Consider the following 144,179-nt stretch of genomic DNA (forward strand, 5'->3'; position numbering starts at 1 on the left):
TCACTGAATTTGCAGGGACACGGTCAGGGTTGATGGAGGCTGTACAAAGTGCAGAACACCGGAGGCTGGGGCTCACATCATGGGTCATGAGTCATGGGATTGGTTAAGTTTAGAACACAAAAGCACTATGGTCAAGGTTAAGTAAAGATTATGGTCTCAGTTAAAGGATATGGCTGGCAATTTAATATATTTTTCTTATTGTAAACAAATCTCATGTGCAGAACTAAACCAAAGACTGATATATCATATTCCTCTGTGTTTAGACCTCCACTGTTGTCTAAAAACTATTAAAAACTTGTCAGTGAGCCACACCGTTGGATCATTCACCCCAAAGAGTTTTGGGCCTGGTAGCTTTTTTAGAAACAACTCCAAAGATTAATAGCAATGATCAAGTTTTCAGTCCCCAGAGAGTAGTTCCATGTAAGGCAGACACCACTGAGCATAAGCTTGAATGCATTTCTATTTACAGAGCTTCACTAGCTTGTTGTGCTATACATCACAACTTCTTGACTTGTATGAAATTATTTTTCGGAAAACTTAAGTACAAAGTCAAGAGGCTGTGATATGTCGCACAACAAACTAGCATGCTGAAAACTATGTGGCAAAGAAACATGTCACCGAGTACAATGATGTGGCTTTACAGCGCAGAGGAATAAGATATATCGGGCTTTAGGTGCGCACACAATACTTGTAAGTAGGAAAATTCATTCATGGTTTGGCTCTGTACAGGGTGATTTGTTGACAATAAGAAAATATGGAATATCGCCAGGCATATCCTTTTAATGGTCAATGGATAATGTGCTTTTGTCTCATGCTTCAAGCCACCTAGGAATTTTTTAATGTTTAACTAAAACCAAAAGCATTCCTCAACTCTTAGCAAGTGCTGTGAGTGACTAAACATAACTATAAAAAGGGTGCATCATTCATTTGCTATAATTAAATATGAAATGTGTTATACATTTTCCTTCCTGTATGTTTAGTATCAACATTTTGCAGCTTGGCAGAAATGGTAATTAACAATGTTTCCTCATCATGTTGATAGAAAAAGTAATCCGTGTGGTATTACATGTCTTTCAAAACACATTTTCTATTACAAATAGGTGATACAGTATATAAACTTAATTTCTATTAGATACTGTCAGGCTGTTAAATTAACAACCTCACTGAACCATGTTTGTGTCTCTGTAAGGCAAAGGTAGAGCTCGTTGGTGAATTCAAGCTAATGTGACAAGAACTACCTTTGTTATCGCTACACTGGCAAGATTGAATATACTCCCTCATCATATACGCATGTAGGTGATGGGGAATCATCACACATTGTGCCCTGCCTTGCAGAGAGGCGAGACCATTATCATGTGTGCTGCGTGAAATAGGGTGGAGGTGACTGTGAAGTAGCTGCACTGTGTGTATGTGATGCTGCCACTCTGATGTGTTATGAGCCATTAGTGGAGCTATGAAACACGGTCCTAGGGGAAAAGTCATTGATCTTTTGTGTGTTTTGTGTTTTATATGTGCACCCATGTGAATGCAGTTGTTTGAACCTCTATAAATTTCAGGTTATAGGTCTGTGGATGTTGGTATGCACAGTTGTATATGTTTGTGTGAACACTGAGTATGCTGTACATCAGCCCTCATTTATTATTCTGTGGACATTTCCACACGGCTTAACACCTTTAGAGTTAATAGTGAAGCACAGTAATTGTGAGGGTGAGAGACATTTCATTGGTACCCATTGGTCCTAATACCACCACTGAATTGCCCTTCATTAGGGAGAAGTTAATCCCTGCTTATAGTGGTAGAAGCAGGCACCAAGAGTGCTCTGCAGAAGTCAACACATTCATTAATCTGTAGCTTCTGCTGGAGAAGGGCATTTATATTAGGTGATGAGGGAAAGTCTCATGTTTATAGCTGGAGTTTAACAACAAGGAGATGAGACATTTTGTAATATTTTTGTATTTCTAAGGCATAGCTCCACTCTATATATATTTAACTATTTTTTTTCTGTTGGATCTAAAGCTGTTTGCTAACTTGCCGGTAGCTTCTTCTTACTATGCCTGTGAGTAATTTACATTGTCTGAACTGATATGATAAGGTGAGGATCACATGCAAAGGTCATGCAGACTGTGCTGGGAATTACAGCACTGTACTGCCATGCATGCTGTACTGTGGTTCTTATTTTGAACATTTACTAATGCACCGTGCGTTTTTTGGCTTCCTTGCCATGATATTGCCATAATATTACAACAACACTCATCTTATTAGTTTTCAATGGGAAATAGGGATTACATCCTTTCTGTTCTGTTTGCTATCATTACAATGGCCAAACTGGTCACACAATCACACTTACAGCACGCAAACAATCAGGAACAGGGGGAATTCTGCCAATATGCCAATATAAAAATAGGTCCTTTTGCAGTTTTTGTTGTTGATGTGTTAGTTTACTGTTTTCCTCTGTGTGCTTAGTCCTTAACATTTCAGCTGAGGCAGCAAGCTTGTAAAATGAAAAGTGTAATCATATTGAAGTAATTTTGATTTCAAAGTTAATAAGTGGACTTATGGAAAATGTTGTGGACAACATTTAAACTTAAATCATGCCCAGGAAGCTTTGCAACCCAAGGTTTTGTCAAAAACAAAAATACAGATTATCCACTGCTGACTTGATTATTTGAGTTTCAGTGTAGCATCTTACAGCCAGGCTGGTGCAAAGTAATACTCAGATTTTCAGATGGGAACACCAAGAAAAATGTCAAAGCAAACTTCAATTGCATAGCTAGTCTGTCATCCAGCTTATCCACTTAAAATGCATAAGATAAAATGGTGTTGTACCAAAACCACATTATTTGTGAATTATAGAACTCAGATGGCATAAAAAGGATAATTACAGATGGCATACAAAGTTCTGTAAGCAGTTCACAGTCCGCCACACTGTGAGGTAATGAGTCAAGGATTTGACTGGTATCACACTGCAGAGAAATAGCTCTGATGTTGGATACCTTACCCACGTTATCAGAGAGGCAGAGTCATAAATAATGCTGCATTTGGTGGATGACAGCTCACCTTGAGTCCGTCTAATGTCTGATCGAAGAGTGTCTCCGGGCGGTCCTGAAAGATCACATGTAAATGTATTTATCAATTGCAGTAATATTAGGTAAATAGCCTTGCAGGTCACTCCTCATTTTGTCAGCAGAAAGATGTGCCACTAGAACTGACTCGTTGCCATGAATGATGACAGGACGCATCTGAGCGGCAGAGTGGAAACACACATCCTGGCTCACAGGCTGCTTTAAGAAGTTCTGTGTTCGCATGCGTGATGGCAATAGGAGTTATGTGGCTCTGTGAAATTGAACAAACAAGTTAATAAAATCCCCTGGCTATCCTTTACCCAGGAGTGTGCCGAAGTTGACAGGCATGAGCTGATATGTTTGGCGCAGGTCGTTATTTGTGTGACGGACGCCTTAGACCCGCAGGCTTTCATCGTAAACACAGCATTTTCAGTAACGGTATTCTCCAGATTACTTGTTTGAATTTACTTGTGAATGGATGCTGGTCAATTACTCCTAGCTGGGATCCTGATTCCACAGCTGAACTGAGCTGGACCATGGGCTGCCATGTCACAGTGGGGTCGGATGAGCAGACAGCGTGGGCGCCTGTGATTGAGAGCGCTGTCACAGCACCTGCGGTCACAGCCTCTGACGAGCTCCTCTGGGGGCATGAATAATGTACACAGTGGGCCTGAGTGATGGGTGGTGTAATAATGCCAGGCAGAATAGCGTGACCAGAAACCCCAGTGACGGCCAATGTCTTAACCAGCCTGCCAGCCAACACACACACGTAGTTACCAGGGGAGAGAGATGTATTTAGCTTGCAGTCTGCCACTGGATGGTCTCTCAAGTGCTGCTGTGAAACTGTTTTGCTTTCCTTTAACATCTGAAATGTTTATGTAGGTTTAGAAACATAGCCTCACTGCTCAGAAGAACTGGGTCTTACAGTTGTCACATTTAATGAACTGGGACCCAAAAGCAGACTCCTGAGACGAGGCAGATTTAGTACAAAGACGTTTTACTTGAAAGTTGGTCAATACAGGTAAACAAGTCCTTAGGGTAAAGGCAGGAAACCACAACATCAGAGATGGAAGCCAAGAACAGGGGCTGGCATTAAAGGATGGGTTCACAATTTTTCAAGTCTAAAACAAAAGTCGGGCATACATATGAATATTGAAATAGGTTCTTCTTGCTATAATCATTCCTTCTGTTCATACTGGCCATTAAAATCCCTTCCTAATGCGTTTTCAATGTAAGTGATGGGGGACAAAATCCACAGCCCTCCTTCTGTGCAAAAATCTATTTAAAGTTTTATCTAAAAATCATGTGAATGACGGTTAGCATCGGTTCTAGACTTCTGTTTCTGTCATGATTGAGATTTTTTTATTCAAATCCCTGCAGGATCAGAGAGTGGAGTTACATAATAATGGGACTTCAGAGATGCACAAAATGAACTTTTCAACCATTATTCTCTACAATAACATTTTTGCTGACATAACTTTGTAGTTATGTTGCAGTTTGACATGTTGTGCACGTTTTGTAAAGGTCAAAGGTCAAGGCTACAAAATCTGGCAGAGGTCAGAGTACAGTCCAGCTTTCATGAAGAAATTGGCACGGTTGGCCAATAAACATAGTAATGTCTTTATGCATCATCTGTTTGAAAATAAAAAGTTGTTGTGTCCTATTTATCTGGCTACAAACTGTGTACAGTCTATAATTGCTCTGTTCAATATTTCTTTATTATCTATACATTTACCTGTGACATCCATCTTCAATGCTGAGTGCAGATCTGATTTATTTTGACCTGTAATAACATAAATAGCACACATGTAATTCATAACACAGATGATGGGTCCTTTCCATTTAAACACTGCAACGTTCTGAGATTGTGCATGATGGCTGACTTGACATAACTTACTAATATTACTTGTTGCACCTGTCTTTTTCCTGCCATGACAAGTCAAAATTAAAAAAGATCTATTTTAATGGACTGAAGGCAGAATTGACTAAGGACCAAGACTAATGAGTAATGAAGACCAGCTATGGAGCGACCTGGCTGATCACAGAGGCAGTCAGGTGATCCAGCGATGAGGAGCATTTATTGAGGATAACTAGCATGCAGGTGTGTACAACTAAGTCTTAAAAACACAAGAGGATAGATGAAGAGAAAAAGGAGACAGCACAGACGTCACTATGATGACAATATGCCTCATTCATATGACTAATAGCACTCAGAGCAATGGTGTGAAGTTGATCACAGCTACTTTGAAATGCATCCTGGTGTGGTGTGGAGAAGTAATGGTTGTGACATACAGCTCTCAGGTAATCTGTCTGTCACCAGTGTAAGGTGGTTTGTAGTGAGTTTGTTCTCTTTTTCTGTTCTCCCCCTCCAAATCTAGCCACCATCCTCCCTATATTCGTTGTCTTAGTGAGCCCTTTTCCTGGAAATGTTGATTTGTTTCTACAGAAAAAGTCTCCTCCGGTGGGGCTTGCCCTCGTTGATTACTGCTAAGCTCTTTCCCACTCAGATCCTCATCTCTCATTGACTATTTCTTCGTTGTTTTCCTCGCCCTGTTATCATTGACTCTTCTTGCGTCCCTTGTCACCACACATTTTCCCTGTCACTCATTGTCTCTGTACTACTGATGTTTTTTTATGTGTAGTAAACAGTTACACTGGTGTCAGGTAGTTTGCAACAACTCGAGGCTAATGGGAATAAAAAAGAGAGTATGAGAGATATGGGAAAAAACATTACCCTCTCTCTTGCCAGTCTCCTTAACATCTCGCACCTTCTCTGGGATCGAGTGGAAGTTCAGGCGGTAACAAGGGAGAAGAAAAGAGGAAGTGGTGCAGATTACTGGAAAAAGAGAGCGTCTTTTTCTGGGCTGTTATGGGGCACCAAACACCAGACCGCATGGCAGTACTGTGATCTTCAAAGCATTTCTCCCACATTCACTTGTCAGTCCCTCGCTCCAATGTTCCCTCACTAGAGAGACGGTACATATATCGGCTGGCTTCAGGCGTAAAGCTGCTGTAGCTTCAAAGTTGTGATCCTATCATCACAGGCTATCTTTTCTTTCGTAATTATTATAGCCAAAAAATATTAATGTAATACATTTTGTGTTTAAATGCATCATTGTGACAGTTCCTGGAAAGGTTAAGCTTGATTAATTAAAGTTTCCACGCCAATGGTCACATCACACTCTCTTTTTTTCATAGCACATACCTGTCTCCCGCAGGTCTTTAGAACATGTCACCATGCACTGGCTCTCTTTTTAGTTCTTGCTTGTTGATGGTTGGTTTATCTGAGCTCGATGTACCATTGAGGACAATGCTCACATCTAAAGCAGCGCCACTGCCTCAATTTTTCAGGGAGAGGAAAGAGGACTTGCTTTGATGGGGGTTTGCTATTTTTGTGCTTCACAAAAACCTTCCATGTGCTGTTTTCTGCTTTTGAAAATCCCTTCCATGTAATCCAGTTTCCGCTCCCCACAGAAAAAGAACTGACACAGCATTTGTCATAGAGGTGTCGCTCAATAATTATTTAATCAAGATGAAATATTGTTGTGGGCCTTAATACAAATGTTAATTACATGCATGTGGTAATATCTTAATTCAGGATCATGACAGAGTGATGGTATTGTTTACCCAGCAAGGTGCCTAAAGGAGGCCTTTCAGGATGGTTTATGAGTCTGGTTAGACACTTGATTAAAGACTTGCTTTCCATGGGGGCTCCATCGTCAGTGGAGCACAGAAAAGACACAGCAAGCTTTAAGTCTTTCTTCCATCATCTGTAGGTGCAGTATGTGTGGCGCTTTAAATATTTATGAGGCAAATTAAGCTGAAATCATATTTAGAAATGCTGTTATTAACAACACAATCTGACACGTGAAAATAAGCAATTCGTCCATTGATCATAGGCAATCTTTAGTTGTATAAGTGGCAGAAGCACATTGATGAAGTCTGCAGTAGTTTGGCATTTAAATGAAAGATCTATACATCAGGTAGCACCTGTGATCTTAAGAGCTACTAATCAAAGTCATCAACCTTCCATTCCTCCTCCCTCAGCAACATCTTGCCCTTTTCAGTAGTAGCAACAGGAGAAATCAGAGCAAGCATTAGTGGCTTCAAACCTTGACACCAGAAATGTGGAAAAACTTGATCAAACTCTAGAGTAATGCTCCTAACATAATCTGTTTGCAGTGTTGTATATTACATAATAAGCTGGAATGGATAAATAAGAAACTACCTGGGTGGATGCCATGTCCCATATGAGCTCCCTGTCTAGGTTTGGCTGGGGATCGAACTATAATTATTTAATGAGTTCTTGTCAGTGTCAATCCCAATGCACTCTCTGTGTGTGTTCTAACTTCATGATGAGTTGGCACTAAGAGGGTAAAGTGTGCTACTCAGAGAAGAGCAGCAAATGTATACAGACATTTTTACAAGTCATTGGTTCTTCACTGTCAGACTGCAGATCAGATGTGTCTTTGTTACACCTGTGTACTTCAGACTGGTGGGAGGTATAGATGGAAGCTGGCACCGCTGTGCTGCTTGGCCCATCTGGGCTATCTCAGGATACAGTGAGCTCACCAATGATTCTGCAAAATCCGTATTTATCAGTGTCAGACAGTAACTATTTAAAATGTTTCATGTGCAATTATTCAGTTGTCAGATTTTAAGTACGATTTGCTGAGCTATATACATTACATAAAAGATAATTCAAGCATTCATTAAAAGATTTATTACATCTTTGGTCTTTTTTTCATAGTTAAAGTCATCATTCTTATCTGTTATGATAAAAATTATACTCAGCAAGTTAGTTACTGAGATTTGGGAGCACAGTCACATCGCTAACAAACAGTGAACATACACATTTTAAACAAATATATACTGTAGACTGTGCCATAACAACAATCTTACAATTTCACTGCACATCACAGTGTGTGATGTGGATCTAATAAAGTCTTTGGGCGCAATCAGTGGGACCAGCCACTGTGGCTGTGATACAATATCAATTTTATGGCATGTCAGATGGTGAAATGTAACACTTCGGTGTAAAAACAGATGCAAGCATAGACATGTCATCAACTTGTTTTATCCATCTGTGCCGCTCTCATGTTTACAAATGTAGCACAACAATAATCATAACGCTGCATTGAAAAACATTAACGGAGGAGGAAGAGAGTGTGGACCCAGTAGTGGGGTAAGCAAAAGAAGACAACCTGATATGTTGATCTCTGCATGTCAAGTGTATTCTTTGTATTTCATGTTGTATTCTGATCGATTGGTTTGTTGATTTGTATTGTGTCAGTCACGTTATGAGATTTTGGTCTTACATTTCTGACACTGTCAAGGTGTGTTTGGACAGGAAGAAGTACGTTTTCGCCTCATTTGTGTTTATTTTGACTGCTGGACCGGTTGTGTTTATTTGTCCCAAACTTAAAAAAACACCAGCTCCTCTACATTAGTTGTAAGCTAGCTGGACACAGATGCCTACATTACATGTCTATTCCATTGATGGATTATAAGAGCTCCTGTAATATATACATGGTCTATTAGAGAGTGTTTCCAAGAGCCCGTGACTGACAAGGGCCACAAAAAATTACTAGAACATTAGTTAATTTTTTTAAAATTAACCTATCATCATTCATCATTAATAGACATTACAATAATATTTTATTTACATTGTACTCTTGTTTTTTGGCAAAACTTAAACATCCAAAGCTTCTGTGTTGCCCAACTCCCCTGTCTTTGCATGAAATGATTCAGTCCTGCATCCAAACCAGGTGCGGCACTTACAAGCAGTGAATTGCTAGTGAGGAGGACTGTAGCATATAGTGTCTCAACAGCTTCATAAACTCGAATCAGGGGTCCGAAAACGAAAAGAAGAAAAAGAAAGACAAGAGAGAGAACTGAAAGGACGACAATATGTCACACAAGTTTTCATAAAAAGGTGGGTGTAGTCCATGAGTGGAAATTAAGTTAGCCAAGCTTAGTCCACAGCGAAACAGGCTATTGTTACTTTTGCTTCTCTAACATTAATTACTGCTAAAATCTTCACAGCGTTTGACACTTTTATCTAACATTTAATCAATGCAGGTGAACATTTAGCAAGCTACTCATACTAAATCAGTTGTCCCTACTCCTGGTGCCAGGACCAGCAGATGCATCGTCAGGCTCAGCAGCCCTGTCCCCCCATAATAATGAACCAGCCCTACGGCAAATTGAAGGAGGTGAGCAGCATTGTGTTGAATGACATTAAACTTAACATAACTGAAGGGGGTCTGTGGGAATTTATGTATTTTTTTAATTATTTTTATGAAAAAAAAAAAAGATTCAATCCCTTTCAATGATAAGAAATGTATATATATTTTTTAAATATATATGTGTGTGCGTGTATGTATGTATGTATGTCTATTTACATATGTATGTATGTGTATGTAGGTTCTGTAGATGTTAATTTAAATGTAATTTAATTGAAGAGGTTAATTTATATTTATGTTTTATTTATTTTATGTTCATAATATTAAGAGAATTTTCCATTCCACTACAGACGGTATCAGGCTTGCATCAAATATATGGAGAATATTGCATGTACTGTATGTCTGCACAGTGTTATATTTTCACAGCTCAATGTCAGTAAATATTGTACAGTTAGTATTAGACTACGATACAGGTAGAGTCATTTAAAACTTTGAATGGGTCATTTGGGTTCTGGAGGTGTGGTTCCAGGAATTGTGCGTGGTTGGCGTGGCCTGTGCTGTGGTGGTTTGGCCCAATGTGAAATCATTTCTTGGGGCCCAAAATCCCTGGTGGTGCACCCTCATAGAAAGGATCAAGCTTAAATCTATTGGCTCCATCAGTAGAATCAAACATTCATCTGCATGTGAATAAAAAGAACAAAAAATGACTTCAATTGCAACAGTTTGCTCCCATTGTGCTCTTGTATGACATTTGTGAAACTGTTCCATTACAGTATATATTTTTAGTACCTGCTGGCCTGACATCTGACACCTGTTTGGGCATTTATTCCTTCCAGAGAATAGTTTAAATCATTCATGTTGACTTTTGTTTATCATTTATTCACTATTTATCATACTTGTCCATTTTCACAAGGCTTGCCAGAACATACTGTTACTTTCCAAACTGGTTCCAAACTCGGGTTAAATGAGTCATTCAGAGTTCAATTTTTATGAGATGGTATTACGATTCAGTTTCCTTTAAATGTCAGGTCAGTTCTTTCCATCCAGCTCCTGCCTACTGTTCTTCTATGAAAGGACAGTTTGTTTGGGAATATGTTTGCAAGGCCTACTCAGCTTTTTCTCTTCCAACCAGATTTGCAGTCCTGTCTCCCGTGTGATGATATACAGCAAATGCTGCAAGTCTAAAATAGGATTTATTCCCCTTTGGGGTAGAATCTTTGAAATAATCAAAAGGGAGTCCATATGAATAGACCTTGAATTTAGGGAATCAAGAAAGATAAAAAGAAGTGAGCGTATGATAATGCAGGTCTCAGAGATTCACAGATGAGTTCAACTTGAATATTTTAAACCCTCCTCCATCATTATCTCTTCATTACTGCATTGAAATCCATTTACTCATGTCTGACTTGTTATTTAGGTTAAGTTTTGAAGAATTGAAACATAGTTTTCTCATTTAAGCTAAGTCCTTTGCTTTTCCTTTGGTGCTCATTCTGTGTCATAATTTCGTCCCAGTGTTTCCTATTTAGTCTGTCCTGTTTTGGTGCATGTAAATGATTCTCAAAACATATTTTTTTATAAATTCATTTGTGTTCAGCGAGAGGAAAACAGACATGGCCCTGTTTACGTAAACAGCTGCCTTCACACTGGATTTGTGCCTGTCCCAATTACATAGTTAGTCAGTCAGGGAGTTTATGTCCCAGTGTTTTGTGACATAGCCGAAGCATCAGTGTTGCATTTTCTATTTCTGTTGTAATGTTTGTTAAATCTGTATGTCTCTTGTGTGTTCTGCATCTCCTCCTCTGTTTGGCAAAGTGCACCATTGCTCAGTGCTGCTCTTTCTCAGTCAAGCTCTGATTTATGCTTTACCTGCAGCTCATACTGTAGGCTGCAGATATTCTGTAGAATTCATTGTCACCTTTTTAATGGACACCAAGCTGTCAACTAGATTCCCGTCTCTTGGAATCTCTTTGGCTCTCTCAGCAAATAAGAAGTGACAAGGTTGACAGGCCAGTGAGTGTGGACAGTTGAGCAGAGAGCCAAATGTCACACCATACCCTGTCAAAAGCCTTTTTTTGTGGTTATAATGAGATTTGTACTTTCAAATGAGCGGTGGTGGAGTGTTGAATCCATTAATGCTTTATCTCCATTGATTTGTGCTTTCTGCAGCTTTTATTACCATGAATGTTCATCATTAGCACATACCGGCACTCTATGCCTACTTGCTGTGAATATTCAATAATCATACTTTATTGTCCTTTAGATAGTAGAACCACTCTAAGGGCATTTAGTAAGAGTTAGAGTAACATTTTTAAAATAATGTTTTACTTCTCTCTCTTGAAATTATATAATTTGTAACATGTCAAACATTTATATATTTCTCTCTGTCAATATTTCAGTCTTCTGCCTTTACTATGAGTATACAGCTATGCAGAAAATCTAAACACGCTTCTAATAAAGGTTGAAGACAGCAGTTGGCCTTTGAAGTTTTTACTGGAAGCAATTGTCAACTGTGAGTACATTGTTGTGGATAACTGCGTACAATTTTCCTACAGGCAGACTGCAGGATGTAAGAGCTAGAAACATATCACCCACCTTGGTTTTAACCATATGGTTCCTCCCTTAGTCCCTTTGTACATGAAAGAAACCATTTGCTGATGACACATCTGTCCAGCTTTCACTGTTGGAGTTCACAGTATGATATGGCAACTTGACTACCAAGGACTGTCATCTGTGTAGTGAGAGTGAAAGAGAGCAGCTTTCAAAATCATAGGGACAGACATGGCCTCTCAACAATATCTACTCCACGCAGTGCCTCCTTAAATTTTGATTTTCTGAATTAATTTTTTAAAGAGAACCTTTGGCAGCAGTATGTTGTATGGCTCGGTTAATATGTTTAGGTTAATATGTTTAGATAAGGATGGAGTTTTCTGAAGGAAAACATTTTTTTTTTAGTGACCTTTAACAAAGACGTTTGCAGGCTAGACATATTGGCTCAACAGAGGACATGAGTCATGTTAGTGCATGTCTGTAACAACAGCAGGAGGTTATGATAAACAAACATTGTGATTGGTTCTGTATTGATCACATATCTGACAAAAGGCTGGATGTAATGACTTCATTTAAACTGCTTTTGAACTGTTCCAGTAAAGGTTGTTACTAGCAACTGAATGTTAAACTGAAGCCAGCACTGTTTGTTTTTCTGCATTTGAAATCACATACAAGGAACTACATACTCAATTTGTGTACTATTGTTTGACATGCTTTTATTTGAATAAACAGTAGTATGTATCATTTCAGACACACTGATCTATGATTATCTCATCACTTCCTCCTTACCGGCTGCACTGCGTGACCATGGTAGCCTGTGCCAACCATAAAGTCCTAACTAATTTAAAAAATATGTTACACCTAGCAAAATGAAACCTTACATGAATTGAAGCGTTACTGATGTTACACCAGAGCTGCCTTGGTTGCTGTCTGCCACTTTCGGTTACGCGATCGTTGTCATCATCACTACTTTATTGCATTGTGGGATATTTATGCCAGTGTAGTGTCCTTGCATACTGTCATATTTCCTCGGAAATAGTACGTGCTTTATGTACTATTGGTCGCTCATACTACTGTTTCGGACATACTAAAGGTTTTCGATAGACTGCAACACTGAGAATTAACTAACCACACAAACATCCAGCATAATATCAAGGCCGATTTAATGTTATATGTTCACCACAACCCAAAATTATCTGCTTTGAATCCTGCAGTCAGTCACCAGATATTAACATCACTTGTTGTGAGCTCAACTCATGCCTTAACATGACTTTCCTTTCAGTAAAGCATATAAAAAGTAATCCATGTCTTGATCAGATAAAGTAATCCAGCTGGAGGAAGGAGATTTGTTCTGCAGCAGTTGAAACCAAGTTTGTAAAATTCCTGTGATTTAATGTCAAAACCTTGCAATTAGAATAAAAAAACTATTACGACAAGTCCATCAGGAGTTCTGCTGAAGACAAAACATGCTTTATCAACAAAAAATAACTCACAACTATTTTTGTATCTATGGTGCTGCCATCATTTTGCTTTCTTTTTCATACAAAATACAGCTCAAGTATACTTCTGTCATAATGCCAGTTCATATGGACTGGTGTGTTCTAGATGTTCTTGTATAATGTTATTTGTGTTTTCTCTGAGGATCTACTTCAGAGAGCAAAAGAGGTGAGAGTAAAAGTCACAATGGGGCTGTAATTAAACTGGGAAAGTACAAATACTGAAAGTACTTCATGAGAAATGATAGGATTAGCTTTTAGAAGCTAGCAGTAACTAGCAAGACAGAAGCAGCATTAATAGCATGTCATCTTTAGCCTGCCATACAAAGGACTGTGTCATGTACTTTGCAGATTATCAAACCTTTTTTTTCTTTTTTTGAGTACTGATGAAATTTAACTCACTCCTCAGATCTTGTTTGTAAGATATTTCCTGATTTTTTACATCATTTCCCCCCCAATTTTATTTTGGCAAAGTTCTTGTATGAATGTTTGTTTAAAGAAAAAATCCTTGGCACCGACACCAGGTCTTGGCATAGATACCAAAAAACTTCAGTATTCAAACATTTATAAAGGAATCGCTTGTTTGTTGGAGTACATTTCTGAGCTGAAACCCACCTCATATCAAACCAAGATAAACAAAGCTCTCACTGGTGAAATGAGCTGTGTAAATGCATTACTTGGAAGCAGTGTCAGATGAATGGTGTGTGTAAACAGTGTAGACAAGGTCGGCACTACCTACTCTGTAAAATTCTAATTAAAATATGCATATTATTGTTCATTTCATGCTTTTAATGCTCACCTTGTTATTTTGATCACGTTAAAACATACACAATATGCACTTAAGCTGCCTCAGAGAATGCTTACTGTTTCACACATGGGCTCTTATTCACTAATGCTACACAAGGCTATTGGCTTCTAATTTGATTTCTACATGATTTATATTATTATTTACTTATGGCTTCTGTTCCATCTAGTTTGTCCAGATGGATGGATGAATTAATGGATGGATTATTAGCATCAAGTTACAGTAGACTTGCAAGGCTCTCTGACCTTCTTTGTTTAAGGAGCACGTATATAGTGCCATAATCCAGATATATTCAGCCCATAGGTTGCACTTTTTGCATTATTTTTGTACAGGGTTATATTACTAAACTAAATACACATACATTAATAATTACATATATTCATTAATATTTATTTTACAGCTGTCATGCATGTGTAGCGTTTCACTATTTTTTCCCCTCAGAAACTTAAACTGGTAATGAATCGTGACCATGAAAAAGTTAAACCAAAAAAAAGTTAAGAGCTTAAATGAATTCAATTATGAAAAGTTATGAATGTGGCAGGATGAACATTTCATTGTGGGAGTACGTGATGAAGTTAATGATCAACCAGAAAACTAAATGAAAAATAGTCACTGTTATGTTGTGAGCAGGATCAGAGAACTTCAGCTCACTCTTTGTCTTTGCATTCTCCCCCAGCAGAATATTTCATCTTCTAGTCTTTGAGGTAGAAGAAACTCATCTTAATTAGCAGGGATTTCAATTGGGGTTTGCTAAATTACCTCTTTTCTGAACCAGGCGTTCCCTCTCCACACATCACTGCGTGTTAGAAAGCAATGACAGAGTTGACTTTTAATCAGTGTTGCGTACACAGTAATTGTAAGGCGGGATATGCATTTCTTTGTGTTAATTTTATTTAATTAAGTCTAAAACACAGCAGCATCTGCTTGTCAGAAAATGGATATTTCAAACACAGGGGATTGTCTTCATTTATCGGCTTCCAGAGTTTTAAAAAAATGTTTTCACAACACTCCAAAAAATGCAGCTGAAGCCACAATATGAACTCTTTTGAGATGAATGGTTTCATGTCTCAGCTAATCTGTTAAATTCCTTTTGATATAATTATAAAGCTCTGATTGACTATATAATCGGTTTAAATTGGACTGATATGTTTTAAATCCTCTTTAGTGTTGTATTGCTCCAGTTATTTGCCAGTTTCCACATCATGTTCTGTTTATATTATACCACTGTACTGAAATGATCACACAGTATACATCATAAACTCAACTTTGTATTCCTAAAAACTTTCTTTAAGAGGGCTTGCAGTATGAAAATGGCATTATCCCAATATTTAGGGCAGTTAATTTAGTGGATAACATGCTAGAGGATAAGCGGTAAAGAAAATGGATGTATGGATATTATATCACCAGCTGTATCATACTTAAAATATACCGCAGAATTGGCTTTTTTTATACATCTGGCTGCTTAGTCTCAAAGCTGTTCCTCTGCTTTTACAGCCCTTGTATTTTTTAGTTTGCTTGCTCCAGTTTGCCGAAGGTGTGCTCAAATTCATTGACCTGAGAAAATAATTCCAATCTGTTAAATTAATCACTATTTTTTGCTTTTGATTAAGTAATGAGCTTTGACATCCCTGAAATCAGCAGAGTTCATTTTCTGATTTCCTTCACAAGTAATTTCAAGCCCTGTTGTCGTCTGGATTTAATTTGTAACTTTGATTCATATCTGCTTGTCATTTCCAAGAAGCGTGTCATACCAAAGGAGCTAGGTTTTTTTTTGTTGTTGTTGTTTGATAAAGGATTAAATATTTAAACTGTCATCCTTAGCCTTAAAATAGTTTTAAGTCCAGAGACAGTTTCTTAAATCTCAACTCTATTATATTCTGTTCATTAGTCATAAACGTAATTGAACAGATGACAAGTAAATATGAAGGTTGATATTTGCATGTAACGTGCACACACACACATGGGAATAGAAATGCATTATGGTTAAACAAGCTGCATGTGAGATTGCAAGACATTATTCAGCTTTTATTAAGGATGCACAGCTGTAAATTCAGTTTTCTTGGGGGGAGATGAAAGAAAACTATTGTTCACAATAAGCTCATTAAGAAGCTGTCTGTACCAATAGCATCAAGCAGCTGAGTAAAGTGGATATTTGCCTGTGATCTATTACTTGCTGGGGGAGCAGTTGAAAGCAGATACTATTCAGTCCACTTCAAAAATAACTCCATCTTACCAAATACATTCTGTTTACTATTTAGCCCTAAAAGTCTTGTTTTCGTCAAACAAGTAAAATAAAATATGTCAGTGTATTAAGATTCAGACTTTTGTTTCTATAAATGAGTGCCAGCACTTTGACAAAAAACAGAGTAAAGTTAAGAAGTGGGATGAGTTATTCCAGGCATCCAGGGTTTCTGAAGTAGATGTCATGTCATTGTTTGCATATAACTAACTGAGAGTTGGAGCAGTTGAAGCTTGGGTGGGTATGAAACTCTCCTGGTTAAATCATCCTTAAAAGCATCTCAGCATTGTTTCCAAATGCAGTAGGCAGTTGTTTGTGGGAAAAAGCTCTCATCAACCCACTGTGCTCTATCTGCCCAGCACCAAATAACCAGTGAGACAGACTGGGGTAGACACTGTAGAAATCACGTATGATATTCACAAAACATTCTCAGGCTAAAAGTAGCTCCTAACTGGCCGTGTTAGGAGCTGCTAACTAATGCCTCTTAACAATAAGGTGCATGTCAGTTCTAACTTTGGGACATTTTTGGTCTAAGACTAATTCACTAACTTATTGGCGGGTGAGTTAACAAAGATCCAAACAGTGCACAGTAACAAATATCAACACAATACAATAACTCCAGAGATGATGGTTTACACAACTCTCCACTCTCAACACTGGAAATCTGCAGTTTGGAGCGTTGGTGAAATCAGAATATAGCTATCTGTCAGAATTATTAATCAAAAGTACTGTATGTGTACATTAAATAATCAGCAACTGCAATAAATAAATGATTAAAGCTGATTTTATGGCCCTTGCTGGATCACCCAATAGAATAGGCACTATATATGGAGAGTTATCAAAGTATGAAGATTTATTCAGTCAACTGAAAAAACAACAACTCAATATCAACATATTGATGGTGTTTGATGTCAGATATACAATCTACTTGATAATTCAATACTTTACTTTGTTTCATGGATGTAATTTGTGTATAAAATATCCTAAATATTTGCTCATGAAATGCAATAATCATGCCCTGTGAACATTCAGTGATGCAGACCAGTCACTGTGGATTTAGTGATTACATTTATTGATCAAACAGAAATATTATCCATGGCAACAGGGTCAATCCACCCTTTAAGTTATCTCAGACGTTGCTCTCAATTTCTTACTAAAAGTTACTCTCAGCAGCTTTATGATTCAATCTTCAGAGGAAACTCTTAGCTAGGAACTTTTAGTGCCAATTACAATACTTGTCGTATACAGTGCTACAGTACTGTCCCTGGCAGTGCTCAGGAGAGGGTATGAGGTTGGTGGTTTAAAGCATACACACACATACAAGCTATTGCATAATAGTCAGACAGTCAGTCAACGTTTCACTGCTGCTCTAGAAGCACTTCAGCCATCATGCAGTTGAATGAAAAGCATAACCATAACTCAGCCCATGCTCAAACAACACAATGAGGGTCCAATAAAGTGCTCAAATAACACTTCCCCACTTCTACCTCCAGCGATAATGATGTTAATGTCAGCCAATCTCTATTTTCACTGCCGAGCTCTCGCTTCAAAGCCATCTTTTCAGGACAAAGAAAGCACCATGTAAATATAAATAAGTGTATGGATGGCATGTTTGCTCCAGGGGGAAATTACTCTGTCATTGAAAAAATAAAGTACGAAGGGTAATGAAATATCTGGTTGGAGGGCAAAACACAGTGAGCATGACAATGTGCAGTCGAAATGGGAGTACAGGAGGAAGATGGCAGGAAGAGGGGAAGAGATAGTATTTCTTGCTCCTGCTGTTCTGTTGGGTGCTTCCAATCACATATCACTCTGCCACGTGTCTGCAGACAAAAAGGAGTCAAGCTTGGTTAGAGTGTGGCAATGTTTCAGGGGGGAACAGTAACAGTTTGACAGCTGCTTATGCCCAGCAGGGGTGAGGAGGGTATACTGTGGCTGATGTAGTTGGAAATGGGCTTTTTTCCCCCTTCAAGTTCATGTGTGTCAGCATGAGCTTGTCTCTGTGCATGCCTACTGTTTAATAGACTGTTCAAGAGTGCCTATGTGACTATGTGTGTGGCTGGGTACTGTATGTGTGTGTGCCGTGTCACTGGAGCTCCTCCAGCCTCTCCAGCAGTGTGTGACGGTTGCAGCTGTGAGGGGAAGCTCAGCTCCTTCATCCTGCTTCAACAGCAGTGAGGGACTCAGAGTTGGAGGGTGTGTGTGATTGTGTGTGCTTGTGTGTGTGTGTGTGTGTGTGTGTGTGTGTGTGTGTGTGTGTGTGTATGTGTGTGTGTGTTTTCGCCTTTCTTCTAACTGGTGGCTGTTGAGGGACTGTGGGACAGCGGGACGGAGCAGCGGGGAGGCATTGGTCCAACCTCCACTAACCCCTATCAGGCACAAAGCCAACAGCCTGCTCCTGTGGCACGCCAGGACACACACACACACACACACACACACACACACACACACACACACACACACACACACACACACACACACACACACACACACACACACACACACACACACACACACACACACACACACACACACACTTGCAGAAATGAACCAGTATACTTGCACTGACTTATATCCACACACTATTTATCAGTAGGCCTCCTGGACACTGATACTCTGAGTCATTGTTGACTTGGCATTTATTTGTTGAAGTTAAATCAGCATTCGACACATTCAGTGAAGCCCAGCCGTTGAGTTCTGGGCGTCCCTATCAGTGCTTGCCAGTTCTTTTGGACAGTGCATAATGGTTTTATCACTTCTGTTAAGTGTTGTAATTGTGGGTGTAAAAGGATTACAAATCGTTGTTGGCTTTAGACTGCTGACAGAAGGATGTGTTCACAATTACAGTACAGAATTAGCTCCATTTCAGTACAATCACTCCATCGGTCACAGCTGATGTATATTTTAATATGCATGTCTAATCTCTGAGAATGAAATGTCCTCGACAAAAACCTTATGCACCCTCAGGCCAGACCTTTGCCTCTTATCTTTTAAATTCTATTTTTCACTCACAAGACAGTTCTGAAGAAAATTAGTTCATGTATTAATTAGTTAAAGGATGTGTTACATGGCTGTAGTCGTTGACCTGCCTACCTTTGAAAAATGCTTGCTCCTGTTTCTAAAGACTATCAACTAGATGATTAATATTCCATGTCTGCAGTCAGATCGGATTTTGGCAAAATTGCTTTTTTGTACTACGCATGCTGGATTTGGAATAATTTACAAGATAAACTTCATTTAGAGACACCACCTTCATATCAGACAAATGCCAGATTCTCCCTCTTTCAAACCTTTCGATTTCTATCCAAGCAGCAACTACTACGACATGAGGCTGAAGCCAATGTGCAAGTACCTCAAAGTACAATACTACTGACACTCGCAAGATGCTGGCTCCAATTGACTCCCATTCAAAAAGCATCCGTGTCTCTACTATACTACTACATAAATACTAAATCAATACATTTTCAACAAGTCATTATGGTGTTAATTGCTAAATTTGGCCCATCTAATAAGTGTGTTGGTTGTCATTTGGGAAATTATGGCTCTGTTAAGATTTGAAGACGTATAGTAGCTTTGATGTCTGCCGTGTGGGTGTTGATTGGCAGCTGTGTTTGGCAGTTCACTCACATGCTGCTTTCCCTCCCTCCAGGATTTACAGAGAGTCAGACTATTGTTGCAATATTTTTGTAAGTTTAAAGTTTCTTGATTATGATACCTGTCCTATTAACATAATTTAGTGAAAGTGCAAGTTATGCAAGTTGCTCAGTGGCAAATGACACAGCTGTGAAGAAAATACTCAGATGAAAACATGGGTGCATTATTGGGCCCAATGCACCCATAGCACATGCTCACAAGAAACTTCTGCTGGCCAAGACAGCTAGCTTCTGGTTTGGCATTTTAGTGCCTTTTAGCTGATTGTTTTGGTTTCACAGCCTGAAATGTCAGTGTTTTGGTTCAGTCTCACTGCTTTAAACAACCTAATTTTCAAACACAGCAGTTTTCAGTGAAAAATCTCCGATAAACACACTGTACACTTCCTTACAGTTAGTTGATGACTATTCAGTGAACATAGTGGAGCATCTAGCAGCTAGAGAGCCAGATATTTCCCTCAAGAATTGGTGGAAACCAAAACAAAGCTTGAAGGAGGCCAAATATTGGGTTTACATTATTGATGTCAATGCCCTCACTGGCCAGACAAATCAATAATTGCAGGTTTAACCTGTACTACTGTATCTCAAAAGACTTCCTTGTTAGAAAATAAAATAAAGTTGTGAAATATAGAGTCAAAGGTTCAAACAACAAGAACCTACAAATGAAAAATAATCAGAAATTAACCAGAACTGGCTCTTCATCTGTATTCTCTGCTCTGCGTCTCTGCCTGGCTGCTGTTTCTTTACAAGCTCAGTGACACAACATATTTCCTTGTTTTATTGTCACTGTGCTGTAGCTTTGACCCGTACTGTCCTTATTATTTATTGTGCATACTGTTGGAGCACACTAGAAATGCAAGTTTCTGCTGAAGGGTTATATTTATTTAATTTTTTTTTTCTCTGACTCAAGACCATCAGTGCATTCCCAGAACCATTAATACAGGGGTTTTGTGTTTGTGTGTGTGTGTGTGTGTGTGGGCCGAGGACATCAGACCGATGGCCTTTTCTTTCCATTGGTATAGTGAGGAGTAGGGGCCATGTAGGTGTGAGCAGGAATGTGCAAGGACAGAGGACTCTTTGACCAAGAGACAAGTCTTTGCTTATTAGGTCACCCATCTCTCCCCATGCCTGTGTCTGTCTTCCGCTCCTCACCCTCCCTTCCTCCTCTACCTCCATCTCTCCCCCTGTTTGTCTCTGTTTCTTTTATCCCTCTCTGCGTGCCCAACTTATTTCTGCATTCTCTGCCAAGCCAACCAACAGACAGGATAAATAATGTCAACACTCAGTTACCCTCAGTGACAGGTTTAACAGCGCGAGTCTGAGACTGGAATTGAAACAGCGCAGGAAGTCTGTTCTATTAAGGTAGGCACTGTACATTGTGAAAGAATTGCATTTATTGCAGAGCTCCAGTAATGAGAGTAAATCCAAGCTATCTTATTGCTTCTAAGGTATATCTGAGTTACAGTCTTGATTCTTTCAGATTAATATCAATGTGTAGACATGGTGTTGCAGCACAGTGGCTTTGATCCTCTGATGCTTTATCTGCACAGTTGAAATGTCTTTTCTCTTTACTCTGAAATCCAACAAAGCTTTATGTGATATCTTTTATGATCTTCAATTCCTTTGATTTGAAAGTCACATATTGTCTGGAAAATGTCCTTCCACGTTGCCTTGGCTCAAGTGGCAGATACACTGTCTGTTCTTGTCACATAATTGGGCAATTTTAAACACGTTGAGCTACAATTTCTGTAGGTAACAGTTATGAGTACACAGCGGTGAGAGCTGTAGCCATAGCAGCAAGATGAATATTGTTTGTGTCACTTTGTGGGATGTCAGTGAAATCTCTGCTGGTTTTTCTGCATCTTTGGAAAACATGCAGTACATGCGCTTGACTGAGCAATGCCACATCCGATCATGGCTGTAAATGATGCATGTTTAAAGCTTGACTCATGTTTTTGAAATTTGAAGCGGGAGACAGACCCACCTCATGTCTAGCACTGTGGGCTGATACATGCCGGCATGATGCAGATGTCTATGAGATGGAAATAATGGAGACATTTGCATGACATGATATTTGTAGAAATCATTCCCACATTGTGATGGCTGGCTTTTAATGTGTCTCGTAGCAACAACAAGAAAACATTTATATAAGTATTTAAGTTCATAAATATGATTCTTCCAAGCACAATACTGGTTGTGTGAAAGCCTGCTGCAAAGCTGTCTGAGAAGAAGTTGAAGAGAGTGACAGAGAAGATTTGAGGTCACAGACAGACAGAGCTGTCTGTCATTTGTCTCCCTCTTCACTAAAGAAACAAACCTCTCTCAGAGTTATCTATTGCCCACAGGGTATTCTCTTGGTGTTAGCAGTAGTGTATGGGATGGTTGTCTTTCTTCAACTCCAATTCACTTCTTGGAAGAGGCAGCTTTCCAAAACAAACAAGCAATCATGCTGCCATTCTGCTATTAAACGTCATTGTGTCATTTGTAGCCTCCTCTGCCTTGTGTGCATCCACATCCATGTTTTATTCACAAACACAGCACAGTGATTTCATTCTGCACAGACAACACAATAGAAGTTATTATTTTGCACTGAATTTGAGCTTAAGTGAGGTCCTGGAAGCTTTAAGAGGCGCACGTGACTTTTGATTACCAGTGAAGGGAAAAAGACAGTGAGAGCAGGAGAGAGTGGGAGAGATGTGCTGATTCATACAAGACTCACCTACACTAACAGGAGCTGTCTGAGGAAGAAAAGGGAGGTAAGGAAGTGGAGAGATAACTGGAGACAGGAGTGGGAACGAGATGGTGATGATTCATGTGAAATAGAAAGAAAAAAAATCCATCCGGGCAATCTCAGCTGGTCTACAGAACATTAGAAGGGAGGGAGGGAGAGAGCGAGAGAGAGAGAGAAAAGAGAGAGAGAAAAGAATGAATATGTTCAGGAGAAAGAGAACAGGAGAAAGTAACGCCATGAATGTGCTGCAACAAAGTCTTGCTGGTTTTCCCTCTCTCCCACTGGGGAATCGTTCACTCAAATGTTAACACTGCAACAAAAAAACTCTCTTGGTTCATTTCAGGCTCAATTTATTTTAGACAAACCACCTGAGCTCAAGAGAGAGGTACTCAAAAAGAAAGAGTAATACACATTAAGAGCATATATAGCTTTTGATAACTATATATCCAAGTGAGTGTAATATGTTTGTGTGTGTGTGTGTGTGTGTGTGTGTATGTATTGCAGTAAATGGATGGCTGACTGCTACTGTAGAGGTTAAAGGTTGTGCAAAAATCGACCAGTTTAAAAAAACGATGAGATAGGAACCTTCTGACCACATGTGTGTGTGTGTGTGTGTGTGTGTGTTATAATATTGAGTGTGTTAGCCGAGAGGCCCAGCTGCCGCTAAGGTAAAGGTTGAGAATTGAACAGAAAGGACAGGAAGTCTCTGACAGCCCAGTGACTAGACACAGGATTTATCATGACCCGTGAACCTACAAAAGCTTCTTCTGCCCTGAATGGCACTTATTATGGTGTGTGTGTGTGTGTGTGAGCGTGAGAGTGTCTGTTGGCTCTTTTTTTTTTGTCCCCCTAAACTCCATCAAGGGGATTGCACCTCTTCAAGTCTAGCCTCACATGCTCCCTTACTCTAAAAGTCTGTGAAAAAAGAGGCTTTTTGTGTCTGTTCGTTTCCCTGAGTTCAATGGAACGGAATAATGGGATAAAACTGCCGGTGTCTCATGATTGAGATGTTCTGTCTTACACACAGGACAAAGATCTTCGACTTTTTTGACTATATACACACGTGGACAAAATTGTTGGTACCCCTCTGTTAATGAAAGAAAAACCCACAATGGTCACTGAAATAACTTGAAACTGACAAAATTAATAATAAATAAAAATTTACTGAAATTAACCAATGAAAATCAGACATTGCTTTTGAATTGTGGTTCAACAGAATAATTTAAAAAAAACAAACTAATTAAACAGGCCTGGACAAAAATGATGGTACCCTTAACTTAATATTTTGTTGCACAACCTTTTGAGGCAATCACTGCAATCAAACGATTTCTGTAACTGTCAATGAGACTTCTTCACATGTCAACAGGTATTTAGGCCCACTCCTCATGAGCAAACTGCTCCAGTCTCAGGTTTGAAGGGTGCCTTCTCCAGACGGCATGTTTCAGCTCCTTCCACAGATGTGGGACCGAGGATTTAGATCCGGGCTCATAGAAGGCCACTTCAGAATAGTCCAATGCACGTGTGTATATGTTTGTGTGTGTGTGGTGCGTCACATTTTTGAATGCTTCCCTTAACATGGCAGGTAGGTAGAATGGTAGAGGTATCTGCTGATGCATTATATATTTCTTTATTATATTATTATACATTTCCACTAGATTATTTTTCATTTTGAGGATTAATTTGTTCCCCTTTTCATGCATCACATCTTGTCTTAAAGATGTGCAAACCTAAAAATATAACAAATGTCATGCCAGTGGATTTCATTGGATTTTTCTTCTTGGTTGAGCATAGTTTTTTGGGGAAGCTCTAAATATTTGTAATTCTTGCAGCTGTTTGGCAAAGAATATGTGTCCAATTAAAGTTTTTTTGGTTGAAAAATGTGAAAACCCCAGATGAAAACTGGTCTATAGACTTCTGTGTTAGCAAGTTAGGAGATAGGCCACATAGGAAAACGCGCTCACAACACAAGTTAAAAGTAGTCCAATAGGTCTACACTACAACCTGAATGCCAAAAACTTTGATCCAAGATTGTGAGCCTCAACATTTTTTTTAAAAGAATAAGAAGTCATTGCTGTATGACTGCAAGGCGAAGGAGTCAGCCAGGCTTCCTCTTCTAGCAGCGCTACAGAGGATAATAACATGCAAATGGACCTCAGAGGGGAACAAACAGACAACATGAATTTGGTCCTCATACTGAAAGAATTGAGGGAGTTTAGGAAAGACAACAGTCAGGAGCTGAAAGTAATTGGGGATAAAAAATTAATTAAACTAACATGAGAATTTGGGAGACTGAAGAGAGGATTGGAGTGGCCGTTTGATGTACATTTGGCAACAGCAAAAACCTAGAATCAGATATCACAATTTACATTTAGTGGAAAACAAGGGAGGGTTTGTGCTCCCTTGTTTTTAAGATTGTTACATTGAAAGGAGACTGAGGTGGCTTTAAAGGAGGAGTATACAGTTCAAGCTGCAATTGGGGAAAATGTTTTGGTGAAGAACTTAGTTAAATTGGGAAATCCATGGATTTGTTTGTCCATAACGCTGTAGAACAATGTAATCAAGTTTTTAGATGATGTTTTTATGACCTGGATTTTGTACTTAAAAGATTAGGCATAAGGTTAAAGAGGGAGATTCGAAGCTGAACAGTACATTTTTCATCAGGGGTCAGTGAATAGTTTTAAAAATAGGATGCATCATGGCATGAATAATAAATATTTTTACAGATTTCTTCAAATTCAGCACTATATTCAGCAATTAATGAAGGTAAACTAAAAGTGTTAATGAAGGCTTATGTTTTGCACTCAAACCAAGAAAACATCTCAAAACTTTATGGCAGTCTACAACAAACAAAATGTAACTTATTGTATGTAAAACCAAACATTGCAAGGGGAAGGAAACTTAAGTATAACAGAAGAGGAATTGGAGAATTTAAGTGAGCTTCAATGGAAAACTTCAGGTTCAACGTTGTGGAGATAGTTTTGTTGGAAAAACCTCATTACGTTCTTCATTACTCCATTTCAAAAGAGTCATTACACCAAATCTTCCAACTGCTGGAGACAGTGTGGAAGCAATTCATTATCATATATTCTGGTCTTGCACATTATTAATTCCCTTCTGGCAGGAAGTTCATAAAGTTTTACAAAAAGTAGTCCAGGTAGACATTCTATTTAAACTAGAGACCCTGTATTTGGGCACCCTGCCATCAGAAAATATGACCTCTCATGTGGGATATCTATTTTGGATTCTAAGCACAGCTTGCAGGAAAGCCATTACTAAAAAGTGGCTAAAACCAGAAATACTTACAGTGGATGATTGGATTGACATTATTTATGATATATTTAGGATGGAGAGAATTACTTTTTCTATAAAACTACAACAGGACAAGCTTTTGAAAGGATGGCAAAGTTGGATTGTGTTTTCTATTTCATTTTGTATTTTTATAACTGTACTTCTATTTACGTTAATTGTCCTTATAAGCTTTTGTATTACCTATTTTAGCTGTTATAACTGTTTTTTACAGAAGGCTTGGATAGATAAGAGTTTCCTATTTTTTTCCTATGAGAATGATTGATTGAATGAAGTTTGCATGGACCATGGTTAATTTAAAAAAACATTTGTCTGTTATTGCTTTCAGACATTTTATTCGAAGTGTTCATGGACTGGGTTGGTGGGATAGAGTGGGGGCATGCATGTAGTGACATGCATTGCAGTTTTCCACAATGTTTGTTTTGATACTCGCCCTGGGGTTTCCAGAGTCTCACAATTTACAATCCAGCCCATAGTAGTTATATCAGCACATAATGCTAATTATCAGCAGACTCAATCCAAAAATGTGAGAAACGACCTTCAAAAACCCACATCTTTTGACATTTCTGCCTCTGTGTGTCCTCAGCTGCGGGGCGGCCCTCGTGGCCGGGATGCCACTGTGTGCCTTGCCAGTCCACAGTGGACGGTGAGGGGCAAGAGGAGGGGACCGAGTGTAGGACACTGAGAGGAGGCGGTCCACACCAAACAGGAGACATGAACCTCTGCTGGAACGAGATCAAACGCAAGTCCCACAACATTCGGTAAGAGGATATTCACACTTTTTACTGTGCCTGAGGCACATTGCAAAAACCTGTGGCAGACCGGAGGGTTGGATGGTTTCAGAAACACTACATGTGTTTTTGGAGAAGACACAGCTCTGTGACAAAATAGGCGTGTAGTGTTGATTGCATTTCTAAGTTTGCCAAAGTCAACAGACAAAAATGTTAATGTTTCTTTCATGACTTTTTCAGAGTATAGATGAATTTTCCAATTAAACATCTAATCAGTTTTAATTTTGCATAATTATCAATTGTTAACTAGAGCTAGACATGACTGTTTTGTTCCAAACACATCTTTGTTTTCTGAGTTGCACAAAGTTTACTGTGAGTGGTTTATGCAGTATGCAAGTCACAACTTTAAACAACATCCTGTGTCACAGTGACCACAAATGGAAAGAAATCCTCCTGCACACCTGGTTGGTGTAGAAGTGTGTAATGGAACCAATAAAAGCCTTTCTGTAGCAGATTCTGCCAAACCAAAGTTGTCATCCCATACAGAGTCTAAATTGTGAGGAAAATAGTACTTCTTCTCTGAATCTTAATTGAGAATTGCACGTTTAATGAAAGCACGGTGGCAGTTATCCTTTTGTGGTTGTGTCTGTTGGGAAATGTTATGCTAATATGTTGAAGTTAATATCCACCCAGTCACACAGTGGGATAGAGCCTAATGATGTCTAACATCTAATATGTATACTGTCTGCATCTTTATTTGTTTTCCATTTTCTTCCTAACGATTCTTCTTCTCGCCATTTACGATCAGTTTTCAAGCAATTAAAAAAGTATTGTCTAATAATGTGCTGTCACACAATAATGCATATTTCAGTACTCCTTCCAGTCAGGTTATTAATTATTGATATAATATGGGTTAATACTGCCACTCTACAAGTTACACTTGAGAGGTTTGCCAGTGAAAAATAATTAGAGGGTGTTCACATTGTTCTTTGATGCTTAATTGGAAACTGTCCAGGCTTGCCGCATCATTTCTGTTTCTTCAATGTAACTGGCATCCTGTTTAGACAATTGCCCCCTTAATTGCTTACTTGACCCTGATGTATCTAGGAAGGGGGAGGCGGGAGGATAAGGAAGGATAGTTATGAAATTGGTTAAGACAGTTTCCCCTGCAGTCCTGTGTAATGAGATCACTATAGATGGCCTGCAGTGGCTGTTTATACTGGAGCTGCACTCTGACTTCATCAGGCTGAGAGAGGAAGAGGGACGAAGGGAGGAATATAGGAAGTAGTCAATGGAGGGATAGAGAGGGAGAGAACAGACAGCTGGTATTAAATCATCACAGAAGAAGGATGCGATGCAGGGAAATGGGAGGGGTTGAGGGAAAGAAGAGTATAAGAATGAATAAAGGAGAAAGAGCTTTACTGAAAAGCTGTCTAACCTTGAGGGTGAGCGCTGTCCAGAGGAAACGTCTGACTGCGTTTTATGCCAGCGGCTGGACAAGTGCAGACAACTGGCTTTATAATGGCCTGTCTGGCATTGATTGACAGGTGGTTGAGGCTCTGTTCCAATAACAGTCATGGCTGCTTCCTTCTATCCTTTAAACTGTCCCACATTATCCTCCGTAGTATACTGTACCTTGACTGGAATTAAATTAAACTTCTCCTGAAAACACCTGTATGTTCCCGTTTCTGAAAACATCCAGAGAATTTAACAAAGTAAGATGAGAGGTAAATAGCACAACATAACACACTAAATGTTTATAGATGGTAAGACCATAGAGAATTTATCAGTCTGACACAGTGCAGCCCAGCTAATTGGACTCGGCGCTGATAACAGAAGGTTAGGGGTTTGATCATTTTTTTGGCATCTTGTATGGAAAGTAGGCAAAATCATTACACTGCCACTCTATGCACACTCACCAGCTGCGTAGCATGTGTTATTGACTACAAAACAGTGCTTTGACGCCATTGGCAAAAACATTTACATATGCTGCTTTTATTGCTGTGTGCTTTGTGCTATATCAAGTTGTGCGATAATGTTTTATGCAGGATTGAGATAATAGCCCAGAACGAACTAGCGGACCACAACACTATATTGCACTGTGTCTATCATAATCTCCACTGAATGATTATGATTATATATAGAAAAGACATTTATCGCTGCAAGCATATTACTAAGGCCATTCAGCCATCTGTAACTATTGTGTAAGAAAATAATGTGTGATCATTTTAGTGAATTCATACTATTTGCTCAGTAAATAGTCTCCAGAATTAATGATTTAATTTCTTACAGGTTTTATGTACTTGTGCAATCCATTCGGTAGAAAATCTGGGCTTAATCTGACATTTCTTCTTAAATCTTTCAATTAGGCATATGACAATGTTTGTAGCTCTTTTCAAGTCAGGATGTCACTTGTTTTTACCATGTTCAAAAAGTGAAGCTCCTGTACAGCTGTGACATTGAGTCCATCTGTTTATTAGACACTTGAAAGATTAATTTGAAAGGAAATTTTGTTTTCTAATGCGTCATATCCCAGTGTTTTTCAAGCTCATGTGGCCATTCTACTTGGGCTTCAGACTGTCAGTTTGGCTGACAGACTGATGTGAGTGAGCTTACCTTCAGGCCTTAAGCCAAACAGTCTATGCTCATACCCTTTCATACCCAGTCATTCCCAACCCTTCGGGCATCCAGCCACCAGCGCTCTCCTTCGGCCGATCCCAGCTGTTGACGTTGGTCTCCTGGGCCACCTGGTCAGCCCCCCAGCATTCCCTCAGTTCACTCTACTCAGGGTAATTGTTTATTTAGTTGTATGACAAAGACAATAACTTACACTTTTAGATCCTGGTTTTTGTGACGATATGTTTTAACAAATTAAAATATTTTAATTATCAGACTTATCCAAAAGTGGATTTGCTGCTGGCATAACCTAGCTTGTTTTAGTATAGGAGCTAGCTAGCCCACAGGGACTACAGATAATATCACTGGAACACCACCAACTGGGAGGAAACCTCTCTGCTTATTTATTACTCTGGCAACCCCCTTCTTGTCACTCAAAGCCACAGTTTACTTTTGCACCTCAGACCTCTTCTCTGTCTCTTGCCCCCATCTCTGCCCGCTTAAGCTTTATCATCAACCCCCACTCTGACAAAGCTTTCATTGGAGATTTGATCATAAGAATTGTCCATGTACAATGAGCAGAGGTCTGAAATCTAATCGTAAAAAAAAGAAGATTCTGTCAGTTGTCTTGATTGTGTGGAAGACTCGAAGATGGATTTTTTTATATCTGGCCCCATTCGTCCTTTTTAAACATGGCAGCACTCACTTCAGCAGGACTCTTGCATTTGGCATTCCATAACTGGCTTCAGTCTGCCTGTGCAATGCACATTGTGTTTTATATCAACAATTTTTAAAATATTTTTTAGACTCATCCATCCACCCCAGGGCCTCAGGTGGACGTATTTTAACAACTTGTGTTATATAGTTCTTAACACTCAATCCACCACACCACATGCCCACTACTGGCTACTTTTGGTCTCCAGCAAAGCGACCATCCTGTGGCCTGACCCTTCCAGTCACTAACGGCCCTCAAAAAACTACTCCGTCAGTGTAATAGACTCAGAGAATCCAAGTTACAGTGAAGAACCACAGAATTCAACCATACCTGTCCTAATTAGCAATAGAACGAATCCTATTGAATCAAAGCTGCTAAATTCTCCAATTTACATTATTACATATATCTATGACAACTATTGCATGTACAGTGAAAATAAACTATACTCATTCTTAAAACTCCCACAAACAAATCTTTTTTTGTAAATGGTCTTATTTCTGCACATAACCTTGATTTTATAATGTTAACTGAAACCTGGCTGGACAAACCCAGCAGTGCAAACACTCATATTGAATCAGCCCCTCTGAATTATAATTTTATTAACACCCCCAGGGAGTGAGGAGGGGATGGGGGTCTTTTAAACAGCAAACCTATAAGATTCATATCAGTGCATGCAAGTGTCATTTGGTAATTTTATGTCATTTAAATAGCTCTGTGCTCTTCTTAAATGTTCACCTCGTAATCTAATTATTTATAGACCTCTAAGGCGCTCAGCACAACATTTTCTTGAGGAGCTGAGCAAACTCTTATCTGCGATTTGTACAGACTTCGATTTTCTCTTAATAACTGGTTACTTCAACATCCACGTTGAAAATCCAAAGGATAATTATGTAAATAAACTTAATGCACTATTTGATACTTTTGGCCAATGTCTGCATGTGGTGGAGCTGACCCATTGTCAAGAACATACTCTGGACTAATCACCAAGGGTCTCCATATTTTAACACTGGTCTAGGACTTAACTCTCTTGTATTGTTTCTGTGTATTTTTTTTACTTGTTTGTTACATTCAATCTTAAAGTCCGACAAAAACTTATGGTTGTAAAGAAGAGGTTCTTATGTGACTATACGTCTGCTAATTTTAGACAAGCAATATCTACTACTTCAAGTGAAACATCTGACTCCATTAATGTTTAGTAAGTTCAATTTCAAAATACTGTATATTATAAATAACATTGCACCGGTAAAGCATAAGACAATCACTTATTACCAGAAAGCACCCTGGAGACATGATCCAATTGTAAGGCTAAGGAAGAAGAGAGTGCGGAAAAGCTTAATGCAAATGGAATTAAACCAAACTTCAAATACACTATGATATCTAAAAGGCATGCTCCACTCCTACAACAAGACCATTTTTACAAAGCAAAACAATTCTTTTTCTCCATTATCATAAACAAAATTAAAAACAATTCACACACTTTATTTGCTACAGTAGAGAGACTGACAGGTCTCGCCCCACCAATAGCTCCTTAATTTCTCTGAGCTGAGAAGTATAATGAATTTGCATCCTTTTTAAAAAATAAATAAAATAGATGGCATCAGACTTGAGATTAGCACAAGCCTGAACCAAACCTTCAACTTCCTAAGATAATTTGTTTTAATAGTTATTTAAACCATAGTGCAGCCTTTGATACTGGCGATCACAGTATACTTTTACACAGACTGAAAACTTTTTTTTACTGTTTTTCTGTAACAATTTTTAAAATGGATTACTTGGAGGACAGGGATGATTTTGTTGCTATTTGGAATTATAATTCAAAAGACGTGGCCTTGCCTTGTGATGTACTTTAAGGGTCAACTTTAAGGGCCTGTTCCTTTTTAACCTGTACATATTCCCAATTCGCTATATCATTCAGAACAATGTCCTTGTTTATTGTAGTTATGCTGATGACACTTTAATTTACACTGCAGTCCTATAGAGTCATTATTCAAATGCATAACTGGATGTCTCAAAATTTCTTGCAATTAAACTGGTGATTTTATTTGGCATCAAAGATGAGAGGCTCAGGGTTACTGCTGACTTACAGGACAAGGCAGTGTTTTAATCAGCTCTGACCAAAGTTGTAACAGTCATGCAAAAGCAATAACAAAATCAGCATATTATCACTTTAAAAACATAGCTAAAGTCAGGAACCTTATGACAAAACATGATTTGGAAAAATTGATATCTCCAATTGATTAACCTTCAAGCACCTGCAACTTATTCAAAATTCAGCTGCAAGAGTTCTCACCAAAACCAAAAGTACAGCCCACATCACCCCAGTTCTTAAATTTCCACAGTGTTTGCCAGTAAGCCACAGAATTGATTTTAAAGTCTGATTACTTATTTATAAATCTCTACATGGAGTTGGCCCTGAATATATGATATGCTTGAGTGATATAACCCTGTGAGACCTTTTAGATCACAGGGGAGTGGACTGCAAGTGGTGCCCACGGCAAAATCTAAACCTGGTGGTTTTAGTCATTATGCAGCACAGCTCTGGAGCCAACTGCCTGATGGTTTTAGGAATGCCCCAACAACCCAACTTTTAAATCCAGACTGAAAAAATTATTTCTACACATATTTGATCTTATATATTACTATTTCTTTATTGTGTTGTTTTAACTTCTCTGCACAACACCTTGAATCTATTTTTACATATGAAATGTGCTTTATCAATAAAACTGCCCGGCCTTGCATCAAAACGTTTTACCCACTATTTCCAGAATCCACCTCAACATCTCCTCCTTATGTCACAATCATAACGCTCTTTTATTACGTCAAGGCTCCCTCAGTAATTGAGCAGCTCACGCCCCTCCCCAAGCTTAACAGCCAGTAATCAGTGTGGAGTGGGGTCTTGACAGCACAAATGGGGAAAATTTGACCTGCATGACATTTAGTAAGTTAAAGGAGTGATTCAACATTTTGAAGATATGCTCACTTGCTTTCTTGCCGTTATTTAAATGCGAAGATCATCAATAACACTCTCGTGTCTATACGGTAAATCTGAAGCCACAACCAGGAACCAGTTAGCCACGTTTAGTGTAAAGATGGGAAACAAGGGGAAACAGTTATCTTGACTCTGTCCAAAGGAGAGAACAAAACTACCTACCACTTCACTATAAGTTAACTAATTATCACACTATATCTCATTTTTTAAATATGTGCAAAAACCTATTATCTTGGGACAGACTTTTTTGTAACTCATCTTTAGCCGAGTGTGTGTGTACCAGTGATGTGAGTAAGGCCTATTTCCACTGAACACCAACTGTACTCCACAATCTAACACACGGCAGGTTGTTGCTCTTAGTCAGTTGCAGGTATAAGTTAGCTTAGCTGTAACTTAACTGATTATAGTGTCAACCACACTGATGACAATATCACGCATTGTTATGGTTCAGCCTGTAGGGGAAGGGCCCACTGTTGTGCATTGCAGGGAATGCCCACTGAGGTTGGTGTGGGTGGCTCGGTGGCATGTTATGAATGTATTTGCTGCATGGCTCAGATAACTGCACAGAGCCAACCGCCCATGCTCAGCATCTGTCTGAGAGCAATGGGAGACCTCTGACTCTGTTTTTGTCTTCACCACAATGTCTCTGTATCTACTCACAAGTATATCAATCTATTAGTACCCCTCTGATTCAATGTCTTGTTTTTTTCTTCTCATTCTCTATCCCATTCAGTCTTAGCTCTTTCTCTTTTTCTGCTGCTATTTTTTTTTTTACACATCCTCCTGTATATATCCATCCTCTGCCTTTGAATATCTCTGTATCCTCCTTTCTTTGCTAGTGCCTTCTAGAGACAGTCGAGGCTCAGTGCAATGCCCTTTGGTGGTTCTCTGCCCCACTTTCCCCATATCATCTGCAGGCAAGCTACAGTACACTGCCTGCAGGACAAATTCAGCTCCAATTACATGTTAATAATAATTCTATTGTTCGAGGTCAAGAGTGAAAAGCAGGTGCTGCTACAGGGGATAGTGATGCAATGGCAGGAGTGTGTGGGCCATCGGGTGGATTGAGTCATCAATCATTCAGTCGCTTCAAGGAATGGATTTTGCTTTCACTGCTTGCATGAGAATCATTTAGAGATTCTGGGTTTTATTTCAGTATAAGAAAAAGGATCCAGATATTGTGTATACATTTGTTTAGTGTTACTGTATTTCTCCATAATACTGATGAATGTGATTTGAGCTGTTTGGCCAAGTGTTGCAAACCTGACCCACATTTCAGATTTTTGATTTTACCCGATGTTCCATTTGTTAGCAAGTGACATTTGTTGGCATGTTAATCAATTAATTCAGCCGCACAGTCATTAATTCAGGCCTCACACAAAGCTCCATTCTTTTTTCTTTGAACGACTTCCATTTATGTCACTTGTATCTTGCTGGATAAAGGCTGGTGAATGATGTTTTAATAAAGAATGAATCACAACTTCAAGACTTGTACCTGTACGATGGATGGCAAATCTGGTGTTTCAGAGTTGGTTCCAATTGCCAGGGCTGCTGAAAACAACTCTGACTCACTTTAATGATAAAACAAACCAGTGGAGAATTAGGAGCCCCATGAGTAATTTAATTAATTTACACTGTCTGTGTGTGTGTGTGTGTGTGTGTGTGTGTGTGTGTGTGTGTGTGTGTGTGTGTGTCTGTGTGTGTGTGTGTGTGTGTGTGTGTGTGTGTGTGTGTGGTGTGTATGTGTGTGCGTGCAGAGCCTGAAATTAAACAAGTAAAGCTGTGACGAGAGCACTGAACTGTGCCTACTCACCAATCATCTGGTGCAGAACAAATCAGAGGTGGTCTCGCACAGATTAGGGACAATGTTGGACTTTTTTTGGACTGCTACAGTGTCTGTTTGACGAGCAGGAGAAGATAATCAGGTTTTGTGCACAGGCATGCTGAATGGTTTATATGGAGAAAATCAAATCCCCAAAGGAGTGAAAACAAACATGCTTCAAAAACAATGAGGGCTTCAGGATTGCAGACACGCTTTGTGCATTAGCACGCACCTGCGTGGATGTGCAAGGGATACAAGTCAATTGAAAGCCCTGATAAATACGTTTTTAGATCACAGAGGTGAAGTGTATTTAGAAACATCATTGACAAATTTGAGTTGAAAAATCTGCTTTTGGGTGTTTGTCAACTGATCATAACTTCATTGTTGTTAATTGGCTTGGACGTATACACTTAAAAAAAACAAAACGTAAAAACATTCTGATCTGATGAAGACATGGTGTCAAAATGTGATGTATTTTTTTGTCAGGATCTATTCTGGGCAGGCTCCTTTGTTTCTTCCTGCCGTTTTTACAAACATCACTATAAAGAGAGTTGCCTGGTGTTAGTCAAGGTATTAAAACATTACAATCAGTTTGAGGGGTTAAAGCTAGTTCCAATCTTGTATTTCATTTGTTTGTACCCCTACCTATACACATACACCCACACATAGACACACTCAGACATAGTCACTTTGATCGTCAACTCCTGGTACTGAAAATAAAATGTTTTGGCTTGTCAGAAAGTCACAGAACATTTGACTTTATTATTATCACATATTTACCTGGACCTATGTTAAACTTTATGTGCTAAGGACTTCCCCTTCAACAAAAGAAAATGAAGGAAAAAAAGTGTGTAAGAAGTGGTTGTTAGATATTTCACTCATCATATGTCATTCATCTCTTGTCCAGCTGCAGTTTTCAAATCGCCTTTGCAAACAACCTATTCCTTTTCTGCTTTCCTCAGCACTTTGTTTCTCTGCCTCTGTCACCTCTGTTTAGGGGGGACTGTCACTGCATGCTAAGCCTCATTTATACATCTTCAATAACCTTGGCCAAACACAGCTAATTGACCTGTCAGAGTTAAGTATATATGGTGTCTAATGCAAATAACAGTTGAAAGTAGGTTTGAAAAGATTACATAAGAACTGAAGATTTCAGGAGAAGTTGCAGCATACTGACAACAAAACCTCAAATATAGCATCTGTGCCCTTCTGTGCTAATTAACGGATTAATTTGAAGGAATTATAAATAAAGCAGTCATACAGCATAACTATAGTATCAGGCAAAAAGGCAACTACTGAGTGACACACCTACACAATGATATCTGAATGTCTAACATAGTATGTTTGTTATACTCACTCTTGGCAGGATTTCTTATAGTAATATTTGTAAGAATAACTACAGAAGCCGATCATTTTATTAATGCCATTATCTTAAGATCACAATGTAATTATTTTGTTACCTCTGGAAGACAAGCTTTGTTATCTTGAGATAAATAGATAATCAAACATGAGAAAACAAAATGTTGTTACTTCTCGTTGCTTATAATGTTCATCAGAGATGAGGAGTGCCATGCCAGCTCACACAAATGTGGCGACTGATTTAAGATGAGAATGTCAGATTAAGGAGTATCCATTATTATTACCAGCACCGTTATTAATGAAAGCTGTCTCATGGCCAAATGATTGATTTACTCCTGGTCATAATATTATGGGATGTTTCATGTAGGAGAACTACAAAACAATACCTTTCAGGCATTTTCATTGTATTAGACTTAATGAGAAAAAGGAGATAAAAGGAAAGTGGGATGGAAAGAGGGAATAAGAACCAACATATAACAGGTTTGAATTTGTGTCCAAGAGCCAGCTGAAGGCTTCTTGTGCTTGATAGTTGAAGAGGAGAAAACAGGAATGAACAAATGAGCTGTCAATTTTCATCTGGACACCTCCCATTTTTCTACGACATCGGCACTTAGGAGTTGCATGAAGCAATGTCAAGCTATTTATAACATACAGGCTAAGCAATATATATCATATTATCACCCTAACAACAGCTGTACTTATGCAGTTTCAAAAAGTAATATAATAAAAGTTCCCAAAGAGGCACATTTAGGATTTTTCCCCCTTTTTGACAATTGATATCGGCAACCCATCTCAAAGCACACTTTTGCTACAATCTGTAATTTAACAAATAAAACAAAATTGACCATATGTCATGAATATAGTCTATGACAAAATGAGATGCTGTCATCATGCTGCCTAATGTGTCTGAAATTGGACAATAATTAACAGCCCTCTATTGATAGTCAGACACCCGACATTGTGTTCACAGCTGATCTGATGCAATTCATCAGGCTTAACAGTCAGTATTTCATGTTACCAACGTATTTAAACGTTCATTCACTGCTATTGTCAGGCTGTCAAAAGCAGCATGCCTGCACCCTATTGGAGCAGACCCAGAGTGACCAATTAGCTAAGTCATAATAACTTTTTTGCCTTGACAACATTTTAAACAAAAACAGCATAGCACAGCAGCTTTAAGCAGCTAATAGAATAGAATAGCATGTCCTACCTTCGTAGGTGAGAAGAAATCTTATCGGTGCAGTCTTCTCTGCCATCCTGACGATTATTGTATCCAAAGTCATAAGAATGTATTTTTATGTAGTCATAAGCATGAACACTTCAAGATGGTCTTCTGATGTAGTGCTCCATAATCTAGTCTTTGAATTAATTTTAAAGTTTAAAAGCTGTGTGTAACGTAGATGGTCAGGAGGAATTTGTATCCCTGTCCAAAAAGGTGGTAGGTATCAGTCCATCAATTGTATTTACGGAGTACTTTGGTAGTGGCATACTGGGCAGCTTTTGCATGATGAGCAAGACTTACTCACCAGATCCTATTCTTTTTCACCTTGTCCCAACTCAGTGCGAAAAAGAATTGATGGCAGGGTCCTCAGTGTGAAAAATCCCCTGTGGCCTAGGTCCACTGTTAACACTGTCACTACATGAACTAGTATCACCTGCTGGGAGATTGTCATGCATCATTCACGCATCCTTTGCAGTGGCCTCCTCTTCTTGCCTCTGCTCTCTACTGGACTAGGCTTGCTAACAGGAGTTTGTGTGGTGGTGGCATTGGTATTTTTTAATAAATGTGTTAACTTAAAACATTTTGCAGCATTCGCCTGGAGATTATTCTACACCAGCTTTTTGCTTTTTGGGAACTTTATCCACTTGTGTAGGCTAGCTGGATGGATACATCCACTTGAAGGGGTTGGGGAGAGGACAATGGAAGCACTTTCTGCACCTGCCAGTAAAGTCTGATAACAGCTGCAGCACATTCCTGTAGAGCGCAAGGAACATCCACTGCTTAGATTGTTTTGTACAAGAATGCCCACTTTTTCTACCTCTCTACTTAGCATCCTTTTTCCAATGCAACAACTTTTCTGCTGATGTATTTCTCTGCAAAATATATAAATAAATTACATCAAATTTTTTATACAAGACAGAAGTTTATTTAAATATTTTCAGTGTAATTAACAAACGTGATTGGTGGGCAACATACACTACAGACACACACACACACGTACATATACATGCTGGACTGACCTCCAAGCTAGTCGGTGAACACCTGGATTTGAGCAAGTTTCTCAAAGTTATCTAAAAGTTATCTGCTCTGCTTGCCCTTTTCCTGCCATGATCTGGATAAGCAGATGGATGGATCTTATTATGTGACTTAATCATGAGGAATATCAACTATTTTACTTCATTAATCACAGACAATGATATTGTATGATGAGGAGTCACGGCATTAGCATAGAGACTGAAATGAAAATCTCAGTTGCTCAATTTGTTCTTGTTTCCAGAAGTTAAAAGTTGCAAGTTATCCAGGAAAGGCTGATGTAAGCAAATCAGATATACAATGGACACGTAAATATTGCAAATTTCTGCCATTAATACTACATAAATGTCATACTGTCACGAAGGTCTGGAAATATTTCTAAACTGAAACTCATATCTTCATCATTACAATTTTGGCAAATCTGTGCGTGTCCACATCCGTAATAGGAAGCTTCATATTAAAGACTAGCAGTGTTAATAGTTAACAATCCCAGGCTGTTAAAAGATTGTTTGTCACAGTAAGCAGGCACTAAGAAAGCACAGACACAATCTATGTACTTCTGAAACATTGAAATGAAATGGGCAGCACACCAGTCTCTGATGTAGTTTAAGAAATTCTTTACTCATGTGCCAGAGTTTTGAACCTGAAGTTTAACAGAATCAATGTATAATGTAAGGATTGTCTTGTTGAGGATGGAAATTGTATGGGTCTTCGAAATACTGTGAAAATATTGGCATTGCTATTGTTCAAAAACCCAAAAAGCTCCATCACTAATGTATGAGCCATAATTATCTACTTATCTACTACTGAGCCACATACTCAGCTCAATAACTATAGAGCACTACAATGTGAAACCACTTTAAAATCTGTACCTGAAGCAGGACATAAATGCAACATATAAATCCATCTCAGACCCTCAAAAGCCCCACTCCACCTCCAGCCCCACCCCCTTTTTTGTATATGTTGGTGTACTGTAGGTATCAGATGTTTCCATCTTTTGTGTAAATTATTTAGACTATATTAAATCGAGGGAAAATTTAGATTTGGATCGAAACCTCAGTTATACTGTTGAAATGGAAAATAACTTGAACATGCCATTTTTCCATCTTCCATCTACCACACTGAGATAGGTTACAGCTAAATGAAGCTCATTCTCAACTCACTCAATAAAAAAAAAAGTAGTTGAACGTGTTTACAATGTGCATCTTTTCATGGATTCCTTCAAAACTTTCACACCAAACTATCAGATGATGCAGTGTGCTTGTGTGGAGGCAGGGGTGGGAATGCTTCTTGTGTAGATTTCCAGTAAGAGTGTGGGAAACTGAGCCTGAGAGGGCATTTCCAGTTAAATTTTCCGAGAAGTACTCTGCTCCAATGAGTTCCTGGTGATCTTTGTAGAGGAGATCATGGAAAGTAGGAAAAGCTGCTGTGGGGGGCAATGATGTGTCCTAGTCTCTTTATGAAGTGTGGGTAATCCAGTGCAGTGTTCATTGGCTTTCTTGCAGGTGTTGCTTGTATTTCACCTTGTATGGCTTTTTGGATATGTGGTATCCAACAACTTTGACAGGAGTTTGTACACTCTATCAAGACAGTTGCTCAAAAGCACAAAGGTGCTGTATATTACAGAGACTAGCCTACATCATCTTTTGTGACATGACTTTTTTTTCAGACTTTGTTTTAGAGGTAGTTGATTTTAAACTAAAGTGAGTCAGTGACAGTTAAAAGGATAACTTTAAAAGCCTGAGTTACAACAATGAAGGACACAGTTGTAACGATTTGTATTTCATTAGGTTATAAAATGTCTGGTAACACCAAACCAGAAATATGTTCATTTATAAGAATTGTCAAATATGTAACTAGGTTCTTGATCCTATAAATGTTTTGCTACCAGCATTACATTACTAGCATCCACAGTTGAAATGCTTGCTAGCTACACTTTGCTAATATCAAGTTGTTACAAATGTCTTATGTTAATGTAACATGAAGCAATTGTTAGTTTGCTCCACTTGTTCTCATACATACAACCAAATGCATAGCCGCTGATTTAAACCGTCTCGAATGAACCGGAAAATACAGCAGTCGAGATGGGTCGACTGTACCAGTCAGTGATGTTACTGGGGACGAACAAAGGCAGTCAGTAGCTACTAGGCATTCCCTTTCTATGTAAACCAATGATCTACATGTGCGTTCCTGATGCACATGAACAACCCGCCGCAGCTGCAATCAGACCTGTCTCACACCTGCCTTACAGTATAGGTAGCCTATTGACAATTGAGATTGTGTAACCCCCAATCAGATGGGTGGTTCTAATATCAAGTGGGCTGTGTCCAGCAGGTCGTAAATTATATCCCACATTGCTGGCCTTGGTATTTGCCAGAGTTGCCAATTCAAGCCTTGCTCCACCTTACCTCATTATCTTGAGAAATAACCCTTTTGTTTTCTCAATATAATGAGATAAATTAACTTGTTATTTTGAGATGACAGCTTTAACAAAATAATTGTAAGCATGGCTGTTCTTGGCTTCTGTAAAGTATCTTAATAATTTAATAATAATAATGATGCTTCTCATTTTGTTTTTGTTTTTATTAGAAAGACACTTTATCATGAGAGGTGGTAGCTTGAGCCATTATGGTCACAGAGTGAGAGAGAGTCGGGTCCAGCTGATTTACCTGCAGTACAATTAATGATCTGTGCATTAGTGAGCCAGTGTGATCAATGATCAGTCAATGAGCAGCATTGTCAGCCCTGATACCCTAAACAAATCACCTCAGCAAATCTTTTCAGTGAGTAAATAGTTTGATTCTACTTGGGAAATATCTACAGTAAATAAATAATATGCCTTTGTTTTCTCTCAAGAAGTTGGAAGTGTTTTACTCCAGTCAGCCGCTCATTGAGTTGCTCTTCTAGGCAAAATAAGCCACAGATAGTGAACATATTGTATAACTTTGCTTTGGAAAGTTGATTTTATATTCAGCTAATTTGCACAAATTTAAATACATTCATTTACACATTGTACAAATGATAATGCCTGCTTTTCTATACTAATATAATGAGAAAATATTGGTGATTAATATATCTGACAAGTCACAAAAAACCTGACTGCATGCATCAGTAAATGTTTGCTGACAACATATTTCAATTTTCTTCCAAAATATCTGATTTTGCAGTTCAATATCTACTCACAGTGACTACAACATTATTAGAGCTTTTCATGGTTTTGTGTCGGCACTGGCAGGCCTTAGTTAGTCCATCAAGGGAGTGATTATCATTATTTTTGTCACCACAAACTAATGTAATATCTTGGACACGGGAATGTACTTTGACTGCTCAGCAGAAGATGAGCAGCTGAGCCAGCAACCAGAAACAACAGCAACCCTACAATACATCCCATCTCAGGCTGTAGCTGGACTCTGAGCTGAATGTTAGGCTGAAATGGTGACAACAGTGGATATTGTTTACAAAATAATAACACACAGAATGACTTTACTTTTACTACTTTACCTATGCCATGTTGTCATGCATGATAGATATGTCTGGATCAAGCACAATCCAGTTTTGATTAAAGATGCTTTGCAACTACGCCTAGTGGCAGAATGGGTTGACCCAATTGACACGTATGACGACAATGAGTCCCTGTTCTCAATCACTCAGTATGGTATTTTTATATTGTAATCCGATAGATTAGCTGCATTAGGAAACACTGACTTGATACAATAATTCTGCAAATTCTCTTGCATATAAAAAGTGATAAATATGTAGCCCTACATCCCCATGCACACATCATGCAGGCAATAAAAATCAACAATGATTCTGATGCAAATTTCTGACTCTGAATATACACAAAAACATGTACACGATGAACCTGAGACATTTTATTAGTTTTATTGTCACCGCACTCACATGCTTTTAGGAGCGGAGTGGGATTGTCTTTGACAATTTCAGTCGATGTCTCGCTCATATTTCTCATCCTTTATTATTGTCAAGTGTCCCCACTTGCCACAAAACCTTACCTTCTCTACTACTTGCTAGGCTTACATCACTACATTTATGTCATATACTGTACTAATGGGTTCTTTGAGCGTGTGTCACTGAACAAAAGAAGAGAAAAAAGCCTTGTGTGTACACATCTGTGCTTGTTCATCCCATTTTCTGTTCATCTTCTGTATGTGTCTACATTTGCATTCGACAGAGCTATTTAAATTTACAAGATTTATTCACTTCTTTACAGACCAGGGCAGGGTGTTTGATGCAGGCACATGATGAATGAATGCTTCTAGCAAAACATGAACAGTTTAGCCAGACACACAGCCAGCATGTCTCCTCTTACTGTATACACTGTTAGTATCTGGTTATACATTACAGAAGAGTTTAAGATGCTATATCTGCAAATAATTTTCTGAGTGATGATGTGAAAGTGCGCATGATTCAAGTATGTGGGTTAATTATAGCAGTGAGTCACTCTGATACAGAGGAGGATGAGCTTGTTCTTCTTAAGTAGGTTTAATTTCTGTTCTTAAAGCGACACTTGATTTCTTATTTCAAATGACAGCATTGTACTTGTTATGCTCTGGAAAAAGGAATCCCTTTTACTCTAATTGAGAGCTGGTAAATTAGTTTTATATATCCAAATTATTCTGGTGTCAGGTGTGGACACATTTGCCTTGACAGAAAGTGAAAAAATGAAACTTGAAATTTGAGAGTTTATCACCATGAAAAGAAAGCTGGATTCATCAGTGTTAGATCATGTGCCTCTCATACTCAATTGCAGTGTAAAGTTTAGTGTGAAAACCTGCAGCTAGGGTTGGTAAATTTAGTGGTATTGATATATGTGATATATTTAATAACTGATTAACCTAATTTTTTTTACTTGTACTGCCATTTGAAGGCATCACCATGCTGCGTATCTGTAAAGAATTTATTACAGGAGTATATTCCCTGTGGTCATCAGCTGCTGTATATCTTCAAATGTATTTCCAGTTATGGGAAACCCCCAGTGGCTAGTCTGCTCTTGTCACTCATCAAATGTGTGCCCCACAAATCTTAGTAGGATGGCTGTTGGAATAGACGCTTTAGGCAATGCATCAGTAAAACTCCTCCACAAGAGAAGTCCCGGAAAGCATCACACACACAACACACTCCACCCCTGCAGTGTACAAAAAAAGGAAGCGCAAAGAGAAAAAAAAACAAAGGAAAGGCTGGACATGCTGTGTGCAGTTTACAGATATCATGCCACATGATTTATTAACACTGAACTTTCCATTTCGTCGTACCACACCATGTTGTTGCCAGCAGCATGGGGAAAGAGGGGCCCTCAAGTTTTTACTACTTTACAACTTGTCTTGCCCAAACATTGAACTCCGTCTTTCATGTGTATCTCAAAATGAGCACCAATATTGTCTTTTCCTGGCAATGGTGGTAAATTGCCATACATTAGTGGTGAGAGGATGATGCAAGCAGAGCGCAGATCAGAACAACACAACACAAAAACGACAAGATGTGAAGATGAGGGTGAACATGGAATTATTCTTTGGACTCAAACACTTCAAAACGTTACACTTTTTGTAGCGGCTTCATGATAAAAGCTCTCCAGTGATTCACTGGCGGAAAGCTTTTAATGTGAAGTAGCTTCAGGAAGTGTTTTGTTTGCATTAAAAACAATTCTCCCAACTGCAGTGGAAATATAAATTACTAAAGTTATTTACGCTATATGGTGTAGTACAAAGTCAAGACATTGTCATATGTAGAGCAACAACCTAGCAATAAACTGAAAATGGCCTCATGTTCCTGTGTCTGCCTTACAAAGAACTACTCTCCAGAGACTGAAAACTTGATCGCTTTTTATTACTCTTTGGAACCGTTTCTTAACAAACTAATTGCAGGAACACATCACCCAGTGCAATGGTGTGGATCATTTCCGTGTTTTTAATAGGTTCTGGACAACTGTGGAGGTCTATGGCACAGATAAATAGGACATATCAGGCTTTGGATGCACACGCAATATTTGTAAGTAGATCATTTCATTGTTAGTTTAGCACTACACATGAGATTAGTTGACAATAGGAATAATATAAAAAATTGTCCGCCATGTCCTTTAACTTGCATTTTATTTATGCTCAACACATCCATGGTTGAGATTTTGAATGCACCTCCTCACGGGGTGATTAGGAGTTGAGCTGAATCTGAATACGGTAGCATAAACAGTGGGTTTTTACAAATATTTATTTCTTACAAATATTTTTAAAAATGATTTGTTTTCAGGGAGAAAAAAACATGTCAAATAACGGGGCACAGGTGGGATTCGTACCATAAGGAGAAAACATCCCTGTCTCCATTTCTCTTCTCTCCTCTCCTCCCCTCCGCTCTCCTCTCTGTCTCTGTGTCATAGGTGTATAAATAGCTGCAGGTCTGTGTGTCTGGCAGAGCTGAGCCTTGTGGCTTAGCTTTGTGAGGTGGTAAGGACAGTTGCGTGTGGTCCGGGAGACCAGGGTTTGAGACCCAGTGTGGGAACCCTCCTTTGCTACAACAGTTTATTGAAGATGACATATTTACATACTTTTATCACAAAATTAGAAGTGTAATAAAATCAAAAACAGAATTGTTACGCCTGTTTCCACTTTTATTCAAATACAAATACAAATTATGGGCTCTCTGGACATCCCTAGTGGTGACACAAAGGATACAATTCCACCACAGTACAACACAACACAGCTGAGCCCTGTTTCAAATCAGTTTGACTTATTTATGTTTAAATACATTGCCAAACCCCTTCCATCATGACTTCTTCCCAAACTAGATAGTCTGCCTGAACCTGAGCCAGATCTACTGTAGAGTGACAACATAACACAGGAAATGTGTTGCGTCTCAAACTACTTTAATTTAAGACTTTTTCAGTGTGGCATCTCTTGAGATTTTAGAGAAGTATACATATACACACCTTTGAATATGCTCATACCCTTTCAACTAAATGCAGTACCGGTGTGTCAACATGGCCCATCACACACCCTCGCACTTGTTTTGCCAGCTCTGGCAACATCTCTGCAATTGAGTGAGAAAGAGACAGAAGGAGAGAGAGTGGAAGAAAAGATATAGGAATGGGGATGTGCTCAAATCCTCTCTGGGCCCTGAGGCAACATACCAGCTAGCTCCTCTCTCCTAAAACAGCAGAAACACACCGCTCCAATCTCCTTTGCATTAATTAATCATCAAACTGAGCGCTAAGCTTCTCTCAGTAATCTCTGACTGATTGGGGAGTTGGATTTCTATTTGACCATGTTATTTACTTTGGATGTTAACTGTCAGGAAATATGAGGCTACAACCGTAATTAGCATGCAACAGAGTTGTCTAACTGTGAGTGCACTGAGTTACACTGAATACAAAACTCAGGGTTTGCTAAACTGCAACACAGTTTTATATTTACACACAAAACAATGCAATGCCACCAAATGAGATGAGCTGATAATAGTTCAGTGTTGCTCTCAAGGGCGCATGGCTGTTGATTGTAGCCTCGTCTGTTGCATGAACCTGTGTACACAGATCTTTTTAATAACAAAGGTTGGTCTTTAATGTGGGGCCACATAGTTTATCTCTTGTGAATCCTTTGCATGGCGCTAATGCAGGAAATGAAAAGATCCAGGAAGTGTATTACAATACTGTTGTCTCTGATGCCAACAGACGACTCTGTATGTTGAGTGTGTCTGATGTCGAGGGCAAACACAATAAGCAGTCTGCCATGCACCCAAGTCACAGAGCATCCCATCAGTCCATTCTTATCGATTATCGTTGGCGTTGTCATCAAGCCTGTTGGCTGTTATTGAGCAGACTGCGATAGGGACACACACATTAACCCTCTCACACACAAACACAACATCACAAATCGTGTCTCATAATTGTGCCTTTTTTAATTCTCTGACAGATACACATCCTCTTGCCAAGGAGATATTCTAAATTAACACCAAAGGAAACCTAAAGAAATAAGCCTACCTTTTAATAAATTAAAGGCATAAGTCATCCTCTGACACAACCTTATTCTTTAGTCTGGTGATTCTGTACTCTTATTATTGTCAACAAATCCTATAAAAAGGCCACAACCAACAGTGAAAAGATACTAATGAGTATCATCTGTGTTTTTAATATCTGATCCCTCTGTGCCATTAAACTATACATATCAATGAGCCATGTTATTACACTGAGGTGACTTGTTACTTCATCACAATTAACATTGGCACTGTAGATTATATAGAGTCCTCATGTGCTGTACTCAGAGAACAGAAAAAAATCGCTCTTTCCTCCAGCTGAGAAATTGTTAAAGCTTTTTTAACTAATTGTAGCGGAAAAGGTATATCATGAACTGTTTTTGAGGATTTATGTCCTCAGTAAAAGAACACATGTAGTTGAGGCTGAGCTCCTTAGATAAAATATCTGAGAGCACTTAAATATGGACTGATGTTGATTTGGACTTTTCATGGGATTTGCTGATATCAGCTGCATGCTTAATCTTAACCCTCAGACTAAACTGAACCTAAACCAAATTCTAACTGCAAATCTAACCTAACCCCTTACCTTAGTGACTAGCTGGTGAACCTAGATGAACATTTAGTTTCTAAAGAGCCATTTTTCCCTCAGGAGTTGGTGAAGATCAAAACAGAGCTCAAATGAGAGTAAACATGTACTTGCATTCACCAGATGGCCAGAAACACAACTTTAAATGAATGATAATGCTGCTCTGTATTATGTCTAGATGAATAAATATGAAACTGCTAACACATTTTTACATCAACTTTAGAAGGTGATCAAATGTGAAGGTTGTGCTTACAGCTTATTGCTCTTGCTCCAAAAGAAACCATCAGTAAAGATAGAAGCAGGGCTGCAACTGATGCAAATGATTATTTACATCATCAGTTAGCCTCGATTAATCTTTTAGGTTGTGTTGTTACAGTTTTGCAATTTTCTGCAGCTCAAGGAAATCTGTTAAAACGTCCTGCTTTATCTGTCCAACAGGACAAAACTCAAAGATCTTTAGTTCACTGTCATATATGACACACAAAAGCAGCAAATCTTAAATTCAGAAAATTTAAAAAGCAAAGTTTTTGCATTTTTGTTTGAAAAATGACTAAAAGCTGTATAGATTATCAAAGTAGTTGCAGAATAATTGTCTGTCAGTTGACTAATGGCTTCTGCTCGAGAGAGAGAGAGAGAGAGAGAGAGAGAGAGAGAGAGAGAGAGAGAGAAGTACAAGGTCCTTTTATGACTACATTTCTGTTCACAAAAACACTCGAAATCCCTGGTATCTCCTCATCGAGTGCAGCTGAACTTGGCCCATAAATAGCACTTAAATTAATATCATGAATTGTTCACTGGAGATGAAAAACTGAAGCTTCAGTGTGCCTACTAGACTGGCAAACCTTTACCCTGGTCCCCCTATATCTTAGCGGGCAGGAGCCGTTCTGGCAGCACCCGTCATGTGACGACGATTCCATTACAGCACAGGCAGCGCTCTATTTGTCTCACTCTCTGTGTGTGTAATGGAAGCAATGTGCTGTAAGCTGTGTGTGTGTGTGTGTGTGTGTGTGTGTGTGTGTGTGTGTGTGTGTGTATTTGTGCATGTTCCTGTATGTGAATAGGATATCTGCTTTGTGGTTTGAAACGTTTTATGGCCTCTCTGCAAAAGTGCCAGGGTCATTCTTTGATGGATGCCCTTACATAAACGTATTTGAGGCCCAGGTTCTCTCTGATTTTAGTTAGAAACCTCTATCCATTCATGCTCAGTGTGTGTGTATGTGTTCTTTCGTTTATGTGTGTATTCAGGCCTGAACTAAGAGCCTGTTTTGCTGGAGCCACGGAAAAACAGTTCCTCTCTGATTCAATTACCACAGCAATCTGAGCTGTATGTGCAACATCAGGCTAGGGGGACAGCACGGTCTGCTTCACACAGGTTTCTTGACACAGGGTTGAACAAAGAGGCCTGTCAATTCTGAAATGTGCACTTACAAGCTTGATTTCACCTTTCCGTATTTTTCCCCTTAAAGTCTCAAAGCTTTTCCCACATGCCACCCTGCAACAGGCATCCCTGTAGTGATACCCAATCCCTCATGTGTCAGAACTCATCAGTACCAAATTCAGTGTGCAGGAAATTGCCTTACAGTTCTTTTTCAGTCGCTAACGTGACATTGCTGATGGTCCCCTGCTAACACTGAAGGTGAGAGATAATGGATGAACATGTTGGACTCATCATTTGGTAGTACATATGTCAACCCTGTGTTTTGTAGAAATGCATCAGTGTCATTATTATGTACAACTATATTCAGAAAGCTTAAAAAGTGTTTCTGTAATTTCACTTTCACTGTCATCTGAATATCAGTCCAATTACACTTTTTGCAATGTTCCCCCTCATTAATAGTTGCGAGCAGTGACACTTAGACTGTCTGTTTCTTTTTCTGACTCTTGCTCTCACTCCCACTCATCATCTCTGATGTGACAGTGCTGGCAAATTTTGACGTGCAGGAATAATGATATTTGAGTGCTGGCTTCTGGTGTGTAATTGAAACACTGGGATGCTTTCACACCGCCCCTCAACCCCCACCCTTCTAGTGCCAGCTGTGCCACTGATTCAGGAGCAGTGGTTCCCTTAGATATATCTCATGCTACTGGCAGGTGGCAAGCAGAAAGATTCACACTGTTATTTGTTCCTGGTTTAATGCAGCAAACCTGTTAGTCTGTGTTTCAACTTGTCTTGCCTTGCTTATGCCAAGATATATATATTCTCTGTGCTTGTTTTGCTGTGACTGACTCCATAGTGATTTATCATTATTGTAGGTTTTGCAACAATGGTTACATTATGTCCTGTACTCTATTCTTTAATAATTTCCCCAGAGTTTTGCTGTTGTGCTTTTGATTTTGGAAAGGCAATAAAAAAGACATCTATCATCCTACTACAGCCCCAAACACACAACTTTTGCATGTGGAGAAATCCGAATCTTGACAGACATGTGGGGTGCCTAACAACGGTTGTTAAGCCACGATTTAACAATCACTATTTGATGGAGGACTTCAGCGAACAGTCAGTTATCGTATTTTATTTCATATTTGATTATCACTTTTTCACCATACTCTGCTTGTTCAAAAATTATATTTGCATTACTGAAGGACACCTTTTAGATACAGAATTGTCTAGAGTGATATAATGAAACATTTCATTTCTATATGACTCACTTCAGACATATTTGAAGTGCTTACCTTCTCATAATGGTCTCCTCAAGGCCCTGCCAAAGGTGTTTGACTTGAGCATATCTGGTACGTGATGTAGCTACCCAAATTGAGAAAAGTTTATACTAAAGGCAGCTAAAGTGAATGAATTGTATTACACACCCAAATTATACATTAAAATGAAAATACCTGTTTTGTTCTACTCATTGAACAATTCACTGACCTACCAGTCGTTTTTTCTGGCACAGATGACTACTTGCAGAGCTTACAGAAACCTGTTCATCATTAGTGGATGGCAATTAAAGTTTTCATTTGTATATAACGAATTTTTGGATGTTAACAAATCTAATAATGTGTTGACATTCTGGATAGTGGAAGGCATTGACCAAATGTCATCTGCAGTATTTGGTTGGTTTATTGGAGAACTGTTTGCTTAACTAATCGTGTGTGTGTTTGTGTGTGTGTTGGCAGGGTGCGGCTAGAGGCCTTCTCTGACAACAGCGGGAAGCTGCAGCTCTCTCTGCAGGAGATCATAGAATGGCTGACAGCCAAGGACGAAGAGCTGTCGGAACAGCTGCCGATAGGAGGCGACGTGGGGGCCGTCCAACACCAGAGGGAGTTCCACCAGGTAATTTGCACAATAATACCTTCTCAGTGCAAATAATACACATCCTGTGCACGTATTGATGGGATAGTGTCTTTATTCTGCTCAAGGGGAAATTAATTTCCACAGTATATACTGCTTATACGATACTCCCTCAAGACAAAGTTGCATCTATAGATCCATACTAAACACACACATACACAGATAGAGTGTGTAGTTTTATACAGATATAAATAGATAGGGTATTATCTTTTGTGGCTGTGTGGCAGAGGAGAGTTCCCTTTTCCACTTTTAAGTTCTATATCTGTGTCCTTATGGGAGCAGTGTGAAAAATGGATTGGGGGTATGCCCAGGGTCATGTGCAATGATCTGTGCAATGCATGTGATGGCTCTGTCATTGGTATTTGACAGGCTGGGAGTTGGGAGGCCAATGATTTTGTAGGCAGTGTGTGTAATGTGGGTACATTTGTTCTTGTTGGAGACAGTTGATCTGGTGAACATGTGAAGCAGTAGGATTATAAATATATACTTTTGTAGAGCGACAATAAATGGTGAGGAACAAGCTTGTCTGCAGATGTCAGATGTCAGAGAAATTGATCAAAGTTTAGTTTACTATCCAGTCTAAGTCAATAGATGCTTGAAACAACTGCCACTAATATCATTGAATGTTGAGCTCTACATACTACAGTGTGGCAAATATATCTTTGCTGCAAATGACCCATGTTCTTTGTGCTAGTTGTCTTATCACAACTATATCAAAATGCACACTTTTGAGCAATTCTGAAGGATTTGAATTAAATCCCTTTCTAAACTCTACTCAATCCACATACTGCATTTAATTTTACTCCGAAATACTTCACATTATACAGCAGAAGATAAAGAGGCTCTAACTAACTTTTCACTGTATTCGAAAAGCGTTGACACTCTTTTGATTAGATGAAACAATAAGGCAATGAGCAGTTTTTATTTGACAAGACATTCAACTAAAAGTCAAAAGACTGCTTCTCTCACAGTCTAGCATTTGGCAATCCAATTATTTATTTAACGCCCTCATTTAACCAGGCATGTTGACTACATTCTTATTCACAGCTGTGGCCTGGGGGATTAGTTGCAGCAGGGTAAAAGGCTACACATACAGCACACAAACACCCAATTTGGACAGTACAACCATCATTTTTAAATTATTCAGTGAATCTTAGGTAAATAAACACCTCAACCCACTTCATGGGCCCCATTTTAACGATCTATAGCACACGGCGTGAATCGCGTGGCGCAATTGCCTTTGGGGCGTGTCCAAAAGCCATTTTAACGGCAGAAAAATGGTCAATGCACCAGGCGCATGGTCCAAAAGGGTTGGACTTAAGTCCTCTCATTAATCATAGGCGTGTTTTGGGCGTAACATGCGGTTAACCAATCAGAGTGTCATCTCCCATTCCCTTTAATATCCAGGAGCGCTGTCACTTTGGCGGCTTGCTATTATATTGTTTATTATAGCAGCGCATTTTTTCAAGCAACGTGTTTCAAGAATAAAACGTGAGGTACATTTGCACAGTAGTGGAAGGCTCATTCTCATTTAATCTGTTATTTTTACAATTAATGAAATCTGATAAATATGATGACTAACCAATATGATATTTTTTTAATGTGTTGATGTAATAGGCTATTTTTATTTTATTTATTTATTTATTTTTTGCATGTTTGTGTGCGTATCAAGCACAGTGTATGCGCGCTGCACACCGCTTATGTAGGAGCATATTAAAATCTTAATAATGTGCCCTTAAAATAACAGTGAAATATGCGCCAGTGACTTCAGATGTGTTTTTTTTGTGTCAGTAGTGCAATCACTTTCCACTTCCTCAAAATAGCAACACGCCACCAATGCACCTGACCACACCTCATTTTGAGACCAACACGCCTATGGGCGCACAGACCAGTGCAAATGCCTTTGCTATTTAGACAACGTGGGCTCATGGCGAGAAAATGACAACTGCGTTGGGGCAAATTAACAAAGAAAACATGCGTTGCACCCGCCATCCACTGTGCGCCGACCGCATGATGGGGCCCTATATGTCTTTGTGAGGTTTTAATGGTTTGTGTAGCACTGACCGGTTCTGTGTGCTGAATAATAAAAAAACAAATAATAAAAAAAAAATCTTTAAAGCCTCACTGCACACCAAATACTAAACAGATAGGTGAAACTGTAATGTTTTCATTACCCAATGGTACGCTCATAGGATTGGTAGCTATTTCCACAATTTATATTTTCAACATTAAAGTTTAATGCTGACGGGGACATCAGTTACAGTTGCTGACGGCAGAATGAAATACCTCCTCCTCCCCCTTTCACATAATTCCTGCATGGCTCAGTGATTTGAACTGGCCTTGAATTCCCTTCAAGGGCTTGTGTAGATATAAGGGCGCACAAACTCCCAGGCTCACAAACTCAGACTGAGACATTATTGATCATGGCACAAATCAGTGCTTGTTTGTCTTTCCAATACATATTTTCATCCTCATATTGATGCCAGAAAAGAAGGGCTTTGTTTAAATCCTACATGCATAATTTGACTCGGTTGTCAACTGATTCTGTATCAGGGGACACATGTAAGAGCTTGAGGGAAAGGAGTGCATTAGGAATGTCGATGAATGTTTAACTGTCAGTGATAGAGAGCAAATTCAATTCATATCACACAGCAGGATACAGCTCTACACATACAGGTGTTTTAACTTATTTTGCCTAATGAGACCTCTTAGGACAGTGCTGGCATGTACAGACTGATCTCCCTCACTCCAGTAAGCCTTTTTCATGGAAGATATTTTAACATGTCTCAGTAATAGAAGCACAGGTGTAAATTATAAAATGAATGTCTGAATTCCATTTAGCTGCTTTGGTTTCAGGGCCTTGGTACTGTGGATGTTGGCTCACTGTCACACTGTCCTTGCTTAATTTAATAGAAAGGAGCCACTGTTAGCGTTATTTATAACACCTGTGATTTTTCTATTATGGCAAGTCAAACTCTCTGTTGTGAAATGAAGCATATTAGTTGTTTTGCAAGTTCATAGTTGTTATAAGAATGTCTGGCAAGTTCGGTACCTGGCGTGTCTCAAGCACATTCATTTCCTAACATAAACTGTGTTTGGAAGAGAAAGCTGGCTGGCAGTTGGTTGTGTGGGGCTTACCTTTCGTTCAGCAACAATGGTGAGCTCATCCAAGAGCTCCCCACAAGTGGCTAGCCCAGACAGCGTTAGGGTTGATAAAGTTTTTGTTGGTGGTGCTTGGTCCAAAATGAAATAAAGCTGGAGAAAGTCAACTTTCAGTTCCCCAGTCTAAAGACAAAGTTGCTCTGGTGTTTGGTCTCTCACGGTTGTTCAACACCAAAATCACATCTGGTCAAATCTGGGCTACCTGGTTAATTGATAAGCACCCCCACTACCAATTAGTCAAAAAGAAAGAAGGAACTGCTTACACAATGACTGAAGAGTGAACTGCTCAACCTAACAACAGTCAAGTCAGATATCGATCTTTCCCAGAGTGATACAGAAAGTTGTCCATCAGGATACTGTAAATTAATGTATCTATCCAGTGTAGCTAATTTTATTGTGATGCCAAAACTATTCAGGAACAATTCAGACAAACTTCTTGTGTCGTAATCATTGATTCTCCGTAGAAATGGCTCATATCAATTAGTTTATTCTAATTAGTAATTAAAAAACACCTATACAGTATAAACACCTCTGTGTACAAACTTTTAACCAGTATTCAGTGGCCCATATCTCATTTGCTGTGTGTCTTTCCATCTGTCGCCCATCTTCAGTAGCCACTAAAGAAAACAGGAGAATGAGCTGCTCCTGTCTTACTGGGCTGCTCTGTGTCTCTTTAAAGGCCCTGAACACCCACACATGTGTTTTCAGTCATTATGGCTGATTGAAGTTGCAGTCAGATTGAAATCCACCTGGCGAAATGAACTTATGTGGTGTGCCCAAAAGTAGGTAGTTGTAAAAGAGGCTGTTGTAAAAATAAACTGTGGGAGTTATCATGGCTTGTGTGCTAATGACATTCCATAAAGTTGTGAATAATACAGCATTTTATCAGACACCGCACTTTGTGGGCCATGTTCCGCGCCTCCATTGTCAAGGCAGCCGACCGGTCTTGTGGCCGTAAGGTGGTCGGTGCCTGTCGTGGCGGCAATACCCGAACCCGCTGGTGGACACCGGCGGTGAGGGATGCCGTCACGCTGAAGAAGGAGTCCTATAGGGCCTTTTTGGCCTGTGGGACTCCGGAGGCAGCAGGCAGGTACCGGCAGGCCAAGCGGGGGGCGGCTGCGGCGGTCGCTGAGGCAAAAACCCGGACATGGGAGGAGTTCGGTGAGGCCATGGAGAACGACTTCCGGACGGCTTTGAAGAGGTTCTGGACCACCATCCGGCGTCTCAGGAGGGGGAAGCAGTGCACCGTCAATACTGTGTATGGGGGTGACGGTGCCCTGCTGACCTCGACTCGGGACGTCGTGGATCGGTGGAAGGAATACTTCGAAGACCTCCTCAATCCCACCGACACGCCTTCCGGTAAGGAAGCAGGGCCTGGGGACCCGGGTGTGGGCTCTCCTATCTCTGGGGCTGAGGTCGCCGAGGTGGTCAAGAAGCTCCTCGGTGGCAGGGCCCCGGGGGTGGATGAGATCCGCCCGGAGTTCCTCAAGGCCCTGGATGTTGTGGGGCTGTCATGGTTGACACGACTCTGCAACATCGCGTGGACATCGGGGGCAGTGCCTCTGGATTGGCAAACTGGGGTGGTGGTCCCTCTTTTTAAGAAGGGGGACCGGAGGGTGTGTTCCAACTATAGGGGGATCACACTCCTCAGCCTCCCTGGTAAGGTCTATTCGGGGGTACTGGAGAGGAGGGTCCGTCGGATAGTCGAACCTCGGATTCAGGAGGAGCAATGTGGTTTTCGTCCGGGTCGTGGAACTGTGGACCAGCTCTACACCCTCTGCAAGATCCTTGAGGGTGCATGGGAGTTTGCCCAACCAGTCCACATGTGCTTTGTGGACTTGGAAAAGGCATTCGACCGTGTCCCTCGGGGGGTCCTGTGGGGGGTTCTCCGGGAGTACGGGGTATCGGACCCCCTGATACAGGCCGTCCGTTCCCTGTACAACCGGTGTCAGAGCTTGGTCCGCATAGCTGGTAGTAAGTCGGACTGGTTTCCGGTGGGGGTTGGACTCCGCCAGGGCTGCCCTTTGTCACCGATCCTGTTCATAATTTTTATGGACAGGATTTCTAGGCGCAGCCAGGGCGTTGAGGGGTTCCGGTTTGGTGACCTCAGGATTGGGTCACTGCTTTTTGCAGATGATGTGGTCCTGTTGGCTTCATCAGACCGTGACCTCCAACTCTCACTGGATCGGTTCGCCGCCGAGTGTGAAGCGGCCGGGATGAGAATCAGCACCTCCAAATCCGAGTCCATGGTCCTCAGCCGGAAAAGGGTGGAGTGCACCCTTCGGGTCGGGGATGAGATCCTGCCCCAAGTGGAGGAGTTCAAGTACCTCGGGATCTTGTTCACGAGTGAGGGAAGGATGGAGCGGGAGATCGACAGGCGGATCGGTGCGGCGTCTGCAGTAATGCGGGCTCTGCACAGATCCGTCGTGGTGAAGAGAGAGCTGAGCCGAAAGGCGAAGCTCTCGATTTACCAGTCGATCTTCGTTCCTACCCTCACCTATGGTCATGAGCTTTGGGTAGTGACCGAAAGAACGAGATCGCGGGTACAAGCGGCCGAAATGAGCTTCCTCCGTAGGGTGGCTGGGCTCTCCCTTAGAGATAGGGTGAGAAGCTCGGCCATCCGGGAGGAGCTCGGAGTAGACCCGCTGCTCCTCCGCGTTGAGAAGAGCCAGATGAGGTGGCTCGGGCATCTAGTTAGGATGCCTCCCGGACGCCTCCCGGGTGAGGTGTTCAGGGCACGTCCCACCGGTAGGAGACCCCGGGGAAGACCCAGGACACGCTGGAGAGACTATGTCTCTCGGCTGGCCTGGGAACGCCTCGGGATCCCCCGGGAAGAGCTGGACGAAGTGGCTGGGGAGAGGGAAGTCTGGGTTTCCCTGCTTAGGCTGCTGCCCCCGCGACCCGACCCCGGATAAGCGGAAAGAAGATGGATGGATGGATGGATGGACCGCACTGTCATTAACCTCTGTCATTGTCCTTGAACTCACTCTGCTGCTGATATTATTATGCTGTGCAGTTACAAAACAAGAATATCAACAAACAATATTTTGTGAATGAGAGGTCAGTTACACCCCTCTCTCAAAATGGCTGGACATTGGAGAGCCTCACAATTCCTTGAGTCAAAGTTCAATTGAACTCTGCATGAAGCAAAGGAGCCAGGTCAAACTGAATGTGTCACACAATGCTCCACATAGACATGAATGGGAAACAAATCTCGATCTGACTGTACCAATGGGGTGGAGTTGGACAGGGCTATTTGCTGGTGTCACCACATTACATGTGTAAATTGTTGGATCTGAAAGGACTAATGTGTAACATTTAGTGGCATGTATTGGTGAGGTTGTGGATTGCACCCAACTGAATACCCTGCACCCAGCCTTCCCTTACAAGCATGTAGCAGAACTTACAGTGACCGTGAAACAAGCACAAAACATGAAAAGCCCTGTCTAGTGTTTGGTTTGTCCATTCTGGGCCACTGTAGAACATAGAAAGGGAACTGCTCCCTGTGTAGATATAAGGAGCTCATTCTAAGGTAACAAAAACAAGTCTTATTTTCAGGTGATAATACACTAATTAAACATGCATATAAATATCGTATTCCATTTCTACCAAGTCTGTTCTGCTAGATGCCACTAAATTCTACACACTGGTCCTTTAACAGGTGCAACAAAATTAAAAGGAGAGTCAGGGAGATATCAGACTTTGCTACAGCGTCATCACACTGACCAGAATAGCTTGTGGCCACTGGTAATATTAAATACATACAGTCACTAGATACTTTTATGTCAGACTTCCTCAATTTGGTGAGCCAACAGAATAATGGGAGAGAGTTTCAATATCACGTCAGTAGCTTTTGTTTATTGGATAGATCAAAAGAAATAAATTGCTTTCCTGTGTGTTAAGGATACCCACTGGTGGGACAAAAACAAAAACCCCAGGATGTCTTTAAGGGAGGAAAATATCTCTACTGAAATCATTTTAATTGACATGTTATATAGCTCTTTGTGCTCTGTCTTGGGGTAGACTCTCATAAAGTTGGTACAGACAGGAATTGCCCAGCAGGCGTGTGTGTGTGTGTTTGTGTGCGTGCGTGTCATACAGATTGCTGCTCTGTTCAAAAATAGCTCCAGACAAACAGCACAACCTGATATTGAAGATGATTTTTTAATTATTTTTGAACTAAAAAAACAATTTTGAACTAACATAATATTCAAATAGATTCAAATAAAAGCATTGAGATGTACTACTGTTTGTGTGTGTGTGTGTGTGTGTTTGTGTGTGTGGGTGTGTGTGAAGGGTAGAACCATTAAAATCTATACTATCCTGTGTGACAGGAAATGTTTGGAGAAACACTACCTGGGATGATAGGGATCATTTCCTGTTAAATCACTTTAGTTGTGGGTGATGTATGGCACGAACTGGAACTGGTGTTGTTACACGCAAGCAAACACACACTCACAGTCACACCAACACACACACATGTACAGTGCACTCACACACACTGTAATTGGTTCTGTAACTACAGCAGAGTTTCTTCTTTCCACCCTTTTTCCAATTTTCTGTGCTGTCAGTTTGTGCAGAGTCTCTGAAAGGGGACGTGTTTTGACAGCGAGAGGTTTGTGGTTCCCGCTTCACCCCAGTTCAACTCCACCTCGACTGGTGCACCGTGAAATCAGCCTGCCAATTAACAGGACAATGAAAAAGAAACCCAACACTTACACTGTAAACGTCCACTACACGTCTTTTCTTTTTGCTCTCAAATGTCTGCTCAATCCCTCCTTCTGTCTTCTAACATGCTATTCCTTGTGCTTCCTCATCTGTCTTTTTCTCATGTCTACTTTTTCTGCTTTGAAGCCTCAGTCATTGTTCTCTATTTTCACAACTATCCCTCCAACACTTATGGTCCTATTTAGTGCTGCACAAACTTCCAAAAATCTCCTCTCCTCTCCTCTCCTCTCCTCTCCTCTCCTCTCCTCTCCTCTCCTCTCCTCTCCTCTCCTCTCCTCTCCTCTCCTCTCCTCTCCTCTAGTATCCTCTTTTCTCTGCTCCTCTCTTCTAGCATTCTCTCCTCTCCTCTCCCAATGTCCCATTTTCAGCACAACACAACTTATAATCTGCGATGCCTCAGCTTCCCAAGCGTCTGGCCGCTCTAAAACTTTCCCGACAAAGCAGAGAGGGAAATTGCATCTCAGTTTTCTATAGAGAATTAAAGCGTTTTAAGAAATGTGAATTATTGATCTTAAGTGGATTTATTCTGATGTCTTTTTTGTGTTCCCTTTCCACATTGTATGTGTGTGTGTGTGTGTGTGTGTGTGTGTGTGTGTGTGTGCATTCACATATTTACTGTGTGTGTGTGTGTGTGTGTGTGTGTGTGTGTGTGTGTGTGTGTGTGTGTGTGTGTGTGTGTGTGTGTGTGTGTGTGTGTTTGTATTTGGGATGGTGATGGAGGGGATTTTGGGTGAGAAGCTTTGTTTGTGAGGGTGAGAGTGTATGGTTTTGTGTTTGGTTGTGAGAATGGGTGAGCATTTTGGCAGTTGGAGGGATTTTGTGTGTTTGTAGCAACTGCAGAATCTTCTCTGCCTCATGCGACATGGAAGATGAAATGAAAATCTATCCTCCTCAGTGTTGTCAGAAGCACACTGAGAGTGACTGTCCAGAGGGAGGAGTAAATGGGATGCCATCAACATGTTTAGACGAAGTCAATGAAGTCATTTCCTCCCTCTGAATTTTTCCACTCCATGCATAATGTATCTTAATCTGATCTGAAGGCTTCACTCTTAATGTTCTCTCAACCAAAGATGAAGCCTCTGAGTGTGAAATTTAGCTGGAATTAAAGTTTTAACATGACAGCTGGCTCAGGGAATCCATGGCTCAGCTCCTCTTTGGGCAGCAAAGCTGCTAAAGAGAGGATGGAGAGAATAGAGAACTGGAAAGGATGAAATGAGGGTGAGCAAAAGGAGAAGGATGGAGCAAGGATGTGCTGTAGAAGTGATTACAGAAAGGAGTTTGAGAGAGCAGGTTTTCTCTACAACTGTTGCACTGGGAATCTTATCTCATGCCACAGCTCCCCACCGTTACATACTTTTGCATGTTTGCTCGGCGCTGGTGTTTGCTGGTGTTTCACCGGGGGTTTTCTGTTTAACTCTGCTCAGCGGGTGTTATCAGGCCTGCTGGGCTCCGGTCCTAGGGCTTTAATAAGCACTGAAACACTGTCACTGCTGCGCCACACAACGCAGCTAATTCCAGCTAGTAATGTAGATTTTCAGCTAAAATTGTAATCTCTTCATACCATAAGAGGATTGAGTAGGCTGGCTTCACTTAAATAAATTACTTTGAAGAGAGGGAATATTCCTGGTATTAATTCACTCACCTGCCGTAGGTTTTAGAGAGAACAAAGATTAGTATAGAAGACACTGGCTTTCTTCAAGGCCCTGCAGACTCTGGGTATCTGCTCAGTGGTGGAGTAGAGGCGTGTGTGTGTGTGCCTTCTTGTACATTGAGGTCCTGGTTTGTGATTTGCATATAAGGAGTGCTGTTGAGTGTGGACCAGTGAAGCTGGGCTCTCCAGCTGCAGTAATTGGCTCCTCCTCCTCAGGCCAGTTGACCAATACTTTGGTCTCCTATTGTGCCCTGGGCTCTCTGCACAAGCAGACAGCCATGTAATCTCATGTGGTCCTGTCAGTAGATCCCTGCTAATGTGTGTGTGTGTGTGTGTGTGTGTGTGTGTGTGTGTGTGTGTGTGTGTGTGTGTGTGTGTGTGTCTGTGTGTGTGTGTGTGTGTGTGTGTGTGTGTGTGTGTGTGTGTGTGTGTGTGTGTGTATGTGCACATTGATTGCCATAAGTAATTTATATATTCCAAGAATCCAACTGTCCCTCATATATACCCCTTGGTGTTCAATCCTCAGTCTTTTTCTCAGCCTGCAGACTGTGCAGAAGCAGAGCCTCCTCCAAACAACATTTGATTTTTTCCCCTTTGTGTATTTGATAAAATGACTTAATTTTTTTCTTGTTTCATCTAGTTCAGTTTCCCTTCATTCATGTTACTACCCTCTGTGAGGTTGTAACAACCTCAGTAATATTTATTTGAAAGTGTTATGTAATTTGGTAACAGAAACAACTTAATATGGTATATAGTTTGACACACAGACACTGAAAATGGAAAAGTATTTTCTGTCTGTTAAAAGGAACCTTGACTATTAAGACTTGTAGGCCTTATTAGATTAACGTTGTCATCAACTATATAAATGTAATATAAAAACACTCTTGGTGTCTTCATTTTTCATAAAATTGGAAAAAAATCCTTTCACTCATAGGACACCATTGTTGTTCACATTGCAATGCAGCCTGGGTAGTGATGTCAAATGGTTGCAACAGTTTTCGGTCCCCGGTCTGTTTACACTACAGAGAGATAAAAATGTCTTATTTTCAGCCTTTCCAGTTTGAACCCGACAACACACAAGACATTCCTGTAATTTTAAATGAAAATGAAAATGATTGGAGAGGTGAGGAGGAGGAGAGGAGAGGAGGTTGAGATGAGGAGAGGTGAGGAGGAGGAGAGAGTGTCTATGTAGCAAGTACTCGCCTTTGCTAACAGTGAGGGAGAGTATGTGTTGTGTTGTAAAGCTGTTCAAGGTAAGCGTTTTGACACTGTACGCTTACGGATTGCCAAAGGTCAAAGGTAAAACTGGTCGACTGTCAGGTTCCTCCGTGTTTATGAGGGTCGTGTCCGCTGCTTCACCTTCAGAGCCTGCAACTGCAGGAGCGGGTTGTTTAACATCCTAACAGGACAGCATCCAGCATCTCCTGTATTTGACGTTTCTTAGAGCAGAATTTCAGTCGCTATCCAAGGGTGTTTGAAGTTAGACACCTTGAAAATTGTAGGCTCAGCATTTGGTTTTAGTCTTCGCTTATAACCAGCAGCACCGGTTAGCTCTTTTAACAGCTGTGGTCGACTAAATGCATCAAACGCATCAGGACTGAAGTGGAGAGAACACAGCTGTGGGTCTTTAGGAAGTTGTATTTATGACTTATTTTTCTTCTTATCGCTAGGAAAGCTGTGAAGACTTACATCACTTGCCTTGTTTCATTTTGACTGACATAATTTATTATGATTTTCTGCAGATTAACTATGTATGAACCAAAATATAATAAGCCGGTTAGGCAACAGTAATGTATATTACCAAATTGTACCACCCTTTCTGTAAAATGTTCTGAATATTTACCGTTTACCTTCAAATTACTCAGAAAAAATCCAGAAAATGTGTACAAAATTAAAGGACCTTTAAAAATGAAGCATTACTGAATGTACAATGAGTTTTGGTCTCTATGAGGCAGAGAGGAGTCACAGGTACAGTCTGGCCTTCAGGACCTTCCTTCAGAGGATAAAGCACCTGAGTTGGGACACGGTTTATTTCTTTGATTACCTTGTACTTACACACACTCTCCTCCCCTCTCTGCTTCTCCTCCGCCAGGCATTCATGGAGGATGTCAAGTCTCGCGGGCCGTTCATCTACTCAGTCTTGGAGTCTGCCCAGGCCTTTCTGGCTCAGCACCCCTTCCAGGAACCAGAGGAGACCCTGACTGATGGAAAAGGTCTGCTCCCTTTAAGCTCTGTGCCAACTGCTGTGCCAGCCAAAATATCATACTCACAAACTCGGCTGCGTCCCTGGGTATCTGAATAGGACCCATGCAGGTGAAATCTTCCATTAGTGGTCAATAGCAATAATCTATCCTCTGGTGTCAAGTTTAAGGCGACCTATTATGTTTTTCCATATTTCCAGTCACAAATATAATGTTGCAAATTCAGATGTTCATATTAAACGTGGCTTAAGTGTCAAATAATGCCATTATTTATTATTGATCAGCTGAACAAAGAGGTCCAAATATCTCCATATGTTGTTGTGTTCTGTGTAAACTGAGGGGCTGCATAAAGGGCCAGTATAAGATAAATAAGGATTTTTTTTTAACTGTTGCTGAAGCTGCTTTAGTGGAGTCCCAGAATAAAAATACAGAGCTGGCAATGAGCATAATAGGTCCCCTTTAGGGAAAGTGTCCAGGTCGGGACCAATTAGCTTTAGCTCACCAGCTCTACAGTGCCATCTGCTCAGATCAATAATACAGCAAGTGTGGCTGTTTCTCCACCCACACCTCCACTTCGTAATGTTTGGCTCTCACCACTGGCTGCTCACCTGGGAAATACTGTAGCAGTCTACCATACTGTGTTCTCCTCATGTCTCATGTTTTCCCCCTTCCTCCATTATTTCCCCTCTTTTTCAGTGCATTGATGAATCATCCTTCTCTAATCATCGCTCCTCTCCTTTTCTGACTTCTAACACTTGCTTTCCACTCCTCTTTCTCTGTCTACTCCATTTTTTACTTCATCATTTGCACCTTCATCCTTTTGCCCTCATGTGGCCCCATGTAACCTCTTCCACCTTCTGCAGAGGCGTCTCCACGACGGCGGATCTTGAATGTGAGCCGCTCGGTATGGAAGCAGGCAAATGTGGCCAGTGACCTGTGGGAAAAGCTGACAGCGCGCTGTGTGGACCGCCATAGGTCAGTCTTTATTTTATTTTTTACATGTAGATTTTGTTCAAACTAGGTGTGGTTTCTCTACCCTGTCTTGTTATTTGGTCCATCTCAGTAGCTGTACAACACAAATGGGAAATCACTGAATGTTATGGTGAATGGAAAAGAATATTTTGAGGTTAATCGTAATGCAAGTTTTGTAATCAAGGCCACTGCAGCCAGTAAACTTTGGGCCAGATAATCTGTTTTTGTCCTCTGAGAGCCTTTCAATTCCAGTTTTTGTGACAGAATTTTAATTAAATGAATAATTATAGGTCATATGGGAGTAAAGCAAATTGCAGCCCTTGTGCTCCTGGAACGACTCCAAAAGCCACTGAGCTAATGGTAACACTGATTTCTCAGCTGCAAAACAAGTTGGTTTCTTTTTGTTTCCTAAAAGCTACAATTTGGGAGTTAAGAAGTTTTACGTTTCATATAAATCAAGATGATTGAATATAAAAATAATGGTATACGTTATAGAAAAGGAAAGGTAGTTTAGGTTATTAATGCTCTCTTTCTTTTTTTAAATATATTTCAATGTTGTTGACAATCTCTCTCCTTTTTACTTTTTAAGTAAGTTGGTTTTACATAACAGGAAAGAAAAGAAAAAAGGAATGCTGTTTAAATTAATGCGACGGAAAAAGGCATGTATATTTGTTGATGATATATAAAAGACTCCAAAAAAGATGTATTTTATTTTATCTATATAACAGCAGTTTGCCTGTTTCTTATAGAGCTGCAAAGTTGAGAGTGTAATATCGCTCACGAGGACTCCGTGATTGTGTGTGTGTTGATCCATAGTAGGCTTACGCAGCCATACATTACACATAATATAATTACCATAACCTGATTACAAAATGTGGCAACTATAATCCGTTACAGAAACAATTAGGAAAACACATTTATCGAGTTTTGGATCACTGGGAATTCAGAGTTAGAAAACAAACTTTTTTTCAAGGGCAAAAACATTTAGATTGTGAAAAAAAAAGATTTTGCATATAGCCTCAATGAAATTACATAAATTATTATGAATAACGTGTTTGACTGCATGTTCCATGGATTTTTATATGCACAGATTTTTAGCCTGTTGTTTCACATTAACTCCATATTTTAATAGTGCAGGTAGTTAACTGTGATGAATTGAATTTTCAACAAAACCCTCAGACACATGGAGAGGACGTTGGAGCGTTTACTCCAGATCCAGGCAGCGATGGAGGAGCTGGCAGTGGCCCTGGAGCAGGCAGAGGGGGTGAGAGATGCCTGGGAGCCTGTCGGAGACCTCTTCATTGACTCTCTGCAGGACCACATAGACGCTACCAAGGTAGACACTCAAAGAAAAAGCACATTACACCCACTTTCTCCTCATTCTGTATCTCTTTATCTTTCTCATGTATACACACACTTGCACACGCAGACACATTAATAGGAAACCTAGATATAAATTATTTTTTTAGCCTATGGAATAACTTAAATGTCTCCTTTTGAGATAATCGCCTCCGGCTAACCCTGAAAAAGCACACAATGTGACACATCGTTAAATGACATCCCCTTTTTTAAAAATCACAAATACACAGCGGTGATATGTTACTCATGAATAAGTGAGATCTGTATCAGGCTGTGTTGCTTTAAAATGTTTGTTTTGCTTGCCTGTGTACACATTCCTGTCAGAGTAGCTGTGATCTGATAGATGATGACAAGGACGAGGCACTTCATACTGGCACAGTGAGATAGTATGGGTTAGAATCCTCAGCTGAATAGATGTTGTTAAACAAATGGCAGGTCATTGGTTTAGTAATTATGGAGTGGAGAGCAGAGAGTGTTGCTACTGTTAAGTGAGGGCAAACTCTGCTCACACATCATTATTCACAGTGAAGCTCAAACATTCAACTGTAGGAACAAGAAGAAAAACACATTTTTGAGTGAAGGAGGGCTTTTTAATCATAATCAAAATAGCTGCAGATTAATCTTCTGTCGATTGACGTTGGCATATCAATTAATGGATGTGTTTCAGCACTACAGTATTCACCTACACATACACTGATACAAGCATTCGCACTTGCTCCTAGGCTGCTTGTAATTATCATAAGGGTGATGTGTTTTGTTGCTTCTCCCTTTTACATTGTTCCTGCTGACATCAAAACACAGTCACCAGATTTGGAGATACCAGGTATTAATTTACTTACTCTAAAGAAGAAAACAAGAAAGTAGACCCTAAATGTGACTGCAGGCTGTCCTACAGCTGTGTTCATTCCATGCAGTCACAGCTTCCTCATATTAAATAATGCTTTTCTCTTTCAGTCTTATGTAAGTGTACCGTTGAATAAAGACATCAGTGTGCAAAATATTTTGTGAAAACATGTCACACAGGCAAACATGCTTGGCACCTTTTTTTGTTTTTGTTTTTACCCATAATTAAATTTCAAGTTTGAGGTGTGACACTGACATTTGTTAAACATTCTTGTACATCTACACTAAAAGTTTTCACAGACTGCAAATTAAAAAAAAAAAAAAAAAAAAAAAGATTAAACACAACTGACAGTTCAAAATGATCCAGCTGTAAATAGACAAACATATACACACATAAACTGCCCACGCACTGACACTTGTGTATGAATCCTGGTTTAGACTAATTCCCTGGTTTCCTTCATTGTTCACATATAAAATCTATGAACAGATGCTGTTACTGGTCCAACATCATTATACATTCTTTTCACTTTGATTTTGGAAGTTAGTACATGGATGCTGCCAAGTAGTTTCTTAAACTGAGCCGGAATCTATAATGAATCACATTTCAATTGACTTGAATGGAGTCTGTCCAAACTTGATATTAGTAGACTGCTATGACTAATGTTTTTCTGCATTTAATATTTTTTTTATATTTCTTTTTTATTCTAACACTCTCTTTTTCATCTACCTCCCCCTTGATTGTTCTCTCTGATCTCCTCTCTCCCCCTCTTTCTTTCTCATCATCCTGCAGTTATTTAAGGAGGAGCTGACCCAGGTGAAGGAGGGCATGAAGCACATCAATGATCTGGCCCACCAGCTGGCTATCTCTGATGTACATTTGTCGATGGAGAATGCCCGTGCCCTGGAGCATCTTAACAGCAGATGGAAAGTGCTTCAGGTAGAGTTCATTGGCAGGTTTCTATTGTCTATTTGAGATTGTCACCAGCAGTTTCTCCAGCTTACAAATGCCAGGCAGATATCACAATCATCCCAAGTGTGATGTTTGTCCATAGTAAAGACTCCACGTAAGGGTTTATTAGAGGCTTTCAGGCGTTTTGAGCATTTGAAGGACAATTGGAGTGTTTTTAATAAAAGGCCATGTTTTTGATGACAAGCTCTAACATCACACGAGTGGGTGGTCAGAAAGTCTTTGCATGCTGCAAGATGAAAGCCTCTCAATTTGCCTAATTTACTCAGAGATAGTAAAAGCAACTGAACTTACTGGCCTATTTGACCATATTTATAATATGAGTGTCACAAATTGTCCACTTGCCAATGATTGGTGTTAAGTGCTCTTCACTATTGCCTTCAAGTGTGTTGCTTTAAAAAAACATCTGTTTATTGATTTTTATAACATACCAATATCAAAACTAAACAAATACCGATAATCAACATAATACAAAGTTAGGGGACATTACACACTTGCAAGACAAATTACAATGGCTACAGACATTAAAAATACATTATATGATGGAGCACATAGATAGTAATAAATGGCCATTACAGCTGCGTGTACAGGGGTTAAGACCTAGTGTTAGCATAACTGAGAAAGCTGTACCATATTTTGCTGAAATTTTTAGACGAGGCATACCTGAGCTTCTCCAATTTTAGGTGTATATCAGTGTGGAAATAAAATGAATGCAAACAATAGATGCCTGGAATGATTGTTAAAGTATATCCCAATTTCTATAACAAGCATGGTTTGTTTAGTTGTGATGTGAAGTAAAAAGGGGCTAAAATATGAAAACTAGGATTTTGCTGCTATGACAGATGTAAAAAAAAAAAAATACTGCAGAATACTGTACTTGGTTAAACCTGACTTAACTGTAGCCATTTCACAGTCATTTAGTCAATGTTCTTTGATTGGAAGGAGAAACAGCTTCAGCAAGTGTTGAGTTAAATAACATAATAACATACACAATGTTATTATTATTAATTTCATCAACCTTTAACCACTGTAATAACCTGTTATCTAACAGCTGTTGTTTTCCTGCAGCACTTTTTTTCTGTGATGTGTTGAGCTCACTTTTGAATGAGTTCAGTTTAGGAAGGTGAGAATAACACTTACAGTAAATGACGCCTATTCTTGAGTATAATTATACTGAAACTATTGGTTTGAATTTTAACAGTTCATATATATGCACAGACGTCCATTTCTGAGGACAGCAGCAGCTGATCACAGCTGGATTAGCTGTCAGTCAGCTTTAATAGCTGTAGAGACTTTTGATGGAGTTTGTGTCTGCCCACATATGCACTATCCTAACACTAGTAATGGTTCACAGTTATCACTGCCTGAGCAACTGTTATCTCTCTGTACCTGTTGAAACAAACATCTGCACATGAATAAAAATCTGCATTCTGTATTTATACTGTATACTTTGTCCTTGTAAGTAGCACATAATCACTTTCTACTGGCAGAATGCATTTATATTATTTATTATTTGACAGACTGGAACGACTTCAGTGAGATGGGACGGGATTGGGTGTACCCACAGTGTTTGGTTTTTTACATAATGTGAATTTGAAGCTGAAATAAGAAATACAGCAGAGTAGATGAATACATGTTTTTCATGCACTTACATGAAGAGGTCAAGTCTTCAATGAATCCAAAGCACTTACTCTTAAAGCCTTTTTAAAATTTTAAGAATAAAGTGCTTTGGATTCATTGAACTCGACATGCCCTCCCCTCAATGCTTAGCTGAATGTATGGATTCATCTCTACAGTAGGTAACTTTCAAACATAGGCTGCATTCTGCATCATCACCCAGTGGTCTTCCTGCAAGCACAACAGAACTCATTCACCTCATGTTAGAACACCCTGTTCTCATTAGATAACCTTCATGACAACTCCTCCACACCCTGTCGTTCATGGTGTTATTATGATGTTTTAATTGCCACTGCAGCTTATCCTTCTCCCTGTCTCTCTCTCTTTTGAACATGATCATTTTAACATCCCTTTAAATATTAGAAAAATAATAATATTTTCCAGTATCCCCTTTTACATACTTTCATATTCCCTCTGTGGCCCCAAAATAGCCCCAAACGAAACAGTTCATGAACAGAACAGAACCAAACAATGCAGTGCAGATCAGTATAGACTAATTGTGTGTTTGATTTATTTGCCAGTGTTTTGCTGTGCTCTTAGCTCTGAGTAAAGCAAATAAAGTCAATTGCTTCAACTTGAGCCTTTGTCCTCCAAGTGAAACCTATTGGATTGTTTGCTGCAACAAATCACAGCAAGGCAGAGTCACACACCAGTGCTTTTTAAAAACGTATTTCACCTAAACTTTGCCCTTTACTGGACTGGGTAATACTTTCCTCCAATAACATGCACACAATCACCCACAGAAATTCGAATGTATGTATCGCAGCTTCTAGGAAGGAGCCTCTGAAAACAAACTCACTAGTCATGGGACTGATTTCCCTCCTGCAGCAGCCAAATAGATCAAATATCTGGGCTGCACCATTGGCCAGATAAATAACCCAATTTAGGGAGTTGTAACTGCCATGGGGTGTGTGTGTGCTTGTCAAGTGGGCGTCACATGTGTCTGGGACTCACCGTGCTATGAACAAAGGACAGAGAAGACGTCCTGGTCCTGACAGTCTATTCAGGTCCATTTCCTCTGTCACTCAGCTGTGAACATTCTCCCATCTGTGCATAAGGTCTTTAGTTATTGGGTGTCCCAACAGTATCTGTCATCCGAGATGCATTTGCAAACACGCCATGGCGAATGTGGATGCTTTACACCTTTCCTTCTCTTTGTCTCATCCCCCATCTGCCCTGGTCCATCTCTCAAGTTCAGGGGGCCCTGTCCCAGGAGGTAGATTCAATAGGTGTGCTGCCCATGTTGAGCCAACCTCTACAGGTTTGAGAGACAGGCAAATGCAGTCTGGACAGGCTTGACGGGTGGTGCAGACCATCCAGGCAGTGAGAGCAGTATACACCATTGCTTGTTACATAGCAAAGAGGCTGTCCTCATGCTGCTGTTAAAGTGTATGCTGCAGCTATTTCCTCTGACATGAGGGTTTTGTCTTCACCCCGTCGTGAAACGTTTCTTACAGGGGGGTTAGGAGACAATGTGGAGATGCGTGTCACCACTCCCCATGGGTTACTTACTACCCTTGGTGTGTGATTCCTATGAGCCTCTGGAGCACTCCGCTCTGTTGTCATTCAAGACAGCTTTGCTTCATGCACTAACTTCCACATTCCACATATGGCGTAGCCGCGTCAATGTCTTATTCAGAAGGGTGAGTATAAAGGACATCTTGGTCTATGCCTTGTCTGTTCATAAGGCCCTATCTCTTGGACATGGTGGACTCATTTTCAAGCTCTGTGCTTGCAAGGGTGACTCAGGATTTGTAAAAAGGGTGGTGTGATTGTCAGCTATGGTAAACATGACATGTCTTCTAGGAATGGATTGTTGGGACTCATTACACATTCTTTTTCAAAATAGAGATTCATGGAAAGAGGCAAAATTGGGACTCAGCTAGCTCTCTATTGATGTCCCTTTGAGTCTTCATGAAAAAGTTATTTTATAGGACAATTTCTGCCAAATCTTAGATGTGCTGTGTGAGAGGTAGTGCGTCCTCTGGTCTTTGATTCAGGAAGTACGTGAAAGCCTCCAATCCCCTCTAAGGATAAACATTGTTAAAAAGGCTTTTAGTATCCATAGTCACCAGCACATATTCATTTCTCAAATCCTGATTTGTTCTCGGAGTTTCAGGGATATCAATAAAGCCTGAGTGACATATAAAGGAACAGGTATAGCAAACAGCAAACCTTAACACCTTTTTCTGTGTATTTTGGCCTTCTTCAAGCTGGTTTGCACCCCAGTTGATTTGCTATCTCTACTCAACCACCCTAATTAATTTCAAAACAGTAAGATGCTCCAACCTTGCATCTTGGTATCTTTCAGTGAAATCAAGCAGGATTGAGAAGCCGTTCACTTTGTCTCTCTCTGTCTGGCCGATTTCTCTCTTAATTAAAATGATAAATGATAAATCCCACCAACATCCTGTGGCCTGATGATTTTGGCTGCTCTGATGCCAGCGAAAATGTATTTCCAAATTTGATTTGCTAATATTTGTTGATCACGGATAATTTAGTCATTTATCTTCCTTATGGCACCCCAAATTGCCTGTACAGCAAATAGATTGTACAATACCCCACGGTTGGCAGTAACATCTCCACGGCGCATTGACAATGCTATTAGTCCAAACCAATTTAAATCCAGATCATATTGTTTGCAATGACATGTGCACACTGAGACACGCTAACTTAATATATCTAACTTTACACATTACAACTCATTATCTTTGCTTCTTTTTGAAGTCCCCTCACTCTGTCTCTTTTCTGTTTCTTCCTTTATCTGTCTCTCTTCAGTACCTTTCTGTTCCTCCCATTGTTTGAGGATGCGTTTCAACATCCAGCTGACAATGATTCATGTGCCCAATCTAATACATTTCAAATAAACCAGGATTAGACAGACTAAATCCCATTTTATGGGAAACATAACTGATGCAAAATGCTTTTACAAAAGCAATGGCAAACTTAATTTTGTCAAGTCAGTCTCCATGATTATTGACACAACACATGTGTGGCTCAGGCACCCCTCCCTTCCCCACCTCTTTCATTTCATCTTCTCCTCCAACAGCTCTATTGCATGCTGACACTGCAACCAGGAATCGTTGTCCTCGTTTCCACAAAATATATTATTTTGCAATCTCCATCTTCATTTCCTACCTGCTACTCTTCAAAGGCTTTCAGAGTCCTTCAAGAGGGCCAACAGAGGGAAAAAGACATAATTTATATTCCACAGTTAACTAATGGGGGAGAAGCAGGTGGTCTGTGTGCATGCATTTCTATTGTGGGGATTTCAGATGGAAAGGGATGAACAGCATGATTCCCTTTGATTTAACTCTGCTTATGTGTGTGTGTGTGTGTGTGTGTGTGATTGTGTGTGTGTGTATATGTGTGTGCGCGCACACGTGTGCATGCGTGTGTGTCCTCAGGGTTCCATAGAGGAGCGGCTGAAGCAGCTCCAGGATGCACACAGAGACTTTGGCCCCGGATCGCAGCACTTCCTTTCTAGTAAGAGTCCTCCTCTACTATTTGAAGTTAGTGCCTCATGTCGCACCAATCTGTGCCATGCTGTGCCAAGGCACTGTCTCAGACTGTGGGGGGGTGTAAAAAAGGTTAGATGTATTACAATTTTTTGTGGTAAGGCTATAAGATATGGCGTGTGTGTGTGTGTGTGTAAGATTGTGTTTATTTGTGTGTGTTTGTGTGTGTATTTGGGTTAGAGGTGGAGTTGGCAGGCTTTGTTCATCTGTCTTCATCAGTTCGAGCACACTGTGGCGATGAGCATCCCCAGTGATGTTCATCACAACAGTCATTGCTCTCATTTGAGCAGAGCCACATATTTCTGTATTCTGTCTCTTCTCTTACCTGCTGCTCTTCAAACGCTAGCAGGGGGGCTGAAAAATATGATTTACTTTGCCTAGTTTAAACTGATGAAGAAGTGGAAAAGCTGTGCGTTGTAGAGCTTTCTGTGGGAGTGTAACTGAAGTGGTGTGTGTTTGTGTGTCAGTTGTCCTCGCCAAACCCATCCACTTTTACTGCTGTCACGCTGGCTCAGAAATGCCACACTGGGGCTTATATAGCACTACGCCACTGCCAGCTCAGCCCACTGCACCCTGCAGGAACGTCTGGTTTTGCGTCTGTGTTTTTTTATGCCCCAGTGTGCTAATATTTTAGTGTTTTATTCAATATAACATATAGTACATATGGTATAGTGTATGGTGCTTAGTGTACAAAGGTAGATGGATTTGTGCTGTCATGGAATGCGATTGAGTTCATCCATTCCAGTATTGTACATATGGGCAATTTAGAGGCACTTGCACTTTACTTGAATATTTCCATCTTATGCTACTTAATACTTCTTTTTCACAACCTTTCAGTAGGAAATATTGTGCTTTTTACACCACTATACATTCTTTTGATAGCTGTAATTACTAGTTACTCTTCAAATTCATATTTTTGGCTTTTGACCCCTGACAAAAAAAGCAGGGTGTAGTTCAGGCCCCATCACATTGTACATTTAAATGATAATACTTCTGAAGTTTTACTTTTTGTGATTTTCTGTTTTTTTTTTACTGTTATGATGTTGGCTGTCTATGTTAAAATGCTCCTTGGAAGTCAAAAACCCAATGCTTCAGCCTACTCTGAACGCTTAATTTGTAAAGTTACTTCTACATCCACCTTTGCACAAATGGCCACTGTGCCATGTCATAATACAGTAATGGACAATGACACAGTGTGTGTATGTGTGCATGTAAGCTTGTGTGTCTGCCTTCGTTTCAATATGTTTCTGTGCGTATTGTCTTCCTCCTGCTTCTTCCAGTGCAGTCCGTCCTCTTTTATCCTCACCTGAACCCCCTGTGGTTCAGTTTGGAGGCCGGTTAAAAACGCCAAGTCACCCTGTCTCACTGACTTCTCTACCTCCAATATTCTATTACGCCATGCCAAACAAACCAACACTCTATGGAAATCCGACACAATAGACTTTTCTCTTTGGCTTTACTGCACCTGTTGTACACCATAGCAGCTCTGTTAAGAAGGTCTGAATGGACACACTGTCTGCTGCTATTGTGCACAATGGCTTTTCATGCATGACATGCCTATTTTGAAATAGATTTCGTCTCTGTGTGTTTTCACAGGTTCAGTGCAGATACCATGGGAGCGTGCTATCTCCCCAAACAAAGTGCCCTACTACATCAAGTAAGTACAACTTCAAGGTGTCTGCATTGTGGGAATACATGTACTTTTTTCCATTGCAGGGTAGAAAGCTGGTTTGAAGAGGGAATATTTTGTTATTTTTACGACAAATTGGTATTATTTCTGTATGTCCATGAAGCACATGTGAGCAGAATTTATTTGGTCACACTACCCTTTTATGTATCTAATGAAACAGGCTGTTTGTAACATAGACATCCGCCTGTAGATACCCTTGAATATTCTAAAAAAAGAAATGTCAAAACCAAGACCCAGGGAATAACTTCATGGGAGAGTAGCTATTAATCTTTGCGGTAGAACTTTCTATTGAAGTGAGTTGCTTCCCTTTATTATTATTATTATTATAGTTATTATTACATTTAATGACAGCAAATCTGGATAAAGCCACATGCACACATAGGAGCCAACTGTTATCCAAGCACTTACGTAATGATCTACCTCAAAAAATACATGCTGTTACACAGACTAAATTTATACGAGATTAGGACTATATTCATATTGATCATGTCTCTCATACACAAACATGCAGCTTACAACTCATTTTCCTGCTGTTTTGGCTTTGTTTCTACAAGACAATTGAACTGTATTTTTAAAAATCATAATAGCCATATTAAAACGAATAGCAAAATATAATATACTTCTATAACATTAAACATTAAAAAAAGAGCATTTTGGTATGAAAACCAGATTTTTTGATCAACAAAGAATTTTGTATGACACATAAATGTAATCTAATCTTCTTTGAAACTACGCTTGATTGTTCTTTCTCAATGACCATATGTGTGTCTCAGTGAACTGAATTTGAATTGTGAGAACTGAATATGGAAGTATAGAGAGTTGAATTTTCAGTGACTATCAAACACAGTTTCAGTGCATCTCAATTCAATTTCAAATTATGCTACTCAGATTCAGTATTTCAATGCAATCATTCAAGTTGAGCAATTCAGTGTCAAATATAAATGATTCAAATTCAGTTTCGAGTGACACATATTTCTGCCCATTGTCTACATTCTTTATCCTACCCTCAAAGTTCAAATGGGCTTGGTGGTTTTTCTAACAAAAAAGCCATCAGTGAGCACAGTACCAGACTTTTGCATTAGCTGAACAATCTGATATGTTGGTGGTTTCAGCTGTCAGGAAGAAGGCTACCACTTTCATGCTGTGACAGCAGTTAAATTACATTGCTAACTACAAAATCCAACCCAAGTCTAGTCAATTGTGTTTTTCCATTATTCCCCCTCTTCAAATACCATCTATTCCAACAAAGTTAATTGTTTTAGGGAAATGTGGCAGCTCATGATGACAAAGGATGTTTAGGGAAACTGGTTTATTTTTAAAAGTAACATCAATAGCAGCCAGTGATAGAAGAAACCGTCACTGTCCTCCCTCTAAGTGCAATTTAACTCATATATTCAAAGGGTTTTCTATTGAAAGCCAAGAGCTTTCCTTTGCCCAAACTTCTGAACAGTTACCATTAAAGAGCAGATAAATACGAGATGATTCAGAGAGGAACTTGAATATTGATCTCCTGTGAACCCTATTTGCCTGAGCACTCATTTGTTTATCTATTTACCTCATCAATACCATTTCACCTTTAGTGTGCTGCTGGTTTGATCAATGAACTGTGAATTTGTGTGTGCAGGTGCATGTAGGTGTGTGCGTGCCTAGAGGATGGTATTATTATGTGCACAGCTTGTTCCTCTAAAGTTTATGAGTATTTATTTTCTTAATAATCGCAACAGAATCTTGTGGGTCTTGTTTTAGTTTGCTAGTAAAGTCTTAGTGGGCTGTATTACTGCACCAGCTAGGATTCACAATCACACTATTTTATGGGTCTATGTTACCTAAAACAGCCATCACAATTTCAATTAGTTTGAAAAGTGTGAAAAATGCATTACAGAAAGATGATTTTTGAATTATGTTTAATTACTCAACATTCATAGAAAAGTATACCAGCTTCATCATTTTTAAAAGATTTAAGAATTTCCATTTTGTATATTCTGGCTCACTTTAGGAAATGAAAAGAATCGTGTTTAGGTTGTTTTTACTGCTCACAAATGTGAAAATGGATCAAATTTGACCTGAACAGTATGTAAAGGTTAATGCTTAACATGCTCATAAAAGCAGTAGTTGGAGAAAAAGGTGGTGTAACTGTGTGTTTTTGGTGTGTGTAGATTTCTTGTATTGTTGGTGCCTCTGAGTGAAGCATTTTATGTTACAGACAGTATATATCCAGCAGAGTACTAGTGGTATATAACTTTGATGCCTGAAAGTGATTTTTTCTTTTCTTATCATGTTTGACGTATGTCTTCCCCTTAGAGGCCTTAGATCTTCTGTAAACAATGGTCACCCCTTGCTTCCCTCTCATTTTTTACACTTACTACCCTCTGATCTCACTCCTTTCACCTTTTGCCACACCTGCCTCTCTCTGCTCACTCGGCTCATTTGTACTCCATTTTACCTTGATCTTTCTGACCTGAAAATTTATGCCCCTCACATATTTTCCTTGCCTTTGTTTCACATTTTCTCACGTTTTCTCCCAGCCATCAGGCCCAGACAACGTGCTGGGACCATCCAAAGATGACAGAACTGTACCAAGCACTGGGTGAGTAAGGAGACAATTAAAGCACTGTCTGAGTCATACTCATTCGCCCTGGACCCCCTCTGGGCTGCAGCAGCACCCGCACCACTGGGTGTCTGCTTTGAAGGCCCTGTCACACAGCTCATTAAGGGCCCTGTATTTCAAACACCTTAGGGACTACATTGCTACTGTCATTAACCTACAAGGCCCAATTTGCCAGTGCTGTGATTGCTTTTTGCTTAGCCTTTAATTAATTGTGATTAAACGACATCATGTGTTTTACTGTTAATCTGATCTGACACAGGGAGCTTGCAGGGGAGATAGGCGCTCTGTTGCATGCACATGCTCTGCCAGACACACATATGCATGTGCACAGACACGTACATAGATGATAATAGCAATAGAGTATACTGCTAATGACTGACTGCAATGGCGTGATAAACAGGGGGAGAGATAGTGATGTCTAATTCCTCAATGGCAGGATGGGTTTGTTTTCTTTCATCTTTTCATTTACTCTAATCTATTTCTATCTCTCTCTATCTCTCTCTCCATTAGCGGATCTGAACAACATCAAGTTCTCAGCATACAGAACAGCTATGAAGCTGCGGCGAGTTCAGAAGACTTTGAGATGTACGTTCAGTATTTCATGGATAGTATTTCTATCTGCAGTGCTAGAGTGGCTGGTTAAGTGATATACTGTTATCCTGCACCATCAGTAATCCACTATGACAAGCTCTCCTCTGGAATGAGATCTAACGATTAGCTCTGGCACATTTCTTTATCCAGTTGTCGAAGGAATCATCGCTCCTCTCCACACTACTTAGAGAGATGGTTGAAAATGTTCTCTGCAATCTTTTATGGTTGGCTTTAAAATGCAGCAATCAAAATTATTGATAAACTCAAGAGCCACTAGAACCATGGGCACCTAATTATAATTAAAAGTAGGGGTGCAAGATTAGTGACAGGCCAGGGGAAGTACGGCAGGAAGATTTTCATTTAATTAACACCTGAAAGTGCCATTTCCTGCAATATATAATCTTCAATCATGACCCATAAAGCTGTTCTTTCACTATAATGCTCACTTTATATTGCACTATATATTAAAATATCAGGTCTCTTTCTGTCCTCCCTGCACCACACTGTCACATCATTATTCATTAAAGAGAGCAACACACTTATGAATACACTGAACTGGTTGAATAAATGACCTTAGGCTACTCATGTAAAGAATGTGAGGCAAAGCGTGGGAGAGAGAGAGAGAGAGAGAGAGAGAGAGAGAGAGAGAGAGAGAGAGAGAGAGAGAGAGAGAGAGAGAGAGAGAGAGAGAGAGAGAGAGAGAGAGAGAGAGAGAGAGAGAGAGAGAGAGAGAGAGAGAGAGAGTGTGTGTGTGTGTGTGTGTGTGAGAGAGTAGGAACGCTTGTACATAGTTTGTTAGGGTAGCTAACTAGCTTCTCCATTCATATCCTTGCCTATATGTGTATTTGCACTCAGCTCATCAAAGCTGTAAGCAATAACACACTGCATAGCTAACAGACTTAGAATGGTTGTCTTATGCTTTGACATCCAACAAGCTATCCAATCTGCATGTTCCTGTGTTTGCATCAACATGTCTCGACTTCTCGTTGGGCAGTTTGAAAAAAAAAAAAATCAACACACTTTTAGGCTGCACCAACAGAGTCAGAGTGTCTGTCTGACATATGGCTTGACTTGCCTGAGTGCGGCACAGTGATTGAAAAGCAACCACACAGATATTCAGAACGCAATGATGTAGTTTGCGTGCCTTGCATACTTCTCCGACTGTAAGAGACTAGGTAAGAATGGGATTCTACAAATGTAATTTTTAATTATTGTACTACATGTCAAACTGCCAGATATAACTATACAAACTACCTCAAATGTTTACAAATAGCAAAGTTGTATGATTAGGAAAGTGGGAATGCAAAAGAACATGTTTACTCCACCAAGTCTAATAGTGGGAGTGCAGCTGCTCCGCTTGCTCCATTGCTCAGGCACCTATGACTGGAACCACTCAACCAATGGATTCCCTCTTATTTTGATTAGTGGCCGGATCGCTGGCATGCTACGTAATTAGAGCTATTAATTGGTCCATTTGACTTACAAAAGAGAAGACAATTAGTTTTTTGCCGCATGGTTAAGGCTTGAATGTGTGCCCCTTCAGGGTCACAGCTCACTGGTCAGATAATGTCACTCTCACTTTTTTCTGACTGTATGAGAAGCAACATTTATGCCTGCTCTCCCAGTTTCTCACTACCTCAAACCGGCCCTCTCTTTCTCCCCTTTTTCTTGTGCTCTATACCATAATCTCATCCATCTCATACATGACCTGCAGTGCTCTCAGCAACTCTAGATTAGCCCACATTTGCCACCACAAGTGACCAATTTCACAATTTTCCTCATTCATGTTAACCCACTTTCCTTTTCCCTCTGCAGCCTCCTCCCACTTTCTCTCCCCTGCATGCCCCGAGTTGCTGTAATAAAAACTCAGCATGCCCAGACTGCTATAAAAAATCCCTTTCAATGACTATTCCTCTTTCTTTTTTCTTGGCCGCTTTTTTTATCTCACTCTCCTATGGTCTACTTGTTGATATCATTGCAGAATTTAATTGCCATGCTGCCTTGATAACTGCAGAATTCACATTATTTCTCTCTGCACACTTTATGAATGATTGAGCAGTGCTGTAGAAGCCCATCAGAAATACATTTTTAGTGGATTCTCTCCCAAGCCCGAGAATACTCCTGTTATATTGTCTCTCTTCTACCACATTATCTTGCTGTCCAATTATACCTGGCATCAATGGACACTTTTAGCTTTTAGCTCCACTCCAAGGGATGGGCCATCAAATTAGTTTAGAAGAGCCAAATCAAATTTGTGTCACTGCTCTTGAAACATCTGGCAGGGCTTAAGTGGGCAAAAAGGGTGAATAAGTGCAGCTGTCACCTATGCTCTCATTTACTGAGGTGAGGATGATGATCCTGCTCATTTTCTGTGTGTTTGTGTTAGAGAATGAATGCACAGCCATGTATGTAGAAATATATTGTAGGTGTTGATGTTTACATGTGTAAATGCATCTCTTTGTATATGTTATATGTCAGGTTCCTATAGCTATGATAAAAGTGTAAGAATTAAAATAAATTGTCACCTGCTCTCAAAATGCAAAAAAATAATAACATTTCAAAGTGCACCACTGAATAGAGATTTTTCTCACGTATCTGCACTTCCTAATGCATATGCATAATCATGTCCAAGTTACGGGTAGTTTTTATGTGTGTGTCTTTAGTGGATTTAGTGGCGCTGAGCAGCCTCGGGGAGGTGTTTCGGGAGCAGGAGCTCCAGCAGGTGGAGCATGTGATGGATGTGGTGGAGGTGATCCATGGCCTGACGGCTCTGTACGAGAGGCTGGAGGAGGAGCGGTCTATCCTCGTCAACATTCCACTTTGCGTTGACATGTGTCTAAACTGGCTGCTCAATGTCTATGACAGGTGGGTAAGCTGGGGTGAGATGTTTCTATCCTGAAAGCAGTAAGAAAAAGAACTGAAAGTATAACTGTTAAGTTATTTATTACAGTCTACATGCATTAAAAACATCAAGCGATCTTTGATAAATAGGAAGCCTGTCTTCTAAGACTCTTATATGACATATCACAGCCCTGGATGGTATAAGTCATCCATAGGGACATAGGCTCAGTAGATTCCATATCAGTGTCAAACATTCATGAATGTATGTACAGTATATAAATAGGTATAAGGGCTGACACCTATGCTGGTGCCATTAGGATATACCTACCTTTTGATAAAGTCTACGCAGTGTGAAGTCTTGTGTGTGTTGTGAACCCAGGTAAATTTGTGGCCCCTTTAAATGTGCTTGACATCAAAGTAAAATCTCCTGAACTGTCACTAGGAAGTTGTGGGTTTTCTAATTTTGAGCACTTGTCTGATATGACACTGATTAGCTTTAAAGGTACCTTGCACGGCTGTTGATAACAAGTGGTGCTGTAGAACAAGATTCCGTTATAGCATTTATCTCATGTTGCAACAACATATGCACACCTCAAGCAAGTGCATGATACATACTTCTGCTGAGAGTGGTAACAATTATCAGCAATAATGAAAATGTGCTGAATACAAGAGCAGAAGATCCTAGGCCAATTTTTTTTTTTTTTTTAAAGCTAGGTTTCAAAAAATTTAAAAAAGCAAACATGTTTGTAGAAGGAATGTGTTTAATGTGTTTGTTTGACCCAAAAGGCACACATAATGTGTTTGCGTGAGAGCTGTTGAACATTTGATACACAGTTTGTTCAAGATGAAAACTCTCCAGGTACAATGACAAAGATGTGTGTGTCACCTGAGTTGCCATGATATGTGAAGCATAATATGACAGTGTTGAATCAAGTGCTGCACTAGGCCTATTAAGTTTTAATTCTCAATGGGTTCAGCATTGCTAAATACTGTGCCTATTCTCATTACTCTGAGTCATTTGATTGAATGAGATTTAGAGCATGGTATTATTAAGAAAGCTTTTTTTAAGGTACAGCAGCTAACGTTTTAACAAACTGCAGGTCTTCAGCAAACCTACCCTGATCACCTCCTGTTATCTGAGTCAATGTTGGTGTCAAAAATATGTTGTAATGAAGCTTTAGGTAAATACACATCCATAGAAACACACAGTGCAGTGATGCACAAGAACTCACGATTTGCAATCTCACGCCACCATAAACAATTACAATAAACACAATTTTAGACAAATCCTCACTGTCCTAGAACAACAGCCTGTGTGCAGATTGATGTTACTTGTTCAATATCTTGTTGTACAGACGTCTATAAAGAGCCAAAGCATGGCTAAAGCTCCTGTAACAATGTCCAGGCAGAGGGCCAATCATCCCCTCTGAGACACAGTAAAAACAAATCCTCTTTCACACCAACATTCACCCCATCTCAGCTCCTGATTGACTATTTCTTGTCGTCTCCAAAGAGAAACCACTGAGCACAGACTACAGAAATACAGGAATAACCCCACAAGTGCTGTAAATTTTGGTTGGTAGCTCTTAACTACTCGCCGCTAATGAGAGACAATCAGAGCCTTTACCTTCTGCATAAATTTCAGTAATTGCTTTTTGTTTCCTAATAAATATCAGCAGTGAATGTGAATGAGCTGTGTGTATGCTTGTGTTTTCACTTTTATGTGGGTTTGTTTTTGTTTGTGCCGGCGCATCGTATTATATCACTGTGTGGGTTTTTGTATATATAATTGTGTGTGTTATGTGCATCCTCCAGAGGCGTGTCACACTAGCAGGGTGTGAAGGAGTGACATGTCCCCTGGGGAAAAGCACTGGGGTGAATATTGAAGATGGCATGCGGCACACAGTAGAGAGTGTGTGTGAAAGGTGCTGACAGCCAGTCGTCCTCTCCAGCTCTTCAACCGAGCTCTGGATATAATCAGGGGAAAGACAGTAATGCTCTCCTCATGACCTCTCTTATTTCTTCATGGGACTTTTTCAACCTAACTCTAATAGTTATGTATGACCCAACCTTAACCTATTTAAAAATGTGGTGTCCCTACTTAGTTCTTCAACACATTTGAGGCACAACCCTGCTCTGGAAATTTAACTAACTCAGTTTGATCCAATTTTATAGTTCATTGATCTGACGTTCTCTGATGAATGTGATGTTCGTGATTTCTCACTTAACGATTCAAATGTTAATTTGATAAGCCTGTGATTTCTGCCAATGCTGCTCAGCTCGGCAGTTAATTCTTCCAGGCTACATTGGCACAAAAGCTGTGAAATTTTCAATAACGTGTTTGCTTCTCAAATCTAGCCTTTCTACAGTATCCGCTCCATATCTCTCTTTTTTCTTTCAAGCAGAAAAAAAGTGGTCCTTTTAGGCTTAGGTCACGCACAACAGCATCCAACTCACTGACCTTGCCATTGGCCAATGATCAGACTATTTTTTCAGCCGGGGACAGCACTTCTCATCCTCACAAACACTGAATATGTGTAATTTATGTGTTTATACAGTATGCGTGCATGTGTCTGTAAGTGACATTATGTGGTGTATTTGAGTTTATTATTGCTCCTCTGGGCATGAACCCATGGACACAACCCTTCATCAAGTCCATGTAGTGCCTTTAGTTACTCTCAAAGTGCTCTAATACAATTTCACACCATTGCACTGACCTATACTATACTGCTTTGACCCACATAATTCCTCCACATTTTGTCCCTCCCAGCAGGGAGCCAACGTATGAAGGTATTACAAAGACATAGTATATTACAATTTCAGATAACCCACAGTTCAAAAAATGTAACCTTGCAATTTCTTTCTCTTCTCTTTTCTTTCTTTTTTGTTCCTTCAGTGCTCGGAACGGAAAAATACGTGTTCTCAGCTTCAAGATGGGATTGGTGAGCTTGTGCAATGTAGACGTCCAGGAGAAGTACAAATGTGAGTCTGAAGCTCACTCATGTGCCTAATGCGGCTCCTCAACTGCAAACAATGAGCCAAAACATAACAGCCCTGATTGCCAGTATTACATAAAGACATCCACTTAGTCTAATGGAGGAAATGACTTTGTTGCCATACTGAGGAAAGCTTTCTTTACTTCTACAAAGTACACTGGAGGCTTTAAAAGGATTGCTTGCCAAAGACACCATTCATGCACAATCTCTTTATATGTTCTCTCTGTCATTTATCATTCTCATGTCAACTAGCAAAGAGCTAGACCCCCCTTTCCTCTTTTTTTATTATAATTTAAGCTGTAATATTTTATTAGTGTGCTGCTCCAGTCAGAGGTATATATTGTTATTGTTCTATTTAAATCACAGTTCACAAGTCATGGAGGTAAAATGCATTCGAACTGATGATAGTTAGACCCAGAACAGCTTGTAGTTGATTCAGGATCTGAGACAACACTGTCGAACTCTTGCCAAGATTATTCATGTATGGCACACCATCTGCGCCTGCTCTTAAAGACAGATATATAGCAGATTTGCCTTCAATTGAATCGTCCCTGAGGTGAGTCCGCTGTCTTTTTCTTGGTTTAGATAGCCATGTGGTGGCCTAACACTTTGTCATTTCTCTGACTGATCCCAGACGTCACTGGTATAATATTTGCAAATAAATGCGAAACATTTGCATCAACCTGCTTTTAGATACAGATGGTTGGTGTTTATTCCATCATAGTCAGTGTTTGGCTTGTGATTCAAAAAAATGAATATGGTTTTCAATATTTCAAAAGTAATTACTTGGCACTATAGTGACAGTAGTTTGTGATACGACGTCGTGCTATTTGCTTTTGTTTAACATCTTTCTCTGCACAAGAACGTGGAATGCTTTCACACCTAATTGGACAAATGCAACACTTATTCTGCTGGCACTGGTCTCTGCTTCTAATTTTCACATTGAAAAAAAACATGGCAGCTGTTTGAAGATGTTTTCAGACCTAAATTATTCACTAAAATCATTTTTCTGAATAAGTTTGAAGGAGGAATCAGTCCAAACAACTCTAGAGTACTACTTTGTTTTATATTTTTGGTATTTAAATTGTTATTCATGAAGTACTGCATGGCTTTGTTGATTCTTAATGGTTATTTTCCAGAAGTGATTTGCACACCTAATTTTGTCTAACTTTTTCTTTGATGACTGGACAAAGTCAGTTACCTTACTTTTGCATTCTTTTAACTATGTTAGTAGTGTGGCTCTGGAGATGGCAACGACAGTCAGTCAGGGGAGAGACAGTAATGCAAACACTGTACTTACTAAACACCCACATCTTAACATTGTCACTGTCAGTGTGTTAGCATGCTCACATTAGCTCACAGCACAGCTGGTAGCATATGGCTGTATTTGTCTGTGTTAATTAAGGTAGCCATTTCATTAACTGACCCCGCAATGCTCCAGTGAAGCCATATTTTCATTTTTGTTTACTTAGCAACTGATGTATATTTTACTTTATTTTACTTTGCGTTATTACCAAAACTGTGTGAGTGATGCATCCCAACTTAGTAAAGAGGTGCTTTCATATAAAATAGTACTTAAAACATATTTATAACTTCACAAACAAGTTTAATTATAAATGTACAGATTGTGCAGTTTCTGGCTGGCGCATTCAAATCCAGGAATACAATAAGCTCACTGCAGTGTCTGCAGCTTTGCAGGCTGTGTGTTAATAGACCTATATACTGTGGCAGTGTCTCCATAAAACATGTCCAAAACTCATCTCTATCAAACAGCTCAATGTGAACATTTAAAATGTCAAACGTGCCCCAGCTCTGATTATGAGGACTATATACAGCATTCTGCTTAACATGCATGTGTTAAAGCCACGTGTTGACCCTGTAGGGCTGAATAAGTGCACAGAGAAGGGGATACATGAGAATAGGCCTCATTTAAAACCTGACAAGACTCCACTTATGGAGCTCTTTCATCTCCAAGCAGACCAGCCTGGCCACTAATGCTGATTCTGTCTCTGTCTATATTTCACTGAGTGAGTTTTATTCCACAAAATAAGGTTTGGTGAACTTGTTGCCTTGAATTTGAGGTTCGTTATGAAAAAAAAGATGAAAACAGATTTGTGTTGTTGTGTTGACATGTTATTGGCTATGTAAAAATGACAGCATATAGTGACAGCATATAATCTTATACCATTGTTTTGTAGACAAAGTTTCACATTTTATAAATTGTGAATGTCTGTCTTTGGAATTCAATTCTTAATTTATATTTTGATAATTTCAGAATATGTAGAAATAAATACAAATCCCTAAATTAACAGATGTAGACAAACGCATGCAAATGCAACAACCACTGTAACTCTCACTGGTTTATAATCAGATCAGTTACTGCAGTATTGATGCAGTAACTGATCCTGCATATATGTTCTTATGTTCTGGTGGTTGCAGATTTATTCCGTCAGGTGTCTGGTCCTGGAGGTTTGACAGACCAGCGTCACCTCAGCATGCTGCTCCATGAGGCCATCCAGATCCCCCGCCAGCTGGGTGAAGTTGCTGCTTTTGGGGGCAGTAACGTAGAGCCTAGTGTTCGTAGCTGCTTCCGCATGGTGAGGACAGAGGGAGGCACATGCATGTCACATCTAAACACAGTCACAGAAAGGCAATGGTGCGTGTACAGTTTGTCACACATATGAACACCGACACCATGGAGAATAAGCACAGATCAAATCTTAAGTCTGCAGTAATTTGTAAGTCCACCGTGCACGATTATCAGTGACATAAAGTCCCTGTTAGACTAGCTAATCTACTCTAGATGCAAGTGAGTTACTGACTAGTTATGTTGTAAGACTTGTCAATGTTAGTTTCAGTGCTTAAATGATGAGAAAGTTGACGGTGACTTTGAAAACTCCTTTATTTATGCTATTTCAGTACGCTGATGTCTCCCAGACCTGCTAATCCATTCATTAGCGTGCAGAAAAATAATGAGTAACCTCCGCAAAATCAGAGCAGAACATATAGCTGCCAAGACAGTATTTCAAATACAGAAACAGAATTTTTAAGTCAGAAACTTAAAAGATGAATGGCAAAATCAAGTCTTTGGATGCTTTCCATCAAAAGCCAAGGATGAAAAAATGATGATGTCACACCAGGAAGCTGCCAGCCATGTGAAGACCGTTGTTATTTATGACAGTGTAACTTTCATTAAGAGTAAGAGGAAGTTAAATGCTTTCTTCAAGAAGCCCAGAGTATTCAAAATGATGTCTTACAAAGATGCAGACATTACCGTGCATTCATTTTGCATTGTGTTTCTTTAATGCATATAAAATACAGTTACTGGTAGATAATGCATGATGGTACTACTCATGCATAGACTGTGGGTCAAACCTTGAAATGGAATAGTTGCTTATAGAATATGAGCTATGAGGATATTGACATACAGCTGTCACAGAGTTCAGTAGCTAATGAGGAGACATGTTCAAAGCATGATTAATTTAATTTCTCTGGTTCTGAATGCGTTACAGGTTACAGGAACTTTACCTAGTGACATTCACTTTGGGACACCACATAATTACGGAGTGGTTAGGAACAGTACAGAGGTTTCTTGGAAGGCTTTTTTGTCCTATACAAAGCCTTTTAATTCCCTAATTTTCAAGGCAGGTCCTAATTATGCCCACTCTATTCTGTCCATGCTTGTTGTATCAGCTACCGAAGATTAAAATCAATTCATTTCTCTATTTGCTCTATGCTAGGGCATTTAGTTGTAGATGAAATATCCATGTAATGCAAATTGGGAGGTGACCCATTTGCCCATTTATTACTTGGTTTGCAAATGAATGACAACAGATTGTGGAGATGTGGATACGGCAATTGCTGCCACTTCACATGGACTTTGACTCTGCTGATAGAATTTGACTTAAGACAGAAAGGGCAGAGTATGGCAATTATACAGAGCAATATGAATTTGCTGAAGGTGTTATTGTATGTGTGAGGTTATTAGGTCAGCGTCAACAGGGAGTTGTGAGAATAATCTAACAGCGTTTACATTTAGTGATCATTTTCATACTTTGTAAAGAGCATTATATAGCTGTAGTGCAGAAATCAGATTTTTTTTATGGACAACTGAATGTTTATCAAACTTTTCCAATGATGTTTTAAAGCATCCCATCTGTTCAGCATGCTGCTTTGTGATACAGCAGCGTGCTCTGAATAGTCAGCTAGTGTCAGGTATGGAAGAGGATGATATTTGACCCCCCACATGGAGCGACACTGGTTACTTCCGAAGAGAAGCTCCTTCATCCCCGGAGACTCTGCACCTCTGTACACCTCACAGACTTTGTGATCAGTACACACACACACACACACACACACACACACACACACACACACACACACACACACACACACACACACACACACACACACACACACACACACACACACACACACACACACACACACACACACACACATTTATTATGCGACTCTGCTTGGCCAGTAGAAGAAGCCCCAGGGAAATCAACCTCTTAATGCATCTCTGATGCAGACTTAATGAGAATTTAGCACATCACGGATTTTCAGCGCTTGGCAAGTCATTCTTTTATTAGGTTGACTTCCTTTTTATCCCACTTTTTGTAATTCTCAACCAGGTGTCTCAGGGAGAGATAGACTGTATGCAAGCACACAAACACAGGCATACAGTACAGTATAAACACAGGCACATAATTTACTGTAGTGTCTGCTGTATTTTAGTTAATAATAATATAATATTAATAATAATAATTCTTTATTAAGTAGTTTTGTAAAAGCAAAAGATATCCCCCACAGTGTAGCACATCGTCTTTCACCCCCTTGTATTGTTTGTATTCTCTTTGATTCCTTTTTTCACTGCAGGACCACCTTTGGAAAGAAAGCACACCTTACCTTCTCATTACTTTATGTACCTGGCCTTCTCTTGGTCTATATTTAGGTTGTTTACAGTCTCCTGCACTTCTCCTCCTCCCACCCTCTTTGTCCAGGCTCCAGGGAAACCTGCCATTGAGGTGCCTCACTTCCTGGAGTGGATGAGCCTGGAGCCCCAGTCGATGGTGTGGCTGCCTGTGCTCCACCGTGTGGCTGCTGCAGAGTCAACCAAGCACCAGGCCAAATGCTATGTCTGCAAACAGTTTCCCATCAAGGGCTTCAGGTAGGCATTCCTGTGTTAGTAAATAGACGTGCATGCAGGTGATATGTACATAAATGGGTAAAATTAAACTTAATAATATGAATAAGAATGCAGTTATAGAAAATACACACAAAAAACATTAGAGCATGTCAAGAATGAAAATGTAACAAAGAATAGATTACAGCGTTATGTAAAATAAAGATATGTTTAAGTGAAACCAGGATTGGGATTTTGCACTGTGCAGCTTGTTATTAACTAGAAGAATAAGAATATTACTTCTCGGAATACTTAAACTTTAAAGAGAGAACGCAGCAATTGATGCTTTCTGTTTTTATTATATACTGTATAAAAGTCACTGCCTAGCAGAAAAAGACTTGTTGAAGGTGCTGGAACTAAAATATGACGTCTAATAAGAAGAAGAGCATCCACACACTCCAGTCTCTGAGGACTCATTTAGTGAAGCAAGCCTCAAGTATGAATGCTTGAGGGTCCCTGGCTGAAAGCTTTCCTCAAAAAATGAATAATGTGCAGATGTCCTTCTTCTTCTTATTAGACAATATCATAATATCAATCTATGTCAAATCTGGCACCGAACAGAATTTGTGTAGTACATACACAAACATGGGATATGTTAAATGTATTCATTAATTCATTGAATTCACCTTATCTTATCTCTATACCTTGATCAAAAAGCACACAGCTCAAATTTACCACTATACATTTTTTATTAGTATGCAGGAGAGTGATGTGTGAAAAAAGCATGTGTGTGGACAAAAAAAACACACATCAAACCTGACACAAACACGCACACACTCCTCTCTCTACTCCATCCGGTTCTCTTGCAAAGCCTCTCTGTTTTATTGCTCTTGACAGGTATCGCAGTCTGAAGCAGTTCAATGTGGACATCTGCCAGACATGTTTTCTAACCGGCCGCACTACCAAAGGAAAGAAGCTGCACTACCCCATCATGGAGTACTACACCCCAGTAAGGCAAACATAATGTAACGATTTAACTGAATACAAATTCAGGGCTCCAGGGACGTATAAAACTGAGCTGTAGTCAAGGAAAATACCACTATCTTCTGATTCCTTCAGCCAGATGTAGATTAGGCACCTCTCCGCTGTAAGATCTCTATCATCTCTGAGTGTATACTGTTACATATGCTTACATTGTCTCATCCAACAGCGATTGAGTACCACTCATCCTTTTTGGCTTACATAGTGCACACAGAAATTGGTGTTTAGAGCACGCATTGTGCACTAAACCCAGATAAAACCCAAGTCTTAGGCGATTGCATGCGCAGACTCCGAAGTGGAGTTAATTCCAGAGGAGTAGCTGTGGCACTGCAGCTGAAGTGCTGGAGTGTACTGAGATGGTGCCAGATTTAATCTATAATAAATTCTCAGCTGTAAAATATGGCAAAAGGCTATAGGATTTTTTTTTTCTTTTCTGCTGGACAGTATTTTATATTAGTTTGCAGCAGTTATTCACAATAGCTGGGCAGGCAGGTGCCCATAGATTTCTACTAGATGATAGTGAGAGCCAGAGAGAGAGGGAAGAAGGAACATTTGAACGATATACTGTATTAAGGGAAGGAAGCTGAACCCGAATGAGAGAACAGACAGATGAATAAGTTAGCAAAGTAAAAAATAAGACAAAACCAAGAATTCTTAAGTGGTCTAATTTGTCTCCCACCCATCCATCCCTGCTGCCGCCACGCCCGCCACCATCACCACCACTCACACCTCCTCCACCTCCTCAACTTCTCAACTCCTGATCACTCTCCAGACAACCTCGGGAGAGAAGATGAGGGACTTTGCCAAGACTCTGAAGAATAAGTTCAGGTCAAAGCAGTACTTCACCAAGCACCCTCAAAGAGGTTACCTGCCGGTGCAATCTGTGCTGGAAGCTGAGAGCTCTGAGACGTGAGTGCCACACGTAAACACTCACACAGATACCTCTCTCTCTGTCTAACCCTAACCCTAACCCTTTTTTTTCACATTTCGCTCACTTTCTGTTAACATGCAGATTCTGGCTGTTGTAGGCTAATTATCATGCTCTGACAATTTTGGGTGACTCGCTGAGATGGGTTAAAAAGGGACAGCGCTGCGTTCAGAATTAACATAATGTTATTCCTGTGATCTCAGTGTGGGTCAGACACTCTGTTCACCCAAAGGGAAAAACAAGAGCAATGAGACTAAAATCCATGAGATCATCAACAAGCATACCTTAGGGCTACGACAGTACCCAGGAAGATTTATCATGATTATAGGCCAATGTTTTGGCTGACTGTGTCACTGTTAGGGTCACCTTTTATAACCTCAAACACAAGTTAATGAGTTCAAACTCCCATACACTGACACAGAGTGCAAATAAGAAGCATTCAGATCCTTTACTTCGAAATACAGCCATGTAAATATATTCCATTACAGGTAAAAATCATGCATTTACATTTACTAGTTTTGAATGTATTGGTAGGTATAAATGTATTATTAAAAAAACAAAAAGGTATAAATTATGCAAAATTACCTTTTCAGAGTGTTATTTTGTATTTTTATTACCACTGATGCATTATTGTATAGGCAGCTTTTATTTGTTGTAGCTGGTCAATGTAGTGCTGATTAATTTTTAACATGTTTATATACTGTTGGGTAGTTAAATACAGTGATTTCTAACCTGGGAGTAAGGTTAAAAAGCTAAAACTGAAGAGTAATTAATGAAACAGGAAAGAAGCAAACTGAAAGAAACTATTAATAGTAATCTGAGAAGAAAATGTCAAATATATTTGTTAAACTGCTCATAGCTCTTAGGCATATGCAACGTGATAAATATTCACAAGTAGGTATTATTTGGAACAAGCTGTGGTTTAAACACAACACAAACTCATATTTTAAGTAAGCTTAAAAGCTTTAAGCTTCATATGTTCTGTGTGTGAAATCCTCAGCTACAAAGTAAATAAAGCTATTAAATAAATGTTGTGGAGTAAAGCATACAATATTTCCCTCTAAACTGTAGTGAAAAAGTGAAGAGTTTATTTGAAAATGTCAATATTAATAGTGCATTGCTGGTAAGGTTAATCAAACTGTAGTTGAGTTGTTTTGATTGATTCAAGTAGAGATGTTCTACTATTGTACCATTGTTAATTGAATCTTGTTTAAAAACTTAACAAGAAAGTTTTATTAATAATCTTTTCTTCTGGATTATTACAGTAAAATGTGTATGAATTAAATTTCTCTGCAACCTCATAAACACACTTCTGAGGTGTCAATGTTGGTTTCTGATGTTCCTAGGCCGTGCTCCTCACCGAAGCTGCCCCATGCGGACACACACAGCAGAATTGAACATTATGCCAGCCGGTAAGTGGCTCACTATGCTGTGCTATACTTTCACTTTCCGCTCTCCCAATCGACCCCCCTTTCCTCTTGATATTGACTCCACCCTTGCTTCCACCTCTTCGACCTCCTCTGCTCCCTCAACCTTAGTCTTCGCCACACACTGATTGAAGTATTGATTTGGCTGCATTGTACGCTGTAGTCCAGCAAGGGTAGAGACTGTACTACCCAGCAGTTTCCTTCACTCCTATTATCCACACAAACACACGCTGGCACCCATAAGCAGAGTTTGTGACTGCTGTGTGTGGAGGTCAGCAGGGCTCAGCGTGCCTAGCGGCTTGTCACTTGCTAGGGCATTGAGCCCATTGGTCACCTGGGAACTGTCGGTGTGGATTAGTGTCTGTCTGACAGTTTATAAACAGGGCTCAGCACTGGACTCCCACACTTCTGGCAGCTCTGCCCACAGTACTGCAGTGCCTGCTGTGGGTGTGTATGTGTGTGCATGGTTGTGTGTGGTAAGTGTGCCATTGTGTATTACTTCCCCGAGGCTCTTACACACAACTGCTTTACACCCTGCCAAAACAGAGGGAACACACACCAACAAGAGAGCAGACACAATTGTCCTCTTTACCCCTCTTATCTATGCCTTTCTTCTGTTCTCTGTTTTTATTTTTATCTTTGATCCCTCTCTTCTATTGTCTCCCACCCACATATTTATTTCTCTCTATTTCTTTATCGCTTGCTCCCTCTTTTCAATTCTTTAATATCTCTTTTGTTTTATTCTCTAATGCATTTATTCATTTGTTGCCAAGTACAGTACAATTTACATCAAATAGCTCTTGAGTTTCTTTGGTCACTTAGAAAGATCATAGCCAGCATGAGACTGTAGCTGCTTACAGTCTTCACCCAAACAAAAAAAGCAGTAAAGGTGAAATCTAATTTAGTAAAGACAAAATGTGTTCTCAACATGCTGATACCAGAAAAACTCCCACAGTTGAATAATGTTTAAGTCGCCTCTGTATCTCTGTATCATAGCAACTTTGCTCATCCTCTTATCGTCTTATATGTCAAGACGCCTCTTTGTTGCTCATACCTCTTGTTTTATACATAAGAATGAATCATTAAGGGTCTTTATTTGAGAAAATAACTTACTGTATGATTCATCGGACTATGCTTTCAAATTGTGTTTTGTATAAGTAACACATTAGTTCATCACCCTTAACATCTATAAGTAGTGTACTGTATAATCAATTAATAAATGGTTTATAGTACAGCATGATGTAACCCATTATATGAAGGCCCTGTTACTGTATAAGGCTGGCTGCCAATAAAAAATTATATATTTTTAGTTTTTCTCAACAAATTCTATTAAAAGGACAAAACCAACAATACTCACAAATATATACATTAATTTTAAAAAAGGCTCAGTATTTTCCTAAAACAGCTGGGCATTGTAGTTTTGACAACTTTGACTTAAACAGGAGTAAAAAGTGCATTTGTTGGGAATTTTTTTTCAGCTGCACATTTGGTGCTCTAGCTCTAGTATTTACGGCAGCAGGACAGTTAATGTGGCATCGACTCAGAATATACTACACTGTTGATGTTCATCATAATGACGGAACATCATCAATCTTCAATCTCCCTTTCCCCTTGTAGTTCATTGATCAGTAGTTGATTGGTCCAGCATGCTATGAATGAAATATACTGAATAAAAATGATTATCTGCAATTGCATATTTAGACACACACACACACACACACACACACACACACACACACACACACACACACACACACACACACACACACACACACACACACACACACACACACACACACACACACACACACACACACACACACACACACACACACACACACACACACACACACACACACACACACACACACACACACACATACAAAAGAGCAGTGTGCTTATTTTCCAGTGTGAATCTGAGCACCATCATAACAGGAGTAGACAGTCCTTATTAGATGGGGTGAGAGTTCTATCTACACTCTGGCAGCATGCAGGATTGACTTCAGTCGTCTTTTCTTTCCTTCTTTTCCTCTCTCTCCTGTCCCTCCACCTGTCAGTTAATAAACGGTATAAAGAGAGAAATCGCATTTCCTATTTGAATTCCTCCCCCGCATTAATCGTAACTCACTGCTCACTTTGGACACTAATGGAAAGTCAAGCTGATATCAAAATACTGGATGTCATCACTGGCAGGTCAGTGTCTGAAATTCTTCCCTTGGGGTGACACATTAGACAGGTGTGCGTAGAAGTCTGTGTGTGTGTGCGTTTGTGTAAAAGTGCCCTTCAGCCAATGAGGAGTGTATGTGTTACTCTGTGCCAATAATGTAGTCTCTAGTCACATTAGGGGAGATAAGTTATTTGATGTTTGGGGTTAGGAAAGCCAGATTTGTAGACATTTTAAACACAAAGACAGCCTCTGTCTTTTCCCTTCTCTCTCTCTCTCTAGCTCTCTCTCTCTCTCTTTCTCTCTCTCTCTCTCTTTCTCTTTCTCACTCTCCTGCCCCTCCCCCTCATGAGTTCATTCCTTTCATCATCAGAACTGGTTCGACATCTTATTGAGAATGGATGAGAAGAAGATAATAAAAAACCTCTTAGAACTCTGTTAGGATTTCTCTCCTCTTTGCCTCGCCCCCTCTCCCGTTTCTCATTTCCTTTCACATCCATTTACATTTATACACAAAGCTAAACACACATGTATGTATGCACACACACACACACACACACACACACACACACACACACACACACACACACACACACACACACACACACACACACACACACACACACACACACACACACACACACAACTATTTCCTATTTCTTTCTGCTTTCTCATTCTCAAAGACTCTGCTTTTGTTGTGGATTGAGTTATGAGTAGTCGAGTTCAGAGGCCAGGCCCCTGTAACAAGACATGGATAAATCCTAAATTTCCCAGTGTTAAAGTTTCATTGGACACTGGAAAGAAATAGGATGTAATGTGGATGTCCCTGACAGGCTCTACATCACACACTCCTCCTCCCAACATCCCTCACTCCTTCAGCTGACGACATTCTGAGAAAGATGATGCAGCGTGGAGGGTGTCGGTGTGTGTCTGTGTGTGTCGCTGCAATGCTGCAATGTAGATTAACAAGCTGTCATGTCATGAGTGTGTGTATATGTATGTGTGTGTGCGTGTGTGTGTGTGTGTGTGTGTGTCTGTAGATATGTATGTATGGGGCCAGCCTCAAGGCTCCCAGCTCATTTGCATCAGTGGGTTAGTTATCTGTGCTGGTTAATTACCTTACTTGAAGGAGAAACCCACCCTTGGATCATCTAACACTGTTAGATATTATTAACATGTGATATTCAGTGGACTGCACCAGTTTGTGATGAGTCAGCCTTGTGCTGTACCCACTTTCATTCATTCACTTGTCTCATCCTACACCTAGTTTAGATCATAGGTTCCCACATTTTCTTTTCAATGGGTGCCAGAGAATAGGTAGCCTTGTTGCATTCAGGTGTGAGCTACATATCTAGGTATATGTAGGTGTATGTTTTCATTCAAGAAAAAGTAAGAGTAGCTGCATTATGAACTACTGAGGCTCCTGTTAGAGGAAGATAATAGTACATTTTATTAATGGTTATCATCAGGAATGCACACACAAAGAAAACACAACTAATCATTGCATTAATAAACCGCATTTTGTGTATTAGGAAGAGCAGATTGGGTTCTAGTATATTAAAAGATTATCAGTATATTAGCCACAAAACACCAAAAATTGCAGATGTACACTCAAATTAGCGAGGTGCAAACAACTGAGCAAGATGTCATATCACATAAAGAAAAGAAAAAAAAATGTTTCCACATTCAAAGAGTGGAAGAGGGTATGCTAAATAATTTAACAACACAGAAGTAGTTCAAGTGTGACTCATTGTGTTTATTTGAGCCAGTCTATTAACTAATAACATACACAACAATAAGCATTAACCAAAATATGCAACATTTTTATATCTTGGATCCATCCAATTTCTCTCTGGAGTAATTTAGGTTCAGTGTCTTGCTGAAGGACACTTCAAGATACGGACAGGAGGAGCTGGAGATTGAACTGCATACCCTGGAATAAATGGACAATGAATTTTTTCAGATTTTAACATGCATAACCTTTTAACCCCCCCCTGCAGCTTTTTTTATTTTGTGTTATAGTGAAACAGCTTTCAGAGCAGCGAGTACAGTGCAGCTGTCAGCAGGATGTAACGCATAAGTAGAAGTGCTGTTCTTGGTCCTGAAAAGCCAAACAGCAACACCCCCCCCACACACACACACACACACATACACACACACACACACACACACACACACACACACACACACACACACACACACACACACACACACTGTTGCTGTCCATGGTGCTGGACAGCAGCAGATTTCTGAAAGGCTTTTTTATTGCCTGCATGCTAGTAGACGCTGTACAGGGATTTATTCTCCCTCCTTGTGGACATTTTTATAGCTCGTGCTCGGCAGATAGATTCAATATACATTTTTTTTGCATGTCAGTCAGATGTTTCAGGATGGCTTGCTGTTCAGTTGCAGGCCGTAATAATAAAAGTCATCCACAGTACTTGAAAGGTTAAACCATACTGATGTTCTTTTATTGTGTGTTTAAGAAAACATAGTTCCACAGTGCATGTTGCTTTTGCCTCTTCTTAGATTTGCTGTGACTCATCTACTTTCATATGTTTCTCTTTTGTTTGTCTGTTTGTGTACAAATGTGGGTAAATGTGTGTGCACGTGCACACACATTTATTTGTTTTCTCCTTGGTGCGTGTGTATGTGTAGATTGGCAGAAATGGAGAGCCAGAATTGTTCATTCTTCACGGATAGCCTGTCTCCTGATGAAAGTCTGTGAGTATGCTGCCACCCCCACACTACAAACCCCCCTCATCACAACCACAACCTTTCACAGGGATTATGTGTGTGTGTTTAGTGTGCACGTCGTTGCATCTTGATACACTGATTGTTTCTGTGTCTATATGTGCGCACACGCCTTGCATATGTGTGTTTGACTGTTAGGGAAAGAGTAGGTAATCACATAAATAATCAGCTGCTTAATGAAAATGACCCACAGCGAGGAGTGTGCACACAGTGCCCCCCTTCATCATGCAAACGTCCGCTATGATTAAAGTTTGTGGCAGTGGGGAGACACACAAAGCCCCACTGAGTAGAGAGAGAGGGATGTCTGTGTGTTTGGAGAAGCTGTCTGAGTAGTGGGGCGGTGGCGAGCCCAGAGTGGCGAGAGGAATAGGGACGTTTAATGTAAATGAGGCAGCCTGTGTGGTGAGAGGAAAACTGAGAAAGTGCCAGGTTTGAGATCATGTATTTGTGTGCTTCCATGTCTTATTATATTGACATCTGTGTGGGCTGTCAACCATTTTGTCCTTCTCTGGGATGGTTCTTCTTGTTATTTCATGCTTTAATGTCAAGGCTGCATGCCCAGCAGCTCTGTGCAAAGTGCTGTCTGGTCTTCCAGGGCTCCAGGTGTGCGTCTGTGTGTACGTTTTGTGAAGTGTGCTCATTATTTCTTTTCGTACGTCTTTTATTTGTGTGTGTGTGTGTGTGTGTGTGTCTGTGTGTGTGTGTGTGTGTGTGTGTGTGTGTGTGTGTGTGTGTGTGTGTGTGTGTGTGTGTTCTGAGAGAAAGTTGTAATTGACACCACATTAAAAGCTAATTTTAGGCTCTGACAAAAGTAGACTACTTTTCAACAGTGCAATACTTTTTACTAGTGATGCCTGTGCTTTTCAAGCTTGCTCCCTATGTCTCTGTTACCATGTGAATGCATCTAGTGTGTTGCTTGGATGGAGCTTAGTCACAAACATGAGTGTATATCAGTACATATAGTATTTGTGTATGTGCTTGTGTGTGATTTATTACCTGAGAGGGCGTATGTGTGCATGAGCGTCTCCGTCTGTACTTCTCCCTCTTACTTGTAGTGGTGTTGTTATCTTGTTGTTCTTATTCTGCAACCCGTCCTTCAGTCTGTCAGTGCCTCTCTGTTTTTCCTGCTGCATGGCTCTCTACATGCTGCTGTGCTATCTGTGCCTCCAGCTGGTGTTTGGCTGGCATCATACTGTTATCTGGCCTCTACCATACTGCCTGCCTGTGCAGCCTTTATCCTCCACCTCTATGCATTGTTCCAAGTTCACTTTAGTGATCTTTAGTCATTACTGGTTAATTGAGGAAAAGTATTAAATTGGGACAAAAAAAAGTGACACGTCTTAAAGTTGCAGAGGTCTGTTTGAACTAATCCTTTAAATACGCCTGTTATGTACAGTATAATGTGGCATTACAGTGCAAAGCCTATAACTCGCTGTTAGCTTTGGCTCAATGTAGCAGTTTTCTTCTATAGCCTGCAGCATTCTTGCTACATATACATTGACAAACACCTGCCAAACATTCACAAATCCAGTTATTGCTTTACAGCTGTAGGCCTAGACTCATACATTAAGTACTTACATATTACATTTTCTGCCCCATTGTCAATAAAGTGTTAATTTTTTGAGCAATATATTGTGTTGTAGCAAAGGATCAACCTACCATTTATAATAACAGTGAGTGGCTCTTTAATGGTTTGGTCAGAAACTCATATCCCAGAATACTTTTATTTGGACTGTGAACCTGGCACAGTGTCCCGTCTCTTTCTGTTGTGTCTCATTACAATACCCTTCCTCATCCTGCTCAGTTTTGCCTGGCTTTGCATTGGCTTGTATGCTTGTCCCGTGCAATTCTTGGCTCTGCTTTGTGCTGCTGGTGGCTGTGTGCTGGTGGCTCAGTGCGTTGTCTCCTGTGTGGGGGACTCAGGGATGAAGATCAGTACCTCCTACGTCACTCCAGCCCAGCCCTGGACCATGACTCACCCTGTGGACAGCACATGCTACTGGCCCACCTGGAGCACCAGGACAAGGAGCAGCTCCAATGCACCCTGGCCCGGCTGGAGAATGAGAACAGGTCTGTAACGAGGGGAAAAAAGAAAAACACAAAAAAGCATCCAAAATGTGTGTTTTAAGCTATTTTCAGACAAGGGCTCATTGACTCTGGAGTTTTATTTCCTTTGTTCGAATTGGGGGAGTCACTGTATATTTCTTCTTCTTCTTCTTCTTCTTCTTCTTCTTCTTCTTCTTCTTCTTCTTCTTCTTCTTCTTCTTCTTCTTCTTCTTCTTCTTCTTCTTCTTCTTCTTCTTCTTCTTCTTCTTCTTCTTCTTCTTCTTCTTCTTCTTCTTCTTCTTCTTCTTCTTCTTCTTCTTCTTCTTCTTCTTCTTCTTCTTCTTCTTCTTCTTCTTCTTCTTTCTTCTTCTTCTTCTTCTTCTTTCTTCTCCTTCATCTTCTTCTTCCTTCATCTTCCTCAGTCTCATCAACCATCTGCATGTCTTCCCTCACCCCATCCATAAACCTCCTCTTTGACCTTCCCTTTGTCTTCTTGCCTTGCACCTCCATCTTCAGCATCCTTTTCCCAATATAATCAGCATCTCTCCTCTGCACATGTCCAAACCATCTCAATCTCACCTCTCTCGCTTTGTCTCCAAACCATCCAACAAAAGTTTTCCCTCTAATATTCCTAATCCTGTCCATCTTTGTCCCTCCTATTGTCACTCCAGCCCAAGGAAAACCTCAATTGACTCTGCCACTTCCAGCTCCTTATCCTGTCTTTTTTTGTCAGTGCAACTGACTCCAAACAACACAACTTGTAAACCTTCTCTTTCATTCTTGCTGGTACCCTTCTGTTGTAAATCACTCCTGACTCTCGTCTCCACTTGCTCCACCCTTCCTGCACTCTCTTCTTCACCTCTCTTCTACTCTACCTTTGTTTTCACACACATTAAATTCCACTGAACAAGATGGATTGCATGTATGATAAAAGTACATTGACTTCATATTGTAAAATGTGCTATTTTAGTAAGCACTGAGAACTGGGGGTGAAGTGGATTTGGTTATAAATTTGAATGATGTTCAGATAAGGGTTTGTGATAAGGCATGTAGCAGAGACATAAAAATGTGTTTTAGGGAGTGATTTTCATCAGTAAACCTCCCCAGAAGCACATTAGCACAAATGTAAGTGTGTTTATCTGGAGGCATAACACTCTTTTTGGTATGTGTGTAGCCATTTGCAGACCTCCTGCAGAGAGTAAACACACTCATTCTCTAAATCCTATTGTAGAGGCATAACAAAACAAGAAACATTTGTAAATCACCCTTCAGTGTGACAGTTTGTCGGTGTGTAAATCATCTCTGAAACACATAGCTGTAAACACTTGGTTTGGATTTAGTGCATTCTAGTAGCTAAGAGGACATTTTCCATAACTGAAACAAATTCATCTCTCCTATCCACTTAATGAGTTACCAGGGGCAACCTTTATGTGAATGATTCACATAAATAATTTTCTCTTCTCCTCTCTTGGGTTGTGACCTTTCTAGACACACAGTGACATACACATACACGTGTGCCCTTTGGGTGTCTGAAACCTTGACCCAGTTTAGTTTTTCAACAAAATATGCCTCCTGTTATGACACTGCAATGTGCATTATTGTCCTTATTTATGACAAGTGGCTGCTGTAGCTTGATTTATATCCTCTCCTGCGGCTTGTACCTGAACAATAAATCAATATCAAAATCTAATGGCTTTAATTAATTATTGCACTGGATATTTGGCCATGATGACACTGTGAGATATTCTGTTTTTCTTCGTTTCAAACAGGTGGATGCTACTACTTTGGCACTTAAATTTACCAGCATATTCTGAACCAGCAGCCACATAAATTAAAACACCTTTAATAACACGACACAGCTCACAGTCAAATAATGGCCTTAGCGTCACACACGGAAGCGATAGGAGAAACTGATTTATTGCAACTAATGATGAAAATACAGATGATTGCTTTGCATTTAGTAAGATCTCAACAATACATTAGCCCCTCGCTACATCATTTATACGTGTTGGTATTTATGCATATAGAAAAAATAATTCTAAATATGTAACTCAGCATTTCAGATCATTGTGTGTTTAGTAGGCACATTTTGTGTCAGACGACAGCTGGATAAATATCTCCAGTCGTGTGTTTTGTATGCTGCACCAACATGCGGGACTGATTGTCTCCCCTCCATCTGTCCTCTACTGCGGGTCCTGCAGGGTGCTGCAGGGAGAGTACAGGCGGCTCAAGTGGAAGCATGAGGAAGCGGCGTCAGTTCCAATGCTGACTGAGCATGGAGAAGGAGGGCCGGGTTCACCCACAGCAGAAGGTCAGCAGGATGAGGAGCTACTGGCTGAGGCACGGGTCCTCAGGCAACATAAGACGCGCCTGGAGACCCGTATGCAGATCCTGGAGGACCACAATAAACAGCTGGAGTCCCAGCTGCGCAGGCTCAGGGAGCTACTGCTACAGGTAAACTACTCTAGAGACTGCTACTACTTTGTATCCGTAAAAGAAAGGCATTGGTAGTGGGGATGGGGTGTCATAGAGAGAGTTGAGCACTGGTGTAAGAGCTGAAATTGAGTGCAGTTTTGAGGTGCTTTACTTGAGTATTTCTTTATACATTTACTTGACTACAGTTCAGATGGAAATTATGTTTACTCCACTCTATTTGTTTGACAGCTGTAGATTTCAATTTGACATGCTTAAGATACAATCATACTGTAAATTTTGATAATTTGTCATAGATTAATATGCGCAACGCCACACAAAGTAGTTTAAAATGACTTCATTCTATTGTTTGATTAGTTTTTATTTGGGTATTTTAAATCTTCCATACAATAAAGCCACTCTATTTTTTTTTTTTGGTATACAGGACATTTACTTGTAAGACAATGCAGTGTTTTGACACCCATGTGCTTCTGATTTTATTCTCATGTCACATCTAAGTACTTCTTCCACCTCTAGAGTTGAATGATTAGAAACACTGAAGGTCACACGAATCCCTGCAGTCGCAAACATGTCCATCAAAAGCATCCTCTCTGTTAAGGGGCTCTGGGTAACAGCATCAGCTGTGTTTCTAACGTGTAACTGCAGCTGCACTTTGAATAGAGGACACGGGCAAACACATTCTAGTTCAATGGTTTTCAACATTTGTATGCGTCACAGTGCATACATCAGATAGCACAGTGCTTCATATATAGTCTTAAAGTGCAAAGAAGCATGGAAGGTAGTAGAAGTAGAACGTTCATGTAAAAAAAAAGAAGCAAAGAACAACTGCCCTGAAAATGTCAGATCTGAATTTTGAAGATATGATATTATATGATAGGAGTAGAAGTAGTAGGAGTACAAAAACGCACAGTGTAGAAAGAGGTTAGAAAGAGGATAAGCCTTAAGACACTGTAGAGTGTAATATAAAAGGATTTACTGCAGTATAAAGGAAAGGTGTGAGAAAGAGATGGATAGGAGAGCTGGAGCTGACACACACTTTTACTGGGTTACTATAATTTGAAAGTGTAAATTGTTAGCAGCAGGGGGACGGATGTAAATTGTGCATGCAGGCCACTAAATGAGGAATGAGTAACAACAGGAGAAAAACATTGAGAAACAGGGACATGATGCTTCTTCTTCAGGTTAAAGACTATAAGGAAATTGAGAATGAAGAAAAGACGGCAGAAGAGGGATAGTTTCAGAGAAAGGAGAGACACGTGCATGGGTGAAAAGCACTTCTCAGATTCATACAATCCTTTTCTCCCTGCACCAATATCGCAGTTTTATTTCCTCAAAAAAATAAAATCTCTATAATCTGCCTTTGTAGTCTGAATGTCTGAATCCCACTCATTCTCACCCTCGTATTGGTGCAACTACTGAACTCACTCACCTCTTAAGTATTGCTTCACAAAGATGGTAGATTACATATATGTGGTATTTGGGAATATTCTGGTCACATAATGCTTCTAAATGTGATGTACTACTCCACCGCTAACAGTGTGTTTTTTGCTGTGCTGCTTCGTGCGGTGCAGTTTACTCCCTTTCATGTGTCTATCAAAGCACAAATAACAATAACCCGAAGGTTTTGTGTAACAGCTGTTGGGTAAAACTGCCTTTTTAAAAAATAAATAAATAAATCTTGCCAGAGATGGCAGTTGAGGACTGCTGGCTGAGTGCCATTAGCCATCACATTCATTACTATCTGAAAGGCTAAATAACATGACTCTGTGGTCTGTGACATGATGCATATGAGCAATTATTTGGATTGGATCATAATCAGTCTCTTTTAACAGCCCAAAGATGATTCGGAAGCCAACGGATCTGAACCGTCTACCCTGTCTTCTCCTGTGTCTGGAGGGGGTCACCACGGGGAGCCGGCCAGCAGAGAGACCACTGACACTGAAGCAGCAGGTCAGCGACGTGCAGTGAGGGTCAGATTCAATTTGAAACCATGCATATTCCCCTCCTATAACTGTAACATTTTGTGTGTTTGTGTGTGTGCGTTAGGAGATGATATGGAGCACGAGCAGGACACCGTGCTGCAGCTCCAGGAGGTCATCGAACAGCTGAGAAATGTCTTCCCTTCAGAACCGGGTGAGTTCGTCTCGGCTGTGCAGGTCTTAGCAGCCGTGGTACCCATGCTTCAGAGACAGACTCTTTGCTCCTCTGTCACCCGTGGGAGAGTAAGAGATGGAGAGGAGTGCAAATATGTACTGCCGCGGGTCGATAGTCAGGGGGAAGGGACAGGGAGATTAAATGACAGTGAGGAGGAGGAGTAAGATAAAGAGAGACAGAGAAAGTAGCAGAGTAGGAAAGAGAGTGTCAGTGTCTCACATTTTGCAAATTGTCCCGTTGCATTTAAAATGAAATTTGCTGGACAGTCTAAAGCTTTTAACTTGAACAAAGAAAGGGATTATCATAATTATAGCCTTTTTAGCTATAACTGAGAAAGAACATTTTCTCAGTTTTCTGCGTGTCCTCCTCAAACTGTAAAAGCTTCACTCCACAATTGTTTCTTCTCTTCTCTTTCCTAATTTCAGGCACCACCTCACACATCTAACCCCAAGTGGGCCCGGAGGGGCAGTGTGAAAGCCTGAAAGGATGCCTGATGGCAGAGGGAGGAGCTCCATACGGCTGAGGTCAGGCCACAGTACACCAGGCCCTGCGACCACTGCAGCAGCTATGATACCCAGAGTTAACCCTCCACTGGAACTCTGTGCACTAAAAGCCTTTTAGTTTAACTGCTAAAGGCTCACGCTGATGTCCGTTTGGCAAGGCTGTGCTTGATAACTTCAGTGGCGCTGCCTGACACCATGTTAACGAGCCAAAGGAAACTAATGTTAGCAGCAGGTCAGGGAGAGACTCAAGTAAAGGAAAACGCCTAGCCAAGACACTGTGCTTATCAGTATCTGTGTAGTTGTTCGGAGGTGTGAAGCTTTATAACAGTCCACAGCACAAATTGGACCTTCTGTGAAAGGAACTTTAAAAAATGCAAAAAGGAAAAGGAAGGATATCCCCTGGTTTTGTCAGAATGCCTGCATCAATTTTTGTTTTTTCTCCTTGAATGTGCTATCACGGTTGTTATTTTTGTTTTTTGAAGAGAGGTAGTGCGTTAAAGCTCTCTTGTGCAAACTAGATCAGGGCTGGGCTGACTGCATTTCATGTGTCTGCGTGGTGCAGATTGTCAGGGAGTTGACAGCACCCACAACAAGCTTATTTACTTTGTGAGAGTGACACATCATCAGTTAAATCCATGATTTATTTAAGACAGCCAAAGTGCCCGCTAGCACAGCGCCTCTGTATGCAAACACTGTGTTTATCTAATCCTCTCAAACTGCTTGTCGTTCGCATTGCTCGCTTCTTCTAAGTTAGCCCTTTATGCTCATACACAACCATTTGCACTCTACATGCACACCCACATACACACACACAGACATGCACTTGCTGCTACATTTTCACACATCCACACTCACTATTTACAATGCACCCATCCCTCATTATGCACAAATACATAAATGCTTCCCTGCATGATCAATAAAATGTACTGCGCTGCATCACTAAAGATACAGACTACATACACACCCATAGAAATGGAGATCCATTTCATCTCCTTGGCTCGTGGGATTCAGACTAGCTCTCAGCTTTTAGCCAATTTGTATTGTGACTGAAATTGGGTTTTGCTGAGGAAATGTCTGCCGATAAATATCAGCGTGCAGGCGTCCGCTCTGGGATCTTAGTGTTCTCCTACTGTGTGCACAGGAAGAGAAGGAAGAAGCTCCAGACGATGCTGCTGCCAGGATGAAACTTTTTCTCTCTTTCTGCTAGGCCACTACCAGACACTACAGGGGGAGACGAGGGACGCCACCATAACGTGATCATACACTGATTTCATCCTTCATAATCCCTCCTTTCATGCAGATTTGAGAAGAACAGAAGCTAGTCTGCTGGACAACACTGTTGCCTCATTTCCCTTTGCTAATGTGTACTTAATTGCTTTAATATTCACAAAAAGGCGAGTGGTTGGGATGGCTTTGCCCTCATCTTTTGAGGGTCATAGGGTGCACATTCTGTTCTAAACATAGCACAGTCAATTAATGCCTTACAAACTGAATCTGTAGCTAGTAGTTTCTAAATACACACAACAGACTTTTTTTTAAATTGTGTTTTGACATTCAGGGAAGGAGGTTGCATCAGGCGAGTGTGTTTGTGTGCCAGCATCTGTCAGTCCCTGGACAGGCTGGTGGTTAATTTGGAGGACAGAGTAACGGGAAGAATTGAAAAGTGTGGATCACAGTACGTGAGCATCCATATATTGAAACAGTTAAATAAGGCTTTTATGAGCAACCCACGATGTTGGGGATGCTCGGAGGGGCTAAAGATCTGAGAGACAAGAGAGAAAAAGGTGGAAAAAAACTATTTCATTTGTTGCTCGAGGGCTGGCGGGAGAGATCCACTTTGATGTGTCTGCCATAGCAAAATCTACAGAAGTGGATGAGAGGTTGCCTGAAACAAGTATGCTGTAGCTCTGTGTGTTTCTCAGCAATCATACCACTTCATTCTCACTGAAAATACAGATATACACAGAAAGGAATTCATCTAAAACCTTAAAGCGACACTCTGACCTCACATACATGAGTTTGATACCCATGTGCTGCATTCATTATGGGCTCCCCCTCCAGCCACACAGTGCTCATATTTGATACATCCTCCTCAGCACTCGCTGCCAGTTAGTTTTGATACTGTTGCTAGGGAACTGTCCCCAAGGACGCAGTTCCACAGGTTTGTGAGTCGGAAAGGTGATGTGCCGTTCCTAATACAAATGCTAATAGCCTTAAAAGAAGCAAGAGAAGAACGCCTTGTTACCTAAACCCAACTCTCCTCTTCCGCACTCCACCTCCATTTGAAGTCTGCTAGTTTAGCTGCTGAAGAGTCATTATCTTCTGTTGAATCCATCTCTGCTACAGCATCCCTAATAATTTGTTTTGTTAACACTCTCACAAGTCAGAACAAAGAACAGCAGCTCAGCTCGTAGGAGCAAAACAAAACCAACAAAAAAACTAAACAAAAACAAACCATGAGAAGCAAAGCAATGCTTATTCATAGACACTTATTTATTGGTATTTACGCATCTCATTACACATTGATGATCACTCAGCGCCTTCACACTACTTTTGTATGTTGGTCCTTTGTGGGTACACAAAATGATGTAACAGTGACAGCGTGTGAAAAAAGAAGAGGAGGCATTCCCCACAGGACTGCATGTCAACATTTGTTATGTTTATTTTTAGACAATACAGAGAGTAAATGAGAGGAGGCAGAATAAAATACTAAATACATTAGGTGGTCATATAACAGAGCATTATATTAGCATACAGTTTGTACCCACATTTCACTCAGCTGCTGTTCAACACTAGTTTCTAAATTGCCTTTGATGGTTATCGAGCTGCAGGAGAGTCACGCAGGCTCAGCAAGTCTCATCTCTGTGTGACTGTGATCATCTGAGGTTTGATCCATGTACAAACCTTACAAACACATACCACGCTCCCTTTGGCATGACTCAAGCTGTGTGACTTCAGAAAAAAGCTCTCCATAGAGACAAGAGGAACCCCAGAGGACACTGCTTCAGGGCTGTTACTGCATGTAGTTGGCCAACAGGCTAACAACTATCATTACTCTCCTGCCTTTGCATCACACCCTCTGTGTTTGCTATCATGTATCTATGCTTGTAACAAGGACACAAACGCTTGTCGCATACACTTGTCACCTCGCACATGACAGAGCAATGAATCACCTAACATCAACCAAGGTGTTGAGAACACAGTCCTACCTTAACACATACATTAACACACTCAAACTATACTGGTAAACTGAGGTTTTCTTTGTTTTTTAAATCACCATTAATATACCTCATTAATCATTCAAATGTTTTTTTATGTTTAATTGGTTTGGTTTTATGTTTTTGTCCACGTACAGCACTCAAACACTTCTTGCTGTCTTTTCTCTGAAGTTTTTAATCTGTATAAAAAAGTTTTCTGAAGAAAGGCTTTTTATTGTAATAACAAGTGGGTTACTGGCTGCTTTCTACTCTTTGTGTACAGAAATAAAACTTTGTATTTGCCAAACTCCTGGTCTGTGCGGGGTTTTTTTATGCCGGCAGTTGTCCATTTGAGAATATAATAATAAAATAACTCTGAATGGTGCCCAGTACAGGCTGTTTATATTAATTTTCTCCTGGTGTTTATATTTGGTTTTGGATGTGGCAGAATCAATATGTCCTGTTGAGATTTGAGCTGTTGATCACTTGTCTCTCCTCCTGTTTCACTTTCTGCATCCATATTGCTTTTCTTTCATCCTACTCTGTTTCAGGTCTATCTGTCTCTCCGCCCTTGGCTTCCCCTGCAGCCTTTGGCTCTGCACAAGACAATTTCGACCTGTTGGTCAATTCTGATTGAGTGCCACCATTTTCTGTCTCATCACTGGTGGCTTTGATCTCTTGGCCTGTTCTGCTTAGGTCCGGTGTAGCACTTGATTGGCATTTGACCTTCTTTCTTTCCTTATCGCAGGCTGATCTCGGGCTCACTACATTATCTTTGCCTGTGCTGGTGGGCGCAGGATCGCTATCTTTATCTGTACCTCCATTATCTGTTGCACTCTGCCTGTCCTCCTGAACCACAGCCCCCTCTACATTTTCATTATCTAACCCCTCTTCACTTGCTCTCCCACACTCTGGGTCTTTATTACTTTGCTCTGCTTTCACATCTGGATTTTTCTCTGTGCCTGTGTCATCCGCCCCCTCTGTCTCAGCAGGCTTCTCTGAGCTTTCCTTCTCCTCTGTCTTACTTCTTTCAGTCTTCTCATCTGCTTCAGTCTTTGCTTCAGTGGCTCTCTGTGCAAATTTGACATTCTTCTTTCCTCCTTTTACTGCTGCAGTCTTGGTATTGCTTCCACCAGGCCCCCACTTCTCCTGTGTCAGGTCCCTATAAGTCTTGTTCTGGTGGGCATTCTTGATGCGGATTTTCTCCCCCAGCTTTTTCAATTCCTGGTTGACAAAAGGCTTGAATGTTGGGTCCATTTTCTCCACTCTGGCTAAGTCCCTCCGAGCTTCATCCCCATTGCACAGAGCAGCGTGTGCTCGAGCCCGCTGGTACACCGCTTTAAAGTTACCTATGGAGCACGAGAAAAGAGAGGGGGAAAAGTATAAATGGCTAAAATATTAGTATTTAAAGACCACAGGAGGTAACAGGAGAAGAAGCAGGATGTCAAAAGAGTCAGGAGGTTAGTAAGAATATAACTGAGGGAGTAAAACTAAAAGTTAACGGTAAAATAGGCTACGAGAGGGAGGATCAAATAACTGCACTGAGCACCAGTGGTGAGACAGACAAAGTAGAAGGCGAAAGTTGGAGAAAAATAAACGAAGGGAAAAGTAAAAGCATAAGAACAACCCTTTCACATCAGCCTCAACCATAAATAATTCAGTCATAGCAGAAACAAAAAGAAAACAATGAATTCATTTTTGACTGTGATGTCCATGTGTGGGTGCCTGGGGAACGAGAGAGAGACTCAGAAATGTGGTTGTGAATGTTTGGTTTCTTCTTTCCGTGATAAACATAGAGATCAAGGATTGTTGCAGTGTGAAGGCAGGCATTTGCTGAGGGTCAGGCATCTGCGCTGGCAACAGATTAGATTTTTTTTAAAGCTCAAAAATGAAGCTGCGAGAGGGGAAAAAACGCAAATGTTTATACTGTATACTCATGTTCCATTTCTATATCAAAATACACCCTTTGGAGTCCTTCCCTGCCACAAACTCCATCTTTCACACTAACACACTGTATATTACCTTTATGCTTCTTCAGCAGCTTGTTGTTGAGCTCCACCACTTGCTGGTATTCTTGCAGTTCAAGCATGCACTGGCTGAGGTTAAGAATCAGTGGTAGGCGTACTTTCTCCAGCGACTCCCTGTCCTCGGACTGTTGGTCTACCTGTCAAGTGCACAGACAGGACAAGATGATGGTGGTGGAAGAGAAAGGGTGGGGTTGGGAGGAGGGGGGCAGTGGTGGTGATAGATGGCAGAATAAATGTGGAAAAGATGAAATGAGAACAAAGGAGACATGAAGATGTAGGGGTTGAAGATTGGGTATTGAACATGATGGAGAGGGGAGGTAAAGCATAGAGGAATGTAAGAATAAAAAGAGTAAAAATGAAGATGGAAGAGGGCGGGCTGACGATAAGAATGAGTAGACAGTGAGGTGTGGCAGAAGAGAGGAAACTTAAGAAAGAGAAGAGGAGCACAGACGAGTGCTGTCAGAGTCTCAGTGGATAGCTGTTATTTTTAGCATTATTTCTCTGCTCCTCACTATACCGGCGTACCTACAATGCCACAGCTGCTCCTCAGCAAAAAAGCAACAAAGACAGATGATTATAGTTTACGGGCCAGAGTGACACCAATTTTTTTGAATAGGTTCTTTCAGGCACGCTCAACCATTCATCACACTTAGTGGATTGAACTGTTAATACAGAGAGCATCAATCCTGACGTTCATCTGGATAGTCATCATCACAACAATCCCAATTATTTTACATTTCATTTAACCCAGCCCCACAAAAAAAGACTACACTTTTACACTAACCTTATTCAGGAGGATGTCCACATACTCTATGGCTTCCTTTAACTTTACGGAAGCCTCTTCAAAGTGGTTTTCTTTGATGTGGAAGTTTCCTTCTTTCTGCAGGAACATAACTAGTCGTAGCATCTGCTGCCAGTCCTTCTCCTCAGTTTTTTCAGAAGAGTGTGTATTGATCTCACAAGAACTCTCAACTTTGTTGTCATCTGCACCCTCAGTTGGTGTAACCTTAACAGTGCCTTCTTCATTATCATCTTTTTCTTTCCCAACTTTCTCTTTCTCAGTGTCTTCTTTTTTTACTTTGTCCTCCAAGTTTTTTTCCTCCACCTCCTCCTCCTCATCATCATCCAGTTCTTCCTCTTCATCCTCTTCATTTTTACTCTCTTTTGTCCCCAGCATGTTCCAGTACTGCTCCTTCTCCTCCCAGTACTTCTCCTTCATACGTTCAGACATGGCTTTCAACTCACGATTGACAAGAGATGCCAGAGTGATATCCAGGTGGGCCACCATGTTGTAGTCTCTCCGGGCTTCCTTTTCATTCCACACAGCAGCATTTGCTTTGGCTCTCTTGTAGTAGCCCTTCACGCAGTCTGAGAAACAGCAAAATAACAGAAAAATGTGGGTAATAGCATAATAAAACAGTTATTAATGTCTTACCTGAAGATATTCCATTATAAACCTCCACGACATGAAGACATTATGATGATTTGTTGCTTTGAGAACAGTGTGTATGGTGTTACTGAAAATATGTGTATTTCTCATCTGAATTGAGTTTGTAAAACAAAAGAATAAACCAAAAAAACACACACCATATTCTTGTACATGCACAAAGACACACGTGCTGTAATGTTTCTGTCTCAGCCAAGTAGGCTCATTTGCTTGGTAAGATACCCGCTGATGGCTCCATATTTTTGTTCCTCTGCATTTAATTTTCCTCTATGCTAAATCTTCATTCAGCCAACATTTAAACAGATTTTTTTGTGGCCTCTGGCAAAAGCACTGCAGTGAGCTGCCACTAAAGGACAACTGAGTTGAAGAGAGGAAGGAGAGAGCTAGGGTTGCTCACTTGAATAGACAACAGGATATTGATGACAGGAGGAACAACAAAAGGGCAGAAGAAAGCAAGTAAAGTGGAGGAGAAAACGAGACAAAGGTGTGAAAGGAGAGGATTAAAGGTGAGGCTAGGACAGGGAAATTAAAAGAGAAAGTGTGGGATGGATCTTTTCTCATATGTCCTTTAAGAGGGTGGCAGATTTGTGACGATGGCTTGAACTGGGCCAGTGGAGCTCAGAAATTTCTGCCCACCTACCGTAAACACTCCTTCCTTGCGTCACGAACACACTCACAAAGACAAATATTAAACTGGGAATCCAGGCTCAGGGACAGAGAGTAAAATAAAGACTGCCTCGGTGGATCTTGTCTCTGGGTGTAGGGCATAATTCATAAGGCTCTGAAGTGGAGACTGTGCCAGCATGAGCTCCTCTAGGATTATATGAGTAGCCATGGGTATGACAGCACAATTCCCAGTCCAGCTCCAAATATAAAATCCTCAGTAATGTCAACCTCAGCCCTCCTACACACTCTCTCTGAATACACAGCTGCAAACATGCAACAGCTGCTGCAAAAAAAGCAAGACGCTGTGGGCTTTTTAAAGCATTTTGAAATGATTGTCAGCTCTTGTACAAGCCATAATTTTATGCATCACTGTCTGAGAAGCTTTTTCATGTACTTGATTACAAGGAAATGTTTGACATTTAAAGAAATTTGCCTGACTTTCCTTCTGAGAGATAAGACAGCTTGATTATTCTATCAATGGATTGATTGATTGATCAACACCTATTTTGTTTTTAGTCAGTCAGTTCCAGTTTCTTAAATGTAAATACTTTTTTTCTTCTTCAGTCTTCTATGATATGAAACCGGATATCTTTAGGTTGTGAACTATTTGTCAGGACAAAAGAAGACATTTTAAGGGGCATCATGGGCTTTGGGAAACATTTTTCACCATTTTCTGATATATTATATAGACTGTCTAACTAATTGATTAACTGAGAATTGATTAGTTGCAAAGCTACAGACAACAGATGACTAGCTTTGCTTAGCATAAAGACTGGCAATGGGGGAACAGCTATACTAGCATCACTAAATTAGAGTTATATATTGTAATCTGTACAAAAATCAAAGTGTAGAGATGACAAGTTTTGATTTGACAATAGGTTGTACAGAGCCAGGCTAGCTGTTTCATGCTAAACTCTCTCTTGCTGTAGCTTCATACTGAACAGACAGATATGAGAGTGGAAAGTCAGCATATTTCCCAAAATGTCAAACCATTACTTTAAGTAGATATTTGATGAAGAGTTGCACTCAACTACCTCTGTAAAAAGGCAAAATAACAGCCAAACATGCTATTTTGTTCCTATTACAGCACATTCTGGAGTATACTCCATTAAATTTGCTCTGTATCTTTGAGCTTCAGATATCATTCTCCAAAGCTCACTTAAGATGAAAAGGATTGTCACCTGAAGTGATATTCTTCCAAACCCTGTCATGAGTGTATGAGTGCACCTCTTCCAATCTCACAGGTTTAGATTTGCAAGTGCAAGCCCTAAAGGTATGAAAATATTTCTTTCAGTATGGAGATTTCTTAAACATCTACAGCCCAAATGAATGTGAAATATATGGTTTCAAAGACCTGCATACATTTTAAATAGTAATGACACTTATACATAAATTATACCAGCATGCTGATATTAAGATGGTGAAATTCTTTCTTTTTTGTAGAGTTTGGGCACAGTAGTAGTCTTGAGGTTACAAAGGTTACAGGACTGTGGATAGAGTATGTTTGCTGGTACAAATCCTACAGGGGAAATTGAGCGAATAACGTCATCCATTATTGAACTGCCTCTGTACACAAGATTAACCTTCCTAACTCCATGAAGCTGCTCAGCTCAGAGGTTCGATAGAGTGTCGCAACTGTATGAATGTGAAGGTAGGTGACACTGGAGAGGAAAATGTGATCAAATCTCCCTGGAAAAATGTCAGTGAAGACTTGTTTCAGTGCAAAAAATGAATATGAATTAGTTATCAGAATAAATCCTTACAACAGTATCCCAGCAGGCATTTACCTTTGTGTTTGTCCAGCAATTCGGTGGTGTGCTCTATAACTTCATAATACTCCTCCAGCTCCAACATACACTGGCAGTAGTTCAACTCCAGGGGGACAGTCAGTCGACCCAAGTTAATGTAGTCTATATCACCCGGCATCTCCTACACACATGCACAGATGGAAAAACAAGAGCATGATCAGAGATGCTATGATGCTTGGCATCTCCTACACATATTTTAATAATTTATGTGAATTCAGTAGGTTTAAATTTTTCCAGACAGATTCAAACATGAGAGCTAATTGACATTTGTTTAGGACACTGAACTGGATGATACCAAAAGCATCATCTCTGCCCAGCACAGATTTAGTAGTTTGCACACAGGTTTATCTTTTAGCCTTCAAACTTGTGAATATATATCTAAAGCTGCTACCACAAAAGATCCTGCATGCTCTCTTATGAGAACATCTCGTACACAACTTGTTCTCCCTCCAGTATTCCTTCATCTTTACATTTCCCTCTCATCCTAGTCAACCCTGCACTACTTTCCCTCCTCTCTCCTTGCCAGACCGCCCCCCTCCCCAACCCCACCCTACTGCTGAAGCTGTGAACCCTACTGTGAAGCATAGCACAACAGGAAAACAGGAAATCTCCCACTGGAAATGATCAGTAGCTGCGTGTCCCAAAAACCTAAAATCCTGAGGAAAAAATCCTCACAATTTACAAGCCTGCACATCACTCATTTCCTCTCATTTCCCTCCACATATGTTCCTCCCTCATCCTTCACTCACTCTGGACTGGACTGTTTTCAGGAGCAGCACGGCCTCTTTGTACTTGCTGGCAGCCTCTCTGAATTTTGCCTGCTTGACCAGCGCGTTGCCCTGCATGTGGAGAATTGGCACAGTCTGCAGCTTCTCATCCTTTTCCATCATCCATGACTCTCTTTCGTAGGACAAGGGGTCTCCCACCTGGAAGCAGCAGGGGCAGGAGGTGAGTGCACAGCAGAACAATCCGGTGAAAAGAAAAAGAACTGATGCAAGGGAATGCTAAATAGGTACAAAAAGATGTCTGCTCATGCACATAATATGCACATTAAGCATCCTGAAACTACTGTATAGAAGATAGGGAGGATGTTAATTTAGTGCTCCTGGACCCCCTGGTGAGTCTCAAACTCATTCCAATCTTGATGATATATCACTTCAAAGCTCAATGTTTTAGACAGAGGGGGGCTTGATTGTTTTCCTTGCTGTCACTAGACTTAAAAAGAATTCTGCGTTGGCATTTCTCAAAAGAAGAGAAGAAGAGGGTGTTATGAATCAGTAGATGTGTCTTTTTCAATGTCAGCCTATGTTTACAGAAACATAGAGAAAAACCGTTTAATGAAAAACTAGAATAGAGCGTCTTCTTTCTTTATACAGTATGGCATACAGTTATTATTTTTACCTGCAATAGCTCCATGATAAATATCAGTGGTTGAGGAGTTCTCATTATCTCATCCAGCTCTGGGAAGCCAGTGGAGTGATAGTAGAACAGGTTTCCCATGCCACACGTATGTCTCTGGCCCTCTAGGGGGTCTTTACCTTGAGCGATCAGTCTCATTCCCTTGGACACGATGGGGTACAACCCTGTGTGCTGCAAAATGAACACATCAACAAAAACATAAATGAAGGGTCTTGAACAAGACGTAGAATCTAATCATGCTAACCCCCTGGTGTTTTGCCAGCTTGTGCCAATCAGTCCTACGAGAAAAACATAAGAAGTCACAATTTTACTTGCAAATTACATTTTTCTCCAGAGGGAAAAACTGTCAAATTTGCACAAAAACATTGCCTTGCTTCTGTGTATAATATTGAGCATGTAAGAGGCTACAGCAAGTAGATTCATGTGAATCGTAATGAGGAGCAAAAGCTTGCTCATTAGGATCTGTTTTAGGGGTCTAATATCTCAATGTGTATGTGTGTGAGTGTGTGTGTGTAGTCCATAATCCAACTCACAACAGCATCACACCAGAATTCAGCCACCTCGCCAACCCTCATGGATGTCAGCAGGGTCTCCCAGACTTCCATCTTGAACATCTTTCCAACAAAGATCTCAGCTGGTCTGCCAGCCAATCGACTGTCATCGATGACGGTCCGTTCGAAGTTGTCCAGCAGTGTCTGGAAATGGAAAACCAGCTTGGAAGGGAGGAGAAAGCAGAGGAACATGAATATTTAAAGAGTGGAAATTAATAAATGGAACTAAATGTCAACAAAATATCATGGGAAAAAATCCAAATACATAAGTAAATTTAATAATGGTCGCCGGTTTTCAATCTATTACCGAAGTCATTACTTTGTAGGTTAAAACAAATATAGTTCTTGTATTGAAGAGTCCTCTGTTTGATTTTCTTTAAACAGATTTTCCCATCATTGCTAATGAGGATTTTTCCAGTGATGGTGAACTTGAAAGACTTTTTAACCACCAGCTAAGAGATCATTTTATTAAGTTTTTCCACAATACAGCAATTAAATATTTGGCTTGCAGATAACAAAAATGTACCACCTTCTTCCTCTGACCTCCTAAGTTACAAAGTTATACATGGGGGAAATTGTTGCCTTTTTCTTTTTTATACATAATTTCACCAATATATGTACTGTATGTAATTGTATATTGATGTGTGCACGTGTTGGCCTACATGTTGGTTTGTCTTTTCCTTTGATCATGTTTTGTATGTTTTGCCTGACAAAGATTGGAAAATGGGAAAAATATAATGTTTGAAACAAAGAAAGTATATGTCAACTTGAACAATGTGCAGATATATATTCAAAATTCTTCTTATTTATTTTAAACAATTTGACGTATTCTTTTTTCATTAGTTTATAAATAGACTTTAAAAAAATGGTCTAAAATAAACATGATTGAAATGAATGGTGTCACAGTACTCCAGTCACTTTCTTAACGCAGACATTCTGTTATTCATTATGTGTTCAATCTGTTTGTTTGCATGTGAAAGGGATAAAAAAAAAAGCTTCACCATAACCATAAGTGTAAAATTCTGTTGGCTCCATGTAACATTCTATTTATAACTTGACAGATTGTGAATAACGGGTCTGATAACTGTGCGAGCAAGTGGGAATCACCTCACTGGGTAAGGAACACACACACACACACACACACACACACACACACACACACACACACACACACACACACACACACACACACACACACACACACGCGCGCGCGCAGTAATACGGACACGCAGGTAAATGGAAATTCATGCTGGCATTGTCATGGAAAATGTTTGTCACAGTGTCCAGGCTCAGTGCCATATGGCTGGATGTGACTAGAAGGGGGGGAAAAAAGTCGGCGACCGGTAGATCAGTGCATGAACAGAAATACAGACACAGTGCCAAGAAACATGTTGCAATTTGGTTGACCAAATGTTTGCTCTGTGTGTAAGAGCCGGATACAGAATCATTCCCTACCTTCATGAATAAATCATCAGAATCTAATTGAAGCGGGCAATGCAACACAAACTTAAAATAGACATTTTCCCGTGGAACATTAATTACATCACAGTGGTAATTTTATGCAAGCAATTATCATTTCTAACATACTGGATTTTAATCTAGGATAATAATCTGGATTTGGGTGATCAGGTTGGCTGTTAGGCTACCTTTGTCCCAGGTGGAAAGTGTGGCATCGGCCCCTTGCCTCCAGCAAGAATCTTCTTCTTGGCCCCTGGATGATTGACAAGGTATGTTTCCTCCATTTTCAGTGTGTTTTGGAGATTTCTTTTTTTCGTCTTCTTAGGACTGTATTCTTCTCGCTTTCTAATTAGCCTGGTGGTGGGAGACTTGGCTGGTTAGCTGCTCTCTGACAGATGGCAGGATTAGGCAGGGTTTGGAGATGGCCACGTTAATCTTAGAAGCTAATCCCTTGCCTACTCCTGTGATTGGTGGGGCAATCCTTGCAGGAAAGAGCAGGAGAGGCGGGGATGACCACCGGACCCAGAATCATGTGGACGAGAAAGGCCCAGATCACTCTCGAACAAGATTATTCTGAAAGAAGTCATCTGAGGATGTCTAAGAATGACAGCTGTCTGTCATATATGTCACACAGGCAAGTGGACAGGAAGGAGCTATTAACCTTTAATCATCACCGCTGACATTTGAATGGGAATTATCTGAATACCAAACCATCTCAAATAATATTTAGCAGTATTCTGGAGAGTTATTAGCACGGTTTAGCAGTCAGCTCAGTGGACAGTGCACTAAATAAACCAGTAAGAATTTGTAAAGATGCCACAGTCAGTGATATCTTAACCTAATAAAAAAAAACTGAAGGTGGTTTATCTACCTAGAGAATTACATTATTCAGCAGAGTTACTGCAAACGTGTAAATATATACTTGAGTGCAATAAAAATGACATTTGTTTGACACTAGAGTAGTGCCACAATTTATTCCTCATACAGGTAATGAAATACAAACAGGGTAGGCTGAGGTAAAAGTGTTAAGTAGGAGTACAATTAGCTTTAAGATGGCAAGCAAAAAAGACACAATATTCCACCTTGAAGCCAAACAAAAACTTTAATCATTGAGTAACTAACAGCATATTCTGTCAATTTAATAAAAAAAACATTACATTTTTTATACACAAAGCTGTATGCTCGATGAGTAATTCACAAAAATGACAAATTGAAAGGAATGACACAGCAAGTTATCTAATAAAGACTCCTCCCTGGATGAAGACTCCAATCCCCCTCTTTGAGTGAGTGTGGCTGAAGATGACATGAGGCTGCCCCCTGGTGGTCACTTCTCTATCAGTGAGTCCAGCTGCTCCTGCAGGGAGGCCAGCTGTTGGAGCAGAAAATAGAAGGCGTGATTGATGCCCGACAGCCCCGGGGTGTAATTGGAGGGTAAGTGGATGATGATTAACATGTCTTTTCACATTAATTCACTGTCTTCATTTGTCAATACAAACAACAACGCATGACAGTGGGTGGCCACTATGCCATAGCTGGCTGCAAAAAAAGGACTCCACCGGTAGCTGCTGACAAATTAAATTTTGCGTGATTGAATTTGAACTTTGCTATTAGGCAGGAAAACTGTTGGATTTCAATTGGACAGTGAGCGCAGTGCCATGTGCCAGCATGGTGTTTGACATTCATAAGAAATAAATTCATGCAAAGTGCTGAAAGCTGTAGAAAAGCTCACAGCAAGCTCTGATCTTCGGCTTTTACAAAAAAGGTTCTTACCTGCTCCATCTCCCGCTCCTCCTGCTGAATAATCTCATCCAACAAGGCTTGGAAGCGGTTCTGTGAGAAGAGAGAGACAAACAAGATTTGTTTGAGTCGACATGCTGAGCCTCATTAAATTGTGATGGCTTTAAATGTGTGTCTGCCTGGGCTGCTCGTGTCACTATCTCCTCTCTGACAGAAAGGCCACTTGGAATGCCAGTCAGAGACAGCTGACCTTTTCCCTGCGACTGTGATAATAACGATTGGAGATGGGGCTCTGACGGTCCCAAAACACCGGGCAATGAGAGCTCTAAATGGCAACGTTAAAAAGGGCTGTGTCTGCTCATGTTTCACTCATTGTAAAGTCTACACTAAAGAACGCTTGGTAGAACAATGAATTTTCATACCGTTTTTTCTGCATGCTAATGCTTATACAGTAAAGGGCTGACGGGAGAAATGCAATATCTAGGGCTTCAAAAAATACAAAAAAACCCAAAATAATGGCCTCCAACACTGCGTGTAATGAGTTGGGTTTTTTCATATTTTTCACATCACTGTTTAGAGACCTTATGCTGCATGAAGATTTGCCTCCAAGCTCATCTACATGTTCTTGTTTATGTTTCTGTACATGCAGACCTAGTTTCTGAATGACTCTGATTGTACAAAAAAAGAGAAGCGAATGAGAGTGTGTGTGTGTGTGTGTGTGTGTGTGTGTGTGTGTGTGTGTGTGTGTGTGTGTGTGTGTGTGTGTGTGTGTGTGGGTGTGTGTGGGTGTGTGTGGGTGTGTGTGTGGGTGTGGGTGTGTGGGTGTGTTTACAGCTCACTTTGAGGGCCTGGTTTTCCACTTTCATGATGAGCTCCTCCTGCTGTTTCTTTCGGGCGCGGGTTTCCTGGAGCTTGGACTTGATGCCGTTGATCTGCACCTGATACTCCATCACTGCAGGGCACAGCAGGAATTTCGTATGTGTTATGATTGTCATAAATACACTCAAATGTGTCATTTATGTCTCTGCTTTCTGGCACAGTGAAGAGCAGAGGCAAAAAGATGGAGAGAGATGATGATGTGACATAATTTGAGAGCAAAGATGACGAAGATATGCACCCTTTCTTGCTGAACCACGAAGATGCCTCCATTTCACTTTGACAAATTGCAGTTAATGGGAACAACAAATCCATTTAAAAGGACGTGAGCCAGCAGGTCGAAGCACTAAAAGACACAGCTAAATCAGTTTGCTCTGGGCTCCACAGAGGGTTCTCATTAAATTCAGCCAAAGTGATAGTGCTTCACAAAAACCTGTGGCTCCACCACCATCAATTATCTTCCAAACTAAATGTATCCGTCCTCTTCTTCCCTCAGCTGACTCTCAATCCTCTGATATAGCCCATCTAATATGCAAAAGCAAGCAGGGAGGAGTCCCGGCAGACCCATTTATTAAAACTTTGCAGGGCTGACAGGATTATGACCAGCCAGACTTCGACTCCGACGCACTGGGAGAGGCTCTGCTGGGTTGCTACAACGGAGCTGGCCGGTAATATTGCTGACTGACAGCTCCATGTATGTAGATAAGGAGGTATTGAGCTGTCAGGCTGGACAGCTGTCTGAGCTGCACGCTGAGCCACTACATCTGTCAGACTAGTTAGTTGAGGAAGAGAGCCGAGCCCCTTCAGTGTGTGCATCTCTGTGGGTGAGGACACAGCACGTATAATCAGGTGATAGCATGTGTGTGACCTAAAAAAATCAGCTCTGATTAGAAGTCCAGAAACCTCACCCAGGTTATATTTTGACCTCTTCTTTGATAAGTATCTGAGAGGGGGGAGGCTAGTTTGATTTAATTTCATGTCAGACTGACTCTACTCCCAAGTCCATTCAAAAAATCAGCATGTCAAGTTCTCTGCCACGACCACTACGACTGAAGAATGAAAGATTGTCAGTGTGCCCAGGCTGAAAGAATAAGTATTCACACTGAGAAACGCATATTGCAAGCACAGCACGATAGACTGCATAATACTAATGCTGAACTTACTTCATCCACTTGCCTGAGTAGCTTCAATGAGTGCACATGCTTAATTTATAAACACATGCACGTGTATGATATCTATAGAATATACACTCACCAAGCACTTTATTAGGTACACCTAATAAATCTAATGTAACTTGATAAGGCATGAGACCTGCTGACAACAACAAAAACTAAACCATGTCAGTATTTATATAAACACAGAATATATTTCATATGTCAATAAGCTTTTCATGCATATCAGGTATTTGTTAAGACCTGTAACTTTTAAACAGAAAGCCTGATATCCTCTCACCTATCTGGTTGTTTCTATCGGTTTCATGTTGCACAGCATCAGACTCGTTGAGTTTCTCTTGAATCTGTCGGACCAGATCGTCCTCCGTGTCCATGATATTCAGGTCCTCATCCTCGTGCCGGTCCCCTTCGTCCTCCTCATCCTCGCTGGAGCTACTGATGTCGTTGAAAATCTCCCTCAGTTCGTCACGCTGGACTGGCCATGCGGAAAGCACATTAGTGTTATTAACATGAGATGGAGACAGCAAGAATTCAGAGCACTTCCTTTGCTTCAATCTAGGTCAAAGAGACAAGACTATTTAGAGTTAAAAAACAAAAGATGTTATGAGTTACAGCCTCATATGATAAAAGCCTGAAAAGATTCACGTGGACTGTAGACTTCCAGTATTCTCATGGTGCTTGGCAAAGAAAAACTGTGTGCTCTAACACTTGGTGTTACCAAAGAAGCATAACTCCGCTTTCAGTTTGTGTTTGGCACATTCGCACAGCAAGAAACAAATCAGTAGCCTTGAAATTGTAGTGGGTAAGTATATGCATGAGGTACATGTTTTACTTGTGAAATGCTTTTGTTACCACACTGTTCTACTACAGCACTGGGGTGTTTTAAAGTAATATTAGTCATTCCAGTCATGCACAGCTCTCGCCTAAGAGTGCCAGCATACTTACTATGCACCTAGAAGCCAAAAATCTCCTCTGCAGAATCCAGAAGCAAAAATAATCTTTCAGCCAAAGGGTAACTAATGCTTAGGTACTCTCTATTTCCTTTTCATACCACTAGTGTGGAGGCTATCAAGAGTAGCAAGGGTGTTGTGTGTGTGTGTGTTCAAAATGAAGACGGACACTGTTGAAGTGAAGGCATAGTGCAACAAAGGAAACTGTCAGGCTGTCATTTTACAGTAGTTACACCGGAACTTTAAACTTCCGGTGTAACTACTTTAAAACATAATTAAACATGTTTAATTCTGTCACAGATATAACATAATATATACCCTACTCAACTCAACTTAAATGTATTTATAAACTACATTTAAAATGAGATAACATCAAACAAAACATGCAACAAATGTAATATCTCCAAGCATTTCATTAACATATAAGCTGAGAAAATAATTATGTCAATCCTTTTGAGCATGATAGAACCAACACATATGACAGTGAAATAAAAAGGAAAAATAAATCACAAAACAGAAATTGCGTTAATAATAAGAAAATAATCTGTTCTGAAGTTTATATATTACTAATTTTACACAGGTATCCTGCAGGTATTACGAGGTTAGGTTCACTACTTCATTGTTCCATGCCGCTGCTGGGTGGGGGGTCAGCAAAGTTTACAATGGTAAAAATATGGGTCCCTCAAGAAAAAGGTTGGGAACCACTGGTCTACAGGACGTGGTTGAAGTTTGTCCTTCTAACTCCTCCTTTTAACTGAATTTGGGAACTGGCACACATGTCTCCCACCATGCTAACACTTCCCCAAAGCCCAAGGGCCTCATTTGCAACCTCAAATGTCTTGTTTAGTTCCAACCAACAGTCCAAAAGCCAAAGATAATACGATTATTTTTCTGTCTATCAACTGAGGGATTAATCGACTAATCGTTGCAGCTCAACATATAATACATTATAGATTTCACTTACCAGAGGACCCATGGCCCATTTTGTGTCCTGAGGTGCCAGGTGATGAGTCCAGGTTAGCAAGAGAGCCATGCTGGTCAGCATCCTTGGATTCATCCTCTGCTATTATTTCCCACCCTGAACATCACAGGTTAAGGTCAACATACCCTCTGTACATTCCTCTCAACCCTCAGAAGTGCTGCACTGAAAGACTCATGGTCCTAAAAACTCTCCGTTTCCATCTGAAGTAGAACTGAAGGGTAAAGACCTCATAATAATCCACAGGAACTGCCTTAATGTTAAAATTCATTAGCAGGTCATGTGTATGTCTTCTTCTCCATGCAATGCTAAAACTATAATTAGAAACAAGCTTCACTGTGACCAACTAAGCAATAATAATGAACAGTCCATCTCAATTAACACACAGCAAGCAGCCCCTCAAAGCAGCCCTGCTGTGTTCTTATTCTGTCAGGCAAGTTTAGAGTTTCATTAGAGCACTAATAGCCTCCTTGCAAAGTGCATCTCTTACACAAAGACATTAGACAGAGTCAAGTCAGGTGAGCTGAGCGGGAGTCAGAACACCCACTCGGGCCTTGAATCAACCTTTTTGGCTGCAAGATGGGAGTGAGGTTAAGTTTGTCCTCACATCACAAAAAACGTCCAATTTATTCTACATTACATGAAGCACACTACTTATCTGGGCCCAAAATATTTTTGCTGTTACATGAGAAACACACTAGTGTTGTTTTGCTTCTACTGGTTGCTTCTATTCTTTCTGCTATTTTCAGCTGTGCAAGATGGAAGTACAAAATATCTGTAAATGTTTAAAAAGGATACGAACACTGACAGCATCAGCGTCTGTGCTCAGCAGTCTCTTCACCTCCTTTTCCACGTCAGGCGATTCAATGTACTGCAAGAAAGGAGAGAGAGATAGGGTTACATCTAGCATTTCTTTCTCACAAACACACACACAAAGGCAGCTGGACACATGCCAGGAAGCACATTAGCGATTAAAAACAGATGCGGACAAATCAATATGGCTCAGCTCTGCACCGTCAGGAAGATTTATTCAAAAGACAAAGCAGAAGTATAGTTCTCAAGCACACTCGCTTTCACTTTGATCAGAGCAATAGTGAAATTGCTTTTTTTGCAAGCCTTTGGGGCAAACTAAGATGGAAAGGCTTTATTTATATGTAAATCTTAGTTTTCACTTTCACCCCAGTTTCTCTTTTATGAAATGTAAATGTCTTGTTGGAAGAAAGCCTTGAAAAGAGATGGATCATCAGGCAGGATGCTAAAGAGATGGATGGGAGGGGAGCGCTGAGTGGCAAAAGAAAATGTCAAAAACCTTCTTTTTTGCAGTCTTCCGAAATCTTCTCTTGCGTGTGTTCTTCAGAGGGCAGGTGACTAGATACCAAAACAACAGGATTAGTGGAGTCAAAATGGCTCAATCAGCTGTGGAGGGCAAATGACGCTTCCTGAATTACTGATTTGCAAAGTTCTCAAAAGTTGTTGCATGTACACGTTTGCCTACTTACTGCCATGGTTCCAAACAAATTTCTTGTCCTTGTCTTTGTCCTTCTTCTTGCTCTTTGGGTCGGTGCCAGTGGGCTCTTCTAAAGGAGGGTAAAGGTCTCCATCTAGAGTACACACCAGCATCTAACCCACAGATGCAGAAATGAATGGTAAATGCATTCTGCTGATTGATGTAAACATGTTAAAGCACTGTTTATTTACAATAAATATTCTAGACAAGAATAACAACAAATGTATCCAATGAAGAGGTCATCCATGATTTCATGCTATGTTGCTGTTCTACCTGGCAGACATCCGCAGTCTTGTAAAATGTCTTCTTGTCCACTGTTTTAAGAGACTCAATCATACAGGGCAGATCCACCAGTTTGCAGGCAAGAGGGACACGGTCCACTCTCACTATACCATGGCGACCATCAGCTATGATTCAAAGGGACAACATGATTAATTATTATGACATATTGAGTGTGAGAATGGAGTAATCATGTAGCCATTAGGACTGAGCAGTCACTATTATAAATATAATAATAAATATAAACAATGCAAATGATAAACAGTACATGTGTGCCCATTTATTTGCTTAAGACTTGCAAAAACAAGTTAAAGGACATTTTTCAAGTCTGTTTTAAAACAATAGTCAGGTGTCTGTATGAACAATAAAAGAGGTTACTCTTCTTCTCTTCCTGTAATCATTCCTCCTGTTCACACCGATCATTAAAATGTCCCCTCCAGATGTGCTTACAATGTAAATGGCCCAAATCCACAGTCCTTTTTTGCAGAAAAAAAGTTTATTTAAAGATAATATGAGGTTTCAGCAGACTGAGACAGTCAAATCAAGTAGATATCTTCCAGATTCAGTTTTTTTAGTACAGAATTCACAGTTTCCAATGTTCATTTGGACACCTGACCATTTTTTTTAAAGATAGACAGAACAAGTGTAAACTCATCCTTTAAGCTTTCCTGACATGTGTAGTAAAGGGTAAAACTTAAGTATGCTGAGAGTGCTAAAATGCAGATACTGAACATTAGTGCAATTGAGACATTAATGATTCACTCCATATGTATTGGTTCATATTTACAATATGTATATTTCGCTAATTTATAACAATCTCAACTTAGTTCTTGACTAGATTTTAAATGGACAAGCAGACAGTTTTACATGTGAATAATATCTAAGTCAAACAGGTCAGACTACAGCCACTGATAAACCATCTTACGGTGCAACTCGATGGTGAGTCTATCTTTCATGTTCATACTGCTGGACTGGGCAATCCTTCTTACTGTTGAGGCGTACTCCTAAAAGAGAAAAAGATGATCCACATCATTTACAGCAAATGATCACAATGGATTTAACAGAGCAAAATGTTTTCAGCGTGTACAACACTCTCACCATAGGAAGCCTCAGAATAAACTGACTCTCCAACTCATATGGAGCATCCTCCTTGCTCTTGGAGCCAGCCTTCCCCACTACAATGAAAAAAGAAGTACATCAGTTTTAATGTTGCTGGCTTTGTATTTATGCAAGTACAATGTACACAATCCAGTAAGTATATACAGATAGATGTAATACACAGTATCTGACTTCTGTTTAGTAATGAAGAGGATACTTTTAGTCTTATGTTGAATAAACAGAAGTACCTGCTTTGATAATTTCATCATTCAGGATTAATTTTAATATTCTTTTTGATTACTCTATTTGTACATTTCTGAGCTTCCACGGCCTTACATTCACTAACTAATGTACAATAAAAAAGGTGCACCCTGCTTTTGCCATTAGAGCTCCCACCTTTTGCAATAGTCTTGCAGAGTAAATTCAGCTTCTCCGATATCCTTTAATGTTTGTATCTTTGTTATTTAATATCTTCTTCCACATAATAAAGAAAACATTTCGGCTACATGTATTCTATCTTTTTTATTTGTACTTTTTAGGTGTATAATGCAATAATTTATTTGTTTTGATTATCACAATTTAGAGCTACTTTACAATAGGGGTGTAAAGATACATTGATATACATCGATTAATCAATTCAATGAGCAACAAGCCAATAGTAGCGATGGAAAATGAAAACATCAGGTAACCTACAATTAATATGATACATCTTACAACTGTGGCTTGGTTTTGTTATATTTATCGACCCTAATGGGATGGCTGCTAAATTAAGTTTCAGTTGTGAGTACTGTTCGCGCCTTGTGGTATCCAAATGGTCATAACTATATTAAATTGTTATTATGAGTATGTTATTTTCAACACCAAAATACTAAGCAGACATATAGGTTACTGTTTACAAACACAAAGTAAAAACATTAACAGTTGGCTAGCCAGCTAACGTTAGCTTAGCAAGATAAGTGTATGGGAAATGCTGCTAACGTACCTTTGATTTTAGATGTCATCTTCGTTTTTGCTACGTGGAAATTACCGTTGCACAAATGTGCTCAAATAATTAATAAACAACACCTAAGAAGGAAAGACTGAATGTGCCAATTACAATAAAAAATCGAGCAGAAACACAAAACAACCAGTTCTTGCTGAGACGTCTTGTTGCGTTCAAGTCCTCCTCGGAAATTGTGAATGTTACCCTTTCCGGCAACAGGGACACACACGTCTCACACATTATATTGTGTATAAATTAAAATCCCACTTAAACCCACAATATGTGCTATATGAAATAATCATAAACAGAAGACCAATTGAGGGCACACTTTTGAGTGCTGGTATATGAAAGAACTGACAAAGGTTAGCTTCCTTTTTATAACTAGAGCAATAATTTCCGATAAATTTGAATGGCCCATAAATTCCGGTCTTTTACTTTCTATCGCGAGACTTGTTAAAATTGATGATAGTGTCAAAAAAATAAAAACGCACATACAAATATCACATATTTATTAAAAAAATATATATATCCTTCTGTTTTTGTATAGCTGCACTGCTATCTTTTGTAAAACGAAGCCATCATCAAAAAAACCCAGTATTCTAAAAAGTTTTTAAAAAATCATCAGTTAAATTAAAATCAACTATGTGATCGTTTAATTCTTATCTCATTTGACTTTAGTTTGTGTATAAAACATAATCTGATAGTACTGTTGAATAATTGAAATAAAAAAATTAAACATACTCGTCTAGGCTATTTCTTTTCTTAGGATAGAGAAGTCATGGCCCGCCCTATTTTGCCTCTGATTGGCTAATACTCGTTGCCTTCGCCGTCCTAGGAAAATAATATCGCAAACATGGCTCTCAGTTTCACTTCCTTTTGCAGAACGATGACGAAAACCCATTTTTTATTCAAAATAAAAGCTCTCAAATAGAATTATAGTCTCATTAGCTATGAAGATATGGATGTATAAAAATGTATTGATCATTTACAATCCCTATTAGAGATAATAAATACGTGGCCCTAAATCGCGTGTCTTTGAATTGATTCAAACTAGAAAAAAATGTTTCTTTGGTGCTTTTATTTCGAAATAAACATTGTGCACTTTCTGGAGGGGGAGACTTTTCACTTCCGGGCCGAAGTCGATTCCACTGTTGCTGTCGTCTTTCTGCAGTCCACTCACCCCCAGTTCGTGTAACATATTTACACAAACTTTGGGGTTTATCTACGACGACGTTGGCGCATTTGGCCGCCGAGCAGCTGAGATGGGCTTTAAATTGACTGTCAACAGTGCCAGGAGAGCGACGAGGACGCTGTGGCTGCTCCTGTTGGTGAGCCTGTCTGTGTGCGTCTGTGTTTGCCGAGCATCCTCACCTCAGGAGGACAGTGCCATGGAGAACATCGTTACAGAGAAGAAGGCTGAGGAGAGCCACAGGCAGGACAGCGCCGACCTGCTCATCTTCATCATGCTCCTCACCCTCACCATCCTAACCATCTGGCTGTTCAAACACCGGCGCTTCAGGTTTCTGCACGAAACCGGGTTGGCGATGATTTATGGTGAGATGTCCCAGCTTGACTGAGACGTCATCAGTGCTATTATGATCATTTTGTATTGTTGATTAGATTTGAAATGATTATATGTCAGTAGCAGGCTTTATACTCCCAACCCTGCCAATGAATTAGTCAGCTGTTAGTCACCAGGTTGTTGCAGGTAGATGCTGTAACCGCTCAGTTACCGCTGTATAAACACCTCTGCACCCTGCCTGGTTTTTGAAATTAAACTTAAGCAGCTGAGCATTTTTGGCAGTGGTGGAAAGAGTATTCAGATCCTTTACTTAAACAACACCACCAATACAGCAATATAAAAGTATTCCATTACCAGTAAAAGTCCTGCATGAAAAGTAAAGTACATAAGTATTAGCAGCAAAGTGTATTTAACGTATTGCAGTAAAAGTAATGATTTGGTCCCTCTGACTGATATTTTGATATGTGACATCAGTAGACTATGAATACTGAAGCAACAGTGTGTAAGCAACATGTTACTGTTGTAGCTGCTGGAGGTGGAGTAACTTATTTATATACAGTTAGCTAGTTTACACCAGTGGCTCCCAACCTATTGGTCGGACCCCTCCAAAGGGTCACCAGATACATCTGAGGGGTCATGAGTTGATTAATGTGAGAGGAAAAAAGAAAAAACAAAGTTCTGATACACCAATCTGCTTTCAGTTTTTTGACTTTTTCCAGAATCTTTAGTGAAATATGAGATGATTTTAACATTTATTGAAATTAAACCATTTCACAAGGTTAGAGGGAATATATTATAAATATTGGTGGAACTGTTAACTCATAGACATCTGAAATGTGACCCCAACTACAACTAGCTTTTTATAAGACATCAAAAGCCAATAAGATTGGAAACCACTGGTTTCATCCTCAACAATGTGTTGTATTTTAAAAGCTTGTTATATTGTCCATTGTGTCAAATCTTCATCGGAAAAGTAACTTAAGTTTTCAAATAAATGTATTTGAGTAGAAAGTACAATATTTCGCTCTGAAATGTAGTAGAGTGGAAGTATAAAGTAGAATCAAATGGAAATACACAAGTAGTGTATCTCAAAATTGTACTTGAGTAAATGTACTTTCTACCACTGATTCAGAATCACTGGCATCGCAAAGCCAGTCCAAAATGTCACTTCCCTACATGTTGTTTGGTCTGGCAAAGCCAAAGATTAGTCTGCTTTAACCTGTTATGTGACACTGTGCCCAAGATTTACATTTTAAATGAGACCTGGTTCATGACTCGACTCAAAAGGGTTGAATAAAAAATTACCTTCTTATTTTGGTACATTATTTTCAGGCTCGTGCCTGGTAAGATGTTAACTAGACTTCGCTTTGAATACGCAGCACAATAGGTGATTGACTGTTCCCCTTTTCATTCAGACACCAACCTGAACACTTCCTACACCTGATGTGACAGTTATTGGTCTTTGTATCCAATTTTCAAACTGTAATAAGATTGTGGTTCTTATCAAAATTCCCCCCAGCCAGTTATCTGAATGTAGGAGAAGCAGGTCATGCTGTAATTGAATCACGTCATTTTATATCTACAATGACTAGTTTTAATAGTTGATAAAGCCCCTACTAACACAGTCCAACCACACAGAATTTTCACTTTGCCTTTTTCACAGTAAACATGTTTTTGATGTCATAGCAGGAAAACCACATTTGGTATTATCAACAATAAGGACTGCATTCCATGTAAATGTGTCACTTCCAGGGTCCACGTACTGTGCATGCTCATTCATAGCTCTACTTTTTGGAGCACTTCAATCTATCTTTCCCTGCTGGGATAAATTAAACTGTTTGCTCTGAAAAAGGGCAATTAAGCATAATCTCAGGAAGAGTGGACATGCACAGGTTGATTGACATTTCCCTCAGTCTGTTTAGTTTCGTTTGTTTTAGGAATTCCCAGCAAAGCTACACCCAACTTCACTCTGACTACAGGTCTAATCTACTAGTCTAAAAGTTGCAAACTTTTCTAGAGTCATCATTTAAACACTCCACATTGTTGTACACATTCAAACAGGGCAAATTATACTTCAATGGATGTTTCCCAGACTTAAATTTGATAGCAAAAGCTCATATGTAGCCAGGCTTTCTGGGTTTAGGAATATACTCTGTCCCCATCCCATCCATTTAATTCCCATTAAATAATAGTTCTGACACATTGGATGACTCACTGACTTTGAGCAGCCCAAGAATCGGGACCAATCCACCTTTCAATCCTAGCGACATGAGTGCATCCATTCGGGCTCCACTCTGCATGTCCCTTTTTTCAACGTAACCTACGTACGTCAATCAGCTCTCCCCTCTGTATGTTTTCCCTTCACTTTCTCTCTCTGTTCTACCCAGGCGTACTTGTTGGTGTGGTCTTGCGTTATGGCATCCACGTTCCCCGGGATATTAGCAACGTCACAATGAGCTGCCATGTGAATGCCAGCCCTGCCACTCTGCTCGTCAACGTCAGCGGCAAATTCTATGAGTACACCCTGAAAGGGGAGATCAGTGACAACGAGGTGAACGAGGTGCAAGATAACGAGATGCTGCGCAAGGTAAAGGTCATCATGTTATCGTTTGAAGTTGTGTGTTGCCAGAATTGCTTAGATTTCATGAATGTATCGTGACCTTTCTATACAAATTGTAAAACTCCATGATGTTGTATCTATGAAACATTTAGGTTTGTTTTTCCGTCTTTGTTCACGGAGATCTTTACATTCTCCACAGTAAATAACTTTTTCAGTTATAGAAGTACAGAACCAAGTTAGGGGATCTAAAGCCTGATAAAGTACTTTTGGGTGCTTCTGGTTGTGTAGGTGGAAAATGGCCCCTCCCTCAGAGATGTATAAACACATCACAGAAAGATTTTTATATGGAAGAAAGATGACAGATTCCTTTTGTTTGGGGGTCACTTGAAATTTGATATCTGGAACTTTACAGTTTGCTGAATACCATTTTAATTTTAAGAAAATCACATAAGCAAGCAATAAATGAAAACTGCCACAGAGGCTGCAGTTGTGTTGAGTTTTTTCATCTGTGTGTAGAAGCTGTCCGTTTTTTCCATCTTGTCATTTGACTTTTATCTTTTGTTCATTGTCCTGGAAGCTACCCCAAGCTGTCCCAGATCTGTCATTTATGATTAATACTTTTATTTCAGTTATCCAATAATGCAACAGCTTAAAAGTATTAAAGCATTTTTCTTTGATTTCTTAACACAGTGATTCAGAGCTGTGATATGATGCTATTTTCTGTTGTGATTCAGGTGACCTTTGACCCTGAAGTGTTCTTCAATATTCTCCTACCACCTATCATCTTTCATGCTGGCTACAGCTTGAAAAGGGTAAAGTAGTATTTCCAGCACTCATTCTACTGCTTTAAACATGTTTGGTCATTTTTGATGAAATAATGCCCTCTTTTCAGTGTCAGATGCTTAAATCCACTTCATCTTTCTCATCTCTCAAAGCATTTATTGTGGATGAATGACTTAAAATATAGTCAGTATGTAGATTATTGACAGGTTTAATGTTTTTTCTTTCAGAGACACTTTTTCCGTAACATGGGATCCATCCTGGCTTATGCCTTTATGGGGACAGTGGTTTCTTGTTTTGTCATTGGGTAAGAATAAGACAAAGATCCACTGTTCTGTTTTCACAAATTCAGACTAAATTTCTGCCACGTTATGCACAAGACATGATATGACAAAGCACTACTGGTAGATGTCAGTTACAGTGGTGTTACAATATCCATAATTAAAGTCCATGTTGTTTTTGATAATAAGCAAAACCACCTGCTGTTCCTCCCTCAGGTTGCTGATGTATGGCTGTGTGACGCTAATGAAGCGGTTGGGACAGCTGGGTGGCGACTTCTTCTTCACTGATTGTCTGTTCTTTGGCGCCATCGTCTCTGCCACAGACCCTGGTACGTATGCTGCTGCTCAGTATCCAGTGATGAATTACTGCTTAAAGGTTACACTAAAGATCAGCTTGATTTACTTTAGCTCCTGAAGTTGTTAAATGCTGGTAGCACATAAGTAAGCAAAGGCAGGCAGGCAGGAATTATTTAGTTTGAGGTGATTTAATTCAATCTAACGTGGGACCAGGTACCAAGAGTCGGCAGCCCAACATGATTGAATAATTTTTACTGACAGTGGAAATACTGACTTTTATAGTGCCATTGATAAAGAACTGTATTTACTCTAATGTATTTAATGTGGGACCAGTATATCAGATTGGATCGGTTCACTGCTGGTGCAAACAACTGACGCAACATCTCAGAAAACAGAAAAATAATGTGAGAAATATCAAAAACACATATTTGCTGCTATTGCCAAAGTTGTCAAATTGTCAAAAATGTTATTTATTTTATTGCTTTTATGCAACTTACTAAATGTGACTTACATTGAGTACATTCTACCTCTGTTGGTACAAGTGCTGTTGTATATGTCACAAATTATAAGGTCATTATTATTTCCTGTTCATACATAATAGTAAAGAATATTAATTTCTCATACACTTACTTCCACAATAGTCCACTTTTAACCTGAATATATAGTTCATATTATTTAGTATTTAGTATTTAGTTTGAAATTGGGACGTAGCCACTGACATCCTCCTCCATATCATTTAGTGAGATGTATCCTTATTTGGGTCAGTTCTGACGTGGTAAAAATAAAGTTTCTCTTTGTTTCACAGTGACGGTCCTAGCTATCTTCAACGAGCTGCAGGTAGACGTGGATCTGTATGCTTTGCTGTTTGGGGAGAGTGTGCTCAACGACGCTGTGGCCGTGGTTCTGTCCTCGTAAGTCTCAGGTCATACACGCACCGTCGGTCTGCATCGATTGATCTTGAATGTGCACAGAGCTGCTAAGTTACTTGTTTTCCAGGAGAAATTGCAAAAGTGCAAGTTATGCATTTTGTATCGCTGGAGCAGTGACCTTAAACTAACCTGATATCAGCTTTTCATTCATGCCATGCTAAACACTAAGTGGTCTCTAAGCTAACACTCGGCTTTTCTCCTGCTCTACATGGGACTTGTCGTTATTTCCACAGAATTTTTAATTATAATAGCAAGCACAGTGGAGGGACCAGTCCCCGTGGAGAGACTCTGACCAACCCATTGAACGGGTGGACTAAGTAGAGCATGGCAGTGTGTGCCTTTGCAGTGCCTTGGGACAAATATGACAAATCACCGGCGATTTGTTTTTAGGTTATTCATTCATACATTATTTATTCATTTAGTTTTTGCTCTTCGCGAGTTAACCGTTTTTGATGTTGTGGGTCCACTAAGGACACATTGCTATTATCTTTGGAGATACTCTAAATAAATGCAAAGGCCAAAGCAGAAGGCAGAATGCCAACGACAAAACGCCTGGTGATTTGTTCTGTATGTGTGGGGGCAGTGAATGTAGAGGGTGAATAAATCTACTTAAATCACACTTGGTTCAAATAGTGATTTAACCAAGTGTGAACCAAGTGTGTGTGGTGGTTTGGTAACACTTTCTGAGGATAGTCTAGTGTTGATACAACTTTTGACGATCTTTAAGAAATTATCTTTTATGAGCAACTGTACTGAACAGCACACGATAACAGTGACAAAGGTATTTCAGTAAGTTATGTTGCCAACTTTTCCTGACATGCTCTAAACATCATAAGATCTATCTATCTATCTATCTATCTATCTATCTATCTATCTATCTATCTATCTATCTATCTATCTATCTATCTATCTATCTATCTATCTATCTATCTATCTATCTATCTATCTATCTATCTATCTTTGTTTTAACTGAATCTTCTTAGAGGAAGGAAATAGCTCTATAGCCTGTGTCATGGCTTTCCCTTACTTCCACCATGAATTTAATAGCATGTAATGGTGAAACTGCAAAATTACACCATAACATTTAGTATTTTTACTATCTATTATTCCACCACTGCACAGGATTTCTTGCGCAGTATCCTTTGCATTAAATCTTGACCTCAGAGGATATTTCCCTGTGTATATGCAGTATGAAGGATACATTACGTGGTCTTTGCTCAAAGCAGTATGAGTATGTATGAGACTTTTTATGCATGATACTGTGTTCCCTTCGTAGGAAGTTAAGTATTAACAGTGAACTATGCAAATACAGTCTGATTCACTTTTGTTCCAACACTCCGACCTCTACATTACTCTGCTTTGCTCTTATAAATAATTCCTCTCGTTTACATGAGTGAGTTTTCAACACAAAGGGCTCTACTGTAACAGTGGATTATGCAGCTGCCTAATAAGTCCTCTATTAACATGTTAGGCATTTACATCATGCAGGCTTTAACTGCAGCTTAATAACTTGTATAATAAGTTAATGTGCAACTCCATGAATGTGTTCAGTCAGCAGTTGTTTCTCTTAATGAGACATCAGACATGAATTACTCTCTCTACACACTCTCTGTACATGTTTGCCATTAAATGTATGGATGTATTTGTTGTTCTGTCAGGTCTATAGTGGCGTACCAGCCAGTGGGAGACAACAGTCACAGCTTCGAGGTCATGGCGATGCTGAAGTCTTTTGGGGTTTTTCTTGGAGTCTTCAGTGGCTCCTTTGCTCTGGGAGTGGCCACCGGAGTCGTCACAGCTCTCATATCCTTCCTGCTGTTTTATTATTTATTTAAAAAATTACTTGAATGAGTTTCTTAATTACTATAATGTTGAGTCCATCCACTAGGGCATGTTTACAAAGCATGAGCAACAGTTGAATGTTAAATTAAATCTAATCAAATCTATTTACTCATTGTTAGTAATCCCAAAGACATAGATAATTGGATTGGGTTGCAATATATTTTACTTGTATATGCTCTTGTACCCTGTCAGATTTAACTTGAAACAGGCAACAGTATTTTGACAGTTTCTGTTCGAAGCTTTCACTTTATCCTTGAAACACATACAGTAACTTTGCTTTGGAAACAAATAAAATGATCTCACCACTGCAATAGCAGATTTATTTTTATTTTTAAGTTATTTATTTATTTCAAGTTGATAGTTTCTTAGGTGTTGTGAGAGCAGCAGATACAATTTTAGCACAGTTATGTTTGCACTCTCTTGTCATCTTGTTAAGCTCCTTGACTATTTTCTGTACGTGACCAAGTTCACCAAGCTGAGAGATTTCCCACTTTTGGAGACAGCTCTGTTTTTCCTCATGTCATGGAGCACATTTCTGTTGGCTGAGGCCTGTGGCTTCACAGGTAAACACACACACACACACACACACACACACACACACACACACACACACACACACACACACACACACACACACAGAGAGAGAGTACTCATCCACATACAAACATGACACACGTCAAGATAGTGACAATATATTGTAATTTAATTTCCTGTCCTACAAAAGAGCATTAGGCAAACAAATTAATAAAATCAAATCAAATGTAAATGCACGCGCTTGAGTTTCAGCTAAAGGACATGTTAGCTAGCATCCACACTGATGAAATCTTCTTGCCAAGCAAAGAAAAATGTTCTTGTGAGAATAATTGTAAATAGATCATATGTTTAATAATCATTTTGTATTGATGTTTCTTCAACGTGTGTTGCAGGTGTGGTCGCAGTGTTGTTCTGTGGCATCACTCAGGCTCACTACACCTTCAATAACCTGTCTCCTGACTCCCAGGACAGGACCAAACAGGTCAGACATGGACTATAACACACAACTGGTTGTTCCTTTCTTTTACAGTATATTTGAGTTGTGTTTGTGCCTCCTCAAAAGTTGAGAAAAAATTGTGTCTCTGGTAAACAGTTTAAGAAATGTTTTGAAAGTGAAAATGTCACAAAACTTAAAAAAAAGTATTGTGCCAGTTTACAAACTATAATGTGATAATAGTTTTGTTGGCAAAGCAAGTATGTGTCATTTGGCTCAGCACATATTTATATTCAGTTACTTTCACTGTTGCAGTGTAATAATAAATCCTCATGACACCCTTCATTTTCTGAACTTCACACAAAATGAAACGGGGCCAAACAAACTTTGAAAGAAGGGTGAAAACCAGACTTGAGTACTGCAGAATTTTTTTTTTTTTAAATGAACAAAAACATTTCTAATTTCTTGTTAAAATACAACTTTGGTTGATGTGGATGTGAGTTATATTTTATTTATTTGTGAATGTAATTATTTCTTTTTATTCCCTCCAGCTGTCAATCAAGCAGTTTATGCTATTTTTCTTGTGTTGCAGCTATTTGAATTGCTGAATTTCCTGGCAGAGAATTTCATTTTCTCCTACATGGGTCTGACCCTGTTCACCTTCCAGAACCACATCTTTAATCCCATGTTCATCGTTGGAGCTTTTGTATCCTTTGCATACGAAATTACACACAAAGCCTGATGAGCTGCTGCATGATCATATTTGTGGCTTGTGAGGAGGCTTCACTACCTTTCTGTTCTGTTTTCCTCTCCTTAACCTTGTTCCCACCCAGCTGTCGGTGTTCGTGGGAAGAGCTGCTAACATCTACCCGCTCTCGTTCCTCCTTAATCTGGGACGACGCAACAAGATCAGGTCCAACTTCCAGCACATGATGATGTTTGCGGGTTAGTATTGAAGACATTTATTTAAAAAAAAAAAAGTAAATCTAGAAAATGATTTTACAAGGAAAACAGAGTTGTCAACAGATACCAACTGGTTTGTCTTATTAAGGAGCTTAGATGCTTGTTGGTGTGTAACATTGATCCGACTGTGCTCTTCAGGACTGCGAGGCGCAATGACCTTTGCCCTGTCAATCAGAGACACGGCCACATACGCCCGTCAGATGATGTTTACCACCACACTGCTAGTGGTCTTCTTCACTGTTTGGGTTTGTGGCGGTGGCACCACCCAGATGTTGTCCTGCCAGCACATACGGTATGCCTTTCCTCACACTGATGGAGTTTAACAAATCAGGATATTTTAGGTGGTGTCAGGTAGATTGACTCTTTCTAATGCTTTTCTCTGATTGTTCAGACTTTGTTCCACTCATGGTATTGTTCTTTTTAACTTACTGGTATTGATATCAGGTTAAAACTCCAAGACTCATTCAAGATAACCTTTGCCTTACTCTGGTCAGTGCTTGACACTTTAAAATATACAGTATGCACACGTTTCCCTGGTACCTCGCTGCTAAGGAACTTGTTAAACGAGGGAAACGCACTCCACTGCACTGTACTGCTCTGACAGTTGATTTCAGCAACTGATTTGCATGTGTGTGTCTTTTCCCGTTTTTGAACAGAGTGGGCGTGGACTCTGATCAAGATAACTCCGTAAGTGTGGCCCTTGTGAAATACTTACTACTGTAATGTGTCTGGAATACAGAGACCATGAAAAAACTAGAACCACATTATCTCTTTGTGTATGCGTGTGTGTGTGTGTGTGTGTGCGCGCACAGATGAGTATTGCTGAAGGCCCAGAGAGAAGGAGCACCAAACAAGAAAGTGCCTGGCTTTTCAGAATCTGGTACAACTTCGACCACAAGTATCCTTTGGCAAGAGATGAGTTTTTTTTAACAAGGTCATAAACTGTTAGAGAATAAAACAACCCGCAATTGTGAGTTGTCTTGTTAACTGCAACTACCTGCATTTAATATGGTGATTTTGATATTTGTAGTTTATTCTTTTAATGTGGTGAACCTATTAAAAGCGCAGAATAGTTGAACAACGATGATCAATGTTGTGGCACCCCTGTTCAGTCCTTCAGCACCTCAGGGTGCCACAGCCCCCTCTTTGGGAATCACTGTACTAGACAGATAATGCTTATGATAGTGCTTGCTAGTGGTTGTGTTGATTTCTGTAGTTTACGGTGTCGGACAGTAGAGGGAGTGCCACGTATAGACTTGAAGACAAATGATCTTCATCGGTCATGTATTGTTAAGGTTCATTTATTTTAATAAATTGCTTAATTTCATGAATTTAATTTGGGTTATTTTGTCCTATAATGACACATTTTCAGAATACTTTGTTTGCATTCAAAGATATTTCTCTTTGTCTGTCAGTGCTTGTTTTCTATGTTAATTGTCCTTGACTGGAGCCCTCTCTCCAGTTACCTGAAGCCCATCCTGACTCACAGCGGCCCCCCACTCACAGCCACGCTGCCTCCATGCTGCGGCCCCCTCGCCCGCTTCCTCACCAGCCAACAGGCCTTTGAGGTCAGACGCTGGTTCATACAGGAGCTATTTTTGACAGGACCTTGTTTGTTCAGATTTCACCCTGTATTACTGCTCCACAAAAAGTTGTTATGATGAATCATGCAGCCCAGAGGTTCTATTTTAAACTCTTATTTCACTGGTGAAATGTTTGCTTCATTCAGTGGTTATAGAGTGTTAAAGTCACATCCTCTCCTTTATTCTACTTTGTGCAGAGTTTAAATGCAGAGTATCTAACATCTTTCTCTTCCTCATTACTAGAATGAGTGCCAGCTGAAGGATGATGATTCCGACCTCATCCTGACAGATGGTGATATCAGCCTCACCTATGGCGACATCACGGTCAGTACAGACGCTTCCGGTGCACACACCAGTGGCGTTCCAGCCTTTGCTGGTGCCGTAACCTCTGACGACTTGGACAGAGAGCTAACATATGGAGATCATGAGCTGGTGATGAGGGGCACACGTCTGGTGCTTCCAATGGATGACTCAGAGCCGCCCTTCACAGACCCCCATCACCGCTTACGGATGTGAAGATTCGTTCTTCAACGCAGAACCAGACAACCGTCCGACTCCAACTGACCCGAGCCATTGAGCAAAAGACCAGTACCTGACTTTTTCCTCATGAATATTCCACTATTTTCTCTTTTGCTCTTGCACCTTTCCTCATTCCTCATGCTTTGTCTCCACATATTTCGTCACAGCTACATTTTCTCACTTCCTTTAGTGGCAAATCACTGTCTCTACCTCATTCTTGTTCTGCTTGTTTCGATACCATCTGGCATAAGTGTAATATAGTCTTATTTATTTGCAGAGTTTCTTCGGTATTCAATTGAAAGCCAGTTTCTCTTAGTTTGGCTTATATTTGTGTGTCAGTCACCTTACTGTAGCATTGCACAGGGGGTCTAGCAGCATGTGTTAGTGTGTAATGCAAGTCAAAGTACCAACTACTAGCTAATTTGTGTACAGTATATCACAAGAGTACTATAACTTTGATATGCATGCTAAAGGATGCTTGTTGTTTACTTTGTACCAGAGGTTGAGGGCTTTTGTGTTTTGGGTCTGACCGTGAATGTTGCTGCCTTCTCTCTCTGCATCACTTAGTGTGATTGGAGGCATGCTGACCCAGTGGACAACTTTACTGTACGTTTGGTTTCAATCAAGTGCCTGGGAATTATAGTTTTAAACCTGGCAACCCACACTGGATCAGCTCTGGGAAACAGAGCCAGTTCAGAATGGCAGTCAGGTTTTTTTTCTTTGTACAAAACAGAAAAAAAAATACTAAAAAACAAAACTGACACCTCCGTCCATAAGGTAGCAATATACTCAGTGGGTGTTTGGGCTGTCAGTTTGTGCTTTTCACCTGTAAATAGTGTGTAACAATGTGATGCCACTGATGCAGTCAGTGCAACAAGGCAGTGACAGTTGTGGATCTCTCCCAACGACCTTTGACTGTGACACAGAGAGAGAATTTACACCTTATTTTAGACGCTGATGTCACTCGCAGCAGAATGAAGGGCTGTCGTTTGAAAAATGAGATCCAAATGGAGAAAGCTTAGTGCCATTTTTGTCCTGCATTTGACATTTTGTGCAAACCGGATGCAGACGACCTTAAAATGTTTTGTATTCTTTTTGCAACATAGCTTAAGTACTTAAAGCTAAATCACATTTGTCACACTCATTTAGCTTTGTGCATACTTTTTTCTATTACAATCGTTGCATTGGTGTCAAGACTGATCAAATTTTTATCATTAAATAAATCTAAAGAAAAAACAACCCAATTTGACACTAAAGCAACTTACTACCAGGCTATTGGTATTACACAGTTTGATGTTAGTAAAGAAAATAGTTTTTCCCTGTATCAATTTTTTACAATGAGAGCCATGACATTAGTGAATAAGGTGATTATTTAAATGAATTAATTGCTGGTTATGAACAGATATTTGCATTGTTACTGTGGTGGTTCATCATTAGGAGAATTGCCAAAATGGAAACAGTTATTTATATGCTGGATCTTTTTCTCTGCTGTACACAAATGAATGATGGTCCTGAATGATGACTAGTTTGATAGCGTAACAGGAGTTCAGTAGCATTAAGATGCTAAGGAGCATTAATAACACACGAGTGATATAAATACCTACTGTTAAAAGGGTACCAATTGAGGAATGTGTTACATTTAACATTAATAGTCTTGTTTCAGTGTATCGTTGTACACTGTAGAGGCTATTTTGGTGCAAGAAGAACGGAAGGTTTTGTTGATCTCCTTTGGGGTTCGGAGTAGCAGCTGTTAATGCGGGTTTAACAGGAAATGTTGATAGGACGTCACCGTAGCGACGGACTGTTGATGTGGACAGTAGCCAGAAAACACTCCAGACATGGTGACTTAGTCGAACACAATGGTTTCGCCGTTAGCCCTCTTGGTGAGCGGAAGAGTAAAAATGACTGGATGTAAGAGGATGATAACAGGTCTAAAGAAAAGACCGAGAGAAATGGAGGATAGATAGAGAAAGAGTTTGATGAGGATGGATAGTTTGGGGTTGTGTGTGTGTACGTGTGTCAGGGATGATACGGAGGTGGAAGGAAGAGCAGGCTTTTAGATATTGCTACTCCTTCCACAGTTATCTTCTGCTGTGCAGGAACTTCTCATAGAAAGCTTTTTGTTTTTTTGTTTTTTAATCGGGCATGCCTCTTGACACCATATGATCCAGGAAATGATTTATTCTTTCCACCATTTTATACTTTTTGTTTGTGAATATTTTGTTTGGCAGAAGGGAAACGATGAAGTAAAAAAAAGGTGACTTATTTGCACTCAGAATGTTTTTCTGTCTTATTATTTTGCTATGATGTGTGTTTTTATCTAACAGCTGCTTTTATATGATTCACCTTGTGTTGGAAGGTTATATAAAATATGAGTAAATTCAGTCATTTTAATGAATGGGTTGATGTTGAATAGAAAATAAATTCAATTGTTACTTTTTGAAGAAATAATTCCTTTCATATTGTACTTGATCCATCTCATCACTTTGCCATTCAGGTACCTTGTATGTTTGCAAAAAACTGCTGTTTGAATGCTATTACCGTGACTCCTACAGAGCATGAATCAGTCTTATTCATCCTCTGCTGATGGTGAACTCTGAAGAAAAAAAAAGGAAAAATATGTACAAGCAGAATTGTGTGCCAATGTTCTTTAACTGACACATTAAATAATGTGAACTCCACAAAAGCTCATACAGATTTGGGTATTTGCCTACCGCTCTGCCAGTATGTGTTCTATCTCTCTCTCTCTCCCTCTCTCTGTTCATTGAATGGTGACCTGTGATAGGCTTTGATCATTGAACTCTTGTCTGAAGTAGCTGACCAAAGAGGCCTGCTGTGCTCTGTGTTTTTTCAGACAGTCCACTTTATCTTTATACAGCAAATTCTGTTTGTGTGAGTGTGTCTGTCTGTGTGTGTGTGTGTTTTTGTGTGCATTCATGCTTGCAAGTGTGTATGGGTATTAATGAGTATGTTTGTGTGTGTGTGTGAGAAAAAGAGGGAGACATTGTGCTCTCTCTTTTGCTCTGTGTTGCAGGTACTGACTGTTTACATCTGTGTAAATATACTCTCACCTGTTCATGTGTGTGCAAAGATCAATAAACAGAAGCCTGTGCTTTTGATTAAGCCCTCTCCATAATGGTCTCATCATTTACCTCATTCTTTTTTTTCTGGAAGTCTGGGTTGTGTAAGACTGTGTATGTCAAACTCCGGAGACCATTCCATTCACAAGAAATATGAAACTAGATTAGTGTCAGAAGAGATTTTATTTGAGTTGCATAAATCTGAGTAGGGATTTTTTATTATTACTGTTACTATACTGAGAACTGGTTTCTCCACAGCCTTGCTATACGGCAGGTAGTTCAAGCCTACCAACTACTAAAGATGTCAAATATTCCAGAAAGTCAACACTAGGGCTCACGCCAAAATTAATAAGTGCAGTGGTTCTCAACCTGGGATTCAGGGCCCCACCTAGGAATGTGAGATGATAAAAAAGAAGAGGAGCTATAAATATATTTCTGCTGCACAAAATTGTTATGTTTTTCAGAGTTTTTTTCCTTTTTTTTCCTGTGGAACAGCAGATAGTTTATTCTCTTCAAGCCTCAACTAAACAATCTCAGAATGTAAAGTCAGTTTTTGATTATACTGCTCACAACGTATGAGTAGTCACAGCTAAACACTGCGTCATTTTAAGAGGTCATGAGCTTAAAACGTTGGGAACCTAAATTCTGCAGTAAGTGACACTTGTTTTTCAAACCAATAGTCCGGACCTGTGAATGATGGTAAGCATACACGGATCATTCCTTGTTCTCGGGTAGCGCTGGAATGAATTCTGTCAGTGAGAGACGTTTTCTATTCTGAACTGAAAGGTCAAGTCTTCACTAGTGTGTGATGTGAAAAGAGTTAAGTTGTTATGGCTTCTTCTTGCATTGCTTTCATGATTAAATTAACTTAAAAAAATACAATCTAAGACATGATATGACAAATGGTATTTGACATTATCCCATCCAATAAATACATTTTTCCCTCACTCAATCAACATCTTATGAAATTATTTGAAACATCCCGAAAAATGTATGATATTGAAAAAAAAACAAGCAACAGCAAACATCTATGACTAAAAAAGTCTCTGTGATAGTCACAAAATATGTTAAATATCTTTCATTTATCTGAGAAAAACAAAGCAGAAGGATGTGAATGTGAAAGCCACACCCCACACTTTTGGCACTTTATCCTCCTAGGCAAGATTTGTGCCAGATATCAGGTAACATGTTCCTAATATGGGCACAACTCCCTCCAGTCTGCTCAAGAATGTCTGTATAGTGGAGTAACTGTCCAAGGAGGAAATAGTAGTTTTAAAGGGCCACTTAGCTTAAGCTTGAGCAGATCTCTCTCTCTCTCTCTCTCTCTCTCTCTCTCTCTCTCTCTCTCTCTCTCTCTCTCTCTCTCTCTCTCTCTCAACCTCAACTGAACTGTCTTCAAAATGGTGATGTCATGACAAACTGCCTATGCCAAATACTGAAATTAGTTCAGTAAACCTTATTCAAATTAAAAACTATGGTTATATTGTATAATGGTGTTAAATCAACTAAAAAGTGTATCTCACTTGTCTTAAGAAAAGACTAAATAAAAAATAAAGGCGAAATATGCTGTGCACCTTATATACTACATTACAGTTCATTTGGTAAGAACTGTGTGTATCTCAGCTCCTTCTTGTTATCATAGAATCAAATAACCTGCCCTCAATGTTGCAAATATGTATGATAACCTTGACACTGGGCCAAACATGTGGCTCTCAATAACACTGATCTCTGATGTCTTGATGATGTATTCAAATTATACCCACAGAGCAGTTATGTAATGTAATGCTTTACCTAAGCAGAGGAACAAGGTAAAGAAACAACAACTGTAACAACATTCACGCACCATCCCCTGCAGGAAAAAAAGGTTCATATTTGTGTTTTGGTCTGTTTGAGTAACCCAGACACCCTTAACCACAACACATATGATGACCTAAAAACATTCCTTCTTCTTCACTCTTTCTTTGTTTTAGAGTTTGTTTGTTTGTGTGAGTTATTACATTTGTATCTGTTGGATTACAATACGCAGTTCATCCCCAATGACACAGCAGAAATTAAAGCTGACATATGTGTTACATAACAGAAACACATTTTGGGCATTTCATCATCGATTTGTCAGTGTAGCGGGTTAACTCCGAGGGTTCAGTATAAAGGCTGCATGTATTTACTTTGGATTAAGAATGAGTCATCTTGATGTAATTCCTCTATTCATTACCAAAGAAGGAGACGACTGAAGCCAATACAGAAGTAGGACGAAAGTGTTTTGCGTTAACATTTTTTTTTTTTAATGAACAGCAGGAAAGCGTGTTGCGGGGATAACTGATATCATAAATGGATATCTCTGAACGGCAAACGTGGTAATTGTTAAGTCTCAGCTCTCATTGATGCAGAAAAGTTATGACTTTATTTTCTTCATGATTCCGTTTGCTCCGTTTTCAGGTCCAATGAAAGCTTTACTAAGAGAGCTTGTAAATTCCTGGTTGAGGTCATTGTTTATGAGAGCTTACAGAGGTTTGGCTCGTGTCCTGAAGTTTTTTTTCTTCACTACTCCCTCTGTCTTTAAAGCTGCGCTGCCTCCACAGATTTTACCTCTCAGCCAAAACCACCGGACACACTGCTGGTGTCGACTGACAGACGCTCATCTGTACACTCAGTAAAGGTGAGTCCCAAACCATAGATTAACTCAGACTATCAGGCAGATCACTTCAAGTGATATAAAACAGTTAGCGCGACAGAATAATGTTTTGGATTAATTTGTGCACAGGTGTGGTACAGTAAATGCGTAATTCCGGCTATTATCTTATAGTAAGGATGCAACGCACATAATTATAGAAAATGTATTCTCGGGGACACAGAGGGGGTATCTACCGAAAATTAATGATATAAAATAAGTTTTAATTCATCTCACGTCACCAATTTGGGAATAGTTGTGTTTCGATGCACAACAGGTGATGGCTTTGTTTGGCACTGAAATTGCATCTCGTATTATTTATCGGCCTATAATGCTATATATATATCTATGCTATATATTTATGTTTTTATTTCTTAAAGCAAGTTAACTTTTTTAACTGTCTGTGCCACTGAACTATCCTTATTCCCAGGGAGAATATAACCTTGATTTAGTTTATAACAACCGATATTATTAAGGTAAATTATCTATAGAGCTATGCCTATTACTTAACTTTATGATTTACATTTTTTTTATCTGTGTCACAGAAGAGTTGATTAACTTTGTGTCAGACTGTTGCTTTGTTGTTGTCTTAATCTAAGATGTACAAAACAATGCAATACAATACCGTAAGTTGATGCAAGTGATACAGGAGTATTGGATTGGACTGGTATCATATTTACATATATGAGATCAAATGGTGTGTGATGATATTAATGTCCATATAGTGAACAGAAGTGCCCAAACACACGTGGCCAGAAACTGTTAAAACATACATCAGCATACTGCCGCCTCCCTTCTGGTTTGGGCAGCTGCCAAACCAAATGCATGATGTCATTAGAGAGACCTGAAGATTGTGGTCTTTCTTTGGTACACTGAGCTTCCCTGTGGCTCCAGTATGACTTCACCATACTTCAAAACCCATAGAAACTTTGTACTTCACTGTGTTATAAATAATAATAAAGAATATTATAAATAGCCTCTTTCAACTTAAAAAGAGCACCTTTTCTCTTCGTGTTTACGTTTTTTTAGTGCATTTTATAAATCACCAAGACTATAATATGTATGTTAGAAGTCTTTTTATTTTCAATTTTTTTTTCAATTCTGATGCAAAATCAGAACAAAAGCAATGGGTTATTGATTTATAAAGCCTGTAATTTATAATTTATATTAATCTTCAAGGGGGCTGTTGTATGTCACTACCCAGGAGGTCTCCGCTTCGTCAGCCCACCAGCAGGATATTTGCCACACTGAGGCAACAAGAGGCTTTGGTGCCTGCAGTTTATTGAGGTTGAGACATGCT

General features: G+C 39.9%; 4 protein-coding genes across 4 annotated transcripts in view; 3 read left to right on the plus strand and 1 right to left on the minus strand.

Moving 5' to 3' along the window:
- Positions 1–21,213: 21,213 nt before the first annotated feature.
- drp2 (dystrophin related protein 2) lies at positions 21,214–103,158 on the plus strand (the record flags this gene model as incomplete). Its single annotated transcript, XM_062425211.1, has 24 exons — positions 21,214–21,286; positions 26,608–26,782; positions 50,182–50,338; positions 61,990–62,110; positions 62,962–63,073; positions 64,250–64,406; positions 66,063–66,209; positions 71,324–71,402; positions 73,031–73,091; positions 75,650–75,711; positions 76,243–76,317; positions 78,987–79,188; positions 82,061–82,146; positions 84,600–84,757; positions 87,167–87,333; positions 88,186–88,297; positions 89,102–89,238; positions 90,604–90,669; positions 95,507–95,572; positions 97,526–97,672; positions 99,850–100,102; positions 101,914–102,031; positions 102,128–102,214; positions 102,661–103,158. Coding segments are annotated over 24 exons (2,838 nt in total), but the record flags the coding sequence as incomplete, so codon positions are not given.
- A 13,236-nt stretch (positions 103,159–116,394) lies between these two features.
- On the minus strand, positions 116,395–125,064 carry taf7 (TAF7 RNA polymerase II, TATA box binding protein (TBP)-associated factor). Its single transcript, XM_062426315.1, has 12 exons — positions 124,892–125,064; positions 123,910–123,986; positions 123,737–123,815; positions 122,806–122,939; positions 122,525–122,645; positions 122,335–122,393; positions 121,824–121,896; positions 121,011–121,124; positions 119,377–119,571; positions 117,888–118,000; positions 117,082–117,141; positions 116,395–116,680 (listed from the first exon to the last, which is right to left on the minus strand). The coding sequence occupies exons 1-12, from the start codon at positions 124,908–124,910 to the stop codon at positions 116,636–116,638; spliced, it is 1,089 nt and encodes a 362-aa protein (XP_062282299.1). The 5' UTR covers positions 124,911–125,064; the 3' UTR covers positions 116,395–116,635.
- Positions 125,065–126,042: 978 nt separating this feature from the next.
- Positions 126,043–140,252, plus strand: slc9a6a (solute carrier family 9 member A6a). Its single transcript, XM_062426316.1, has 16 exons — positions 126,043–126,445; positions 128,801–129,000; positions 129,708–129,785; positions 129,984–130,060; positions 130,251–130,363; positions 131,137–131,242; positions 132,919–133,060; positions 133,557–133,662; positions 134,026–134,114; positions 134,659–134,772; positions 134,900–135,011; positions 135,168–135,321; positions 135,686–135,716; positions 135,842–135,927; positions 136,492–136,597; positions 136,856–140,252. The coding sequence occupies exons 1-16, from the start codon at positions 126,154–126,156 to the stop codon at positions 137,126–137,128; spliced, it is 2,079 nt and encodes a 692-aa protein (XP_062282300.1). The 5' UTR covers positions 126,043–126,153; the 3' UTR covers positions 137,129–140,252.
- Positions 140,253–142,557: 2,305 nt separating this feature from the next.
- The window catches only part of fhl1a (four and a half LIM domains 1a), a 13,840-nt gene continuing 12,218 nt past the window's right edge, over positions 142,558–144,179 (plus strand). Inside the window, exon 1 of the mRNA XM_062425156.1 lies at positions 142,558–142,867. The gene's annotated coding sequence lies outside the window, so the exon portion shown is untranslated. The remainder of the gene's footprint in view (positions 142,868–144,179) is intronic.

Source organism: Scomber scombrus, chromosome 9 (genome assembly GCF_963691925.1).
Source record: "Scomber scombrus chromosome 9, fScoSco1.1, whole genome shotgun sequence".
NCBI classification, from domain to species: Eukaryota; Metazoa; Chordata; class Actinopteri; order Scombriformes; family Scombridae; genus Scomber; species Scomber scombrus.

Bases quoted from the DNA above. Each gene is read 5' to 3' on its own strand.
- taf7 (XM_062426315.1), bottom strand. The intron at 122,646-122,805 runs GTAGAACAGCAA...TCTGTGGGTTAG, and splicing joins AGACTGCGGATGTCTGCCAG to ATGCTGGTGTGTACTCTAGA. The intron at 119,572-121,010 runs GTAAGTGAAATC...CCGCATGGCCAG, and splicing joins AATGGGCCATGGGTCCTCTG to TCCAGCGTGACGAACTGAGG.
- slc9a6a (XM_062426316.1), top strand. From the start codon at position 126,154: ATGGGCTTTAAATTGACTGTCAACAGTGCCAGGAGAGCGACGAGGACG. The intron at 134,115-134,658 runs GTCAGACATGGA...CTTGTGTTGCAG, and splicing joins CCCAGGACAGGACCAAACAG to CTATTTGAATTGCTGAATTT. The intron at 136,598-136,855 runs GTCAGACGCTGG...CCTCATTACTAG, and splicing joins CCAGCCAACAGGCCTTTGAG to AATGAGTGCCAGCTGAAGGA.